The sequence below is a fragment of the Bos mutus genome, chromosome 2, assembly GCF_027580195.1.
Source record: "Bos mutus isolate GX-2022 chromosome 2, NWIPB_WYAK_1.1, whole genome shotgun sequence".
In the NCBI taxonomy this organism is placed as follows: Eukaryota; Metazoa; Chordata; class Mammalia; order Artiodactyla; family Bovidae; genus Bos; species Bos mutus.
Window position 1 is genome coordinate 7001617 of NC_091618.1, and position 144179 is coordinate 7145795.

General features: G+C 44.4%; 3 protein-coding genes, 1 long non-coding RNA gene and 2 other non-coding genes across 7 annotated transcripts in view; 2 read left to right on the forward strand and 4 right to left on the reverse strand.

Annotated features, from left to right (window-relative positions):
- Positions 1-9029, reverse strand: part of HMGCL (3-hydroxy-3-methylglutaryl-CoA lyase) — an 18210-nt gene extending 9181 nt beyond the window's left edge. The window contains exons 1-5 of one of the 2 annotated variants that reach the window (XM_070383006.1): positions 8882-8923; positions 4797-4880; positions 2863-2952; positions 2624-2731; positions 1861-1956 (exon numbers count right to left, since the gene is read on the reverse strand). In XM_070383006.1, coding sequence (XP_070239107.1) covers positions 1861-1956; positions 2624-2692 — 165 coding nt within the window. In that variant the 5' untranslated portion in view covers positions 2693-2731; positions 2863-2952; positions 4797-4880; positions 8882-8923. Of the gene's footprint in view, positions 1-1860; positions 1957-2623; positions 2732-2862; positions 2953-4796; positions 4881-8881 lie in introns of both variants that reach the window. The other variant, XM_005905159.2, reaches the window with a different exon arrangement.
- A 12022-nt stretch (positions 9030-21051) lies between these two features.
- FUCA1 (alpha-L-fucosidase 1) lies at positions 21052-45053 on the reverse strand. Its single transcript, XM_005905158.3, has 8 exons — positions 44594-45053; positions 34665-34799; positions 32689-32826; positions 28270-28375; positions 25188-25388; positions 23901-24085; positions 22025-22124; positions 21052-21806 (listed from the first exon to the last, which is right to left on the reverse strand). Exons 1-8 carry the CDS (start codon positions 44989-44991, stop codon positions 21663-21665), a joined length of 1407 nt encoding a protein of 468 aa, XP_005905220.1. The 5' UTR covers positions 44992-45053; the 3' UTR covers positions 21052-21662.
- Positions 27280-27386, reverse strand: LOC138985081 (U6 spliceosomal RNA). Its single transcript, XR_011462341.1, has one exon. It is a non-coding gene; the product is annotated as a U6 spliceosomal RNA (small nuclear RNA).
- A 116-nt stretch (positions 45054-45169) lies between the features above and the next one.
- On the forward strand, positions 45170-78946 carry LOC138990796 (uncharacterized). The gene is made up of 3 exons (XR_011466910.1): positions 45170-45301; positions 75295-75330; positions 75924-78946. It is a non-coding gene; the product is annotated as an uncharacterized lncRNA (long non-coding RNA).
- On the reverse strand, positions 63133-100011 carry CNR2 (cannabinoid receptor 2). Its single transcript, XM_070383044.1, has 2 exons — positions 99846-100011; positions 63133-65452 (listed from the first exon to the last, which is right to left on the reverse strand). Exon 2 carries the CDS (start codon positions 65405-65407, stop codon positions 64322-64324), a length of 1086 nt encoding a protein of 361 aa, XP_070239145.1. The 5' UTR covers positions 65408-65452; positions 99846-100011; the 3' UTR covers positions 63133-64321.
- LOC138985075 (U6 spliceosomal RNA) lies at positions 71848-71954 on the forward strand. The gene has a single exon (XR_011462335.1). It is a non-coding gene; the product is annotated as a U6 spliceosomal RNA (small nuclear RNA).
- Positions 100012-144179: the final 44168 nt, after the last annotated feature.

The following is a 144179-nucleotide window of genomic DNA, read 5'->3' on the forward strand; positions in this document are numbered from 1 at the left end:
CTACCCCCAGTACTATCCTGGAAAAGGTCAATCCTCAACCCAATTCCCAAAAAGGGTAGTACTAAAAGAATGTGTTAACCACTGGACAATTGAACTCATCTCCCATGTGAGGAAGGTCATGCTTAAAGTCTTAAGATAGGCGGGAGAAACACCAATAACCTCAGATCTGCGGATGATACCACTCTAATGGCAGAAAGCGAAAAGGAACTAAAGAGCCTTTTGATGAGCATGAAGGAGAGTGAAAGAGCCGGCCTAAAACTAAATTAAAAAAAATAAGATCATGGCATCCAGCCCCATGACTGCATGGCAAATAGAAGGGGAAAAGGTGGAAGTAGTGACGGATTTCCTCTTCTTGGGCTCTAAAGTCACCGCAGATGGTGACTGCAGCCATTAAGTCAGAAGATGATTGCTTCTTGGCAGGAAAGCCATGACAGGCCTAGACAGTATGTTCAAAAGCAAAGACATTATTCTGCCAACAGAGGTCCATATAGTCAAGGCTATGGTCTTCCCAGTGGTCATGTACAGTTGTGAGAGCTGGACTGTAAGAAGGCAGAACGCCAAAGAATTGATGCCTTCAAACTGCAGTGCTGGAGGAGACTCCTGCAAGTCCCCTGGACAGCAAGGAGATCAAACTAGTCAATCTTAATATTCACTGGAAGGACTGATGTGGAAGCTGAAGCTCCAGGATTTTAGTCATTTGATGTGAACAGCAGACTCACTGGAAAAGTCCCTGATGCTGGGAAAGACTGAGGGCAGAAGAACAGGGTGTCAGAGGATGAGACAGCTGGATGGCATCACTGATGCAATGGACATGAACTTGGACAAACTTCAGGAGATGGTGAGGGACAGGGAGGCCTGATGTGCTGCAGTCCATGGGGTCACAAAGAGTTGGACACGACTGGGTGACTGAACAACAACAACAACCCCCAGAACCTCAGAATGTGACCCTGTTTGATAGCAGGATCACTGTAGATAGATGTATAGGGTTAAGATGAGGTCACACTGGTCTCCACGCCGAAATAAGAAGGCGCTCGTGTGAAGATAGAGGAAAGGCCGGCAAAGGTAGAGGTGGACCCTGAAGTGACGCGCCCACAGGCTGGGGAACGCTGAGGACTGCTAATCATCGCCGGAAACCGCCGAGAGGCGGGAACGACGCCCTCTCAGGGCCCTCCGGAGGAACCTGCTGCCACCCTGCGCGGACTTGCAGCCTGCTGACTGGGAGAGAGAACGTTTCTGTTCTCTTTCACCTTTCACCGAGTGTTTGGTATCGTGTAATGGCAGCCGTAGGAAATTAATACAGTGAATCATATCCCCAAACAAAGAAGCCTTGGCCTTCCCCCAAGGACCCACAGTGCTGCTGCCGGCACCACCCCGGAAGTCCCTTGTGGCCTAAATTCAGAATCAACATCTCCAAAGAAATTCTCATCTGAAATGATAAAAAAGTTAGATACTAGCAACTACCTCTAAATTTGTGGACAGCTTGCTTACCTCTCAAGAGGAGATGGGCGACAGGAACAGGAGTGAACATTTATTAAGTACTCACCTTCTACCAGGCTCTTACTAAGCAATTTATGTGCATCCTGTCCTCTGAAATCCTCACAATGGTAGGTACTACCATTAACCTTATTTCATGGGCAGAACCTGAGGCTCAAAGAGGTTTAACAGCTTGTCAAATCAGAGAGCTGAGAGTGGCGGGGCCAGGACCCCCTCCTCGGGTCTGTCTGACGATGCCCACCACCGCTGGAGACAAGTCGTTCGGACAGAATCCTGGGACAGAGACTGAGGCTCAGGGACAAGACAGGGGCCCATGCCATCCATCTCTTTTCAGGGGCACTCCCCAACCAAAAATGAGTCTCTTACCGCTGCCTGGAAGCCTTTGAAGTTTGGGGTCAGGACTGGGTAGTTGACGCCAGGAAATTTCTGGATGCCTTTCAAGACTTCAGCATGGTCAGCCATCTGGGAGCCAAAGGAGACATTGCCAATTCACCACCAAGGCGGCAGAGAGCTCAGGTAGAGAAAGCATTTTTAGCACAAAATCTCTGTTCTCCAGGACCTTTGGAGAAAAGAGGCCTTTTGCAGAGCTGAGTCTCCCCAAGGCTTTCACTACTTGTTTGACGGCTGATGAGCCAGAAGGCTCCCTAGCATGGGTGAGAACCCCAGTTTCTCCATGTGGCTAACACTGTCGACTCTACATGAGCCGCACCAGCAGCAATGATACTTCTAGCCACTGGTTGAGAACGTGCTCTGAGTCCGACCCTGGGCTCAGCTCCCTGTCACCTAACACTCAGCTGGACCAGGATCTTTCTTCCCATTTGGCTGTCTCTGTGATGCAGGAGCTGTCCAGCTTCCCCTTTCGACAAACACAGAAGCCACATCTCTAGACAGGCCTAGAGATTCTACGATTCTAGAGCCAGAGACATCACCTTGAACCTGGGGAGGGGAAGGCCTCACCAGGCAAGGCGGGGCACAGCCAAGACCGAGTCTTCCTCCCAAGTCACCCTCCTTTGCTGTACATGTTACTATGAAGCACTGAGAGCTCACAAAAGTGAGGACCTGGAAACCTACATCCTGACCTCCACTTACTTCCAATGCATCTGAGATGTGCCTGCAGGCCGGGGCTCACCTGTGGAACCCATTTGGGAGACACGAAGCTGGTGGCTTCTACCACAGGGAGTCCTGCTTCGGAAAGCATGTCTATTAGCTTGATTTTCACTGGAGTAGGTACAATATTCTGTAATGCAAAGAGAAAACACCAGAAAAAGACAGGCTGGCCAAGTGAGTCACGAAATGGTCTCAGAATGCAGTCAGTTCAAAGCTTTTTCTACAGCACCCGCTTCACTGTCTCCACTGTCAGACACTAACCTGAATTCACATGTAATCCTGCCAATAGGTGCAGTACAGGCTTGTCTTCCAGTTCCACAGAGAGCATTTTGCAGTGAAAGCAGTTTCTCACTTGAAAAGGAGTTAATACTTACAATGGAAACAGTATTTGCCCGTCATACGGGCTTTTAAACTAAAGCTCTGTTACTTTATGACCCCATCAAAAACAGATTGAGACCAGTGAGCCATGGCCTGAAAGGGCGGAGATGACTAACCCTCTGGATCCTATGAGACATGGCCTCCAACAGGCCACACCTTCCTCCTTCCGTCTCAGGTGGCACAGGATCTCATCCTCACATGCTCCACTACTTCTTTCTCCCCCCGCCACACCCTGTCTGGCTGCTCACCAGCCTCTGTGGATTCCTATTTCCAAATCTACTATCATCCCATGTCTATTACGCCATGATCTTCCTCTACCAATTTATCCCACACAGGAATCCTTCTAAAACACAGTCTCTATTATCTCACCCTCCTGCTCAAAAGCTTCCCCTGGCTGCCTAGTCCTTACAAAATTGGGTCCAAAATCCTAAAACTCCAAAATCCTTCTCACCAGCCTCTTCCACCCCCAATTTCTCTCCCTCTGTTTTAATTTAATCCATTGAAGGGCTCACCCTGCTCCAAGGAATGTGCTAGGAGCTACAGATACAGTGGTGAGCAGAACAGACACAATCCTGCCCTCAGAGACCTTACAACTGTCTTTTACAACCAACATTCATTATTAAAGGTAGACTAAGCATGCTCCAGTACTCTTGCCAGGAAAATCCCACGGACAGAGGAGCCTGGTGGGCTGCAGTCCATGGGGTCGCTAAGAGTCGGACATGACTGAGTGTCTTCACGTTCACTTTTCAGTTTCATGCATTGGAGAAGGAAATGGCAACCCACTCCAGTGTTCTTGCCTGGAGAATCCCAGGGACGGGGGAGCCTGGTGGGCTGCCGTCTATGGGGTTGCACAGAGTCGGACACAACTGAAGCGACTTAGCAGCAGCAGCAAGCATGTTTTAAGATTTCAAGGTTTTTTTTTTAATTTAAAAAATAATTAACACATGATTATTTCAGAAAAACACACCCCAAACAAAAGAAAACCACCCTAACACCTGCCAGAGATAACACTCTTAATACCCTGGTAGGTAACTTTTTAGATCTGTGCAGTCCAGTACATTACACATGAGCCATATGTGGTTATTTAAATTTAAACTAACTGAAACTACATTTTAAAAATTCAATTCCCCAGCCATACAAGCCACAATTCAAGTGCTTAACAGCCACATGTATCTAGTGGCTACTGTATGGGATAGCTCAAATCTACAACATTTCCATCTTCATAGAAAGTTCTATCACACAGCACTGTTCTAAGATCCTTTTCTCGGAAGATGCTTCCACACATATACAAACTTTTTTGTTTATATATAAGATTAAATGTATATTAATATATAAATACGTATGTAATTATATATACAGTATTGTATAATCTGCTTACATCACTTAATATACTCCTATATCATTAACAGCTTCACAGTATTACATTTTATGAAGTCATTAATGTATTTGATCTACTTTTCCTCATACTGAACATGTTGGTTATTTGCAACTGTCCTGCTCTTACACCAGGGTTGTAAGGGACATTCCCAAGCTAAATCTTGGCATGTGACCTTCATAACTTCCTCTGGCCGAATCCCCTGACGTGTCGCTGCTGGATGAGGCACGCCCTCACCTTTCCCCCACACTCCTGCAGCTCTCACCATCCACCCCGCCCCACAGGCCCTTGAGAGGGACCCAGGATCACAACACTTGGGGCTGAACTGTCACAGGTGCCTGCCTGGCCTCCCAGACGGGCCCAAAGTCAGGCACAGCTCGGCACCCGTGACATGGAGCGCTCAGTACCTGTGAAATATCTTTTGGTTGATTTCCACGTTTACCTTTTCATTTTGTAGTCCGTCTCGAGGACCAACTTCCACAATTTTCACTTGCTTTGGGAACGTACCCACAGATGAGGTGCTGACCTGTGGTTTAAAAGAGGGAACAAAAAGTAACAGGAAGAGAGTGTCACAGTTCTCCATGGGGACAAATCAGAAAGAATGTATCCATCCTCAATACTGAGACTAGAAGCAGTATTTCTCACCCTTTAATCCATATTTGCTCTGTTTTAGAATCAAGAACAAAAAGAACATTTCACTTAAGAACAGAGTAAGAGATTCATGCTTGCAGTATGGACCACTTGCAACTCCCCTGAAATCCAGACTCATTTCCAACCACCTGGCAACTGGGCATTTAGACTGTTCTTTAAACAAACCTATTTGTACTTCTCAAACTTAGAAGTCCCCAAACAGAACTGATTTCTCCTAAAGCCTAGTTTGACTTGAACCTTCCCAGGTGGTACTGAACCCTTCCCGTGGTTAAGAACCCTGCCAATCAATGCAGGAGACCTAAAAGACGTGGTTCGATCCCTGGGTCAGGAAAATCTGCTGGAGAAGGAAACGGCAGCCCACTCCAGTATTCTTGCCTGGAGAATCCCGTGGACAGAGGAGCCTGGTGAGCTACAGTCCACAGGGTCGCACGGAGTCGGCCACGACTGAAGTGACTTAGCACACACACCCGGGGCACAGCTGCCCCAGAGGAGGACAACTGCCAAGTGTGGAGAGGAGTCGTCTTGGACTATGTGGGGTGGCAGGGATGGAAGAGGCTCTGCTCTGTTATGATCACAGGGTGGGTGGTGACAAGGGGAGTGAGTCTGAGAGGAGGTGAAACCTTCAGCATTTGAAGATATTAAAACAACGGCCTGGAGTCGCCTCTGTATAAAGTCTGCCCTATATATAGTCTTCTATAGAAAATCTTCCCCTCCTCACCACCAAGTAATACAAGGTTTTTTTCTTCCTTTCCTCTATTGTTCTTAGTACTACTTATTACTGTTGAAATTAATTTCATTTCACCAGATTTAATCTGGATGAACACACTGCAGGAGGGCAAGGGGCAGGGGTACCTGCAATCTACTTAGTGGTGGAGGCTTAGTTGCTAAGTTGTGCCCAAACTCTTGCGACCCCACGGACTGTAGCCCACCTGGCTTCTCAGTCCATGGGATTCTTCAGGCAAGAGTACTGGAGTCGGTTGCCATTTCCTTCTCTAGAGGATCTTCCTGACCCAGGAATTGAACCCAGGTCTCCTGCATTGCAGGCAGATTCTTTACTGACTGAGCTATGAGGGAAGACCCTAGCAATCTGCTAAGGATCCCCATTCCCAAAACCCTTAAGGAAGGAAATATTCCTGGCTATCAAACAGCCGGAACTTAACTTGCCCAAACTGGCCTTGGTTTTACCCAACAAAGCTTCCTAGAGGCTAAGGTGATGAGCCACTGAATTTCATGAAGTCAACAGGCTAGGTTGGAAGGTCCCTGCAAACTGAATCTCCCTCCAGTTGGGATGTTCAGCTTCTGCTGGTACATTACCCTAAAAGGATCCCACTGGAATGTAAGCTCCAAGAGGCAGGAACTCTGTTTTATTAATTGTTATATTTCTCTGAGGCCCTGAGACCTAACAGGGACTCAATAAATAACTGGTAAATGTTGTTGAAAGAATTGTTTCAAGTTCCTTTTATGAGAACAGAATCAACTTGATTCTATAACACACTTCTTCATAACAACTCTTCATATACTAACAAAACAATTCACATTTATGAAGCATCTACTATTTTTTAGGCACATAAAAGAGCCTTTTACATATTAACCCATACGATCCTCTCAACACCTTATTAGGTAGGAACTGTTAAAGTCCCCATTTTACTATGAGAGATATGAAGTTCAAGAAGATTAAGTAATTTTCCCAAGGTCACATGGTTAGCTAGTTACTGAGCCCATATCTGAACCCAGCAGTGTGGATCTAGAATGCACGCTCTTAACCCCTAGGCCACATTATCTCTGCCACCCTCTGGTCCCCCCCGTTTTCTCTTGCCTGGGTTAAGTGCTATTGCTCAGCTGTGTCTGACTCTTTGTGACCCCATGGACTGTAGCTCACCAGGCTCCTCTGTCCATGGAGTTCTCCAGGCAAGAACAGCGGAGTGGGTTGCTCTTCAGGGGATCTTCCCAACCCAGGGACCAAACCCAGGTCTCCCGCATTGCAGGCACATCCTGTACAGTTTGAGCTACTCTGGGTTGCCTGGGTTAAACACCTAGTTAATTCCCTTTGTACAGTTCTGCATAGAAATAATCCCCTCTAACCACACAAATCCTGAGCCACAGCCTCCTGAGCTATGGTACCTATGTCAACAGCTAACACTGGCTAAAGGCCAGCGCCGCAGCCATCAGCACTTCCTTTAGTCCTTATATGATGCTATGATGCTGCTGCTGCTGCTAAGTCGCTTCAATACGATGAGGGACTATCATGTATTACTCTCCCAACTCCACAGGGGAAGAAATGACCTCAGAAGGACCCCAAATCACACAGCTAGAAGTGAGGAAGTTTGCACTTAACTGTCTGGTTCTCATATCAAATCTATGCTAGTAACCCCATGGAATGCCTACCACTACCATCTCATTGCAATAGGAGTTTTTTCAAACACTGACATTCACCATCTCATTTAATTTTCTTAACTTTTCAAGTTGGACTTCACGGATTTATTTGCAATGAGCAACTGGTGGGGGAGGGTGGTCTAGTAGACACTGAAGTGGCTTTTTAAGAGCCCCCTACCCACTTCCCCACTGCCAAGACAATGTAATTTTTACCACTACACAGTTTTACGGAGAAGGCAATGGCACCCCACTCCAGTACTCTTGCCTGGAAAATCCCATGGACGGAGGAGCCTGGTGGGCTGCAGTCCATGGGGTCGCTGAGGGTCGGGCATGACTGAGTGACTTCACTTTTACTTTTCACTTTCATGCATTGGAGAAGGAAATGGCAACCCACTCCAGTGTTCTTGCCTGGAGAATCCCAGGGACGGGGGAGCCTGGTGGGCTGCCGTCTATGGGGTCACACAGAGTCGGACACGACTGAAGTGACTTAGCAGTAGCAGCAGCACACAGTTTTAACTCCTTCTAAACTCTAAAGCAACAACTGACCTATCACTTACTAAGAGCTAGAAAAATGTCAAATGCTTTAGTTCCATTTTCCTGAACCTCCAAACCAACCCTGAGGATTTTCTTTTTTTCCATGTTAAAGGTCAATATGACTGGAATTTAGAGATTTGTCACTCAACCTAAAAAGTAGCTTCAGAACCGCTGGGGCATCACAGCTTGAGCTTTAACCAACACAATGTATTCAACTCTTTACCCAGTTAGGTCTCCTACACTTTCTCTCCACTCACTGAGCATGGGAGAGAAGGCGGAACATCAGGATCGAACTAGCCCAAAGTACAACTCCAGGGGAATCACATCCAGCAACACGCGATCCAAGTCCTGCTCATCTAGCTGGGACCAAGTGTCCCCAAACGCAACAAGAACTAGAAATGGAGAACAACAGAGGGGGATGGCCTGGCTTTTCCCACTCGAACTGGCAGGGTATTCTTGAGTATTCATGACTTTCATTAAGGAGGAACTTCAAGAAGTCTGAAGCCCTATGATAGAAAGATGCCAGGGTCCGCAAGAAGAGCCCTAGCCAGGGAAGCAGGACGCCTAGGATGGCGTTCCAAGTCTCCACGACCCGGGAGAGTCGCTCCCCTTCTCTGAGGGTCAGTTTCCCATGCCTCTCAAGGCATCTGGGCGAGTCAGAGAGTGGTGTCCAAGACTTCAAAGACCTCCCAACTCTGGCCTAAAGAGCTGTCCGGCTTTGCCTCTCAGAGAAATGGTATCGATTTTTTTTTAATCATTTGGTTGCCCAGAACTGCCCGTGGGATCTCAGTTGCCCCACCAGGGATCAAACCCTTGCACCCCGCACTGGCAGCGCGGAGTCTTAACCCGCTGAACCACCAGGGAAGTCCTAGGCTCTGCCTCTACGGGAGCAGCCGCTAGGGGCCAAGTCCTAGACCCTGACCCTCACGGTGCCTTCAAGACCGGCCCTGGACGTGACGGGGCACTTACAGCCCGGAGGGTCGCCAAGCCCACCAGCCTCCGCGGGAGCACCTTCTTCACTGTCGCCATCTCCGCCCAGCTTCCAATGCGGCCGCTTCAGCGGAGTCCCACGTGACACTGACGGCTAGGTGGGCGTAGCCCCGCCCACGGGGCGGGGCCTCTGGAGCGCCGTAGTGACGCCATGCGGTGGCTCCGCCCCCAGCCTGTCGACGTTTCTATTCCTTCTCGGCAGTTTCCTTAGCCCTCATTTGTGAGCGCTTTTTGTGTGCAAAGGGCAAGTGAGGACTCTATAAAGATGAACAAAAATTCACCACAGTCTCTGACTTAATGAGTTTTTGTAATCTGGGAGATGTGGAAAGACAGATGTGAACAATCACACGCACCTTCTGCAATAATGAGACCAAGCATTACTATTTTGCCATGCGCTGTTCTGAGTTATTTGCATGTATTAACTCATTCATCACGGTCTTAAGGACTTAAATGCAGGCGGTCGACTCCGGAGAGAGAAGCGTCCTTTGATTACATACCTTGAAGAATAAGTAAACTCTACCCAGGTAAAGAGGATACAGGAAAAACTTTTCAGACAGAGCACAGTGTACGCAAAGGCCCCGAAGCAAAGAAATTGAATGCGTAAGAGCGGTGTTTTTCAAAATAATATCAATTTAGTCGGTACTTTTTAAAAGAAACAGAAAATATCAGAGTGCCTTGTATAAGCAGGAAAGCTAAGTAATGCTTTACAGAGCCTCTGTTTGTCATTACAAAACAAACTGGGTTTCACTGTAAAATACATTTCTTACTGTACGCTGCAATTAGAAATGTTTGAAAACATTGTTTTAGAAAGATGAAAAAAAGGCCAGAATGACTAGAGAGCAGGCAGAGAGAAGAGGTCTTCCTACTCAGATGGGAGATACTGGCAGGGACTATACCACAGGGCTTTGGCTAACTCCTTAATAACAGCTATCTTAATAGCAACGCATTGGAAGGATTTTAAGCAGGAAGATACACATTGTGCAAACAGGCACTGAGGCTCCTGGCTGGGTAAGAACGCTCACTGACTGGCATTCTTGGGGGAGGCAGAGAAGGCACTGTCCTTGTTTTCAAGGGACTCAGATTTTAGCTAAGGAGAAAACAAGACATGATAAGTGTTTAGTTATGCTTCCACAGCCCCCCAAATTTCCTCCATCATAGCAGTTAGAGAACTGCCAGAATCCTCAAGCCTGCAGCTAGAGGGCTGAGAGTGAAAAGTGTTAGTCACTCAGTCCTGTCTGACTCTTTTCAACCCTAAGGACTGTAGCCTGCCAGGCTTCCCTATCCATGGAATTCTCCAGTCAAGAATACTGGAGTGGGGGTAGTCATTCCCTTCTCCAGGGGATCTTCCCCACCCAGGGATCAAACCTAGGTCTCCTGCATTGCAGGCAGATTCTTTACTGTCTGAGACCCCAAAGTCAGATCAGATCAGATCAGATCAGTCGCTCAGTCGTGTCCGACTCTTTGTGACCCCATGAATTGCAGCACGCCAGGCCTCCCTGTCCACCACCAACTCCGGGAGTCCACTGAGACTCACGTCCATCGAGTCAGTGATGCCATCCGGCCATCTCATCCTCTGTCGTCCCCTTCTCCTCCTGACCCCAATCCCTCCCAGCATCAGGGTCTTTTCCAATGAATCAACTCTTCGCATGAGGTGGCCAAAGTACTGGAGTTTCAGCTTTAGCATCAGTCCTTCCAAAGAAATCCCAGGGCTGATCTCCTTCAGAATGGACCGGTTGGATCTCCTTGCAGTCCAAGGGACTCTCAAGAGTCTTCTCCAACACCACAGTTCAAAAGCATCAATTCTTCGGCGCTCAGCCTTCTTCACAGTCCAACTCTCACATCCATCCGTGACCACTGGAAAAACCATAGCCTTGACTAGACGAACTTTTGGTGGCAAAGTAATGTCTCTGCTTTTGAATATGCTATCTAGGTTGATCATAACTTTCCTTCCAAGGAGTAAGCGTCTTTTAATTTCATGGCTGCAGTCACCATCTGCAGTGATTTTGGAGCCCCCAAAAATAAAGTCTGACACTGTTTCCACTGTTTCCCCATCTATTTCCCATGAAGTGATGGGACCGGATGCCATGATCTTCGTTTTCTGAATGTTGAGCTTTAAGCCAACTTTTTCACTCTCCACTTTCACTTTCATCAAGAGGCTTTTGAGTTCCTCTTCACTTTCTGCCATAAGGGTGGTGTCATCTGCATATCTGAGGTGATTGATATTTCTCCCGGAAATCTTGATTCCAGTTTGTGTTTCTTCCAGTCCAGCGTTTCTCATGATGTACTCTGCATATAAATTAAATAAACAGGGTGACAATATACAGCCTTGACAAACTCCTTTTCCTATTTGGAACCAGTCTGTTGTTCCATGTCCAGTTCTAACTGTTGCTTCCTGACCTGCATACAAATTTCTCAAGAGGCAGATCAGGTGGTCTGGTATTCCCATCTCTTTCAGAATTTTCCACAGTTGATTGTGATCCACACAGTCAAAGGCTTTGGCATAGTCAATAAAGCAGAAATAGATGTTTTTCTGGAACTCTCTTGCTTTTTCTATGATCCAGCAGATGTTGGCAATTTGATCTCTGGTTCCTCTGCCTTTTCTAAAACCAGCTTGAACATCAGGAAGTTCACAGTTCACATATTGCTGAAGCCTGGCTTGGAGAATTTTGAGCATTACTTTACTAGCGTGTGAGATGAGTGCAATTGTGCGGTAGTTTGAGCATTCTTTGGAATTGCCTTTCTTTGGGATTGGAATGAAAATTGCCCTTTTCCAGTCCTGTGGCCACTACTGAGTTTTCCAACTTTGCTGGCATATTGAGTGCAGCACTTTCACAGCATCATCTTTCAGGATTTGGAATAGTTGAACTGGAATTCCATCACCTCCACTAGCTTTGTTCGTAGTGATGCTTTCTAAGGCCCACTTGATTAGTCCTTCCAATGAATATTCAGTGTTAATTTCTTTTAGTATTGACTGGTTTGATCTCCTTGCTGTCCAAGGAGATTAAGAATTGTAGGATTTTTTTTTTTTTCTATTTCTGCCAAAATCATCACTGGGATTTAAATAGGGTGAATCCGTGTATCACCTTTGGGTAGTATTAACACCATGACAATATTAAATCTTCCAATTCATGAAAACAGATATCTTTTCATTTATTTATGTCTTCTTCAATTTCAGCAATGGTTTGTAGTTTTCAGTGTACAGGTCTTGAAAGTCATAAAATAAATATGACTTTCATAAAATAAATATGACTTTCATAAAATAAATGACTTTCATAAAATAAATATGACTTTCATAAAATAAATATGACTTTCATAAAATAAATATGACTTTCAAGACCTGTACACTGAAAACTACAAACCATTGCTGAAATTGAAGAAGACATAAATAAATGAAAAGATATCTGTGTTCATGAATTAGATTTAATATTGTCATGGTGTTAATACTACCCAAAGGTGATACACAGATTCACCCTATTTAAATCCCAGTGATGATTTTGGCAGAAACAGAAAAAAAAAAAAATCCTACAATTCTTAATCTCCTTGGACAGCAAGGAGATCAAACCAGTCAATACTAAAGGAAATTAACACTGAATATTCATTGGAAGGACTAATGCTGAAGCTGAAGCTCCAATATTTTGGCTATCTGATGGGAAGACCTGACTCATTGGAAAAGATTGTGATGCTGGGAAAGATTGAGGGCAGAAGGAGGAGGGGATGACAGAGGATGAGATGGTTGTATGGCATTATTGATTTATTAGAATAAGTTTGAGCAAACTCTGGGAGACAGTGAAGGACAGGGAAGCCTGGCGTGTTGTAGTCCATGGGGTTGCAAAGAGTCAAACATGACTGAGAGACTGAACAACAATAACAACAATTTGTAAGGGATCTCAAGGACCCAGAATAGCCAACACGTTCTTTAAAAGAACTAAGTTGAAAGACTCACAATTCCTGATTTCAAAACTTCCTGTATTAATTAAAACAATGTAATACTGGCATAAATGACATACAGACCAATGGAAGGGGTTAGAAAGCTCAGAAATTAGCCCTTGCGTATATGATAGAAAATTTTCAACAAGAATGCCAAAACCATTCAATAGGGAAAGAGTCTTTTCAACAAATTTTGCTGAGAAGGTTGGATAACCACATGCAAAAAAATGAAGTTGACTTCTTTCCTGACACCATATACAGAAATTAACTCAAAATGGATCAAAGACTTTAACTGGCTATTATTCACTGTGGAATACATAATACCAGGTACATGGTTAGCATTAACTATTTACCCTAAGAGTAATACTAGCAAATGTATGAGAATCTGTCTAGGGTCACTAGCAGTTGGAACCATTTTATTTTTTATCACTTTTTAAACTTTTATAAATTTTGTTGGCGTACAGTTGATTTACAATGCTTCGTTAGTTTCAGGTATACAGCAAAGTGAATCAGTAATATAGATACATCTACCAACTCTTTTTTTAGATTCTTTTCCCATATAGGTCACTGCAGAGTATTGAGTTCCCTGTGCTGTACAGTAGGTACTTATCATCTGTTTTATATATAGAAGTTTCTATAGATTCCTTATTTATGGTACATAAGCCACAAGGCAATACCATGCTGTACTGTCAAATCTCTTACGGATTTTGTTCTATTAAGCCATATTTCAAAAAGCCTCATTTCAACCAGGGTTCTAGAAGGAGTGTTTGTGGGAAGTGAGTGAGGAAGAATCTTATTTTTATTCAAGATGTAGAAAAAGAACAACTGGAAAACTCTTAAGTAGAATGAAGGACAAAATAGAAGGTAGAAATTTGAATGACGTAGGAAAAATATTACAGTTGAGAGAGGATCATCCAATTAAAAAAACAAGAAAAGAATACTGGCTCTTTGAGACGAATAAAACTGACAACATTATGTGACCACATTGGTCACACAACAAAAAGCATGAATAAAACAAGAGGACAGAGTGAAAGACATTGCATGCTGTAATGTACAAGTTTATGGACAATAAATCTGAAAACTTTGTTGAAATGGGTTCCCTAGACTATTATAGCTTTTAAAAGTAGCTTGAAAATAAAAGAATCCTTACATCCACTAGGATGGCTGTCATAAAATGGACAGATAATAAATGTTGGCAGGGATGTGGAGAAATTGGAACCTTCCTTGCCATGACTAGTGGCAATGTACTATAAAAGGTGCAGCTTCTATGGGAGACAGTTTGGCAGTTCCTCAAAAGTAAAATATAAAATGAACGTATGATCCAGTAATTCCAATCTTAGGTATATACCCAAGAGAATTGAAGAGTAGGAACTCAGAGAGAAAACCTGTTCATCAATGTTCTTAGCAAAGTTATTTACAATATTCTGAAGGTGTAAACAATTCAAATGTCCATCAACTGATGGATGGATAGGACCTCCACGGTGGTCCAGTGGTTAAGAGTCCACCTGCCAATGCAGGTTCTCTCCCCGGTCTGGGAAGATTCCAAATGCTGCGGGGTGGGTAAGCCAGTGCGCCACGACTACTGAAGGCATGAGCACTGAAGCCTGTGCTCCTCAACAGGAGAAACCACCACGATGAAGCCTGTGCTCCTCAACAGGAGAAACCACCACGATGAGAAGTCCACACACCGCAACTAGGGAGCAGCCCCCACCTGCTGCAACCAGAGAAAGCCTGCACACAGCAACGAAGACCCAGTGCAGCCAAGAACAAACAGATAAAACCTGATGGATGGATAAAGAAAATGTGGTATATACGTATAATAGAACGTTGTGTGTGCTGAATGAGTGCTAAGTAGCTTCAGCCGGGTCTGACTCTTTTCGACCCTGTGGACTGTAGCCTGCCAGGTTCCCCTGTCCATGGGATTCTCCAGACAAGAATACTGGAGTGGGTTGCCATGCCCTCCTCCAGGGGATCTTCCCGACCCAGGGATCAAGCTGCATCTCTTCCATCTCCAGCATTGGCAGGCGGGCTCTTTACCACTGAGCTACCTGGGAAGCCCAATAGAATGTTCTCTCTGCTCTGCTTAGTTGCTCAGTCATGTATGACTTTTTGCGACCCCGTGGACTGTAGCCTGTCAGGCTCCTCCCTCCATGGAGATTTTCCAGGCAAGAATATTGGATTGAGTTGCCATGCCCTCCTCTGGAGGATCTTCCTAACCCAGGGCTCCCATATTGCAGACGGATTCTTTACAGTCTAGATTATTTAAACTTAAAAAGGAATAAAATTTTGATACATGCTACAACATGGATAAATCTTGTGAATATTATGCTAAGTGAAACAAATAAGATACCAAAGGAAAAATATTGTATGCTTCCAAGTATATAAATTATTTATTATTTTTTGTTGTGCAGCATGTGGGATCTTAGTTCCTTGATCAGCTGCACCACATGTCCCTTGGTGGCCACCATGGCAGGATTACCTACCATCAGAATATTCCCAGCCCATTAACAGGCTATGGGAGTCACTTTTATTAGCTTTCTAAGATGAACACAGTGAAAAAATAATTTGTCAGTTTAGGACCAGATGGCAGATGGGAAGAACTGGCCTCCCAAAGGAACTGGCCTCCAGACATGCCTTGGGCCACAATCTTGTAAGGGGTTCAATTCATTCTTTGCTGCAAACTGTCCTGGCCTGGCCTGGTAATCTCAGCACTGAATTATTTGAGATGTTTGAATTTAAGACAGACCCAAGGAGTTCAACTTACTCCTTTCCACTGAGAAAGATCCTCCATAGTGGTCTTATTAAGGACATCTGACACAATCTGGGAGGTTTAAGAGTTGGGGACACACCTTGAGCCTCTATTTTGTAAGGGGGTCCATCCATGTGGCTGCACAGCAAACCATCCTGGCCTGTGACACTCCCCTGAGCTCTTCCACTGAAAGGAAACAGCACACCTCAGATCTCTATTTTGTAAGAAGTTGGATCTACTCATCTCTGTTGTAACCATTTCTGAAATCTGGAATCCTATCCTACAGCGTGGACTTACTCCAGACTTTAGGATTGATCTAAGGACTTCCCTCGTGGTCCAGTGGCTAAGACTCCAAGTTCCCAATGCAGGGGGCCTGGTTTGATTCTTGGCCAGGGAACTAGATCCCACATTCTGTAAAGATCACATATGCTGCAAAAAAAAAAAAAAGAGATCCTGCATGCTGCAATTAAGATCCAGAACATATTAAAAAAAAAATGGCGGGGTGAGGGGGAGATGTGATCTAGAGTTGGAGACACAGTCTGGAGCTCAAGTTGGTGTGGAGCTGGATCTTCTGGTCTCCATTGGAACGATCCTGGAATCAAGTCCAACATCTCGGATTTACTCATCACATTGCATGCAATCCTGAAGACAGAGTTGGAACCCTTCTTTGGGATGAAATTTTTAAGAATTTGGATCTATTCATCTTCATTAGAATCATCCTGGAATCATGCTCCCCCAAGCATTCCAGAGGTTCAGTATCTACTGGAAAATTTACAAGTCGAGGACACACCTGTGGCGGTGACTTTGCTAGGAATTGGATCTGTTCTCAGAGTCTCCCATCGTGGTTTACTGGGGACCTTCCATACCGTCAGGGAGACCATGGTGCCAGAGTCCAAAAGATGCCAGAGGCCACCTGGAGCCATCCTGTTGCCCCTCCATCATCCTCCTGGGAAAATGGTGGTTGAAAACTTAAGAGCCCAAAGTTGGAGCTTCGGCTGTTCAGTCTCTTGCACAACTTTTGTAAATTTTGTTTTAGGTAATACTTTATATCTGTTAAGGTAAACAGATATTTTTCAGTTTTCTAGTTTTTGTACTGTAGATGTGCAATTGTTTTTTACTGATGGAACCAATGATCTACTAAAGTGTCTTATTCATTCTAATAACTTTTTTTTCGGCCACATCCCACAGCTTGGTTCCAAATCAGGAAAGGGGTACATCAAAGCTGTATATTGTCACTCTGCTTATTTAACTTCTATGCAGAGTACATCATGAGAAATGCTGGGCTGGATGAAGCACAAGCTGGAATCAAGACTGCCGGGAGAAATATTAATAATCTCAGACATGCAGATGACACCACCCTTATGGCAGAAAGTAAAGAAATAAAGAGCCTCTTGATGAAAGTGAAAGAAGAGAGTGAAAAAGTTGACTTAAAACTCAACATTCAAAAAACTAAAATCATGGCATCTGGTCCCACCACTTCATGGAAAATAGATGGCAAACAGTGAGAGACTATTTTTTTGGGCTCCAAAATCACTGCAGATGGTGACTGCAGCCATGAAATTAAAAGATGCTTGCTCCTTGGAAGGAAAGTTATGACCAACTTAGACAGCATATTAAAAAGCAGAGACGTTACTTTGCCAACGAGGTCTGTCTAGTCAAAGCTATGGAAAACCCAAAACTGGAAAAATCCAGTAGTCACGTATGGATGTGAGAGTTGAACTATAAAGAAAGCTGAGTGGCGAAGAATTGATGCTTTTGAACTGTGGTATTGGAGAAGACTCTTGAGAGTCCCTTGGACTGCAAGGAGATCCAACCAGTCCATCCTAAAGGAAATCAGTCCTGAATATTCATTGGAAGGACTGATGCTGATGCTGAAACTCCAATAATTTGGCCACCTGATGCGAAGAACTGACTCATTGGAAAAGACCCCAATGCTGGGAAAGATTGAAGGCGGGAGGAGAAGGGGACGACAGAGGATGAGATGGTTGGATGCCATCACCAACTCAATGGATATGAGTTTGAGTAAACTCCGGGAGTTGGTGATGGACAGGGAGGCCTGGCGTGCTGCGGTCCACGAGTTCGAAAAGAGTTGGACACAACTGAGCGACTGAACTGAACTGAACTGAACACAGCTTGTGGGATCTTAGTTCCCCTATCAGGGGTAGAACCTGGGTCCCCGGAGTAAAAGTGACAAGTCATAATCCAGGGAATTTAGGATTAGGATTTAAATTCCCAGGGAATTTACCTAATTCTAATGATTTATTTGTATATATTTTTTGAAGTTTTCTATGTGAACAATCACATCATCCAAGAACAATGATTGTGTGGTTTCATTTTTTCTGACTCTTAGATCTCCATTTTTTGTTTTTTTCTTAACTTGTTTTACTGCATCTATCAGGACCTTCCAACCCAAACAACACTGAATATTAACAGTGATACTTGGCACCCCATCTCACTCCTGGTTTACAACGTAAAGGTTCATATGGTATTCATATTTTTCTATTTCTTCGTTATTTAGTCTTGGTAGATTTTGTGGTTCTAGGAATTTGTCCACATTCATCTAGGTTATCCTATTTGCTGGTATACAGTTGTTCATAGTTCTTATAATTCTTCTGTAGAATTGGTAGTAATGTCCCCACTTTCATTTCTAATTTTAGTAATTTGGGTCTTCACCAATTCTTAGTACACTTGGCTACAAGCTTATTATTTCGATTTCTTTAAAAAGAATCAATGTTTGGTTTTGTTGATTTTCTCTATTGTTTTTATATTTTTTATCTCTGCTCTAATCTTTGTTTCCTTCTTTCTGCTAACTGGTTTTAGTTTGTTGTTTTTCTAGTTCCTTCTGTTCTACAGTTAGGTTGTTGATTTGAAATCTTTCTTATTCCTTTTTCGAAATGTGTTTATATCAATAAATTTCCTACTCAGCACTGCATTTTCTGGGTCCCGTAAGTTTTGGTATGTTGTTTTTGTTTTCATTCATGTCTAAGTATTTTCTAATTTTCTTTGTGATCTCTTTGATAGAGTTACATTGTTTAATTTCCACAATTTTGTGAATTTTCCAGTTATTTCTGTTACTGATATTGAACTTCATTTGCATGCATGCTTAGTCACTCAGTCGTGTCCGACTCTTTGCGACCCTATGGACTGTGGCCCACCAGGCTCCTCTGTCCATGGAATTTTCCAGGCAAGAATACTGGGGTTGGTTGCCATTTCCTCCTTCAGGGAATCTTCCCCTCCCAGGGAACAAACCCGAGTCTCCTGTGGCTCCTGCATTGGCCAACAGATTCTTTATCACTGAGCCACCTGGGAAGCCTCACAACTTCATTTAGTCATGGTCATAGAAGATACTCTGAAAAATATATATTTAAAAAATCTATTGAGACTAATTCATGGCCAAATAGATGGTATTTTTTTTCTATCTTTTTTGTTTCTGTTCCTCAGACTCAATAATTTCCACTGTTCCATTGCTGTTCTTTCTTCTGCCTGATCAAATCTGCCCTTGAATTCCTTTAGTGAAATTTTCATTTCAGTATTTTACTTTTCAGCTCCAGAATTTTTGTTACATGTTCCTTTTATTGATATATTCATTTTCTTTACTTTCTCTGCATTTTCCTTTAGTGATTTGAGCATTTTAAAAACAGTTCTTTTTAAGTCTTTGTCTGGTATATCTGCCATCAGGTCTTTTCCAGCAAGTTTCTGTTGATTTACTTTTTTTCTTTTGAATAGGTCATACCTTCATGTTTCTTTGTATGTCTCATGATTTTTGTTGTTGTTGAAAACTGGACATTTGAATCTAATAATGTGGCAACTCTGGAAATCCAGATTCTTCTCCTTCCCGTGGTTTGCTATTTTGTTGTTGTTGTTACTGTTTTTGTTCATTGCCTTTTCCCCCTTTTTGATTGTTGTAGGTTGTCTCTGTGCCAAGGATAAGTCAAAGGTGTAAACTTAAGGTCTTCTCAGGCCTTTTCTCTTTCCATGGGCAGACATGGTCACTTTCTAATATCTCCCATATAAGCAGTTGTTGGATTTCCTAACCTTTAATGTCTAGCTCCCAGAAGGGGGAAAAAATGAAACTGGGGGTGGGGAATGAGCACCAGCCCTTTAAGTCCTCTGTAAGTTACTTTAGCTATTGGAGGAGGGGTTTGCAACAATGGGGAAGGCACAACAATGGTTTGTCCACCTATCGCCTGTACCTCTGTGATCAAAAGCAGCATTCAAGAGCACAAATCGCACCCCCCTCCACCCAAAGAGCACAAATCCCTGACATTTGGACAACAGAGTCCTTTTGCCCACCTTGAACTCATAGACTATATGCAAGTTGTTCCAGGAACACATGCACAGCTGTGTACTCAATGATTAGGGATGAGGGATGGGTAGCTGAAACTGACCAGAATTAACCATAATTTACCATCCAGGTATTCTTCTGAAGTTGCAAGCCTTCAGTAGCCTCCAGAGTTTCAAAATAGTTACATCAGACAGATTCTGCCAGTACAATTGTTTTCTAGATGGGGGAAGAGATTCTTGGTGCTTCCTCTTTGCCATCTTCCTGGAACCCTCTCTAAAGCAATTTTTCTTAAAAGCTACATTTCACAAGTTTCAATGCATAGCATTTCCATTATTATTCTAAGTGCTTTCTAATTTTCTTGTGCTTTCAATAATAAATAAGTATTTAAAAGTGTTTTAAAATTTCTTAACATATTAGTTTTTCCTTCAAGTTTTTATGGTCCTTTAATTATTTTACAGACATATGATATAATCCTTATGACATTGCTTCTTTGGTATTCACATCTGTAAATGTTTCATATGTGCTTGAGAAAAACAAATTTTATGTAAATGTAGGTTAAGGATTTCCAAATACATCTTGTAAATAAAAAGGAGAAAACTTTATTAGATCTCTAACAACTAGAGAGACTGAGTGGATGCATGCACGTGTTAAGTGCTGTGCTGGGCTGCGTTTAGTTGTTCCGTCATGTCTGACTCTTTGTGACCCCATGGACTATAGCCCGCCAGTCTCCTCTGTCCATGGGATTCTTCAGACAAGAATACTGGAGTGGGTTGCCATGCTCTCCTTCAGAGGATCTTTGCAACTCAGGGATCAAGCCCAGGTCTCCCGCATTGTAGGCGGATTCTTTACCATCTGAGTCACTAGGGAAGTCCAAAAATACTGGAGTGGGTAGCCAATCCCTTCTCCAGGGCATCTTCCCAACCCAAGGGTCACACCTGCGTCTGTTACGTCTCCTGCATTGGCAGGTGGGTTCTTTACCACTGATGCCACCTGGCCAACTCAAGAGAATGGGACTAGAAGTGAGGAACAGAAGAACCAAAGGGATTACTTTCTTGCTCAGCATTAAGGAGACTTGGCAGGTACTCAACTTCTACTTTTCTTTTTTCTTTTTAAACAGAAACATAAGGCTATAAGCAGTCCATATAGAAACTGGAAGAAGAAAGCTACAACGTGCTTTTTAGTAGAAAATGATTTGACATACAAATTTATTTATTTGACTGTATTAAAGCAAGGCAGAATCACATTCATTTTCTTCATAGAATCCCTGTAAACAGACTGAATGTCAGAGCTCTTAGCTTGCTTTGCAAACTTCTAAAAAGCTTACTATTAGCAGCCTTGGAAGCATTTTCCTTCCCCTCGAGGCTCTCCTGCTCTTGGGGGCAGATGGGGGTAGCTGGCGACAGCCGATGCTAAATAAATAGCATATAGTCGAGTCTGCCAAATCCTTTTCAGCACCTCCCATAGGCAATGGGACGATTTGGCTTATTCTTGAAGTCATCTGAGTAAGCAGTCAGGTTATGAAACAGAGGATGGAGGAAGTTTCCATTGCAGATAATTCCCAATAGTAGGAATGGGTGAGCTTAACTGTTCAGTCTCTTCTATTGATCAGAGAGAGATGCTAGCACTGGATCTCAGATCTTTGATCCCGTGAGACATCAGTGTAATGTAATCCGTTCCATTTATTAAAATGTGTTGGAAAAGAGATTTCTGAGTAGAGAAGAGTCGTTTATTATAATGGTGGCGATATAAGAGGAAAATCAAAGTGCCAGCGGTGTCCCTTTCTTCTTGAACTCCAATGATCACTTCACTCCTGTCAGCTTTATGGTCCAAGCAAACTCAGTTGGAAGAGCAGTGGGTGGTAACTGGGGCAGGAACACGAGGAGACCTTTACCTGAGGGATTTAGGGACCACTTCAGATCCTTTTGGATTCCCAGCATTGTTACCTGCAGAGAGCAAAAGGGAATGGGAAAAACACGAATGCATTGATGAGCACAGAATATGGCCTGAATATGGTGGCAAACAACTACACTGGGCCAGGGCGGGGAAGACAGCCCAGAAGGGAAACAGGAGAGATCTGGGGAAGGAAGGAAGGGTCAGAGAAGGCTCGCCAATTCCTTTACAAAGAGCTACATCTCCAACAGGACTGACGGAGGCTCTTTACCTTTGTGGTTGAAGTAGCTATAGGGGATATAAGGCTTAAGATTCCATATTCTGGCCAGTGCAGTAAAATGGCATAAACAGCTAATCCTTTAGACGTATACCTGGGAAAAAAGAAACGTCGTCAAAGATGCCCGGCTTATTATCCTGCCACATGACCTTATATATTCCCCCGTCAATTACCCACCAATTGCGAGACCTTCAGTCTGTCACTGCCACGAGCAAGTAACTTGATACCAATTTAGGTTTGGGCTTCCCTGGTGGCTGAGACAGCAAAGAATGTGCCTGCAGTGCAGGAGGCCTGGGTTCGATCCCTGGGCTGGGAAGATCCCCTGGAGGAGAACATGGCAACCCACTCCAGAATTCTTGTCTGGAGAACCCCATGGACAGAGGAGCCTGGCGGGCTACAGTCCATGGGGTCGCAGAGTCGGATGTGACTGAGCGACTAAGCACAGCAGCACGGTTAAGCTCTGTGGGAATTATGTAGCCCTGGAAGACTCTTTCTGGGTGGTATCTTCCCTTTCTTCTCTGTATGGGGTTCTAAGTTTTCCTAAAACATTTTTTTTAACTCTTATATTAGTGACACATACTGAAGCCATCTTCCTCATTATTCATATCTTTCTTTATCTTTAAATCCATATGAAAACATCTGAGGGTATAACATGGGCAAGATGTGCAATGAAGATGAATTTTAATTCCTTTTTAAAATTTAGGCGCAGTGAGATGGCTTCCGGGGTGGGGGGTGGTGGGCAGAAAAAAAGAAAAAAAATAAATAAATAAAATTTAAAATTTTTGGTCATCCCACTTGGTTTTTGGGATCTTTAGTTCCCCGATCAGGGATCAAACCAAGGCCCATGGCAGTGAAAGCGTCTAGCTCTATCCTCTGGACCGCCAGGGAAATTCCCAAGACAAATCTGTTGTTCTGAGGTTTCACTATGCTTAGAGAAAGTGAAAGTGCTAGTCACTTGGTGTGTCCAGCTCTTTGAGACCGCATCCACTGTAGCCTGCCAGACTCCTCTGTCTACGGAATTCTTCAGGCAAGAATACTTGAGTGGGTAGCCATTCCCTTCTCCTGGGGATCTTCCCAACTCAGGGATTGAACCTGGGTCTCCCTCAATGTGGGCAGATTCTTTACCATCTGAGCCACCAGGGAAGCCCATCCTTATAGCAGAGGGTGAAAAAAATCACTAAATAGAAACTCATCCAAAACAGAACCATGAACGTGTTTCTCCTGATGCAAAGCCCCCAGCTCTGTGATATAACACTTGCAGAGGTCTTTCACTGAGCAGTTAGTATGTACCTGGCACTCTGCTGGGTGCTTTACATAGGTTAGCTTATTTAATCCTCACACTCTAGGAAGTTAAGTATCATCACCCCATTTTGCAGTTGAAAATTTAAAAAATTCCTGAAGCCTGAGATCAAATAACTAGATCCACAATGCCAAGTATGAATCATGCCTTCTTCGCTTAGTAGCTTCGTAACTCTGGGCGGATGATTACTCCCCTGGACCTGCTTTCTCCTTGTAACCTAGGGATAGTGACATTATCCACCCAGTGAGATTGTTGAGGGGACTAAATGAGGAGAAAGAATTTAGGATGGAGTCTACCACATGTGGGTGCTGTACAAATATTAGCTATGACTGTTTTTAGGGGTTGAGCAAATTGATACTTCATAGCTCCTTTCTTCACCAAGCCTACCCACCTCCCTCAGTAGTCAAAGATACCCTGGGGCCTAAAACATAAACCTGGGCACACATTTAACATCACAGAACAGCTCTTGTGTTTCCTCCAGATGAGTCCGTAGCCTGGCTTGTAACCACTGTGGATCCAAGGGGTTGCCAGCTCAGGATGTTCCTACCTGTAACAGAAGACTAGACTCACCATACAGAGTTCTTCTCAGATTGTACTCTCCATGGTTTGGAGGCATAGATAGCCTCTCCATTGATGCTCAGCCACTTCCCAACAGCAAGTAGCCTTTCTTGGAAGATGGGAACGATCAGTCCGTCTTTGGTTGGTCCGACGTTGAGAAGATAGTTGCCTCCCAAACTTACTGTCTGAACCAGTTCCTGGCAGGAGCAGAAAACAAGGAAATTCTAGTTCTGAATGCCAAGCCTGGCTGAATGCTTAAAACACACGGAGGGAAGAAGAAGAATCTAGGCTGTTCTCCCTGTGTTTTGTGAATATCCTCTATCTTTTGGAAAAGACAATATATTTTTGTCATTTTCATAGCAGGATAGGCTTACATGAGAAAATTGAAAAATTCTGCTACACAGTTGAGAGATATATTAACTCAGATTCCAGGGAGTGATCATGGGCTCTTACCGTGAGCTGGCACCTGCCATAGTGCCATATGTAGAGGGAAGTGTCATATATCAGAGGCACAGAGTGTCAGCCAGGGAGCTGAAAACAAAGCACTTGGCCTTGAAAGGATTCTGTGGAGCCAGCCAGAGAGAATACAGAGATGAGAGATGAGAGATTTAGAGCAGGTGCTATGGAGACTTGGGGTGGGGCGGTGGGGCGGGGAGGTGTGGAAGAGATCTGATGAATTTCAGGATACCCTGAGCTATATAAATGTGTATGTTGCCCCTTCAGGAAAACATTCTGTAAAGAGATATAGTCTTTAAGATCTCTGGGGTGGGATGCGTGTGTGTGTGTGTGTTTCCTGTGACCCCACACAGTAGCACTTCAAGGCAGTCCAGAAAAATTAAGGCTACATACAGAAAATTTTAAAAAGGAGGTTCTGTTAGAGTACCCCAAAGACACCACACCATTAACTTTTGAGGTTTCCTTCTGGTCTTTTTCTCGTGCAGTTAATTCTATATAGTTGTGATACTGCATAACTTGTCTTTTCATCAACCCTGTAAGCATTAATCCCTATTACATTCAGAAATGTTTTCATGGTTAAGGAAAATCCCCAAATCTGCTGAATTATTCCTTTATGGTTGCCAGGAATTGAAACAGCCCAATGTCAATCTGAAAATAATCCTGGGGAGAACACCTCTGTACAGAACTCTTCAGTAATTAGACCTGTCTCCTTAGGACAAGTGTTATGAGTATGTTCAATAACCCGAACAGGTTCTCCCGGCCCATAAATCTATCCAGAGTGCTTCCACCACTTTTAGCCAGAAGGCAGCCTGGGACTGCAGTTAACAAATAACTACCTCTTACCGAAATGATTGTGGATTCGTTTGTGATGTCAGCCATCTCCATGTCTCGACGGTAGCCCCAGGACCGCTGGTCTATGGAGGTGCACATCTCCCACTTGTGATCTGGCAAGGTCTCTGGCTGGAATTTATCTTTACAGTTGTAGTATCCTCCATGATGACAGGAGCAGTTCTGACCCCATCGGTCATTCACTACGACCTCATCCTAAAGGAGGAAGGAGCACTGAGATCATCGGGGGTAAAACTGTCTAACTCAGTTTGATAAGTCAGGTGCCTGTTTGGAAGCAAGGAGCAGACTCAGTCGAGCACAGTGGTTCTCAACTGGAGGAGACAAAGGGCAAAATCTAGAGACGTTTCTTGGTCACAACTCGGGGTGGTGCCACTGCCTCCTAGTGGGCGGAGACCAAGGATTCTTCTAAACCCATTACAAGGGAATCCCCTGGCCGTCCAGCGGTTAAGAATCCCTGCTTACACTGCTAGTGGGTGGGGGTCTGATCCCTGGACTGGGAACTAAGATCCCGCATGGTCGCATGGTGTGGGCAAAAAAAAAAATCATAAACATCTTACAACACAGAGAACTGTCCCTTCACAACAAAGAAATATCCAACTCCAAACGTTATTTGCAGTTAACCCCAGTCTAGCAATATGTAGTGTCAGAACTGGAAGGGCCTGTTTAGATTATCTAGTAAACCACTTACTCTTATCGGAAGAGAAATGTAGAAGAGGAGACCTGCCGAGATCACATTCCCAGGCAGAGTTTCTGAAAGCTGGGACTATGAATCCAGCCCAGGATGCTTTTCACTATATAACCCTGACTTTCTTTACCTAAGTAAGGCAAAGTCAGTAATCATTCTTTTCCTTCCCTTAAGGTTTTGCTGAACTTCGAAAAATCTTTACATAGAATAACTTAATGTCAACATTTAATACTACTATGAGGCTCATACTGGGGTATCCAGAGTAAACAAGTCACAGCTCTTGCCCTCAGAGATCCAGCAGCGACTAGCTGAGGAGATGTATACATGGACAATTATGATGTGACATCACATCAGCGTCACGGAATTCACCTAAACACCAGTTCAGGAGTGTTTCTTGCTTCTTTCAGGAAAGAATATAAATTTCCAGGAGCCAGATTTAGTTTACATTCCACCAGTACTTACTCTGTGTCTAACTGGGCCAAGGACTGTTGCTGGAGTTGGGGATGTAGGAGTGAACAGACCCAAATTCTTGCCCTCACAAAGGTGATGCTTCAGTGAGGGAGACAGATAGCAACGAGGTAAGTGGTATCTGAAATATGTTGGGCCAGGTAAGTGGTTAAGAGAAAGATAAGATAAGGAAAGACAGCGTTAATGGAGGCATGCTGCGATTTTAGACAGGGTGGTGGGGAAGGTGTGACCTCCCAGAGAAGACCTGCAGAGAGGTCAGGAGTGGGAATTACAGACAGCAGAGGGGTAAGGATCAGGGTCTGCTTCTCCTAAAAGTCATTTCCTAATATGAGTACATGACAACCCTCTTTCCTAACGCATGAGAAAGCACGCAGGACAAGAGTGGGTAGAATATGGTCTGCAGTGTCCCACCCGAGGATCCGCATCTAAGCCACCCCAGCCGGGGAAACACCGGGGAAGAACCACCAGGCCTCGCCACTAGAGGTCCCCACGCAGCCCGAAAGTTCCAAAACACCAATGTGAATTTGCTTCCAATTGTCACATAGGATCTTTCTTCCCCTTTTCTGAATTTAGTAATAGTTAGCCAGTGACATCCACTCCAGTACTCTTGCCTGGAAAACCCCATGGACAGAGGAGCCTGGTAGGCTGCTGTCCATGGGGTCGCTAAGAGTCAGACAGGACTAAGCAACTTCACTTTCACTTTCGTGCATTGGAGAAGGAAATGGCAACCCATTCCAGTGTTCTTGCCTGGAGAATCCCAGGGACGGGGGAGCCTGGAGAATCCCAGGGACGTGGGCTGCCGTCTATGGGGTCACACAGAGTCGGACACGACCGAAGCGACTTAGCAGCAGCAGCAGCCAGTGACATCCTAAGAGGTTTGTGAACCTACCCAGATAGCTCAGTTCAAACTGGTCTTAGATTTTTCTTTTTTTTTTAAATATGGAACGCTTCACGAATTTGCGTGTCATCCTTGAGCAGGGGCCATGCTAATCTTCTCTGTATAGTTCCAATTTTAGTATATGTGCTGCTGAAGTGAGCACAGATTTTTCTTTAAAATGCACAACAAAGCTAGAATCTGTAAGATTTTTGAAATTTTCTACGGTGAAGATTGAGACTTCTGCTACTTTGTGTCTTGAAATGTGAACTATAAACGGGCAGCTATTGTGCAGTGTAGTAGGTTGCTTTTGAGGGACAGCACAAGGCAGGCGAAGTTTCCAACTTCCTTAGAATTTGGATCTCAGGGAAAAGAAATTTCCCTATATGAGTTAAACTACACAGTCAACATAGAGTAGCTGAGGTCATAGATTCTCACATTTTATTCCTATCGTTTAATAAGTTTTATATATTAATTTTTTGGGTGGTTTTCTTATTTACAATGTCCGTTTGCTTAACAGTTTATTTTCTCTATGGTGGTCTGGGGCTTCTTTATACTATTTCTATCCTACGACTTAAATTTAAGAAGCTTGAAAACTAGCTTGTAAAAATCAAGAATTAAAGGAGAAAAAGAAAGCTTTAAGGAAAAAAAGCTTAAAGAAAAAAAAAGGAAGGGGCAAAAAAAGAATTAAAGGAGAAACCTTTCACATCCATTAAGTTCCCTCGTCCCTACCGCACCCATATCAATACTGCTATTTATTTGCTTACACTTAAAGTCCTTATTGAATTTGTTACAATATTGTTTCTGGTTTTATGTGTTGGCTTTTTAGGCCCAAGACATGTGGGATCTTAGCTGTCTGACCAGGGATCAAAGCTGATCCCTTGCATTGGAAGGTGAAGGCAGACTTAAGCACTGAACCCCAGGGAAGTCCTGAGATTAGTATTTATTATTATCACTGTTGTCATTACGGTTATTACTCCAGATCTTGGCTCCTCACATTGTGTTTTATCATAACAGATAAATAAGGGAGAAGTCATATAATCACATACCTTAACTGGGCTATCATTGTAGAGCCAAGCAAGAAAATCTGTAGAGTTCCAGTAAGTGTCAGGACATTCCCACTCTCCATCAGACCAAATCAAGTCAGGTTTATACCTGAGAGACACACAATTACAACAAAGTTTATCATCTGAATCCAGTCACAGTCAAGTCTGACAGACCTATCTTTGCCACATATATTTAAAAATTAATTTCCTCCTATTTTGAAAGTACCATGGTACAGAGAAAGTGGAAAACTAAAGGATGAAAATGACCACACACACACCTGTGAGCTAACACAACCACCATTTAATATACAGCATTTTGGTATATTTCTTCCCAATCTTTTTTTTAAAATGTCTTAGATTAAAAAGTAAAGCTTTATTCAGTGTGTACACAATTTGGTTTCCTTCCAGAAACTGATTCCAACGAAAAGAGTGGTGCTCCAGAACTACAGGATTACTGTTTCTGCTTTTAAGATGTGTTAAGAGCTCGAACCGGAGAAGGCAATGGCACCCTACTCCAGCACTCTTGCCTGGAAAATCCCATGGACGGAGGAGCCTGGTGGGCTGCAGTCCATGGGGTCGCTAAGAGTCGGACACGACTGAGCGACTTCACTTTCACTTTTCACTTTCATGCATCGGAGAAGGAAATGGCAACCCACTCCAGTGTTCTTGCCTGGAGAATCCCAGGGACTGGGAAGCCTGGTGGGCTGCCGTCTATGGGGTCGCACAGAGTCGGACACGACTGAAGTGACTTAGCAGCAGCAGCAGCAGCAAGAGCTTGAACTGTTCCATCAAATGCATTTTGGGGGACAACTACCCAGAGCTTTGATCATAAAAATCTACTGAATTCACTTGAGCCACAGTTGCATCTTTCTCATATTACTACTCTGAGCCTTATGAGTGTATGTATTTATACCTCTAAGGTAAGCAGTATTAGTCCCACTTAAGAAAGCAAGAATGTATTGCTCAGTAACTTTGTTTTAGGTGCAAAGCTGGTAAGTAATAGGAGCTGGAACCCATATGTAAATCTGCCTGTTAGTGAATCCTGTGCTGTACTCCGTAAACACTTAGGTCAGCACGTCGAGTCCAGGAAAAAGGCTGCCTAAGAGGCGAGAGAAACACAGATGGTGTGTGTTTTACTGTATAGGAAAAATCGTAGTAGGCACTTTATACTCGTTAACTTCATTCATTTTCACAACACCCTGTGATGTATAAACAGGTAAAGAAACTGAGCTATAGAAAGATCACGTAGTTTGTTCGAGGTTATACACTCAGTAAGAAAAAAAGAACTGGATTTCTGACTTGAAGCTTTGCTGGTTGGTTTCTTAACAACCGTCCTGTTTCCTTGCAGCAGTCATCTGGGTGCAAGTTTTTTCGTCTTTTGGTCTACAGTGAGCGTCCAAGCACAGACGGCTGCCTCTTAATCTTTAAAGGTCCACCATCCTCCTAAGTGCCCCCAGGAGCAAGAAGGGCAAACGCAGAATAAAACATGGTGAAGACCAGTGACAAACCCCAAAGTAAAAGTCATCATTTTTAAGGATAATTAAGAATAATAATGCCTCTATTATTCTGTACCAGGCATAGTGATAGAAACTTCATATGTTATGCTGAGCCCTACTTAGAAGGCATTCTTGTCACTTTACAGAGTGAGAATCTGAGGCTCAGATGAGTAACCTGTTTAAGGCTTCTAAGGGAGTTCCCTGGCGGCCCAGTGGTTAGGACTCTGTGCTCTCACTACTGAAGGCCTGGGTTTGATCCCTTGATCCCTGGTCAGAGAACTAAGATCCCACCAGCTGCACTGCTGTTGTGGTCATTGATGTTGTTCAGTGGCTAAGTCATGTCTGATTCTTTACGACTCCATGGAGTGCAGCACACCAGGCTTCCCTGTCCTTCTCTGTCTCCTGGAGTTTGCTCAAACTCATGTCTATTGAGCTGGTGATGCCATCCAACCATCCCACCCTCTGTCGCCCCGTTTTCCTTTTGCCCTCAATCTTTCCCAGCATCAGGGTCTTCCAATGAGTCATCTCTTTGCAGCAGGTGGCCAAAGTATTGGAGCTTCAGCATCTGTCCTTCCAATGAATATTCAGGGTTGATTTCCTTTAGGATTGACTGGTTTGATCTCCTTGCTGTCCAAAGCACTCTCAAGAGTCTTGTCCAGCACCACAATTTGAAGGCATCAATTCTTTGGCATGCCTTCTTTTTTTTTTTTTTTAATTTTATTTTATTTTTAAACTGTACATAATTGTATTAGTTTTGCCAAATATCAAAATGAATCCATCACAGGTATACATGTGCTCCCCATCCTGAACCCTCCTCCCTCCTCCTCCCCCCCACCATCCCTCTGGGTCATCCCAGTGCACTAGCCCCAAGCATCCAGTATCGTGCATTGAACCTGGACTGGCATCTCGTTTCATACATGATATTTTACATGTTTCAATGCCATTCTCCCAAATCTTCCCACCCTCTCCCTCTCCCACAGAGTCCATAAGACTGATCTATACATCGGTGTCTCTTTTGCTGTCTCGTACACAGGGTTATTGTTATCATCTTTCTAAATTCCATATATATGCGTTAGTATACTGTATTGGTGTTTTTCCTTCTGGCTTACTTCACTCTGTATAATAGGCTCCAGTTTCATCCACCTCATTAGAACTGATTCAAATGTATTCTTTTTAATGGCTGAGTAATACTCCATTGTGTATATGTACCACAGCTTTCTTATCCATTCATCTGCTGATGGGCATCTAGGTTGCTTCCATGTCCTGGCTATTATAAACAGTGCTGCGATGAACATTGGGGTACACGTGTCTCTTTCCCTTCTGGTTTCCTCAGTGTGTATGCCCAGCAGTGGGATTGCTGGATCATAAGGCAGTTCTATTTCCAGTTTTTAAGGAATCTCCACACTGTTCTCCATAGTGGCTGTACTAGTTTGCATTCCCACCAACAGTGTAAGAGGGTTCCCTTTCCTCCACACCCTCTCCAACATTTATTATTTGTAGACTTTTGGATCGCAGCCATTCTGACTGGTGTGAAATGGTACCTCATAGTGGTCTTGATTTGCATTTCTCTGATAATGAGTGATGTTGAGCATCTTTTCATGTGTTTGTTAGCCATCTGTATGTCTTCTTTGGAGAAATGTCTATTTAGTTCTTTGGCCCATTTTTTGATTGGGTCATTTATTTTTCTGGAGTTGAGCTGGAGGAGTTGCTTGTATATTTTTGAGATTAGTTGTTTGTCAGTTGCTTCATTTGCTATTATTTTCTCCCATTCTGAAGGCTGTCTTTTCACCTTGCTGAGAGTTTCCTTTGATGTGCAGAAGCTTTTAAGGTTAATTAGGTCCCATTTGTTTATTTTTGCTTTTATTTCCGATATTCTGGGAGGTGGGTCATAGAGGATCCTGCTGTGATGTATGTCAGAGAGTGTTTTGCCTATGTTCTCCTCTAGGAGTTTTATAGTTTCTGGTCTTATGTTTAGATCTTTAATCCATTTTGAGTTTATTTTTGTGTATGGTGTTAGAAAGTGTTCTAGTTTCATTCTTTTACAAGTGGTTGACCAGTTTTCCCAGCACCACTTGTTAAAGAGATTGTCTTTAATCCATTGTATATTCTTGCCTCCTTTGTCAAAGATAAGGTGTCCATATGTGCGTGGATTTATCTCTGGGCTTTCTATTTTGTTCCATTGATCTATATTTCTGTCTTTGTGGCACGCCTTCTTTACAGTCCAACTCTCACATCCATACATGACTACTGGAAAAACCATAGCTTTGACTAGACAGACTTTTGTTGGCAAAGTAATGTCTCTGCTTTTTAATATGCTGTTTAGGTGTGTCATAATTTTTCTTCCAAGGAGCAAATGTCTTTTAATTTCATGGCTGCAGTCACCACCCACAGTGATTTTGGAGCCCAAGAAAATAAAGTCTGTCACTATTTTCATTTTTTTCCCCATCTATATGCCATGAAATGATGGGAACAGATGACATGATCTTAGTTTTGTGAATGTTGAGTTTTAAGCCAGCTTTTTCACAAGCTTGCATGGCACAGCCAAGAAAATGCTTGAGGGTAACAAGAGGCAGGATTCAAATACAAATCTGCCAGATGCCAAACCCTCTGTAGGGTCCATTAGACCATGCTGCCCTTCTCCAACCTCCTGACAAAGAAAGTGGTATGGAAGGAGTTAACTGAGGTTTGACTTACTACCATCCTCAGTTCTGTTTCAGTTTATAAAATCAGCATGACCATACTATGGAAGTTTTGAAAAGCAAAAAGAAAAAGTATACTTTGTCTTAACACAACGATTACTCATTACTATTTTGATGTCTTCTAGAGTTTTTTCATATCCCACCCCTACCCCTTTCCCCTCAACAGTATAAGCAGCTCAGATGTCATTGATGAAAGTCATAAGGCTAAAACAACTTATGTTTTGTACCTGTTAACAAGGTCATAGAGCTCTGGCATTGTTTTTGCATTGACGAAGTACTGGGTTTTAAAGCCATTTTTCTTATCACGTAGGTAGAGAGGATGGAACCATTCTAAAAGTGAGTGATACAGTCCATAGCGTATGTTCCTGAAACAGAAAAACAGGACAGCAACTGTCATTAAGCAAAGAAAAAATATTTTAAGAAAAATCAGTTGCCAGCATTTTCACATCTCAGTGAAATTTACCATTAGGGCATACAGGGGTCAGGACCTACAGCCAGTTCCTTAAATTATCTCTTATCATTCATTTAAGCAACATGATTGGCTTCCTTTGATTTTGATGATACAAATAACAAATTGGGCTTCCCAGGTGGCACTAGTGGTAAAGTACTCATCTACCAATGCAGGAGACACAAGAGAGACAGGTTCCATCCCTGGGTCAGGAAGATCCCCTGGAGGAGGACATGGCAATCCACTCTAGTATTCTTGCCTGGAGAATTCCATGGATAGAGGAGCCCAGCAGGCTACAGTCCATGGGGTCACAAAGAGTTGGACATAACTGAAGCGACTTAGCAGATAACAAATTATCTTTATACATAAATTATCTTAACACCAAAATGTTATTTAAACCATTTTCTGTCTTTTAAGTCAATTATCTCAATAATATATAGTCCTATTAAAAATGTTTTCTGTTGATCATAATAGATATTGAAGAGATACTGGAAAATGGAGACAAATACCAAGAATATCCAAAATCTCATCACTCAGAAAGAACCGTTAGTACCATTTTCTGTGCAGTTGAAATTAATTTATTGTTTCATATAAGATTTACTAATAGTTCTTAATATACCTGAAACAAAATATGGTTAAATTTACCTATTTTCATACACAATAAAACTTGTTGTGAATTAATTGAGTGTTTTGGAAATGCTATAATACAAGAAGTAAGGATAACATTTGCAATGGCATAGATAAAGCAGAAAGAACTGAAGTTAAGAATTTCATCATGTGATTCAGTGACTAGAAATAGAGAAGGTGAAAATCAAGGCTCTTAGAGTCCAGATCTAATCAACGTCTCAGACTTTTACAGCAGGACTATTAGCAGAGCACAGTATTGGGGAACTGAATGTTTCACAGGTGACATATGTCAGCAAATGCTTTTGACCAGATAATATCTGAGGCTTTGTAGGCCTTGCTATCTCTACTCTGACTCTGCAATTAGAGCTTGAAAGTAGCCAGAATCAATGCGTAAGTGAATGAACACAACTGTATTCCAATCAAACTGTATTTATACAAATAAGTAGCTGGTCTAACCTTAAATAGGACATCAAGTTTGCCAAATCACAACAGAGCTGAGTGGGCATGACACAAATACCACTTTTCCTCCTTACAGGCAAATATACTCAGAACAGTAGGGTCCAAAATCAGAGCACCTGGGTTCAAATCCCATTTCTGCCCCTTCCCAGCTCTTTGACCTTGGAAAGTTACATCTTAAGTGGCAGATATTAGAAATACTACCTAGAATCACGAGTGATGCCTTACCTTCCTTTTTGTTGCTTTAACTGCCCTCTTCAGCCCTCTCCTGATTTACCACTCATCTAAACCTTCCATGAAGCCTACAAAGCTCTGGGTTGACAGCTAAGGAGGACACAAAGATGAGACACAACCCTGGCCTCCACCAGACACTGGAAAAGGCCCTAGGTTGGAAGGCTTCCCAGAAAGAATCCTTTGAAGAGCACAAGTGCAGCGTCGTGGTCTCTGCTGCGTATCCTTCACCTAACCAGAGAGGGCTGTGCACTTCTCTGATGCTGTCACTTTGGGTCACATGAAAACTGCCAAGGTTCAAACACTGCCAATTCAGGGCCAGAAACCCTCCCATGTACTGGTTAAATGCAAACTTAGAAAACACAGCAGAGAAGAGAAGGCACAGGATACTGGGTGGTTAGATCAAAAGCGAAGATGGGGTGACTGTCCGTGGACACGCACCTCTTTCGGATGGCTGTTCCCAACTCACCAACCAAATCACGATGGGGCCCCACATCCTTAGAGTTCCAGTTCCAAGACACAGGGCTTGGCCAGTTTGTGTAGCCTTCGTGATGCTTTGTCGTCAGGACTACATACCTGTGAACATTGAAACCATGTGAGCAAAGGAAGTGAGCAGTGGGCCACGAGCACCAACTTACCTGGCACACCTGAGGCTTTTAAAATGGTTGAGGGAACTCAACTACAGGAAATGTACAGTTGACCCTTGAACAATGTGGTGGTTAGGGGGTGGTTAGCAGGTGTCTGCTGACCCCTGTTGCAGAAGAAAATCCATGTGTAACTCTTGACTTCGCCCTAAACTACAAATAGCCTACTCTTGACTGGAAAGCTTACCAATAACATAAATGGTCGATTAACACCCATTTTGTATGCTATATGTATAATATACTGTATTTGTACAATGATGTAGGCTAGAGAAAAGAACATGCTCTTAAGAAAATCATAAGGAAGAGAAAATACATTATAGTACTGCACTGCATTTATTTGTTTACTTTATTGGTGTACAGTTGCTTTACGATGTTGTGTTAGTTGGAGATTGGGCATATGTACTGGATTTATTGATACCATAAATTTACATTGTCTGTTTACAAGATGAACCACCTGTCAGTATCCACAGCAATACTGTCTTACATGATACAAAACACTGTAGACATTATAGTTATTCCTAACACTAAATATCAAAGCTGGAAAGCTAATGTGAAAAAGCAATTCATATTTATTTGTAGTTCTAATGATTCATTCATTGATACTGAAGAAACAGCAACATGATTGCTTTATAGTAGCCTAGCGCAATCAATATGATTGCTTCATGATAGCCTAGCTTATAACTGATGAATGAATCATTATAAAATTTTTATGGCATATGGTATTATACTCATATTCAAAATATGGGATTGGAAACATTGTCACATTTTTTAAAAAGTCACTTGAATGTGATGATAGGTTGAGTTTGTTTTTTTTATTTAATTGGAGGCTAATTACTTTACAATATTGTAGTGGTTTTTGCCACACATTGACATGAATCAGCCATGGGTGTACATGTGTTCCCCATCCTGAAGCCCCCTCCCACCTCCCTCCCCATCCCATCCCTCAGGGTCAACCCAGTGCACCAGCCCTGAGCACCCTGTCTCATACATCGGTTGAGTTTTGCTGAAGGTTTTAATTTTGTTTTAGGTTTGAAGGATTTGTTAACAAAAGAAACAGCTGGTTACATACATAATAACCAATTTCAATATTTAATAGATAACTTAATTACAACATACAGTCGTTAAAAGAAAAGAAACAGAAATAACAGAAGTAACAGTGTGCATATCACCAAAATGGGCCACCAACCTATATCCAGACTTGAACAGAGATGGAAAGTCCCAAGTAACAGCAATCTGGAGTCCCAGTTGGGAAAAGGGTCCCAGGCAAGTGGGTCTACCCCACCATGAGACTTCAAATTGCAGATTTGGGGGCTCCTGCTTATAACTCCAGGACACAAACTGATATCATCATCAATTTGCACACAGCTCTGGTTTTCCTTTAACTTTTACAATGCTGTTTCACCTTGTGAATCACAAGATTTTCCAGACCTCCAGGGGCTCAGGAAATTCCAAGATCCTCTCTTATCTAAGGTGCTGCCTGACTTGCTGGTAACAACTGGTATGCTTACAGGCAGACATGTCATCCAGGCAGGGTCCATGCAAGGTTAGAAGTCGGTCAGAGGCCTGCTGTCTTGCTTCTGAAGGCTGAACAAGAGTACCTCCATTTTAATTTCCCTAACAGTCCGATACATAGTTATTTAATTATGAGAGGGGACTGGAAGGTGGTGCATCAGTTCAGTGCAGTTGCTCAGTCGTGTCCGACTCTTTGCAACCCCATGAATCGCAGCACGCCAGGCCTCCCTGTCCATCACCAACTTCTGGAGTTCACCCAGACTCACGTCCATCGAGTCAGTGATGCCATCCAGCCATCTCATCCTCTGTCGTCCCCTTCTCCTCCTGCCCCCAATCCCTCCCAGCATCAGAGTCTTTTCCAGTGAGTCAACTCTTTGCATGAGGTGGCCAAAGTACTGGAGTTTCAGCTTTAGCATCATTCCTTCCAAAGAAATCCCAGGGCTGATCTCCTTCAGAATGGACTGGTTGGATCTCCTTGCAGTCCAAGGGACTCTCAAGAGTCTTCTCCAACACCACAGTTCAAAAGCATCAATTCTTTGGCACTCAGCCTTCTTCAGAGTCCAACTCCCACATCCATCCATGACCACAGGAAAAACCATAGCCTTGACTAGACGGACCTTTGTTGGCAAAGTAATGTCTCTGCTTTTTAATATGCTATCTAGGTTGGTCATAACTTTCCTTTCAAGGAGTAAGCGTCTTTTAATTTCATGGCTGCAGTCACCATCTGCGGTGGTTTTGGAGCCTAAAAAAATAGTCTGACACTGTTTCCACTGTTTCCCCACCTATTTCCCATGAAGTGATGGGACCAGATGCCATACTGTATGGTAATACAATTATTTGAAAGCAAAGTTTTAAGAAAGTAAGGAAGGATATTATTAATTTTATAGGAAGTATCGCTTACTTTCTGCTTATGTAAGGATTGGCTATTTACTTCCATGCCAATCTTGCGTGTGATGGTCTACAGATGAACACTTAGGCGGTGACTGCAATGATGATGACCCAAAACGTTTCATATAGTTCTTGCCATTCGGTTCTCAGATCTCATGAAGACACTTATACACTTACACAACAGATAGGTTTATTAACTGTATGGCATAAGGATTTACTGTTCATTAAGTGGAAGTGGATCACCATAAAGGTGTTCACGACGAGTACCCTGAGGAGGAAGGGGAGGGGTTGGTCTTGCCATCTCAGGGGTGGCAGAGGTGGAAGAGGAGGAGGAGGTGGACAGGAGGCAGGAGAGGCGGGCATTCAGGGTAACGTTATGGAAATATCTCATATATTTCTGTCTGACTGTTAGAACTCACTTGCCAGTGCAGGAGATGCAAGTTCAATCTCTGGGTCAGGAAGATCCCCTAGAGAAGGAAATGGCAACCCACTCCAGTACTCTTGCCTGGAGAATTCCATGGACAGAGAAGCCTGGGCTACAGTCCATGGGGTTGCAAAAGAGCTGGACACGACTTCATGACAAAACAATGACAAATACGATACCAATCCTTCCACGGTTTGCTTTAGTTTCATATCATGTCATAGAAGGGTCAATATGGTAAAAGAAGTCAAAAGCTGTCCTGAATAATCAGAATCCTTCTGCCAGACTGTCTAATGTCAATGTGTTTTCTGGCACTGCTTCTTCTATGTCTTCTTCCTCATTGTCTGGCACTTGTTCAGAAGCACTTATCTCCATCAAACTGACTTATGTTAGTTCCTCAAGTGTGAGGACACCAGTTCCTGAATTTTTCCAAGATCCCTATCTTGAAACCCTGCACCTCTCTCCTCCTTCTCTCCCCTCCCCACTCCATATCTCTTTCATGATCTCCTTACTTGGCTCTGTTGTAAATCCTGTGAAGACATGCACAACATCTGGACACAGTTTTCTCTGGCAGGAATTTTATTGTTTTGGGCTTGATGGTTTTTTCTATAACAACAATGGCATCTTCAATGGTGTAATCCTTCCAGACTTTCACCATGCTGTCTATATCCGGGTTCTCTTCCATTGTGCTGACAACCCTTTCCATCAAGTACCATGTGTAATGAGCCTTAAAGATTCTTAAAGTCCACCATGGGGATTTCCCTGGTGGTCCAGTGGTTAAGAATCTGCTGTGCAATGCAGGGGATGCAGGTTCTATCCCTAGTCAAGGAACTAAGATCCCACATGCCCTGGAGCAACAAAGCCTGCATGCCACAGCTGGAGAGTCCATCCACTACGACTAAGACCCCATGCAACCAAATCAATCAATCAATCAATACAAAAAGAAAAGATCCTTATGACCCTTAGATCTACAGGTTGAATTAGAGATGTTGTGTTTGGGGTAGACCACTTCAATGTCTTTGCTGTTGAACTCTTGGGGTTCTGGGTGGCCAGGGCATTGTCCAATATTAAAAGAACTTTAAAAGGCAGTTTCTTACTGGCAAGGTACTTTCTGACTTCAGGGACAAAGCACTGATGGAACCAATCCAGAAAAAGGGTTTTCGTTGTCCAGGCCTACTTGTTTTACAACCAAAAGACTGGCAGTTTGTGTCATCTTTTCCCTTCAAGGCTCATTGATTAGTAGGTTTACAGAAAAGGACAGTCTTAATCACAAACCTGATCGCATTTGCACCAAACAGTAGAGTTAGGAAGTCCCTTCCTGACTTAAATCCTGGTGCTTACTTCTCTTCCTCACTAATAAATTTTCTTGGAGGCATTTCTCCTCCATTGGATGGCCCACTTTAATCTGTATTAAAAACTTGTTCAGGGGTTTCCCTGGCGGTAAAGTGGTTAAGACTCTGCACTTCTACTGCAGGGGGCACAGGTTCGATCCCTGGTTGGCCAACTAAGATCTCGCATGCCACCTGGGGCCACCAAAAAACAAAAGGGAAAAAAAAGCAAAAGCTGATAGACAGAAACCCTTTCTCCTCAATGATTTTCTCAGTGGCCTCTGGGAACTCATCTCCTGGTTGGTAGTAACTGCTTCTCCTGTTATCTTGACATTTAAAAAGCCAAACCTCTCGAGAAAATTATCAAACCATCCTTTGTTGGCATTAAATTATCCAGCTTTAGATCCTTCACCCTCCTTTTATGTTGTCATGTGACGACTTCACTTTTTCTTGAATCATTTTAGTGTCTTTATGTATACCTTTCTTATAGCAATCCAGCACGCACATCAAAGCTGCATTTTCAATAAGAGATAAAAAGATATTTTGCAATAAGTGCACGGTTTTTCACACCTTATGGCATAGTTGCAATGACAGCTTTTTTTGTTTTTTGTTTTTTTTTTAACGCTGGATTCATTTATGTTGGAAGGGCAGTGGGCAACTGCAGCTGCAGACCTCAATCTACAATACATATCAAGCAATTCAACTTTTTCTTGTAATGTTAATTTTCTCCGCTTCTTGGGAGCACTTCTGGCATCACTGGGGAGCTCTGTATGGGTGTCATGGTGTTATTCAAGGTTTATGATATTGCACTAAACAAGATGAAAGATACTTGAGGACATGAGAGATGACTTTTTACTGTGATAGGTAATTTATCAGAGGGATGAGTGTTCATGTGAAGATTAGCATCACTTGGTGTTTTAAGTGGACACGACAGTTGAGCTCACCAACAGGACACCAATAGGAGGTGGCTACAAAATTATGACAGAGCTACAGTATGTACTGTGATTAATTTAATGCATTTTATGATTTAATATGGGCTTCCCAGGTGGCGCTATTGGTAAAGAACCCACCTGCCAATGCAGGAAACCTAAGAGACAGAAGAGCCTGGTGGGCTATAGTCCATGGGGTCACAAAGAGTCAGACATGACTGAGTGACTGAGCAGACACACAGAAATGGTAAAATAAACTAGTATCTATATATTTCATGCATTCGTGACATACTCTTTTCTTAATTTTTGATATTTCTGTGAGTTTTTTCAAATTATAACAAATCTCCCAAAATTTTTCCAATATATTTATTGGAAAAAACTTGCATATAAGTGGACCCATGAAGTTCAAACCTGTGTTGTTCAAGGGTCAACTGAACTTGTATGAGTGACTATATTAGTGATATCCAGGGAATTGCTTCAGTCACAACACCCCTTGGGTATTGTTCCAGGAATGAAAGCAAATTTGAGGAAGCCACAGTCCTTAGTTCCCAGACAAACAGGAGACTAGGAAGGAAAGAAGGAAGAAAGGAATAGGTAAGGGAAAATATGTATGCACTGGCTCTCCAGTTCTTGAGCTCTTCTGTGTATTAATGTTAAGCATTAAAAAACAAACAAACAAAAAAACAAGCCTTTGCCCTAAAGGAGAAAGAAATCTCCACAAAAAGAGCAGATGACAGAAAAATAAGATGTTTATAAAGCCCATATCAATTTACAGAGATGACAAAAGGCAAAAGAAAAAGGGGAGAAAAGGCAAGTGTTGAAATAACAACCAAATCACTCAACATTTCATTTACTTTTAAGGCAGAAAAACAGTTGGTGCCCAACGTGATAATTTAATCCCCGGCTGATGTGGGGAGCTCAGGATTTTAAGGGCTAGACAGTATTTCAGGCTCTGTGGACCACAGTCCTCTCTGTGCTATATTCTTCTTCTACTTTTTAAAAACAGGTTTTTGAAAATGTAAAAATCCTGCTCAAGAAACTTACAAAAAAACCGGCAGAGGACCGATCCCTCTGGTCATGGTTACAGACCTCTGGTGTGCTGGAAAGAACCTTCATCTTAGTGTCATGGGATCTGGAGTCTAGGACATTAGTTCCCTTCCTCTATCTGGGCCAGTCATCTTGTCCACAGTAAGGGCGCTTGTCCTGGACAAAGGACTGTCTCCCAGATTTTAACTTCTTCATTTGAAAATTATGGATTTCTAAGGCTTCTGAAGGACAGTGAACTCCTCCTCTGCCGGGAGAAATATCAATAACCTCAGATATACAGATGACACCACCCTTATGGCAGAAAGAGAAGAAGTACTAAAAAGCCTCTTGATGAAAGTGAAAGTGGAGAGTGAAAAAGTTGGCTTAAAGCTCAACATTCAGAAAACGAAGATCATGGCATCCGGTCCCATCACTTCATGGGAAATAGATGGGGAAACAGTGGAAACAGTGTCAGACTTTATTTTTCTGGGCTCCAAAATCACTGCAGATGGTGACTGCAGCCATGAAATTAAAAAACGCTTACTCCTTGGAAGGAAAGTTATGACCAACCTAGATAGCATATTCAAAAGCAGAGACATTACTTGGCCAACAAAGGTTTGTCTAGTCAAGGCTATGGTTTTTCCTGTGGTCAGGTATGGATGTGAGAGTTGGACTGTGAAGAAGGCTGAGTGCCAAAGACTTGATTCTTTTGAACTGTGGTGTTGGAGAAGACTCTTGAGAGTCCCTGGACTGCAAGGAGATCCAACCAGTCCATTCTGAAGGAGATCAGCCCTGGGATTTCTTTGGAAGGACTGATGCGATGAACACCCAGGACTGATCTCCTTAAGGAAGGACTGGTTGGATCTCCTTGCAGTCCAAGGGAGTCTCAAGAGTCTTCTCCAACACCACAATTCAAAGGCATCAATTCTTCCGTGCTCAGCTTTTTTAACAGTCCAACTCTCACATCCATACATGACTACTGGAAAAACCGTAGCCTTGACTAGACAGATGTTTATTGGCAAAGTAATGTCTCTGCTTTTGAATATGCTATCTAGGTTGCTCATAACTTTCCTTCCAAGGAGTAAGCATCTTTTAATATCATGGCTGCATTCACCATCTGCAGTGATTTTGGAGCCTAAAAAAATAAAGTCTGACACTGTTTCCACTGTTTCCCATCTATTTCCCATGAACAGATGCCATGATCTTCGTTTTCTGAATGTTGAGCTTTAAGCCAACTTTTTCACTCTCCACTTTCACTTTCATCAAGAGGCTTTTTAGTACTTCTTCTCTTTCTGCCATAAGGGTGGTGTCATCTGTATATCTGAGGTTATTGATATTTCTCCCAGCAATCCTGATTCCAGCTTGTGCTTCTTCCAGCCCAGCGTTTCTCATGATGTACTCTGCATAGAAGTTAAATAAGCAGGGTGACAATATACAGCCTTGATGTACTTCTTTTCCTATTTGGAACCAGTCTGTTGTTCCACGTCCAGTTCTAACTGTCGCTTGACCTGCATATAGGTTTCAAGAGGAGGCAGGTCAGGTGGTCTGGTATTCCTATCTCTTTCAGAATTTTCCACAGTTGATTGTGATCCACACAGTCAAAGGCTTTGGCATAGTCAATAAAGCAGAAATAGATGTTTTTCTGGAACTCTCTTGCTTTTTCCTTGATCCAGAGGATGTTGGCAATTTGATCTCTGGTTCCTCTGCCTTTTCTAAGACCAGCTTGAACATCTGAAGTTCATGGTTCACGTATTGCTGAAGCCTGCCTTGGAGAATTTTGAGCATTACTTTACTAGCGTGTGAGAGGAGTGCAATTGTGGTGTAGTTTGAGCATTCTTTGGCATTGCCTTTCTTTGGGATTGGAATGAAAACTGACCTTTTCCAGTCCTGTGGCCACTGCTGAGTTTTCCAAATTTGCTGGCATATTGAGTGCAGCACATTCACAGCATCATCTTTCAGGATTTGAAATAGCTCAACTAGAATTCCATCACCTCCACTAGCTTTGTTCGTAGTGATGCTTTCTAAGGCCCACTTGACTTCACATTCCAGGATGTCTGGCTCTAGGTGAGTGATCACACCATCGTGATTATCTGGCTCGTGAAGATCATTTTTGTACAGTTCTTCTGTGTATTCTTGCCACCTCTTCTTAATATCTTCTGCTTCTGTTAGGTCCATACCATTTCTGTCCTTTATTGAGCCCATCTTTGCATGAAATGTTCCCTTGGTATCTCTAATTTTCTTGAAGAGATCTCTAGTCTTTCCCATTCTGTTGTTTTCCTCTATTTCTTTGCATTGATCGCTGAGGAAGGCTTTCTTATCTCTCCTTGCTATTCTTTGGAACTCTGTACTCAGATGCTTATATCTTTCCTTTTCTCCTTTGCTTTTTGCTTCTCTTCTTTTCACAGCTATTTGTAAGGTCTTCCCAGATAGCTATTTTGCTTTTTTGCATTTCTTTTCCATGGGGATGGTCTTGATCCCTGTCTCTTGTACAATGTCATGAACCTCCGTCCATAGTTCATGAAGCACTCTATCAGATCTAGTCCCTGAAATCTATTTCTCACTTCCACTGTATAATCATAAGGGATTTGATTTAGGTCATACCTGAATGGTCTAGTGGTTTTTCCCACTCTCTTCAATTTAAGTCTGAATTTGGCAATAAGGAGTTCATGATCTGAGCCACAGTCAGCTCCCGGTCTTGTTTTTGCTGACTGTATAGAGCTTCTCCATCTTTGGCTGCAAAGAATATAATCAATCTGATTTCGGTGTTGACCATCTGGTGATGTCCATGTGTTGAGTCTTCTCTTACTCTCATCCAAACCACTGCTCGCTCAGCCACCAAGCTCATCCTTGAAGCTGAGGGTCACCATTCCTTGACTTAATACCTGCAACATCCTGCCTTCAAGGATGACTCCTTCAGGACCGGCCCCAGCCTTCAACAGACTTGGGAGTCCTTGCCTCCTCCCATCCAAGCTTTACATTTTCAGTTCTCTGAACCATTCACATGCAAGCTGCAACAGTGCTCAAAACAATTTCATGAGCACTCTCTACATGCAAGGCATTGAGCAGAGCAGATGACACAGAGTCTATATTGTTGCCCAAATACACTGGGCATCAGAACTTCCTTCCCTCTGGGACATATTAAAGCTGAAAGGAAGTACACAATTCCAGGGTACAGCCATGGAAGGAGGCGGTAGGGAGGTAAAAGGCCTTGTTCAAGTTCACAGTTGAACTAGGATCAGACTCCCGACCTTTCGTTAAAATCCTGGAACCTTGATTGTCTTGCTAACCCGCAGGGGACTGACTTTAGGCATCACTTAGCTCAATCCTCCCCATATTCAGGTCTTTCCAAGTCCACCAAGGGCTTTCCAAGGCCACCACCAACCTGAAACCTTTATTTCCTTCTAATTCTCAAGCTTAAGATCTGGCGTGACACATACAATTCTGCATCCTTCGGGAGGCAAAACAGAGTACCCCCGACATCTGAGGTCACAGGGACACCTGTGTGATCCGGCAAATCTCCTCGCCTCCTCCCCGCCCCCACCCCGCCCGATTCCCACCAGCTTAAGGCCCTCCCGGCGCTCAAGGGTCAGCCCTCGCCCGCTCCCGCGGCGGCGTCACTCACTTGGCCCCAGCGGCCTTGAAGAGGTCAGCCCAGCTGTCGGGGTTGAAGAAGCGCGCCGTGAACCTTGGCCCGAAGTCGGCGTAGCTGAAATCCGGCGGGTAGTTCTCTTTCATGAAGCTCTCGTACTGTGGCAGCTTCTCGCCCTGCCAGTGCCACCAGAACCACTCGCTGCCCCAGGCGGGCACCGAGAACACGCCCCAGTGCACGAACACCCCGAATTTGGCTTCATCGAACCAGGCCGGCAGCGGCCGGGAGTCCAGACTAGGCCAGTCCGGGGTATAGCGCGGAGGGTCGGTGCAGTGCCGAGGGTCGGTGCAGGGAGGGAGCCGCACCGCTCCGAGCACCAGCACCAGCTGCAGCAAAAGCAGCAGCCTGGCGCCGACCACCCACGACCTCATCACGGGATGCGGCAGGCACAGCCGCCTTGGTGCCTCGCCGCCCTCCTCTTAACGCGCAGGTGCGGGGCGAGCGGCCACGCCCACCATAGCTCCTGATTGGCTCGGAAGGGAAAAGGGGGTGGGGAAACCCGGGCTGCTTGGCTACCGGGAGTCTTTCCTCCCGGTGGGCGGGCCGTCCCTGTCACCGCTCTGGCGCTCAAGGGGAGAAAGAGGCAGGGAGGCGTTAATGGCTCTCAGTGACCACTGACTGAACACTTCAGAAGAGAATTCACTGCCGGGTGAAATCGTGGGCGAGGTGTGTGTGTTAAAGGTACGGTGTGTGCAGAGAACTGAGAGTGGTACACGTTGACCTTACTGTTGGGAGCTATTTGTTGTTGCCGTTCAGTCGCTCAGTCGTGTCCGACTCTTTGTGACCCCATGGACTGCAGCACGCCAGGCCTCCCTGTCCATCACCAACTCCCAGAGCTTACTCAGATTCATGTCCAATGAGTCGGTGATGCCATCCAACCATCTCCTCTGTTGTCCCCTTCTCCCGCCTTCAATCTTTCCCAGCATCAGGGTCTTTTACAATAAGTCAGTTCTTCGCATCAGGTGGCCAAAGTATTGTAGTTTCAGCTTCAACGTCAGTCCTTCCGATGAACACCCAGGACTGATCTCCTGTAGGATGGAGTGGTTGGATCTCCTTGCAGTCCAAGGGACTCTCAAGAGTCTTTTCCAACACCACAGTTGGAAAACATCAATTCTTTGGTGCTCAGCCTTCTTTATGGTCCAACTCTCAAATCCATACATGACTACTGGAAAAGTAATGTCTCTGGTTTTTAATATGCTGTCTAGGTTTCTCATAGCTTTTCTTCCAAGGAGCAAGCATCTTAATTTTATGGCTGCAGTCACTGTCCGCAGTGATTTTGGAGCCCAAGAAAATAAAGTGTATCGGTGTTTCTATTGTTTCCCCATCTATTTGCCATGAAGTGATGGGACCCGATGCCATGATCTTAGTTTTTTGAATGTTGAGTTTTAAGCCAGTTTTTTCACTCTCCTCTTTCACGTTCATCAAGAGGCTCTTTAATTCCTCTTTGCTTTCTGCCGTAAGGGTGGTGTCATCTGCATATCTGAGGTTATTGATATTTCTCCTGGCAATCTTGATTTCAGCTTGTGCTTCATCTGGCCTGGCATTTTGCATGATGTACTCTGTATATAGGTTAAGTAAAAAGGGATAAGGGACTTTTTGAGTTGTATTATAGAAGAGAAAGGGCTTTCCAGCTGATGTAGTAGTATAAAAAGAATTCGCAGGCCAATGCAGGAGATGCAAGAGATGCGGGTTTGATCCCTGGGTGGGGAAGATCCCCCGAAGGAGGAAATGGCTGGAGTCCCTGGGATGGCAAAGAGTCAGATATGACTGAGTGACTGAACACACACTAGGAAGAGAAAGTCATGAGGCAGGAAGAGCATTGTCACAGCCCTGGCAAAAATGAAGGAGCCGAAGGAAGATGGGAGAAAGCGTTATCAGGGGAGAGGTGGGAGGAAAGTGGACACTGAAAGAAGAACAGGTCGTCCCATCTCTGCCCTTATAATGCTTCCTCCCATCATCCTTCTGCCCCTCGTCTCTGCCAGCGCTGTGACAATGTTCTTCCACGTGGTATTCCTGCCTCCTGACTTTCTCTTCTATGTGTGTGTTCAGTTGCTCAGTCGTGTCCGACTCTGCAATCCCACAGGTGTGACTATTTTGCCTAATATTTGTCTAGTATGTATTGAAGGGCCTTCCCTGGTGGCTCAGATGGTAAAGAGTCTGCCTGCAATGCGGGAGACTGGCATTCGATTCCGGGGTGGGGGAGGTCTCCTGGAGCAGGAAATGGCAACCCTCTTTAGTATTCTTGCCTGGAAAATCCCATGTATGGAGGAGACTGGTGGGGTACAGTCCATGGGGTCGCAAAGAGCCGAACACGACTGAGCGACTAACACACCCGCACATGTCTTGAACTTGCTTTGGGACTTTTGAGGCTATTCAAAGAGCTTGACATCTACTTAGAAAAACAAGACCTATGCACAGGCGGAATCAAAGGAATATTTTTAGAGTAACAGAGTGAGAAAATTGAGAGCCTCAGGCCTAAGCGGTGCCTCTGTGAACCTTGTCTGACCAGAAGGTCACTAGATTCTACAACTGGTAGATGCTGTGCATGTTCAGGTAGGCAGTGAGGTCATGAGGTGTGCGAAGTCTGATGACCACCCCACTGCACACTTGGTACCTCCGTATCAGTGAGAGAACTGCTTCAGGTTGGAGTTGGAAGGAATTCTGGAGATCTTTGACACCATCCTGTTATTTTCTCTTCTTCCCATTTTATGGAAGAGGAAACTGAGACCCAGAGAGGGGATTGGAGTTGTCCAAGATCATACAACTAGTTTGGATCAGCAGTGGGACCAGAACCCAGGTCTGCAGATGCAGAACTTGTGTCTCTCAAATGCTGCTTCTCTCTTGTACCCCAGGAGGTGCAAGAGAGCCTGTCAAAGCCTCTGTTGACAGAAGCAAGCACTTCCTCATTCTAGGAGTGATAAACAGAATGGCTGTTGCTTAGTGAACAGCCATTTTATCTTCTGTTACTTCCTTTGCAAGGTTATGTTGTAATATTGTCCACAACAGCAAGCCCAGACACTTAAACAAAACAACAACAAAACATTTGTACATGTCTTCTAGTGATCAGTGTGAGTAATGGTCTTTGATGCTACAGAGCTCATCTTGGGGAAGATAAAATAGGACACCATGACCTTTATTCCTCCTTAGCCTCATAGCCAAAACATAAATCTGCAGATGCAGGTGAGAGGCATTGTAACAGTCTGGAAAACCTGGAAGCTGGGAAACCTAGGTTTCTTGCATTAGACACCACCTTCTTGGGTCCCCTTGGGCAGGTCTTGTCCACTGCCTGGGCCCATTTCCTCATCTAAACAATGAGTTCTCAGTGATATCTGGGGTCCCCTTTCTCCCTTGCTCTCCCCCTCCATAAACTCTATTTACTGGGGCTTCCCTGGTGGCTCAAATGGTAAAACATCTGCCTGTAATGTGGGAGACCTGGGTTTGATTCCTGGGTCGGGAAGATCCCCTAGAGAAGGAAATGGCAATCCACTCCAGCACTCTTGCCTGGAAATTCCCATGGACGGAGGAGCCTGATAGGCTACAGTCCATGGGGTCGCAAAGAGTTGGACATGACTGAGCAACTCCACTTTCTTTCTTTCTTTTTACTTAAAGCAGAAATAGGGTGTGATTGTGAAAGGAGAGAGAAAGAAAATGTGGAAGTGCATTTAATTCAATGATTTTTAAACTCTAGCTTTATTCATTAAACAAATATTTACTATCAATTTATGCCAGGCACTTGGGCATTTTTTTGGCTAAAATGAGATAAGAACCCACCAATGAATAAAGAATGGCATGTCCCAAGTTTAAGGAGTCACATTAGTTCAGTTCAGTCACTTAGTCGTGTCCGACTCTTTGCGACCCCATGAATCAGAGCACGCCAGGCCTCTTTGTCCATCACCAACTCCTGGAGTTCACTCAAACTCACGTCCATCGAGTCGGTGATGCCATCCAGCCATTTCATCCTCTGTCATCCCCTTCTCCTCCTGACCCCAATCCCTCCCAGCATCAGGGTCTTTTCCAGTGAGTCAACTCTTTGCATGAGGTAGCCAAAGTATTGGAGTTTCAGCTTCAGCATCAGTCCTTCCGATGAACACCCAGGACTGATCTCCTTAAGGAAGGACTGGTTGGATCTCCTTGCAGTCCAAGGGAGTCTCAAGAGTCTTCTCCAACACCACAATTCAAAGGCATCAATTCTTCCATGCTCAGCTTTTTTAACAGTCCAACTCTCACATCCATACATGACTACTGGAAAAACCGTAGCCTTGACTAGACAGATGTTTATTGGCAAAGTAATGTCTCTGCTTTTGAATATGCTATCTAGGTTGCTCATAACTTTCCTTCCAAGGAGTAAGCATCTTTTAATATCATGGCTGCATTCACCATCTGCAGTGATTTTGGAGCCTAAAAAAATAAAGTCTGACACTGTTTCCACTGTTTCCCATCTATTTCCCATGAACAGATGCCATGATCTTCGTTTTCTGAATGTTGAGCTTTAAGCCAACTTTTTCACTCTCCACTTTCACTTTCATCAAGAGGCTTTTGAGTTCCTCTTCACTTTTTGCCATAAGGGTGGTGTCATCTGTATATCTGAGGTTATTGATATTTCTCCCAGCAATCCTGATTCCAGCTTGTGCTTCTTCCAGCCCAGCGTTTCTCATGATGTACTCTGCATAGAAGTTAAATAAGCAGGGTGACAATATACAGCCTTGATGTACTTCTTTTCCTATTTGGAACCAGTCTGTTGTTCCACGTCCAGTTCTAACTGTCGCTTCTTGACCTGCATATAGGTTTCTCAAGAGGCAGGTCAGGTGGTCTGGTATTCCTATCTCTTTCAGAATTTTCCACAGTTGATTGTGATCCACACAGTCAAAGGCTTTGGCATAGTCAATAAAGCAGAAATAGATGTTTTTCTGGAACTCTCTTGCTTTTTCCTTGATCCAGAGGATGTTGGCAATTTGATCTCTGGTTCCTCTGCCTTTTCTAAGACCAGCTTGAACATCTGAAGTTCATGGTTCACGTATTGCTGAAGCCTGCCTTGGAGAATTTTGAGCATTACTTTACTAGCGTGTGAGAGGAGTGCAATTGTGGTGTAGTTTGAGCATTCTTTGGCATTGCCTTTCTTTGGGATTGGAATGAAAACTGACCTTTTCCAGTCCTGTGGCCACTGCTGAGTTTTCCAAATTTGCTGGCATATTGAGTGCAGCACATTCACAGCATCATCTTTCAGGATTTGAAATAGCTCAACTAGAATTCCATCACCTCCACTAGCTTTGTTCGTAGTGATGCTTTCTAAGGCCCACTTGACTTCACATTCCAGGATGTCTGGCTCTAGGTGAGTGATCACACCATCGTGATTATCTGGCTCGTGAAGATCATTTTTGTACAGTTCTTCTGTGTATTCTTGCCACCTCTTCTTAATATCTTCTGCTTCTGTTAGGTCCATACTATTCTTGTCCTTTATTGAGCCCATCTTTGCATGAAATGTTCCCTTGGTATCTCTAATTTTCTTGAAGAGATCTCTAGTCTTTCCCATTCTGTTGTTTTCCTCTATTTCTTTGCATTGATCGCTGAGGAAGGCTTTCTTATCTCTCCTTGCTATTCTTTGGAACTCTGTACTCAGATGCTTATATCTTTCCTTTTCTCCTTTGCTTTTTGCTTCTCTTCTTTTCACAGCTATTTGTAAGGCCTCCCTAGACAGCCATTTTGCTTTTTTGCATTTCTTTTCCATGGGGATGGTCTTGATCCCTGTCTCCTGTACAATGTCATGAACCTCCGTCCATAGTTCATGAAGCACTCTATCAGATCTAGTCCCTGAAATCTATTTCTCACTTCCACTGTATAATCATAAGGGATTTGATTTAGGTCATACCTGAATGGTCTAGTGGTTTTCCCTACTTTCTTCAACATAAGTCTGAATTTGGCAATAAGGTGTTCATGATCTGAGCCACAGTCAGCTCCCGGTCTTGTTTTTGCTGACTGTATAGAGCTTATCCATCTTTGGCTGCAAATAATATAATCAATCTGATTTCGGTGTTGACCATATGGTGATGTCTATGTGCACTCTCTTGGCAAAACTCTATTAGCCTTTGCCCTGCTTCATTCCATATTCCAAGGCTAAATTTGCCTATTCAGTTCAGTTCAGTCGCTCAGTCGTGTCCGACTCTTTGCAACCCCATGAATCACAGCACACCAGGCCTCCCAGTCTGCCGGGAGCCAGTGTGAGGAACTCCACCCATGGCAAAGGTCATGAGCAAGGAGGCTCGGCATACGCAAAGGCGGGATCGAGCTTCAGGAGTCCCCCTGGAAATTCTCGAGCACCTACCCCCAAAACCAGAGTCTGCCTACTTTACTGCTTTGTGCTCTCACCTACACCTCTGACTTTATGGGTGGCTGTCCCCCACCACCTCTCTCTGAAAAAGTTAACTTACAGCTCCAGTTAATAAAGTTCCTGGGCGTGACAAGAGTGTTTCAACCTATATACTCCTTTGGAAGTCCTCTAGCCAGCCTGAACAGGTTCTTCCGGCCACATGTGATTGTTCACAGCCTCCCAACCGTGAGAGGCATGAGATGTTCTAAACTGTCTAAATATGGATTCCTTTGAGCAGTTAGAAGATTGATTAGAAATTGTATTGGTGAAGGGTTTTTCACTTGTTGGGCCAATGTTTGCTGCTAAGTTTCCATATCCCTTACCACTGTGTCCCTGGCAGTGTATTGATTAATATAATTGGTGTATAGGAATGTAAGTAGTAGCTTTAATGTTTGTGACCTTGGACCCTTGAGTTAATTCTTTTCTTGTTATAGCCCACCACACCTTTGCCCTATAGGAATGCAACTTTATCTAATGCTTTCAGAGGGTGGTGCCTGACTTTAGAATAATCACCTTTAGAGAAAAACAAGTTTTCTGAAGAAAGGGTCATAAAATGTTAACAGGCCCCCTGGCCAGAAGATGATGTAAATCACCTAAACTTTTGCATATGATATGTTTGAAAGCCTGGCTTCGGTAAGGATCAAGGACTACTGACCTTCCCCCATTATCCTTTATGCACAACTTAAGGTATTAAAAACTAGTTTGGAAAATAAAGTGCGGGCCTTTTTCACCGAAGCTTGGTCTCCCCATGTCATTCTTTCTCTCACCTTCTGGCTGAATTCCCATCTGGAGGCTCGTCAAGCCTACTAATTATGTCTGGGCTTCTAAGATCTGACTGGGGACGCCTTAGTGTCTCCTCTCCTTCGGGAGAATGGGAGGATGCCTGCAGCCTATGTAGGTGACGCAAATTCCTTGTCTTGGAATTTTATTAGCTTTCCATGTAAACCAAGTTATTCAGCCTCTTTTTTTCTTCACTGAATTTCTTCGCTGAGCTATCCTTATTTAACCACTCTTCATATCTTTAATTAACATTTAAATAAGCTATTGTTTCCTGATCGACACCCTCCCTACTTAGAATTCCCTGGATCCACCAGGGCTGGACCCCAGCACCTGTCCCATCACCAACTCCCGGAGTTTGCTCAGACTCACGTCCATCAAGTCAGTGATGCCATCCAGCCATCTCATCCTCTGTCATCCCCTTCTCCTCCTGCCCCCAATTCCTCCCAGCATCAGAGTCTTTTCCAATGTTAACTCTTCGAATGAGGTGGTCAAAGTACTGGAGTTTCAGCTTTAGCATCATTCCTTCCAAAGAAATCCCAGGGCTGATCTCCTTTAGAATGGACTGGTTGGATCTCCTTGCAGTCCAAGGGACTCTCAAGAGTCTTCTCCAACACCACAGTTCAAAAGCATCAATTCTTTGGCACTTAGCTTTTGAAAGGTTGTTGTTGAATCACACGAAGACACCAGGATTCTTGGCCCCCGGAGGAGAAGAATTTTTTATTAAAAATTAAAGTTTTATTAAAGTATAAAGGAGATAGAGAAAGCTTCTGACATAGGCATCAGAAGGGGGCAGAAAGAGTACCCACTTGCTAGTGTTAGCAATGAAGTTATATACTCTCCAATGAATCCAAAGAATGTCTAGAGGTTGTAAAGACCTCACCAGACCTACTCCCATAATTTACATTTTAAGATAACAGAATTAGCCAGAGGGCTTAATCCAGTGACTGTCCTCAGGCAGGATACATTATTGTTATATAATCCCTGTAAAGACCAGGTCTACTCCCATAATTTACATTTTAGGATAACAGAATTAGCCAGAAGGTTTAACCCAGAGACTGTCCTCAGGCAGGATACATTGTTATATAATCCTAAGGAATGTAGAGAAGGAAAAAAAGTTTGTCTTTCTTTCTCCTTGAGAATTCCAGACCCCTCTCCTCGGAGACCCCTAGACTCCTTATCAACCTGCCTAGGAAATGACTCTCTCATTCCCCCCTTTTCTTTTAGGAGAATTATGTTGCCTAGGGAAAGGGGCGTCATTCTCGTTCCATAACTGCTTCCGAGCCGACAAGGGGCGTTGTCCCTAAATTGGTGAGGCAACATATTCTCCTAATCCTCATATTGAGGATATCTGATCCAGGGGCCCCAAATAGTAGTTGGAGGAAGCTGCAACAGTAGCAGGAATTTGAGCAACCATTTGTAACTTAAAAGCATTCATGCGGCTAGAAACAAGTCCAGTTATACAGTTACAGATGCAGGCAACATAGTCATTAAAACAAGTTAAAATCGAAATTAAAAGTCACATTATGTCCATAGTTAAAGTGCAACGTGTTGCACCAGTCCATTTTAGGGTTAGGGTTAGGGTTCAGATGAAGAAGAGGCACAGCATGTGATTGTTGTCGAAGGTATTCACAGACTTTGAGAAAGTCTTTTCCTTGAAGTGGAGATGTCCACCTCCGGAAGCCTTCCACTGATGAAGAGGGGAGTGCTCCACAGACCCAGCATTTAGACCGATTGTGGAATGCAGCGTAGGAGTGAGCCCAGAATAGGAAGGCACTGTCTTGAGGATCAAACCGCAGACTCAGGATTTTTGGAGTCAGCAGAAGTACTCACATAGATTATCAGGCCCATCTGCTGCCTTTTGCTTAACTCTAGAGCTCGGGTCAGAGCCACAAGCTCCACTAACTGAGCACTGGTTCCCTGGGGAAGAGATTTTGCTTCCAAAACCTGTTCAGCAGTCACCACGGCGTAACCTGCTTTACACTTTCCATCCCAAACAAAAGAACTGCCATCTGTAAATATTTCCATGTCAAGATTGTCTAATGGGGTATCCTTTAGATCCTCCTGAGCTGCATAGTTTAAAGTTAGGAATTGAGAACAATCATGACCAGGTGTTTCATTTTCCTTCTCAGGACGGAAAGTGGCAGGATTTAAATTTCCACAAACTTTAAGCTTAGTTACTGGTCCTTCTAACAATGACTGATATTTAAGAAGCCTACTGTCTGTCATCCAAATAGTAACTTTAGAATTTAAGATTCCACTCACATGAGAAGTCAGTAAAGTAAGTTTTCGTCTATTAATTATTTTTAAAGCTTCAGATGCTAATAAAGCCGCTGCCCCAATTACTCTTAGGCAGTGGGGCCACCCACGTGAAATTACATCTAATTCTCTGCTTAGATAAGCAATAGGTTGCTGGTGAGGTCCTCGGGGTTGTGTCAAAACTCCCATTGCCACACCTTTTCTTTCAGTGACAAACAAATTAAATTCTGACCCTGTGGGCAAGCTCAGAGCTGGAGCTTGCAGGAGAGCAGTCTGAGGAATCTTAAAGCCTTTTGAGTTTCTGGAGACCAAACCAGTTTGTCGGTTTGGGCCTGCTGAGTTTCAGCTATAAGTTTATATAAAGGCTGGGCAAGTTCCCCATAACCCGGAATCCAAATGAGACAGTAACCTGTGATTCCCAAAAATCCTCTCAATTGTCTTAAAGTCATAGGTAGGGGATGATTTAGTATAGGTTTAATTCTCTCAGGGCCTATGGCCCGAGTTCCTTCTGATATGATTAGGCCCAGATATCTAACCGATTGTTGACACAGCTGAGCCTTTTCTCTTGATGCCTTGTAACCACAGCCTGCCAGAAAGTTTAAGAAATCTTCTGAGGCTCGCGAACAAGCTTCCTCTGTCTCAGCACAGAGCAAAATATCATCTACATATTGTAACACCACCGCTTCAGAGCTATTAAAGTTTTGTAGATCCCGTGACAAACTGTCCAAATAAGTGAGGACTGTCACGAAATCCTGAGGCAAAACTGTCCAGGTTAACTGAGAAGCTTCCTGCATAGGGTCTTTCAAAGGCAAATAGAAATTGACTTTCTTCTGCCAAAGGCACCGAATAGAAGGCATCTTTCAAATGGACTATTGAAAAATATTTGGCTCGTTCAGGAATTTCAGACAATAGAGTATAAGGATTAGGCACCACGGAGTGTAAAGGAACTACAGCCTCAGTTATTATTCGTAAATCTTGAACTAGTCTCCATTTACCATTTGATTTCTTTATACCCCAAATAGGAGTGTTGCAAGGACTGTTACAGGGAATTAGTAGTCCCTGCTCCTTTAAAATTTCGATGATGAGTTTTAACCCTTCCTTAACCTCAGGTTTCAGTGGATACTGCTTCTTATGTGGGAATACGTGCGGGTCTTTGAGCTTAACAACTACAGGAATAGCATTTTGTGCTCGGCCCACAGATTTTCCATCAGCTCATACCCTAGGATTTACATTTTGTTCAACTAAAGGGAGAGAAAGGGAGGGCTCCATATTCATGAAAACAGAGGCATGGACCTTGCTCAGTATATCCCTTCCCAAAAGGGGTGAGGGAAATTCTGGCACGATCAGAAACTCGTGTGAAAACAGCACAGAATCCCAGTTGCAAGATAAAGAATAACTGAAATAATACCTTTTGGCTCGTCCAGACAGTCCTATTATGGAAGCAATTCAGGAAGAAAGTGGGCCAGGGGCTTCAGTAAGCACTGAATAAGTTGCCCCAGTATCTAAAAGGAAATCGATGGGTTGGCCCCCCACAATTATTAATACCCGGGGTTCCTCAGGTGTAATTAGGACGGGAGCTTGTGTGGGGACCCCCGGGCACCTTCAGTCCTGATTGTCTTGAGAGTCTGACCCCGGAGACCTACGCCTCTGGGGGCAGTCTCTCTTCCAGTGTGGTCCTTTGCAGACCGGACATGGAGCCAGGGGCAGCTTAGATGCCTGAGGGCAATCCCGCTTGAGGTGCCCCTCCTTTCCACAATAGTAGCAAGCCCATCCCTTTTCACCTGGGTCCCTCTGGGCATTTTTCTCAGGATGTTTAAGAACGTTTTTCATAGCCATGGCAAAGGCTTCCGCCTTTTCCTTCATCTTTTTTTGCCTTTCTTTCTTTTCCTCATATTCCCTACCATAATAGACTGAGCCAGTTGTAACAGAGTATCTAAAGACTGATTTGGTCCTTATTCCCATTTTAATAGCTTATGGCGGATATCTGGAGCCAACTGAGTGAGAAATCTATCCTTTAAGATCACTTTTCCCTCTTCACTTTCAGGATCAATCTCAGTGAATCTGCGAAGGCCTTCTCTTAGTCTGTCTAGGAGTTTACCAGGAGCTTCCTTCTCCTGTTCTATGTCTGCTAATTTGCCATAGTTTAAAGGCTTAGAACGCGCCTGCCTAAGTCCCTCAAGAATACATCTAACAAAATGACTGATCCCATCTTCCTTTAGCTGTGTTGTAGTCCCAGTCTGGTTCTATAGTTGGGACCGCCTGATTCCCAGTGGGGAGGGCCCCTATCTCGTTCTCCCTCTTCCCTACTGATTCATTACCAAGCCACTCATCTCCATAAGTAACCGCTTTTCCCAAAACTCGAGTCTTTGACTCGGGAGTCAGCGTTTGTCCCAAGATATACATCACATCCTTCCAAGTGAGGTCATAAAGCAGAGTAACACCTTTAAAAGCTCTAATATATTTTTCTGGGTCCTCTAAATAGTCTCCAAGATCCTCCTTGATTCTTTGTATTTCTTGATAAGAAAAAGGCTTATTAACTCTCACAGACTGATTGTTTCTCCCGGTGGGTGTTTCATAAAGAGGCAACAGCTTGTGTGGCTGTTTCTCAGTCTCTCTGGCTGCTTTGCACATATGATCCCAGGGATAGATTTGAGAAACCAGTTTTTCTTCTTCTCTTTGTCTCCTGTCCTTCATCTCATCTCTTACTTCAATGGTCTGAGTTTCTACTGAAACCAGAGTAGTCTGAGGTGTACTGAGATAGGAGTTGCTTGGACCTCCATGTGGGCAGTTTGAATCTCAGTTTGGATTTCCACTGAGACCAAGGCAACCCTTCTGAGGGGGGTTCTCTGGCTTTCAGTTTTCTCAGCTTGGAGCCCCAGGTACGGGGGCAAAGTAGGAGGACAGGAGGGAGCTGAAGGTTTCACGCCCAAATCTATACCCTTAGGACACAAGTCTGGCATATTTCGCAGAGAGAAAAAGGGCAACACTTCTAACCATTTCCCTTGTTCCTTACAGAACCGGTCTAATTGTAGAACAGTATCATACCCTCCAACTGGCCACCATTCGCCGTCCTCCAATGGATACCATGGCCATGCAGTATCACATAGGACGACCAGGTGTGTCTTCTTTAAGCCCTGAGGGTCACATCTATCCCAGTTTTTCAGGATGCAGTTCAAAGGAGTGAGGCTGGAATTGTTAGCTCCCATCTATAAAAAAGAAAAAAAGCGACCAGCACCATTTTTCTACCGGAGGCGTCCCTCCCTGCTCTAGATGGGGGTGTAGACAGACTTTACACCAAAAGCTTTTCCTTCCTGGTCGGACTTAGTCTGTCCCTTACCGACGCAGGCGCCGTACTCGTCCCTCCTGGTTCTACCACCGAGATGGGGTGGGGATGTACCAGGGGTAGACCTGATAGCATCCCTACTTGACGTCCAGCTCTTCACCCTTAACCTTGCTTGCCTCTGAAGCCACCTGGGGTGAATCAGAGTAACCTTCCGGAATGCCTCCCAAGCTAAGACCACTGGGGAAAACATTTGTCACCTGAGTGCCTGTGCACTACCCTGAGTATTTCCTAACCACAATAAGACCGACACAAACATAAAACTGAGATGTTCTTTCCAAGCATCACCACACCAGTATAAGAGCCTCCTCCGATCCACTAAGAGCCAGCATTACCAAAGGAAAAAACCCATTGCAGTCCCAATCTGATTAACCTTTAACCTCAGAGATGTTCTTGGAGCTAGAGCTCCATCTAGCTTCTGAACTTTCGATTCCTAGCGAGGCTAGGCGCTTTCTTGACTACCATTCCAAGTTTGGGACCTAAGCCACAGTACACAGTAACAGTATAGATCACACATCCATTGAAAGTCTATGATCCGATAGATTAGGTTAGTACTTCTAATTCCCAAGGAGTTATGAAATGGTCAAAGAGACCGAAAATTTGACCAAGAAAGGAGAGTTTGGTCCACACACTTTGCCCATTTCTGGTCGGTTCCCGAAGGAGACATTGGGTGCCTCTTGGCATTGGCTGGTTGGTATAAACCCCCTACAGGTTTCTGCCATAAACCGTATGAGATCACCGTGGAACCGCAGAGCAGGGCTCCTTACTTGCTTCATTCATCCACACAAGCACACTATAGAGTTACTAAAGCATGGCAGAAAACGTGTTCACTAAGAGAACAAAGAACTAGAGCTCCAAGCATCCTTACCTTGTCCTGAAGGATCCTGGACGAGCCCTCAAGATGAAAGGTTGTTGTTGAATCACATGAAGACACCGGGATTCTTGGCCCCCGGAGGAGAAGAATTCAATCCGGGGCCAGAGACGAGGCTTGATTTCTCAGAGCTTTTGTGTAACAAAGTTTTATTAAAGTATAAATGAGATAGAGAAAGCTTCTGACATAGGCATCAGAAGGGGGCAGAAAGAGTACCCACTTGCTAGTGTTAGCAATGAAGTTATATACTCTCCAATGAATCCAAAGAATGTCTGGAGGTTGTAAAGACCTCACCAGACCTACTCCCATAATTTACATTTTAAGATAACAGAATTAGCCAGAAGGCTTAATCCAGTGACTGTCCTCAGGCAGGATACATTATTGTTATATAATCCTTGTAAAGACCAGGTCTACTCCCATAATTTACATTTTAGGATAACAGAATTAGCCAGAAGGTTTAATCCAGAGACTGTCCTTAATCCAGAGACTGTCCTCAGGCAGGATACATTATTGTTATATAATCCTAAGGAATGTAGAGAAGGAAAAAAAGTTTGTCCTTCTTTCTCCTTGAGAATTCCAGACCCCTCTCTCCTTGGGGACCCCTAGACTTCTTATCCCAGAGAAGGCAATGGCACCCCACTCCAGTACTCTTGCCTGGAAAATCCCATGGATGGAGGAGCCTGGTAGGCTGCAGTCCATGGGGTCGCTGGGAGTCGGACACAACTGAGCGACTTCACTTTCACTTTTCACTCTCATGTATTGGAGAAGGAAATGGCAGCCCCCTCCAGTGCTCTTGCCTGGAGAATCCCAGGGACGGGGGAGCCTGGTGGGCTGCTGTCTATGGGGTCGCACAGAGTCGGACACGACTGAAGCGACTTAGCAGCAGCAGCAGACCCCTTATCAACCTGCCTAGGAAATGACTCTCACTTTCTTCACAGTCCAACTCTCACATCCATACATGACCACTGGAAAAACCATAGCCTTGACTAGACGGACCTTTGTTGGCAAAATAATGTCTCTGCTTTTCAATACGCTATCTAGGTTGGTCATAACTTTTCTTCCAAGGAGTAAGCATCTTTTAATTTCATGGCTGCAGTCATCATCTGTAGTGATTTTGGAACCCCCCAAAATAAAGTCTGACATTGTTTCCCCATCTATTTCCCATGAAGTGATGGGACCAGATGCCATGATCTTCGTTTTCTGAATGTTGAGCTTTAAGCCGATTTTTCACTCTCCTCTTTCACTTTCATCAAGAGGCTTTTTAGTTCCTCTTCACTTTCTGCCATAAGAGTGGTGTCATCTGCATATCTGAGGTTATTGATATTTCTCCCGGCAATCTTGATTCCAGCTTGTGCTTCTTCCAGCCCAGCGTTTCTCATGATGTACTCTGCATATAAGTTAAATAAGCAGGGTGACAATATACAGCTTTGACGTACTTCTTTTCCTATTTGGAACCAGTCTGTTGTTCCATGTCCAGTTCTAACTGTTGCTTCCTGACCTGTGTACAAATTTCTCAAGAGGCAGGTCAGGTGGTCTGGTATTCCTATCTCTTTCAGAATTTTCCACAGTTTATTGTGATCCACACTGTCAAGGGCTTTGGCATAGTCAATAAAGCAGAAATAGATGTTTTTCTGGAACTCTCTTGCTTTTTCCATGATCCAGCGGATGTTGGCAATTTGGTCTCTGGTTCCTCTGCCTTTTCTAAAACCAGCTTGAACATCTGGAAGTTCATGGTTCACATATTGCTGAAGCCTGGCTTGGAGAATTTTGAGCATTACTTTATTAGTGTGTGAGTACTCCAGGTGTTTCTTGACTTCCTACTTTTGCATTCCAGTCCCCTATAATGAAAAGGATATCTTTTTTTGGGTGTGAGTTCTAAAAGGTCTTGAAGGTCTTCATAGAACCATTCAACTTCAGCTTCTTCAGCATTACTGGTTGGGGCATAGACTTGGATTACTGTGATATTGAATGGGTTGCCTTGGAAATGAACAGAGATCATTCTGTCGTTTTTGAGATTGCATCCAAGTACTGCATTTCGGACTCTTTTGTTGACCATGATGGCTACTCCATTTCTTCTGAGGGATTCCTGCCCACAGTAGTAGATATTATGGTCATCTGAGTTAAATTCACCCATTCCAGTCCATTTTAGTTCGCTGATTCCTAGAATGTCGACGTTCACTCTTGTCATCTCCTGTTTGACCACTTCCAATTTGCCTTGATTCATGGACCTGACATTCCAGGTTCCTACGCAATATTGCTCTTTACAGCATCAGACCTCACTTCTATCACCAGTCACATCCACAACTGGGTATTGTTTTTGCTTTGGCTCCATCCCTTCATTCTTTCTGGAGTTATTTCTCCACTGATCTCCAGTAGCATATTGGGCACCTACTGACCTGGGGAGTTCCTCTTTCAGTATCCTATCATTTTGCCTTTTCATACTGTTCATGGGGTTCTCAAGGCAAGAATACTGAAGTGGTTTGCCATTCCCTTCTCCAGTGGACCACATACTGATGGTAGTAACATAAATTTGTGCAACCACTGTGGAAAATAGAATAGAGATTCCTCAAAAAACTAAAATAGAGCTCTCACATGATTCAGCAATTCCTCTCCGCTAATCCAAAAAAATACATGAGCCCCAATGTTCATAGCAGCATTATTTACAGTAACTGGAAGCAACCTAAATGCCCATCAACAGATGAATGGATAAAGAGGCTGTGGAATGGAACACCACCAAGTCATGAAAAAGAATAAATTCCTGGCAGGTGCAACAACATGAATAGACCTGGAGGCTATTATGCTAAGGGAATAAGCCAGACAGAGAAACATGAATAGTGCATATGTTCTTACTTATGTGTGGAATCTAAAAAAACAAACAAACAAAAATGAACATAACAAAACAAAAACAGACTCACAGTCATAGAGAACAAACTAGTAATTACTGGTGGGGAGACAGAAGCAGGGAGGGACAAGAGGAGTTGGGGTTAAAAGGTACAAACTACCATGTATAAAATAAATAAGCTACAAGGATATATTGTACAACACAGGGAATATAGCCAATATTTATAATAAATTAATGGAATTTTTTTTTGTCTAGAAAAATGTTGACTCATTGTTTTATACCTGAAACTAATGTAGTAATAACATTGGAAATCAGCTATACTGCAAATGAAAAAAAAAAAAAGACACCCAGAAATAAAGAATGGGGAAAGGCCATGTGAAGATAGAGGCAGAGGTAGGAGTTATGCTGCCACAAGCCAAGGGACACCAGGAGCTGCCGGAAGTTGGAAAAAGCGAGGAAGTGTCCACCTACTGGGAGCGTCCCAGGTGGCTCAGGGCTAAAGAACCCGCCTGCCAATACAAGAGACGCAGATTTGAACCCTGGGTCAGGAAGATCCCCCGGAAAAGGAAATGGCAACCCACTCCAGTATTCTTGTCTGGGAAATCCCATGGACAGAGGAGCCTGGCGGGCTACAGTCCATGGGGATGGCAAAAGAGTTGGACACAACTTAGCGACTAAACAACAGCATCCTTCCCGTGAAACTTTGGAGACAGCATGGCCCTGTTGACGCTTGATTAGTTTCTAGAGTCCAGAACTGTGAAAGAATAAATTTCTATTGTTATAAGCCACTCGGTTTGTGGAAAGTTGCTGCAGGAAGTTAATATAGGGCACAAAATGAAGTATGTTGAGACATAATGATAAGGTTGCAGCAATTTGCTGTTGCTGCTAAGTCGCTTCAGTTGTGTCCGACTCTGTGCGACCCCATAGACAGTAGCCCACCAGGCTCCCCTGTCCCTGGGATTCTCAAGGCAAGAACACTGGAGTGCGTTCCCATTTCCTTCTCCAATGCATGAAAGTGAAGAGTGAAAGTGAAGTGGCTCAGTCGTGTCTGACTCTTAGTGACTCCATGGACTGCAGCCTACCAGGCTCCTGCGTCCATGGGATTTTCCAGGCAAGAGTACTGGAGTGGGATGCCATTGCCTTCTCCGAATTTGCTGTTATGAAAATTTAATATTATTATTAGATTTATTAAGTCATATTACCACTTATACTTTATACATATTTGTCACTATTAGACTTATTATTATTGAAGTCTGATTATTATCTGTAGGCTTGTTTATTATTACTATCCAAATCAAGCAGAATTTGACTGAACTGGGCCAAGAAGTTAGTGGTAAAGAGGGTAGGCTTAGCAGTCAAACAGAACTGAGTTGAAAACCCCAGCTTTGGGTACATATCAGTAGTGTGATCTCAGTCAAGTGATTTTTGCCTTTTAGACATTGTCCTCATCGGTAAATTGCGGCCACCAAACTCTCTTCATCAGATTATTGTGAGACTGAGATTCCCCATTTAAAAACACTTAGCCCAGGAACTTCCCTAGCAGTCCAGTGGCTAAGATTCTGCACACCCAACGCAGGGGTCCGGGATTCAGTCCCTGGTCAGGGAATTAGATTCCACATGCCGCAACTAAGGGATCCCCAGTGCCACAGTGGAGCTGGAAGATCCTGTGTGTCTCAACTAAGACGCACCACAGCCAAATAATTTAAAATACATAAAAGCACTTAGCCCAGTGCCTGGCACACAGTAACATCTCAATAAATGCCAGTCAACTCATGACCAAAGCACATAGTAGGTCTACTCTACTAAAGTTGCCTCAAATAATCTCTCTTCCACGACCTTGATGATTTCTTTCTTTGTACCACCATCAACTTTCTTTCTTCATTGGGTCTATTCCCAGCAGAATGTAGAATGTGAGCCCCATTAGACAGGGGCAGAGTCTCATTTATGGCTGGACATCCAGGATCTAGCACAGAGCCTAGTGTGTATTGGTGAGATGATTGGATGAATGAATGAATGGCAAACACCTGGTCTTGTAAATATTAAATGAAGACACGTTTAATCAATACATTTCCTTTTATTCCATCTGTAGTCCCAAATAATTGCATCAGAATTCTTATGCATCCTCCTCACCATCAACAATTTCTCCTGCCTACTGCTTTAAGCCCCTTTGGTAGGAATCCAGCCTCCCTGATAATGTAAAACATGGGTATCCTGGGATCTTCAAAAGCATGGGGCTGAATCCTTGCTGGAGCTGATGGACTGTGGGACATGAGCCCTATGCTTGGCACATGGTAAGGGAATTTCCCCTTCCTCCCACTTGCTCTGTTTATTATTTATTATAGGGTTCAGGTGGAAGAGGAGACAAAGGGGCTGAATTGAGGGATGGCTGGGAACAATTCGGGGATTTATAAAACCTTTGTGTATATCTTCCTTTTTCTTGGAGTTGGATTAGACTGGCACACTGCCGGCTTCCAGTGGTACCACCAAAAAGGACTTAGCAAGACCAACAGAATTCTCTGAAGATTCTGCATGCCAAGTGATCCCAGCCTCCTCTGTATTCCCCATGTCCCTAGGAGACACTGTGATTGTGGATGGGGATTATCAGGGTGTCAGAGAGGGCCACTGCCCTAATAATAAGATGCTCTGAACTGGAGACTTGTCAGTTACCTTTGCAAGAGGGGGATCGACATCCTTGATCCTCATCGAATTTTAGTTCTTGGCCCTCTGTGGGAAGGGTGACCTTCAGGTAGGGCCTTTCATAGCTCTAGAACCAAGGAGGCCCCTAACAGTTAAACAGGAAGAAGGGCTGTCCAGCCATCCCATCTGATATCCTGAGATCCCAGGAGAATGATTCATTCTTCCCAGATCTCCTCCAGGTCCCTCATTGCTGAGCGTGAAAGCTCCACCTGGCTCCTGGGGTCTCTGGAGAATTCAGGCACTAATCTGTTTTATTGGGAAGATTGTTCTGACCTGCACTGAGCCTGTCCCAAGCCGCCTGCCTCCTGCCCACCTTGCCGCCCCTCACAGGGCCTGACTACCCAACAGACTGTGATCAGGTCATGCAGACAGGCATGACCAGGCTACCTTCCAGGGGTCAGTACCAACACTCAGTGGAAAGGGCTGAGTGTCCAGGCCTCTGGGGCTGGTTCAAGTCAGATGAGAGGACCAAGGCCACTCTTCCTCCTCCGGGGAGTGAAATGACTTCTGACTTGGCTGATTTCATAATGTGAAAGTGATCACATCAGTGATCAGAGCTCATCAGGCCAGGATAGCTCTCTGGAATCTAGCCCGGGGGTGGTTTTCACATCAGCCTCTGTCTCAGTGACTGAGGACCTGGGGATCTCTCCTTTTCCTTCTGGCCCAAGGCCCCTCACGCACTTCTTCCAGCGGGCCAGGCAGTGATGAGCAGAGGACCGGATCTCCCCGCTCCGCAGGGCATAGATAATGGGGTTGACCATGGAGTTGACAAGGCAGAGCAAGGAGCAGAAGGCAAAGACCTTCTTGACCTGGTCGCTTAGCCTGGCACCCAGGCTGTAGACCATGAGGGCCAGTACCGGGAACCAGAATATGAAGAGCACAGCCAGGAGCATCCCCAGGGTCTTAGCCAACCGCACATCCAGTCGCATCCGGGCTATTCCAGACAGGTGTCTGTCCCGGTGCTCAGCCAAGCTGGCTACGTGCTGATGGGCCTTCCAGAGGACATGCGCGTAGGTGTAGATGATGCCGGCGAAGAGGGCGGCGATAAACAGGAGCCAGCCCAGCAGATAGTCATTGGGGATCAGGGGGAAAAGCTCAGAGCAGGGCCTGGGGCAGCAGGTCCATCCCATGAGGGGCAGGTAGGACACCAATGCGGCGAGCACCCACATGATGCCCAGGGTCACCAGTGCCCTCCTGCGGGTGAGTAGAGCTTTGTAGGTTGGCGGGTAGCGCAGACAGAGGTAGCGGTCGATGGCAGTCAGCAGCAGGCTGCCTAGGGAGGCTGTGAAGGTCAGAGTCACGCTGCCGATCTTCAGCAGGAAGACAGCTTTGGAATCCACGCCATCGAAGACGTGGAAATGTACAAAGCTGGAGGCAAAGACCACACTGGCCAGAAAGTCGGCCCCAGCCAAGCTGCCAATGAACAGGTAGGAGGGCTTCTTGCGGAGCCGGTGTGAGGACCCGATGAGGTAGAGAACAACCAAGTTCTCCAGGGCACTCAGCAGGCCCAGGAGGGTGCACAGTACCGCGATCGCGATCTTCTGGGGACCGCTCAGGATCATGTACTCCTTCATGGGGTTGAAATTCAAGCCATTGCTGGAGCCATTGGCTGCCTCTATCTTCAAGCATATCTCCATGGGGTGGGTCCCTGGGCTTCTGCTGGGCTTGCCAAGAAGTCTTTGCTGTAGCACAACAAGAAGAGATGAGTCTTTTTCAATCAGTGCAATGACCTCACACAATCACTGCCAAGTCGCTTCAGTCGTGTCCGACTCTAACTGTAGCCAAACTCTTCACCCGAGCGGATGGATCATATTTGTTGCTCTCTGCGGCGTCCCTAGTGTCTCAGACCATAAAGAACCTGCCTGCGATGCAGGAGACCTAGGTTCCCTCCCTGGGTGGGGAAGATCCCCCGGAGAAGAGCAAGGCAACTCACTCCAGTATTCTTGCCTGGAGAATCCCATGGACAGAGGCGCCTGGTGGGCTACAGTCCACGGGGTGGCAAAGAGTTGGACACGACTTTGTAGCTCACACCTTCACTTTGTCACTTTCCCTCTATTTTACCCTTTCTCCATCCTAGTGAGGATGTACTAGGTCTGTGCTGGTTGCCTTAGGAGAGGCATGTGGGAATTCAAGAAGCTGAAAAAGTGAAAAAAGTGAAGTCGTTCAGTCGTGTCTGACTTTTTGCGACCCCGTGGACTGACCCCTGTCCATGGGATTTTCCAGGCAAGAGTATTCCAGGCAAGGTTGCCATTGCCTTCTCCAGGGGATCTTCCCCACCCAGGGATCAAACCCAGATCTGCTGCACTGCAGGCAGATGCTTTACCATCTGAGCCACCAGGAAAGTACATCAAGAAGCCAAGGTGGCCTGCAAACTATATGATCTCATATATATGTGGAACTAAAAAAACCCCCAAATTAATTCAAAGATACAGACACTAGCTTGGTGGTTGCCAGAAGCAGGGATTGGTGGGAGGGTGGTGTGGATGAAATGCCTGAAGGTAGTCAAAAGTACAAGCTTTCAATTATAAAAAAAGTCTTGGGGATAGCTACTAATACTATATTTGAAAGTTGCTAAGAGAATAGATCGTGAAATTCCTCATCATAAGAAAAAAACTGCAACTGTGTAATAATAAGGAAATGGCAACCCACTGCAGTACTCTTGCCTAGAAAATTCCATGGATGGAGGAGCCTGGTGGGCTACAGTCCATGGGGTCTCAAGGAGTCGGACACGACTGAGCGACTTCACTTTCACTTTTCAATGACTTATTACGGTGATCATTTCCCAATACGTACAAATATGAAATCATCATGTTATACACCTGGAAATAGTATTATGTCACATGTGAATTGTACCTCAATAAAGTAAAATAAGAAATAAAAGTGACTTGCAAGCTTTTTGGGTTTAAGCAAAAAACTACACTAAAGGCTTCATTTTGAAAGTATGGACATGGGGTCGCTCATTTTGAAAGTATGGACATGGGGTCGCTCTGACTGGGGTCAGTCAGACACGACTGAGCGACTGAACTGAACTGAACTGAAGGGTCAGAAACTGAAAGGAGGGCTTCCCTGGTGGCTCAGTGGTAAAGAACCCGCCTGCCAATGCCGGAGACGCAGATTCAGTCCCTGGTCTGGGAAGATCCCACATGCTGGGGAGCAGCTAAGCCCACAGGCCACAACTAGAGCCTGTGCTCTAGAGCCTGAGAGTTACGACTGCTGAAGCCTGCACGCCCTAGAGCCCATGCTCAGCAACAAGAGAAGCCGCCACAATGAAAAGCCCATGCACTGCAGCTAGAGAGTAGCCCCGTTCTCCACAACTAGAGAAAAGCCTGCAGAGCAATGAAGGCCCAGAAGAGCCAAAAATAAATAAATAAAGTTATATTTAAAAAACTGAAAGGCAATCAAAACCAAGAAAAAAATGGAATGCAGAGTGATAAGGTGGAGGGTTTTTTGCATTTGTGTTTTATTTTGTTTGCCAGTTTTGGTAAGTAAGATGCTGAAGGTTTAACAACTTTTTAGGGATGGTTAGACAAGACTTGGGTTTCACAGCAGTAGAAATGCTAGATAAAATATAGGAGTCCCGATAAATTTGAATGTCAGATAATGAATCATCTTTAGTATAAGTATGTCCTAAGTATTGAGAAAAACAAGCAGGGCACCCGAATATTGTAAGGGACATTATTAGAAAGCAAACTTCGAATTTCTCTAGAGGGATATACTCTCTTATCCAGGTCACACAAGATTTCCACATATAAAGGCCCAGGGAATTTGAGCTCATGATGCAGAATTACAAAATGCACAAGTAAACGTGAAGAAGAGTTAGCAGAAATGTCATACGGTAGAATTAGACTTCCAAGAACTTCATATAATTCTTGGGTTTATGTTATAGAATATGTATATAGGCTTTTTCTTTTTCTTGCAGCACGAAATCTTAGTTCTTAGTTCAGGGGTTGAACCCATGCCTCCTGCACTGGAAGCACGGAATCTTAACCACTGGACTGCCAGGGAAATCTGAATACGTTTAATATGATTAAACAATGAGGAATCAAAACCATGATTACTTAGTGAGAGGCGAGGCAGATTTGAAGAAGAATCAAGTAGAATTTCTGGAAGTGAAAAATGAAGTCACTGAAAACGGAAAGCCTTAAGAGGAGGTGAAAGAGCAGAAGAGACTAGCCAGCCAAAAGCTCTGATCTGGAAAGTGGATCTGAGGAAACTTCTCAAAAGGCTGCACCAGGAGATAGATGGGAAATACGGAAGAACGGTTAAGAGACAGGAAGGATCAACAGAAAAGGTTTAAAATATATCCAACTGGAATTTCAGAAGAGAAGAATAGAAATTGGTGGTGGGCATTGGGGAGGTCATATTCAAAGAGATGCTAGTGGAGAAGTGCCCAGAATTCTCCTGGATGTGATTCCTCTGATTCAGAAATCACAGTGAACTTCAAGCAGGTTTTTTTTTTTTAAATTAACTGTAGTTGATTTACAATGTTGTGTTAGTCCCAGGTGTACAACAACATGGTTCAGTATATATATATATATATTTTTTTTCCAGATTCTTTTCCATTATAGGTTATTATAGGATATTGAATATAGCTACCTATGCTATACAATGAAAAAGAAAAAAAAAAAGTGCTAGTTGCTCAGTCCTGTCCTGATTCTTTGTGATCCCTGGACGGTAGCCTGCCAGGTTCCTCTGTCAGGAGGAATTCTCCTGGAATTCTCTGGAATTCTCCAGGCAAGAATTCTGGACTGGGTTGCCATGCCCTTCTCCAGGAAATAAATAAATAAAAGTCAATAGTGTTTTATAAAAAATAATATTATATTTATATATACATACCTTTTCAGTTTCTTTTCCATTGTAAGGTATTACAGGAGATTGAATATAGTTCCCTGTGCTACACAGTAGGACCTTGTTTATCCATTTTACATATAATCATGTGTTGAGCAGAATTTTTAAAACAATGAATTCCGCATTCACATATATTGTAATAAAACTTCAGAATGCCAAAGACAAAGAGAAAAAATTAAAAACAATCAGAGATTAAAAAAACACAATACCTGCAAAGGAATCACAATGAAATTTAAAAGCAGATTGGCCAAGAGCAATAATAATAGCCAGAAGATAGATGGCAAAAAGCTAGCTGTCACTCAAAATAATACAAATAGAATTATTCACTAACAGACCTTCACTGAAGAAAATCTAAAGGAGGTGCCATCAGAAGAAGGAATTCTCCATAGAGGGAAGGATAGAAAGGCAAGAAGGAATTGTGAACAAATAAGTGAATAAATGTATGAGTAAATAAAAACATGTCTGTATAAAGCAATAATAGAAGAAGCACAAGCTGGTATCAAGATTGCTGGGAGAAATATCAATAACCTCAGATATGCAGATGACACCACCCTTATGGCAGAAAGTGAAGAGGAACTAAAAAGCCTCTTGATGAAAGTGAAAGTGGAGAGTGAAAAAGTTGGCTTAAAGCTCAACATTCAGAAAACGAAGATCATGGCATCCAGTCCCACCACTTCATGGGAAATAGATGGGGAAACAGTGGAAACAGTGTCAGACTTTATTTTTTGGGGCTCCAAAATCACTGCAGATGGTGATTGCAGCCATGAAATTAAAAGACGCTTACTCCTTGGAAGGAAAGTTATGTCCAACCTAGATAGCATATTCAAAAGCAGGGACATTACTTTGCCAACAAAGGTCCATCTAGTCAAGGCTATAGTTTTTCCTGTGGTCATGTATGGATGTGAGAGTTGGACTGTGAAGAAGGCTGAGCGCTGAAGAATTGATGCTTTTGAACTGTGGTGTTGGAAAAGACTCTTGAGAGTCCCTTGGACTGCAAGGAGATCCAACCAGTCCATTCTGAAGGAGATCAGCCCTGGGATTTCTTTGGAAGGAATGATGCTAAAGCTGAAAGTCCAGTACTTTGGCCACCTCATGTGAAGAGTTGACTCATTGGAAAAGACTCTGATGCTGGGAGGGATTGGGGGCAGGAGGAGGAGGGGACGACAGAGGATGAGATGGCTGGATGGCATCACTGACTCGATGGACATGAGTTTGAGTGAACTCCAGGAGTTGGTGATGGACAGGGAGGCCTGGCGTGCTGCGATTCATGGGGTCACAAAGAGTCGGACACCGCTGAGCAACTGAACCGAACTGAACTGAATAGTGACTGAGACTGATTTGGAGGGGATAAAAACAGAGTGCAAGTAAAATTGTGAATGACAGTAACATAAGCCGAGAGAGAGGAATAGAGCTGCAGCTTTATTTAGGAAGTGAGTAACAGTATTGAACTGTGGTGCTGGAGAAGACTCTGGAGAGTCCGTTGGACTGCAAGGAGATCCAACCAGTCAATCCTAAAGGAAATCAATTCTGAAGGATTGGAACTGAAGCTGAAGCTCTAATACTTTGGCCACCTGATGCAAAGAGCCAACTCATTGGAAAAGATCCTGATGCTGGGAAAGACTGAAGGCAGGAGGAGAAGGGGACGACAGAGGACGAGATGGTTGGATGGCATCACTGACTCAATGGACATGAATTTGAGCAAGCTTCAGGGGATGGCAAATGACAGAGAAGCCTGGAGTGCTGCAGTCCATGGGGTCACAAAGAGGTGGACACAACTGAGTGACTGAACAATAACAAACGGAAATGATCTAATTTAGACTTTTAAAAATCAGGCATCAGGACTTCACTGGTGGTTCAATGGTTAAGACTTCACCTTCCAATGAAGGGGTGCAGGTTCGATCCCTTGTTGGGAAGCTAAGATCCCACAAGCTTCATGGGCCAAAAGGCCAGACATAAACAATAGAAGCAACATTGTAACAAATTCAATAAAGACTTTTAAAATGGCCCAATAAACTTAAAAAAAAAAATCAGGCATCATCCTGGCAACTAAAAATTGGCACTTACCAAGAGCATTGCCAATGAATGAACAACAAAGGCATTTGCCATCTGCCTCTACAGGAGATTGAACCCTGCTGCTATAGCTGTTGACCTTCAACAACCCCTGAGGGAGTTTAGGGTGGAGTGAGGCACCCTGTGCTCCAGGGAATCTGGTGGGACAGGTCTTTAGATAGTTGGATGTTTTTAGGAACGGATTTTATGATCTCAATCCTTGCATCTCCTCATATGTACAGAAGCCCTAAATCCCTTCATGTTGACATCAGATCCTCATAACTAACAAAAAACCTTTGTAAAATGAGTGCTTTGTGGTATCGAACTCTGCCTTCTCCAGAACCTTATATATTGACTTTCCGCGAAGGCCGCTTTGGAGAAGTCTCTCAGAGCTATCTGAGATGCTGCCTCCCGGGCTGCAGTCCTCATTTTGTCCCAAATAAAACTTAACTCGCCACTCAAGTTGTACATCTTTTTTAGTCAACAGTTATTGGGACCACGAAGGGACCCAGAGTGAACTTCCTTCCTTCAACTGGACTCCACGAGGAACTGGAGCTTTGGTACCAGCAGCGGCCCCTTGTGCCCATTCTTGGGGAGTGCAGATGAATTTGGGTAAATCTCTCCTAGTTCTCTGGAGAAGGAAATGGCAACCCACTCCAGTATTCTTGCCTGGAGAATCCCAGGGACGGAGGAGCCTGGTGGGCTGCCGTCTATGGGGTCTCACAGAGTCGGACACGACTGAAGCGACTTAGCAGCTCCTAGTTCTCGAATCTGCTGTATTGGTTGAGATTCTGAGTTTTATTTGGCGGTGGAGGAGGTTCCTGCCCCCTCCCAGTAGGAAAGATACTGGCGAGGGGCCCAGGTGAAACATCCGGGGCATACCCACTCATGGTCTAGACACTGAGTGGGGCTTGGTTGAAAGATACTGAGAAATCCCCACCCAGGCAAAAGATACTGGGTGGGGGGCTGGCTGGAAGATGCCAGGGAATTACCCACCCAGTGAAAAGGTACTGGGTAGGGGGACTCAACTGAGGAAAAAAATTAAGGAATACCCGAGGCTCAGCTTAAAGATGCTGAGGTTGCTCCGTTGTAGGGGACCGAATGGTCTTAGCTAAGCGGTAAGAGGCTGATCTGACACTTTTTCCTCAATTCGACTGCCATTATAGAATTTGTCAGTATAGTGCTCGCTTCGGCAGCACATATACTAAAATTGGAACGATACAGAGAAGATTAGCATGGCCCCTGGGCAAGGATGACACGCAAATTCGTGAAGCGTTCCATATTTTTAATAAATAAATAAATTAATTAAAAAAAAAAGAATTTGTCAGTATAAAAGTGAGGAGAATATATAAGAGCTTTGCTCCAAAGAAAAGGGGCAAGACTCCTCCCGGTTGGTTTCGGTTTTCTCAAGTGACTGAGGAATTTACGGGAGTGGTGGAAGCCTAGTCCTCATACTGTGCAGTGGTCCCATAGGGAAACCCACTAGTTAATTAAAATACTTTTTCATCTGGGGGTCACACATAAGAATTGGCCGTTCAGCCACCTGAGCAGCCATGGTGGTCTTAGATTGCTGGAGGCAGAATCTGAGACACCCAAGAGGAGCTGAAATGACTCTGGGATGACTCCTAGAGGAATTAAGCTCACAAGCAGCAGATGGGCCCACTACACAAGTTCACTAGTGATTTTTATCCCTGACAAATTCAGCTTAAAATGGGAAACGGAATCTCTCAAAAATGGAAATCAAGGAGTGTCAGAAAGCCAGCATCTGACAAACACTCCAGCCGGATTCATGTATAATACCTATGGAGCTCATACTCGCAAGTACCTGGTTAATTGAAGAAATTACACTAAAAGAGATCTCAACCTAAAATGGCCAAATTGGGGTTCTTTTGATATTTCAAAATTGATAGTTTTGCATGCACAATCAGAAAAGGCCGGCTGTGCTTACTCTGACTGGTATCTAGAAGCTTCTAAAAGAGGAAATGATAGAGTAACTTCTTCACAGGAAACCAACAAGAAATTGCTTGAAACTGTATCAGAACTAAAAAAGGCTGCTAGCACTGACTCTGCCAGGTCTCAGGTCTAGTGGAACTGGGAAGTCACGTTTGGCATTTACATCATTTGGCTTTTGATTTCTGGGTATCTCTTTGCCTTTTGTTTCAGAGTGTGACTCCTGGCTGGTGAAGTTCTGGTTTGGTTTGGTTTGAGTGTGCAGACATCTGGTACATACTACTCGAGCTAATATGGGAATTGCTCATTCTAAGTTTCCACACTCCACCTGGTAACCCCTTGGAAAAACAGATTTTTTTTTTTTTGACTGGTCAATCTATAGCTATGACAAGAGAAACGGCCTAAAATATTAGATCTTTATTGACAATAGGATAGGAAAATGGACTAAAGTTCCCTTATGTCTAGGACTTCCTTCTGTAATTAACAGCCTGGGGGTCTGATCAAACTAAGACCCTCACTTCCCTAGAGGGACAATCACTGCTGGGACCAATCTGCCCTTGATATAAGGACCGAGTTGAGCACTATCTGGTCTAAATTCTGGCGATAAAACTATGATCACAGATCATAATTTTATCATAAAAAATATTATTTTTGACAATGTGGTCACAATATTCTTTAGACTCCAGAGAAAGCTTGAAGAAAAAAATTATCTTTTTAAGAATTCTTGCCCTTAGGAAATAATTCCGCCTGGAATGCGGGAGACCCGGGTTCGATCCCTGGGTCGGGAAGATCCCCTGGAGAAGGAAACGGCAACCCACTCAATACTCTTGCCTGGAGAATCCCATCGAGGGAGGAGCCTAGTAGGCTACAGTCCATGGGGTCACAAAGAGTCAGACACGACTGAGCGACTTCACTTTCTTTCATACCTTTAGACCAGATCTCTCTGGATCACTCTAGACCATCTCTAATTCCTGAAACCAAAAGGAAAAAAAAAAAAAATAATAAAGGGAACAAAGCCTTTTAAAATCTTACTCTAACCTCCTCCTTTTTTTTTTTACAACTAGTATTCATAACTGAGTTTGGAAATTAAGCAGAATATCTTCATTGTACCTAGGTTTAATATAGGTTAACTATTATTATATCTGTTACAAGTTTGTCAGCAAGGAAATTACCTCGAGTGAAGAAACTTCTAAAAAATATTAAGAATAATTATTCTTTAGGAATATCTGCCTAAAATAGTCTCTCCAGATTGGGGTAACTTGAACTTCTAAGGGTTGTGCTAAATTAAGTGTTGGAAGTGTATTGAATAGCTAAGTCATTTCCAAATAAAATAAGATTTTGAAACATTTACTACTGAACACTAATTTCCTTTTACAGAGAAACTAAAGATTTCTGGGATTAAAAATGAATGGTATTTGGGGTCATCCTAAAATATTCTAAGAAAGCAAAGGGTTTAGAAATTATCACTGGTATTTATGCTTACCAATCTATAAAATGCTAAAATAAAAGTCAGTTCTTGGTTGCTTAAGGGAAGTAGGAAGTGTGTTTTCGGTAAAGAAGGTATGAGGAATGGAACTGCATTTTGTGAAGGGAAAAGGAAGTAAACCTGCCTCACAGGTGGCTTTTTAGGATGGAAGACCACAGTCATGGGTACAGAAAGCGATGAGGTTTGTGAAACGCGAACCATGAAGAAAGAGCTTTGTACATAGTCAGGACTAAGTTTTTCTTTATCTCTTAAATGATCTGTTCTAAAATCTTTTATTGTTACTTTGACTAAGTGAATAGCTATTGTTTCACAATGACATATAATCCTATCTGACTGAGTTCTAAACCTTTTTGATATTTGTTGACAAAACTTCCTAAATCCTTCTAATGAAGATGTCTAGCTAACTTCTGGATTCTTCAGAGGGCCCCTGAAACACCCCAAAGAGAGATATTACACTAATTTGGCTCATTTTGTATACAGAATTACATGGAGAATATTGTCAAGTGAGTAATAAGTCTCGGGTTATATTGTATGGTAAATGTTACTAATATAGATATCCTAGAAACTGTATGATAGGACTTCCCTGGTGGCTCAGATGGTAAAGCATCTGTCTACAATGCGTGAGGCCCGGGTTTGATCCCTGGGTCAGGAAGATCCGCTGGAGAAGGAAATGGCAATCCACTCCAGTACTGTTGCCTGGAAAATCACATGGACAGAGGAGCCTGGTAGGCTACAGTTCATGGGGTCGCAAAGAGTTGGACACGACTGAGCGACTTCACTTACACTTACAGAAACTGTATGGAGTTCCTAAAATTCTGATATGTTTGGGTAAAATGTTATCAGGCATAATTCTAGTTACTATCTCAATATTGTCATAGCATTAACCAAGTTCTGTCTCTTCAAGAAGATTTATAAAAAGAACTTTTGAATAAATACCAGTTTCTGAACTGAGTAAGGATTCTAATAGAAAACCTGATGACTTCACAAAGGTTAACAAAAGGACTGAATGAACTGGTGAATATGCTTATAACTTTTATGGTTTCTATCTGAAAAACTACTGATTTGAATCTGTGTTTCCCAGGTGTAAGGAAAAAAAAAACCTTTCCCTCTAATTATGGCAGTAGTTTGGTAAAATTATATTTTATAAACAAATTGAAACATTTATCTTTTCTCTCTTTCTGAACCCTCCAGAGATTGGAATCTCTTAGTTTCCAGTAACTTTATCAGGTAAGTTAGGAAGGTTATCTCAATAACAGGTACAGAAATCTCAAGGAATTTTGGAGACCTTGAGAAGGGAGGAATTTATTTAGATCTGTTAGGCAAAATCTGTGATAAGTCTTTGGCATGACTTTCCTAGCCCTGAAAGATTTTATTTTAAAAATCTGTGATAAGCCTTTGGCATGACTTTCCTAGCCCTGAAAGATTTTATTTTAAAAGTTAAGTCCGAGACTATAAAAAGTCTCAGCAAAGCAAAAAAGTCTATGATCAATTTTGGTTATATAAATCATGCCAAGTTTATTGAGACCAGACCTATATTACAAACAGGTCTTAATTAGGTTATATTTGGTAAAAATGACGGTGATTTTAGGGAGAAGGGGCTTCCATGGTGGCTCAGATGGTAAAGCATCCGCCTGCAACGCGGGAGACCCAGGTTCGATCCCTGGGTTGGGAAGATCCCCTGGAGAAGGAAATGGCAACCCACTCCAGTACTCTTGCCTGAAAAATTCCATGAACAGAGGAGCCTGGGGGGCTAGAGTCCATGGGATCACAGAGAGTCGGACATGACTGAGCGACTTCATTTTCTTTCTTTCTTTCTTTAGGGAGAAAGAGATGTTTCAATGAATGTTAAATCCCAGTTTGTTAATGGAGGTCTGTATCTACTAAGGACTCATTTCCTGGATAGGTCTTTGCTGTTAGGGTATATTAATATAAAATTTAATTGAATTATTGAAGGACACTCTAGGGTTGTTTTTGAAGTTTATCTCAGTAATCTGTCTTTGGATGAAGATCAGATGCCTCACACATAACCTGCAACCAAGACTGAAAGAAGATATAATTTAAGGAACTCTCTCCAACATGGATGGAAGGACCTTTCAACTCCATGGTACTCTTAACTAGCTCATGCCCAATGAAATCGAAGGGAAATTGACTCAGGTTAACTCCCACTTCCAAAGGCCCCTGAGCTGGACTGGTCTATAGAGAGGCCTGCTGACCTCAAACTCACCTTAAAACGATGCTCAAACAGAGGAAACTACACTACCCTAGGACGAGAAGAAGATGACGTCAGAAGCAGAAAGCTTGCCCAAGATGCTGATTTGACTTGTGTGATCATTTATAATGTTTTCTTGATTCCTTGGACTTATGCCTATCAATCAAATGTTTTCTATCATGGACGTGATTCTATGCTAGTTTAAAACTCAATCCAATTGTTGGTTTGTGGCCAGTTACCTGTGCCTAGTACTTCTGGGTTACCTTGGTGGATTTCTGTTCTCTAGGACTCTGATTGGATACCCCTAGGAAATTATTTTAGATGAGTGTTCAGTCCTGTTCTATCTATTCATTATATTACTAGATGGGATCCTCTCACCTGGCCAATTAGTAATACCTGCTCTGATGCTGGCCATAGATTTAAGTTTTCTCTTAGGGTCATTTAAACTCAATCGAGTGATGAGCTAAGTCTCAATAAAAAGTTAATTTCTCATCCATTAAAAGGAAAACTCCCACAGTTATGGGGAGGATGTACATGGTTAACACCAGGCTATGGTCATTTAAGTTTCAAGGCTCCTCTATGTTGGGAAAGGTTAAATCATACTAAAAATGATCAACCTGGTAATTATGAGACAAGGCTGGGTACTTTATGAACTATGCCTGTTATTACCCTTAAAGAGAGTGATTGGTATGGAACTCAGTGGACTTGTGGCACTAATTTATGGCCTTGACATCTACAGGGATGGATATGAAGGTGTAGCCTGGGATTCCTATGAATTTAAGGTCATACTTGTTAACAAATCAGAAGTGACCCCAACCAGTCTATCATTGCTATGATCCCAGTGGGTCAAAGATCTGTATTCTACTAGTATGACCATTCAGCAGCTTGTGTGTGTGTGTGTGTGTGTGCCTTCAATGGGGTTGGAGGGTGTAATTGATCATATCTAAGCCTTAACAACTTGCATAAGCTTTAAATGATAGTAATTGGGCCTATTGAATTCTGAGATCTCTATGATGAGAAAGGAAGCGCTACACAACTTCAAGGTCTTACAGCATCTCAGGGAGATGTCTGTGCTATAATTCAAAGTGAATGCTGTATTTTCATACCTGATAAATCTTTTAATGTAACACATTTGATGACCCAAATGAAAAATCAGACTTCTGCTTTAAAAGACCCATTCCGTAGTCTTGACGGTCTTAAAAAAAAAAAGAAACTGGTTTGGTGTGGGAGGCTCATGGCTAAAATATTTACTTTTAATTCCACTAATGTTTTTAACTATACCATTTATATTTTGCTTGTTTCACAAGATTATTATTTCTTGTATTACCAAGTGTATGACTGAGCTTCCAATGAAAATGATGACTAGACTTGAAGCAGTTGATTAAATGTATAGTTCGATGTATGATCAATGATGGTGATAGTGTAACTCTAGGTATGAAAAGATGCAATGAGAGGAAATAGTTTCCTGGACCATAACTAGAAGAAAGGTGTCCAGGGATCTTTGACTATTAAGATTTAATCCAGTAACAGCACATTGAGTGTCTTATCAACAAACACCTTCAGAACTGGGAACAAGCCTTCCTAGCAACCCGGGACAAAATGGTCATGAAATGCCCCCCAAAGTTTGGTCAGATTGATGACCACAAGGGGGCCAGGTCAACTACAAATTGTCACTTACCAAGAGCACTGCCAATGAATGGACAACAAAGGCATTTTCCACCTGCTTCTATGGAGATTGAACCCCCTGCTGCTATAGCTATTGACCTTCACCAACCCCTGAGGGAGTTCAGGGTGGAATGAGGCACTCTGCTCCAGGGAATCTGGTGGGACAGGTCTTAATTTTATCAATCCTTGTATCTCCTCATATCTAGAGAAGCACTAAATCCCTTTATGGTGACATCAGATCCTCATGACTAACAAAAAACCTTTGTTAGCACTCAACCTAAATTGAGTGCTTCATGGTATTGAGCTCCCCCTTCACCAAAACCTTGTATATTGACTTCTCCCCACTGCTGCTTTGGAGCAGTCTCTCAGAGCTGTCTGAGATGCTGCCTCCCGGGCTGCAGTCCTCATTTTGCCCTCAGTAAAACTTAACTCACAACTCTCAAGCTGTACATCTTTTTTTAGTCGACACCAGCAATGCAAGACAAAATGCTGATGAAATGGGCCCCAAAGTATGGTCGGATTTATGACCACAAGGGGTGAACTACAAATTGGCACTTACCAAAGGCATTGCCAACGAGTGAACAGCAAAGGCATTGGTTATCCTCCTCTACGGAGACTGAACTTCGTGCTGCTGCAGTTGACCTTCAACACCCCCTAAGGGAGTTCAGGGTGGAATGAGGCACTCTGTGCTCCAGGGAATCGGGTGGGACAGGTCTTCAGATAGTTGGATGTTTTCAGGAATGGGTTTTATGATCTCCATCCTTGCATCTCCTCATACCTAGAGAAGCACTAAATTCCCTCACAGTGACAGCAGATCCTCATGATTAACAAAAAACCTTTTGTAGAATGAGTACATCACGGTATTCAGCTGCCCCTTCACCGAAACCTTATATATTGACTTTCCCCCACTGCTGCTTTGGAGCAGATTCTCAGAGCTATCTGAGATGCTGCCTCCTGGGCTGCAATCCTCATTTCCCCACAAATAAAACTTAACTTGCAACTCTCAAGTTGTACATCTTTTTTTTAGTCGACAAGCTAAACATCCAACTCATGAAATTAGACAAAGAACAACAGCAAAAATACAGAGAAGGCGGAAGGCAAAAATAATAAGAGCAGAAACTGATGACATGGTAAAACAACTGAAAATAAGATGCTCTGACCAAGACCGAAACTAGTTCTTTGAGAACATCATAAAACAGACAGACCTCAGGTAAGATTCCTCAAGATAAAGAAGAGAGCCTCCAAATAAGAAAAATATCAGGCATGAAAGAAAACAGTCAATTATCCTTTGAAAAGATGTTTAACCTCAATAGCATCCACAGAAAGGCAAGTTTCACTACCACCAGATCAGCCAAAAAATGAACCTGACACCCTGCGTATTGGAGAGGTGTGGAGGGCAAATGTTCAGTGCTGTGATGGGGGTGTGAGTTGGCACAAACACTGGTGAGCAGTTTCCCCAAATCTAATGAAGCTAAAGACAGCCACTGCCCTGGAATGCACCAGTTCCGCGCCTGAAAATGTTCAAGGATGTTAGTTTCAGCATTTTTGAAATAGCAAAAAACCACCACCAACCACAAAAGTCCAACTGGAAAATGCATAGATAAGTTATAGTACATGCCTACAAAGAACTACATAAAGCAGTAAAAAATGAACTAGAACTAAACTCATCAACAGGGGTAAATCTTACCAACACAACGTGGAGCCAGAAGTCCAATCCCTTAGGAGAATGTAGAAGTCTTATAAAGCAGATAAAGGGAGCTGGAAGATAATGGCAGAGGAACTAGAGAAGTAGGAGGGAGGGCAGATTTTTTCCACACTAGATTAGAAATCAATACCTTGCCTGAGGCAAAGCGAAAAAACTGTTCCTCTCTGTGGATGTCTTGTGTATTCTTTACTGGCTGTTTTTCGGTCTCGAAACATTAAATAGTAAAACACTAAAAAGTAGTTACTATTGAAAAGTGGAAAAATAGCTACATTGAAACACAATAGTATTTTATAAAGTTTAAATATTTTACTTAATATTCAAAACAGGATTTATTATAGTTTTCTGGCACTCATTTAAATTTTGTTCCCCAAGTGAGACCCTACGTCTGGTCCTGTTAGAGGTTCTCAGGAGGTGGGAGGTGGGACGAGAGATGTCTGTGGCTTTCTGAGCAGTGGTTTCCTGGTGTGTCTGAGTGGGAAGACCTTAACCGCATTTTCATATCTTCGCTCACAATAACCTCCAGGGTAGGTGTGCTTATGCTCACTTTGTAGAGGAAGAAGACTTAGGAATGATAAACTCTTTGGGCAACCTGGACTCAATTTCCTTATTTATAAAATGCAAATAATGTTGGTAACCTCATTATAAAGATTTAGTGAATTAATACATAAAATAGGGGACTTAGCTTGTGACCCAGTGCTTAAGAATCTGCCTTGCAATGCAGGGGACGCAGGTTCGATTCCTGCTGAGGGGCAACTAAACCTGTGCTGCAATGAAAGATCCTGTGTGCTGAAACTAAGACCCACTGCAGGCTAGTAAATAAATCTTTTTTAAAAATACTTAGAAGTAGAAGAAGTATAGAAGAGATCTCTATACTTTATTGAGCTGTTCCTAACTTAGAACCTGCTCAGGATGACCTAGTTATTTAAGCGTGAGAATTGGGGTTCACAGACTCAATGAACATGAGTTTGAGCAGACTCCAGGAGATGGTGATGGACAGGGAAGCCTGGCGTACTGCAGTCCATGGGATGGCCAAGAGTCAGAACTGTGGTACAAGTCCAGCTCTGTCTACACCGGTACCCTAAGTGTGGTTAATCTGAATGGAGATGTGCTTTGAGTGTAAAATACACACCAGATTTCAAAGACCGTATGGAAGAAAGACAGAAACATAGCTCATTAGTAATTTTTTAATACTAATTACCCGAGATGATAAATTGGGCTAAATAAAAACATTTACTTTGCCTGTTTCTTTTTATTTACTTAGTTTTTCCTGTGACTACTAGAACATTTAAAATGACAAGTGGCTCATGGGACAGTGCTAGCCTGCCCCAGCGTGCTGTACTTCTGGTGACAGCAGAGTCAGAAGTATTCAATTGCAGCCGCCACTGGCAGCCCCAGTTGGACTCAACTGTTTGCCTAACCATTCCTCAAATAGTTCTGCTCCAAACCCACACCCCATGCTTTGGAGTCTTAATCTCTGGCCCTTCAGGGAAGTCCTAGTTCTGCTTTCTACCCACCTTTGCCCCAGAGGTTCCTTTCCCGGTTCATCTTCCTTCTGGACTCATCTTTTATCTTGTGCAGTCTTCCTCGAACCACAGTCAGACACCACTTTCCCAGACTTACTCTGTGTATATTATAACCTGCTCTGATTAGTCTTTTCTGCAGCCATGTTAATAACTGCACCAACCAACATGTTATGCAATTTAACTTCTACAAAATATTTTTTCTCAGCTACCATCTAATGTAATCCATACAACCTCTGATAGAAGAACTGTGGTTATTGTTATTGTACAGATAATGGAGGCTCAGAGATGTTACTTGAAGGAGGACACACAGTTTGTCAAGGTCAGAGACTGAGCCTTCATTATTTCTGGGTCTTCGGTGCCTTGCACAATGCCTGCTACATGGTCGATGCTCAAAAACTTCTTTTTTTTTTTCAAAAACTTCTTAATGAATGCAACCCATTTGGGTGGAAAGCGGCTGTCTCCAATGCAGCAGATCCCAAGTAATATTAGGGGAAGCACACTGACTGAAACCGCGCACCCTGGGTAGGCACCACAGTGACCATTTGCATGAATTGTTTTATGACAGGAGATCCTGATAAGGAATATGGAGCTAATAAGCCACCACCAACAGGAAGAGTTCGGGAAAGGTCGAAAGGAGACACCGTGTGTCCATACACTTCCCAGAATCCCTCTCGCTAGCATCCGTCTTGGCTGAGCAATGCGTGTGCCACCAGGAAAGACTCTGAATTAGAATGATTGGCCAAAGACCACCTGGAAACTAATCCCATTACCATAAAATCTGAGACTGTGAGCCACGAGGCAGAGCAGTTCTCCTGGGTTCCCTTACCCTCCTGGTCTCCTCCTGGGTGCCCTTTCCCCATAAAATCTCTTGCTTTGTCAGCACATGTGTCTCCTCAGACAATTCATTTCCGAGTGTTAGACAAGAGCCCAGTTTCAGGCCCTGGAAGGAGTCCCCTTTCCTACAACAGTAAGAGTGTGAAGGGAAAGGGGATCACGTTGGGTAGGTTCTAATCCTAGCCCGGTGATCTTATTCAAGGTCCTAATGCCTCCGTTTTCCCATTTCTCATCTGTAAAATGGGTTTTTGTGAGGATTTAAGTAAATTAATAAAACATATGGAAGTGCTTATTATTATTATCTTCAAATGGGATAATTCAACCTGCTTGGTGAACTTGTTAAGAATAATGTGCCTGGTGCATTGTAAGAGCTTAATGAGTGGCAGCTCTTATAATCCAGTGTTTGGGTTTGGTTTATTTTTTTTTTTAATTTTTTAGAGAGCAGAATGCTTTTTACCCTCAAAGAAACCTGTATTCATAAGTCAGATAAAAGCCGAATTCATGTTACCTATGTCTGCTCTTCCAGGCAGCCCGGATTCCTCTTTGGAGCCCTCAGGCTCCAAGGAACAGATAGAAAATCTCTCATTTAATACACCGCTATCGTTTTACCATCAAGGAAACTAAGGTTGGGGATATAGTTTTCTAAGTCAGACAAGGCAGCACCAAAATGGGATCTAGACTGCATATCTGCATCCCCCAAGCCACAATCAAAACCCTCATGCTGTGCGCGTAGAAGTGACCCTACCTGGAAAAGCTGGAGAGGAGTGCTTCCCTGAGACTGACACCCTTTGCTGAATGTTGCAAAGGCCACCCCTGAGTGAGACCGGAAATGGTGCCAGCCGAGTTCTCAGCCCTGGGTTGAATGAGTGAAGACACGTGTAAGCCTTTATCAGCTCCCACACCCCTGTTCTGCCACTGCTGGGTGCTTCCTCCCTGCGCCCCTGCAGCTCCAGTCCCATTTCCCTCCAACTCTCTTCCCCTATTTCCCTTAGAAAACATCCCCCTCGCCCCCATTAAAGAATGGCTTACCCCACGCAGAGTCCAGCCTAGAAGGGGGATGCTCGGATGGTGGTGGCCAGCATCGGTGCCTCACTCAGGCTTGGCGTGACCACCAACCTATGGTTATTGTCCAAATTAAGTAAGGGCAGGAAATGCAGACTTCTAGATGGAGGACCCAACAAGAAAACATCCGACAACAGGATGCACAGAGCCACAGGAAACCCAGTTCCCTGTCTGCCTTCCCTCTGAGCAGATAGAAATCTCTTTTGGAGTCAGAGCTTCTGGCTTCTAGACAAGCCTTCCTCCAGGGCGAAGACTGGTCTGAAAGCCCCAAACAGAGAGAGACACTCGGTGCTTTGCTGCGCCGGCCACTGTTCCAGTTCCACCTCTGCCATGGCTGGTCATGTGACTTTGGGCAAGTCCCTTCAACTTCCTGAGCCCCTCTTCTCATTTGTGAAATGACAATGACAAAACCTGTCCCGTTCTCCTTGGGAAAACCAAACTGGCTGACCGCCGCTCCCCCACCCCTACCCCTCCCATGGCTTTTTAACCATGTCCATGGGGAGGCTATGATGGGGTACCAGTCCTTTCAAAGTTAGCAGAGGCTTCACGTCTGTGTGTTTGTTAGGGGGAGGAAAGGGTTCTTCTTCTTCTTCTTCTTTTTTTAATCAGTTGTGTCAATGGAGTTCCAAATATTAGGTTTTGGTTTTCAAAACCATTTTGTGACCTGACTTTGTACACATGTAATATTAAAAGAGAAACCACCTGATGTATGGCAGAAACCAACATAATATTGTAATTATCCTTCTATTAAAAATAATAAAGGGGAAAAAAATTCGGTGGGAGGGAGAGAAACAACCAACCAAGTGCTTTTCCCACCAAAGAAAAATGCCAAAGCCCCCAAACTACATGACTCTCTTTCCCCAGAGAGCACGTCCACTCTGCAGTGGGTGTGCAGGACCTGGAGTTCTGACTCCTGCCGAGTGTCTGGGAAAAAAGCCTTGAGAGCCAGGAAGCTGCTCAGAAAAGAATCACCTGGGGTTTTTTCTGACCTGAACTGAAAGTGTGAAGTGAAAGAGCATCACAGTCCCAGCTAGCTCCTCTGTACTGCTGTGCTGAAAGCCCAAAGGCACTGGGGTCACAGGTGAGTGAGCCGGCCCTGGCCTTTTGATGGTGGCTGCCACCCCTGCAGTGAGAAGCTGAGATTGTAGACTGGCAGCAATCTTTTTTTTTTTTTTAGTGTCAGACCATACTCCACGGCATGTGGGACCTTGGTTCCTTGACCAAGGATTGAACCCACACTCCCTGCGTTGGGAGGCAGAGACTTAACCACTGGCCCACTGGGGAAGTCCAGGAACCATAATTTTTTATCTCTGACTGGGAATGGGGAGGCCTGGGTTCCAGTCCCTGTTCTGCTACTGAGTGACTTTGGGCAGGTCCTTTCTCCTATCTGGGTCTTTTCTCATCTTCAAAGCAAGTAGATTGCTGGGTCACTTCTTCGGTCTCCTCTGGGAAACTCACCATGTTGGATCCCAGTATCACACAGGCTTGGCAACCAGACCTCTCTGGATTCAGCCAGCCCTGGATTCAATTCCTGCTCTGTACCTTGTGGGCTGTGTGATGCTGGGCAAGTTACTTCACCTTCCTGAGCCTCTGCTTCATTCACTTGTAAACCAGGAGAAACACTACCCATGTCACACCATCGTGCAATCAAATAATAGAAATTTACAAAATGTACGGTGGCTTACAGTATGTGTCCAATGAAAGGCAGGAAATAATACAGTTAGTTTATAGAATTCTTACAGGATTCTGGGCTTGTTCCACTTTTGTCTGAGAACTTAGGCATCTAGAAAGTTCTTCAGGACTTCCCTGATGGTTCAGTGGCTAAGAATCTGCCTGCCAATGCAGGGGACACGGGTTCAATCCCCAGTCCAGGAAGATCCCACATGTTGTGGGGCAGCTAAGCCCGTGAGCCACAACTACTGAGCCCACGCTCTAGAGCCCATGCTCCGCAAAAAGAGAAGTCACCACAATGAGAACCCTGAGCCCTGCGACAAAGAGTAGCCCCTGCTCACTGCAACTAGAAAAAGCCCACGAGCAGCAACGAAGTGCAGCCAAAAATAAATAAATAAATAAAATTTAAAAGAGAAAATAAAGTTTTTCATTCATCCTTAGGGGACACTTTTTTTTTTTTTTGGAAAAAAAAAGCCCCAAAACCAACCTTATTTGAGCTGCATAAATAATCCATTACTAATAGATCAGAGTTAGGCTCTCCACTTGCTTCCCAGCTGGCTGGGCTCTTGGCGCTATACCCAATCATAGGAAGAGTGTCATGAGGCCGTCCTTACCCCTTTCTTCTCCTAGTTTCCCTCTGTGCTTGATAGCACTTGGTTGCAATTGCCACAAGTTTTTCTGGAGTTTTGGACTGTGGGCTATATTCCTTTGCCCAAATCTTATTTATTTTATCAGGCCCTATATCAAAAGTCTCCTCCTCCAGGAAGCTTTCTCTGGTTTCTTCTTACTGCTCCACATGGATGAAACTTATTGAGTCCTACTGCAGGGATCACCGCCTACCTTCCATTATTTGTACCTATTCCTTGTATTGCTTCCTGGACTGTGAGTTTCTAATTTTGAGAATAGAATCTGGGTCAGGGAGCAGCAGCATCTTTGTATTCTATTCCCCCTTACACCAAAAAGAGTTTGCAGTAGATTCTTGGTGGAGATCTTCTCATGAAGGGCCTGAGCTAAGCAAAGCAGCCCTATGGAGCTGGAACTCAGCCCACATAAGCAAGGCAGTTCGATGGCCCCCAAGCCACTGCTCCACGTTCCAAAGCCACAGCAGATATTGCCCATCGCTCCCAGTCTTCCTGTGCCCTAAGCCTCACTCTCAGCTTCTCACCATAGTGCTTCTGGCCCGCAGATCCAGACTTCCGGAAAGAGGCGGGAACCACAAGCAACAGGTCAAAAGCAGAAAGTTAACTAGAAGGTTGGTAAATGTCCAGGCTCTTTAACCTTATAAACAGACCACCAGGATAGTCATTCCTAAAATGGATTTGGCCGTGGAGGTGGGACGGCATGTGGAGGAAGGAACTTACAATTTCTCCAACAATATGAATCAGAGGAGAAGGTTGTTGATGGGAGTCAGAGCATAGAAACTGCCCTAGGACTCCCCTAGGTCTAAAAATCTGCCTGCCAATGCAGGGGACCTGGGTTCAATCCCTGGTCCGGGAAGATTCCACATGGCCTGGGACAACTAAGCCACAACTACCGAGGCCTGAGTGCTGCAGCTACTAAAGCCTTGCCCGCGTGAGCCTGCGCTCTGCAGCAAGAGAGGCCACTGCAACGAGCAACCCCTGCACTGGAATTAGAGAGCAGCCCCCACACGCCGCAAATAGAGAAAGCCCGTCAGAGCAATGAAGACCCAGTGCAGCCAAAAGTAAGTAAGTAAGTAAGTAAATAAATAAATATATATATATATATATATACTTTTTTTTTTAAAGAGGAGAGATACAAAGAGCTGCAAAGGGGTTATTTTCCAAGCTGATTTCTCCAGTATATTCCTCCTGGATTTCCAGCCCTTGAGCACAGGGCCCTGGTAAAAAGTAGGCTCTTATGTATCCTAAAGTTAACTTATTGAATGAATGAATGAACGTCTATTAGAAAAAAAGCGGGTTTCTTCAGATTCTCATCTTTCCTTTCCCCTCAGCGGCCAGGAAGCTCCGAGTTGAATGCAATGCAGGCCAGCAGTGCTGGGTCATTCAAGATTGGTTCCTCATTTACTTCTTGGTCCTTTTAGGGGTTTCTGGTGCTTTGCTTCTATTTCCACTGCTCTAACTCATAACACAGGCCACCTCCAGTCCTTTTAGGAAATAATTTGTAATTTACAGAATTGGGGCGAAAGATTATTGAGGTCTCCTCGATAATTCCTTTCTAAATGCCTATTGCTTGTGGAAGAAACCCAGTCCCTATGAGTCTCCCTTGTGGGGCTGAAGGCTTCTCTCCCAAGTCCGCTATCTATACACCATTCAACATCCCCACCCAGAGGTCCGCGGAGTTACTTCCTGCTGTCTGGACACTCATTCTCCCTCGATCTTCCTTCCTCATCCATCTGCATCATCTCCAGCCTCTCCTCCCAGGAGGAACTGAGCTACATGAAGCCTGAGGCCTCTTTCCACTGTAGTGAAGGTTAAACGTCAAGACTTTGGAATGAATCATTGTAGGATTCAAATCCCAGCTCTGCCACTGATGGGCTGTGTGACCTTAAGGCAAGTTACTCAAACTCTCTGGGCCTCAGTTTCTTCATCTGAAACTGGGGAAATTAATACCTGCATGCTTTTTTAAAAACTGTTCACAAGTTTATTGCTGAGTTGCAATAATGTTTCCCCTGTAATATCTGCATGCTTGACGTCCACATGAGATAATTATTTAAAACGAGCAATAGCTTGGCTGCCTAACTGAAAGGTAGAGTTGTGAGTATGATGTAGTAGAAAGAAAAGGATTCCAAGTTAGGAAGCAGGTACTCAGGGTTTGAACCTGGCACTGAAAGTGGACGTGTTAGTTGCTCAGTTGTGTCCGAGTCTTTGCAACCTATGGAGTGTAGCCCACCAGGCTCCTCTGTCCATGGAATTCTCCAGACAAGAATACTGGACTGGATTGCCTTGCCCTTCTCCAGGGGATCTTCCCGACCCAGGAATTGAACTCAGGTCTCCTGCATTGCAGGCATTTTCGTTACCATCTGAGCTACCGAAGCTGGCTTTCGGACTGGTTAGTTCTGCGGAGAAGTCACTAACTCTGTGTGGCCCCTGAACTGCCGTATGAAAAGAAGATCGAAGGATAGTAGTGATGGGCCTTTGTATTGTACTACTGCCCTCTCTTTGACATCTCATTTAAACCTGATCTTATTTTCCGAATTTTATAGATAAAGAAATTGGGGTCCAGGGATGCTAAGAGGCTGGCTGGGGGTACAGAAATCTGTGCTTTTATTCATTCCTCTGAAGACCCAGGGTCCTATATTATTGTTTACATTCTTTACAGCTTCCAAACCAGTACTCAGTAAATTAACTAATCTGAAATCTACCCACAGGACAATTTTGTTGAGTCTTTTCAATATCTTCTTTCAACTACCTTCAGTTCAGTTCAGATCGTGTCCGACTCTTTGCGACCCTATAGACTGCAGCACGCCAGGCCTCCCTGTCCATCACCAACTCCCGGAGCTTGCTCAAACTCATGTCCATTGAGTCAGTGATGCCATCCAACCGTCTCATTCTCTGTCGTCCCCTTCTCCTCCCACCTTCAACTACCTTACACTCCAGCAACTTCCCTTTCAAAGAATGGACCCATCAGGCCCACATTCAGAGTATATTTTATTTGACAGTTTGCACAGCAGGGGAGGGCTCATAGCCATTATATGAGGCAGGTGGCATTCCTCGAGCAAATGGGTTCAGAAAGGGCAAGGCCTTTGCCCCCAGTTTATAGCAAGTGGCAGGCCAAGCCAGGACTTAAGCCTTCATGTTCTGACAAAGTCAAGTTGATAAAGGGACAGGATCTGGTGCATGACTCTGCCCAGGCGACACCAGACACTGGCAGTCTTTTGCCTTTAATCCCAGGGGCAAATCACATCTCTTTTCTTTTTGTCTTTTTCCTCTTCTGACCAGTTTCACTCCGTCATGCCTCCAATGCTAGCATTCTCTGGCCTAGATTTTAGTCCTGTCCCCATCAGCCTGGTGAAGTCCCGGTCTCATCTCTTCACCCCAACAGATCTGCCAGACAGGCTGAGATCCAGCCCTGACTCAGCCGACTATTAGCTCTGTGCCCTCAGATAAAGTCACTTACTTCGTTCACTTCTTTCCCTCAGTTTCCTCACCTGTAAAATGGGAATAACATATAGAATATATTTCTTCAGTGACAGTGAAGCAAGAGAACTAGCTGGGAAACATCATGCTTAATACAATGCCTGGCCCAGAGTTCGCCTGCCACCGATGGCAGGCTTTACATACACCTATAAGGTGTATACGTATTGTAACGTTCTCCTCTCTTTCTCAAGTTGCCTTGTCTGCTATGCCCTTGGGCTGTATGGGTACAGAGGCCTGGTTCCTGGGAGACAGGAACCAGAGGGGGGACGACGTTAAGAGAACAGAGGGAGAAGATCCTATTTCCATTCAGAATTTTTGGAACTGAGTGAACAGGAAGCTGAGAATGTTCCTGGGAGCCTGGTGGGTTATTAACCAGGCTGGGGCAGAGAAGTCAGCATAGGGACTTCCCTGGTGGCCCAGTGGTTAAGACTCCACGCTGCAATGAAGATCGAAGATCTTGTATGCCACAACGAAGACCCTGCGCAGCCAAATAAATATTTTTTTAAAAAAAGAAGCAGCAGCAGCCAGCACCCATCAGCCTGCAATTATGGGGCGAGCTCTGGGCTAATGAGACAGGAATCTGGATTCCAGTCCAGATTTTGAGTAGAACTGTTCTGTAGCCACCTCAGGCAAAACAGTCCCCTTTTCAGAATGTCCATCTGCACCAGGTAAGATCTCAAAAGCCTTCTCGTTTGGTCCTTTCAATTTGTGAGTTGTGCAATTAACCTTGTGGGCTGGGGCAGGGCAGGGTGGAGGCGGGGAGTGGGTGAGGGGATCTGTCAGGTTGCAAAAGAGCTCAAGTGAGAAAGACTCGAGCAACAGTTCTCAAACTCTGTGGGCTCAACACCCCTTTACCATCTTGAAAGTTGCCCAGATCCTCAAGGGCTTTCCTTGATACAGGTCTTTCAAACAGTGACTGGTTAGAAACTAAAGCTGACAACTTAAAAATGATATTTAATCAACCTGTTCTGTGTGAAAGAGATAATATGTTTTTAATGCCAATAATTTTGGGGGGCAGATCTCTTTGCTATCTAGCAGCTGGACTCTCATCTCTGCTTCTGCATTCAGTCTGTTGTGATATATCATTGTGGTTAAAGTGTATGAGGAAAGGGGGTTTGTTGCTGTCCCCTGGAGCTTCCTTTGTGGCAGGCACTATGTGGAGGCCTTTTACCTACACGCCCTCTCTCCTTTATCCTGCCAACTCCTCTTGCGGATAGGTTCTTATTTTCACTGTCTTAGAGATCAGGAGGAGAAGGCAATGGCACCCCACTCCAGTACTCTTGCCTGGAAAATCCCATGGACAAAGGAGCCTGGTGGGCGGCAGTCCATGGGGTCGCTAAGAGTCAGGCACGACTTAGCGACTTCACTTTCACTTTTCACTTTCATGCACTGGAGAAGGAAATGGCAACCCACTCCAGTGTTCTTGCCTGGAGAATCCCAGGGACGGCGGAGCCTGGTGGGCTGCCCTCTATGGGGTCGCACAGAGTCGGACATGACTGTAGTGACTTAGCAGCAGCAGCAGCAGAGATCAGGAAAGTGAGGTTCAGCTGGAGGAATTTGCCCAAGGTCAGACGGCTTGTAAGTGGTAGAGTCAAAACTCAAAGCCAGGATGCTATGTTCCACTTGGCGCTGGAACCCCGTCCATGAAGACCAGGCCGGCTTGTCTGGAGAGAGGCAGAGGTCTTTCTCACACTCCAGGTAACAGTCTCTTCCCTGGTGTCCTTTTCTACCTTCCCTCCTTGGACTGCTTCCTCTAACCAAAGCCTCTCACACCACCGTTAGGGCCAGGGCACTCAAAAGTCAGCTCCAAAAGAGCTGGGGCTCATCGTCTAGTTTGCTTCCTGCTGTGTCTTGGGGGCCTAGAACTCCCCGGCTTGTGGAAGCTGCTCAAGGAGAATTTGTCAGATGAATTGGTTGAAGGAGTTCTCTGACACTTGTGAAAATCCCCAAGGAGGGTTCCCTTCTTCAAGATGCTCGGAGCAGGGACTTCCCTGAGGATCCAGTGGCTAAGAAACCACCTTCCAATGCAGGGGACGTGGGTTCCATCCCTGGTCCGGAAAGATCCCACATGTGGGAGGATCCCACAAGGGGGGTAGATATGCCCCCCAAAATTATTGGCATGAAAAACACATTATCTCTTTCACATGTAACAGGTCGATTAAATATCATTTTTAAGTTGTCAGCAATGAAGTCTGTGAGCTGCTACTACTGAGCCCGTGTACCTAGAGCCCTTGATCCGCCATGCAACGAAGGAAGCCACTGCAAAGAGAAGCCCACACACCACAACTAGAGAAATGAAGCTGAGCACAGCAATGAAGACCCAGCACAGCCAAAAATAAATAAATAAGGAAAAAGCTAAAAAAAAAAAAAAAATGTCCCGCATCGATACAACCGATCCTTTTAAGGGGGAAAAAATGGATGATATATCAGCAAGAAGGGCATGGCTGGCTTAACATTTCAAAAGTGCCTCGCTAAGGATCTGTGGCAAAAAGACTTGGGTAAAAGCTTTCAGAACCTGACCTGCCTGCCTGGCACGTACCTGGCAGAGTGGAATCACAGGGTTGAGGGACTGTACCTTAACGGCGGTGGACGGAGCACTGGGCTTTGCGTGTAAACTCAGTCACTCCGCACCATAAGGTGGGCAGGGTGGTTCTATTCTCCTGTCTCTCATTCACAGACAAGGAGACAGAAGCACACGGAGATGAAGTGACTCGCCTGAGGTCATACAGAGAGCAGAGCCCACCTGGAACCCAGGTCGAGGTCCATCAGCCTCATGCTCAGTGGGGTCTTGTACCTTTCTCCTGGGGACCTCCATCCTTGGAGGGGAGGGGGGCGGTTCTTCAAATACTGTAAGTACATAGCCTTCCCTGTTTCCTGCTTTAGCAGATCCCAGGAGACTCAAGAAGGGCGCCTTGGCAGGCTGTCTGAAACGTGTCTTAGTTCTGGCCTACAGGGAGCACCTCTGTGATTCAGGGCATCACTTTGATTCTGTGCTTTTTGTCTTTATATTCATTTATTCATTTATCTGTGGCTGCGTTGGGTCTTCACCGCAGTACACGGGCTCTCTCTGGTTGTGCATAGGCTCAACAGTTGTGGTGCACAGGCTTAGTTGCCCCAAGGCGTGTGGAATCTTCCCTGACCAGGGATTGAACCCGTGTCCCCTGCAATGACAGGCAGATTCTTAACCACTGGACCACCAGGAAAGTCTCTATCCTCATCTTTATAGTAGGACTAAAGTTCTATTGTTCTCTTTCAAAGAAAACCCGCTACAGAAAATTTTAGGAATTCAATCATTAGGGCTTCCCTGGTGGCTCAGGTGGTAAGGAATCCACTCGCACTGCAGGAGACTCAGGTTCAATCAAACCCAGGTTCAATCCCTGGGTTGGGAAGATCCCCTGGAGAAAGGAATGGCAACCCACTCCAGTTTTCTTTCCTGGAGAATCCCACGGACAGAGGAGCCTGGTGGGCTATAGTCCATGGGGTTGCAAAGAGTCAGACACGACCTAGAGACTAAACCACCACCACCAATCATTACAGTGTAAATGCCTGGTAAGAGTCTATGGCTCCCCTTACCCTTGGGGGTACTTGCTGCTGGTGAAAGCTTGGTCAGGAGTCACTGGGAAGCCTGGTGAGGTGAGTGGATGGGTTTGGGAGCATTGTTGCTGCTGCTGCTGCTGCTAAGTCGCTTCAGTCGTGTCCGACTCTGCGACCCCAGAGACGGCAGCCCACCAGGCTCCCCCGTCCCTGGGACTCTCCAGGCAAGAACACTGGAGTGAGTTGCCATTTCCTCCTCCAATGCATGAAAGTGAAAAGTGAAAGTGAAGTCGCTCAGTCGTGCCTGACTCTTTGCGACCCCATGGACTGCAGCCCACCAGGCTCCTTCGTCCATGGGATTTTCCAGGCAAGAGTACTGGAGTGGGGTGCCATTGCCTTCTCCGGGAGCATTTTAAAACTGTTAATTACACCTGGAAGAGGGTGGTTACCCCTTCCACCTGTGAAGTATTCTCTGTAGGACAAGCAAGGTGTTGTAACCCCGGGGTGCAGAAAGGCCATTAAAATAAGCTGAGGGGTTTTTACAGTGGCTTCTCTGCACAGCAGAGAGTGGGAAAAGGTTAACCACGTGTGGTAAGTATTCTGAATCCCCCTGTGGTTTCTTTGCAGGCTGTTCTGCCTCTTTCTGGCTTGCTCAGATCCCAAAGGGTGGGGTCCCTCCCTAATCTTGATTCTGATTGTTTCTAGGGTTGCAGCAGCCCGGGAGGGGAGGCTGGTCCTGGATCAGAGGCAGCAGTGGTGGGGTGATGATGCGGAGAGCCCTGGAGGCTCAGCCCTTGAAACATACCAGTGATCATGACAAAGATAGAAAGTAACACTGAGTGAGTGCTTACTGTATACTGTGGGCCAGACCCCAAGCTACACACTTTACACTTAACACATACATTCTACAGGACAAGCCAGTGAGGGAACTGGTACGACTTCCATCCTATAATTAAGGGAACTGGCACCAGCAAAGAGGCTCTGTTGTCCGTAGGACTTCAGGCCACCAAGATCTGTGAGTGGTGACAGAGTGGCTAGAGGGTCACCAGGGCGGCTGGACAGGGGCTGGTGATAAATTAAACTCAGTGTGGGTACTCAAAGCCACGGAGAGATGAGGAGAGGCCAGCGATCTGGGAGTTAACCCTTACGGGCGCTCCAAGATAGCCCTCTACGATACCGTGTGTTCATGTGCTTTGGGGAATCTGTCTGGCTTCTGGCCTCTGTGGCCGTGAAGAGGAAAGCACGTTAGCATTTCTGGCCTGGGATCTGGGATCGGATCCAACAAGACTGATTCCTTCAGTAACTTGAGTGTTAACCTGAATTTCTATCTCCTGCTTCTGTGAAGAGAGGTGATAAGCAGGTAAGAATCCACTCAAAAGCTTCCCTAGTGGCTCAGAGGTTAAAGCGTCTGCCTGCAATGCGGGAGACCTGGGTTCGATCCCTGGGTCGGGAAGGTTCCCCTGGAGAAGGAAATGGCAACCCACTCCAGTATTCTTGCCTGGAGAATCCCATGGACGGAGGAGCCTGGTGGGCTACAGTCCGTGGGGTTGCAAAGAGTCGGACACGACTGAGCGATTTCACTTCACTTCAGATAGAGGTTTAAGAGACAGCCCTGAGTCACAGATGTGAGTTCTGATTCTGCCTTTTGTGAAATCTGTGGTCTCCTGGGCAAATTACCTCACTATCCTGAGCCTCAGTGTCCTTATCTGTAAGATGGGGATAATGAAATTATCTCCCCCCAGGGCTGCTGGTGAAGACTGAACAGGGTGGTGGTATACATACAAAATGTATAGCAAGTTGCCTGGCTGGCGCTTAAGAAATCCTCGTAAACGGTAGCTTTTGTTTTGGCTGTGCTGGGTCTTCACTGCTGCATTCGGACTTTCTCTAGTTTCGGTGGGAAGGCTTCTTGCTGCGGCGGCTTCTCTTGCTGCGGAGCACAGGCTCCAGCGTGCAGGCTCAGTGGTTGTGGCGCACGGGCTTAGTCGTCCTGCGGCGTGTGGCATCTTCTCAGACCAGGGATCGAACCCATGTCCCCTGCGCTGGCAGGCAGATTCCTAACCACTGGACCACCAGGGAAGTTCAGTATTAGCCATTAATGTTTATCGTTCTTGTGTGCATTTTCTCTGCCAGGTTACTTAAGGATCATATCCAAAATTTCAAAGAGAGAAATAAAACAGAATGAGGTGATTGGATTACACCATCTTTCAGCTTTTCTGACTCAGGAACTATTTCACAGTAATATATAATTTTACAAACCCCAATGAGAATTATATGGACTGTGTCATAATTTTCTATGGTCCATGAAAAAGGAAGTGTTTTAAGTCAAATGTACTATTTGTAATGTGTCTTATTTCTGAAATTTCCTTAACATTTATTTAACTTATATGCCTAATATGTAAAAACAAAGTTTACTTCTCCATGGTTTACAGTGACACATGTGCTTGATTTACTTTAAATTCATGACGGAAGAAAATGCATGCTGGCTGAACAAATTTTAAAATGATGTTTTATGGAGGCACCAAATGGACTTTAAAATAGACTGACATGGGGAATTCCTTGGTGGTCCAGTGGTTATGACTTGGCGCTCTTACTGCCAGGGGCCCCAGTTCAACCCCTAGTCCGAGAACTGAGATCCCAAAAGCCTCGAGGGATCATTTATGTGAGTTGAGGTTTTGCATTCTTGCATCTGATTGCTTAAAAAGCTGAATTGTAGCTTTTAAAAAGAATGTTATGCTTGTTGTATGGTAAGATAAAATAGCTCTCAGGTCCGTATGTATAAGCACCTCTCTGCATATGCCTTGCAGGTATAGATCACTTTTCTGTGCAACACAGGAAAATAAAAACTACATGTTATTTTTTCTTTTTAACCATCTTTGACATTTCGTAACAGAATTTTCCTGGTAAGCCATGTAAGGAATTTGATCAGATAAATACAAATGATAAATCTGGAGGCAAATCTGTGAGGTCATTATCTTCCTTCTTCTACTTCCTTGTTTATTCAGCCTCAGAGTTCCCTTTGCGTCCTTTGTTTGTTTGTTTGTTTGTTTGTTTTTAATGTACTTATTTATTTGGCTGCATTGGGTCTTAGTTGCAGTACACAGGGTCTTTGTTGAGGTGCACTGACCCTCTAGCTGTGGCAAGCTGGCTTACCGACTAGGGATCAAACCCCAGGTCCCCTGCACTACAAGGTGGATTCTTCAGCACTGGACCACCAGGGAAGTCCCTGATTCCTTTCTTTAATCATTGGTTCATTAGAGGTATGAATTAAACAACATAAGATGAAGATCAGTGTAAAACCGTGTATTAGCCAAAGCCACGCCAGTGGTCAAAAGATGAACCGCCTGGTTGGAAGTCATGAGAGTATCATTTATTTGATCACCACTAACTATTGCTTTTGATTCTTCCATTTATTTTATTAAAAAATTTTTTTTTGGCTGTGCCATGTGGCTTGTGGGATCTTAGTTCCCCAACCAGGGATCAAACCCAGGTGCCTGGCAGTGAGAGTGCTGAGTCCTAACCACTGGAATTCCCAATTCTTCCATTTACCTTAAGAAGTTCTCACACTGAGAAAATGTCTTTTAAATGGCAAAACAATTATTCACTAATTTTTTTTTTAATGGAAATGTTCTAATAATGTGAACCTTCTGGAATAGCTTCTTCCTTGTTGGGATGAGCTGGTGGAAAACAGTGGAAAGACAGATCTGGGCTTGACTCTTGTCTCTGCCATTTACCTGCTGCGTCTGAGCCTTGGCAGCCTCACCTGCGCAGTGGGTGTTGTATACAACGACTCAGAGACAGTCCACGGAGCCCCAGTCCCTGCTTTTGGCTTCTTCAGATTCCCCAGGATCCAGACAGATCCCTGGAGACCCATAAAGGATGGACTCGTTGCGTTCTGACAGAGGTAACACTGAACGCAGCTGTGATTCTCAAAGAGGAACTTTGGGGTGGCCCCAACCCCCCAGGAGAGGAAGGCGGGGGGACTTTGGTGGGAGAGGCTGCCTCTGACTCGCTGGGTGAGCGGATCCGGGGCCTCCTCTCTGGGGGCATCAGCAGGTGGGGGAGGAGAAGAGAAGCAGGAAAACCCACAGGATGCCCGACCTACCCATGCGGTCACCCGCTTGAATGTAATACTCACAGTTTTCTCTCCCATGCTGGGTGTGATGACGCTGGGGAGGCTTCTCCCCGCCTGACCCACCCCATCTATCTGCCCTGGTCTGCCATTTTCTTTCCTTTGGGGGCCTTCGCTGCCTGAGGGCGGGGGGGAGGGGCGGGGCAGGACACCCTGCAGACCCTACCTCTCCAGAATATGATGGGAAAACGGAATAAAGGTCTTGTCCTTTTCTGCTGGAGGAGGGCTGACCCTGGGCCCGCCTTGCACCTTAGTGCTTAGGAGGCACTTACCACGTCTGTTCTCCTGTCTGATTCTCGTCACAATGAACCACAGTTCTGGATTCGGATAGACCTGGGTTTAGGGCTTTGCTTTGCCACGTGACCAGCCGTGTGAACTTGGGCAAGGCTTTATGCCTGGGTGAATTTCAGTTTCTCACCTCTCAAATGTGGGTAGCAGTAGCATTTCCCCCACAGGCTGCTGCGAGAATTGAAAAAGGTAAGGCTACAGGTCTAGCAGAGCTCCAGCATGTTGTACTAGAATGCTCAGTAAATGTTGCTGTTGTTGTTCAGTCGCTCAGTCCTGTCTGACTCTTTGTGACCCTATGGACTGCAGCACACCAGGCTTCCCTGTCTTTCACCAACTCCTGGAGTTTACTCAGACTCATGTCTGTTGAATCGGTGATGCCATCCAACCATCTCATCCTCTGTCATCCCCTTCCTCTCCTGCCCTCAATCTTTCCCAGCATCAGGGTCTTTTCCAATGAGTTGGCTCTTCGCATCAGGTGACTTCAGAAAACGCACAAGCACTCCTTTGAGATGGGTAGGTAATCCTACCATAGCTTCATTTTTAGAGTTGAAGAGATTGAGGTTTGCAAAGGAGATGTGACTCAGCCAAGGTCGTCTGACTAATCGGGGAGACTTGGGTCCTCCACAAGGTTCAGTGATCGACAGCACAAGCTTTGGAGCCCACAGCGCAGGACTGGACCCTGGCTCTTCTTCTCCTTGGCCATGTGAGCCTGAGTGACTCCCCATTGCTCTTGAGGCTTGGTTTTCCTTCTCTATAAGGTAAGGCAGCCTGTGTCCCTTCAAAGAGTGCCCTTGGTGTCTCCCAGCTCAGGGACTTTTAGCAGGGGCAGGGGCAGAAAGCAGAAGCTGTTTGAAGACAGCCCTTCTTCCTGTCCTTTGTTAAAAAAATACCTAAGCTCAGTGAGAAGGTTAAGCTGGTGTCCCATGGGTGGAGAGAGAGGAGCCTGCACCTGTAATCGAAGGCCAGGGAGAGAGGCGATGGCCCCACGCAGGGAAAGCACCCGAGGTCACGAGTTCTGTGAGTGCTGGGGGCCTACAAGTGCCTTGGGGAGATAGCAGGACCTCTGGGGGAAGTTGCCGGGTGGCATACCCTGGAGGGTGAACCCAAGACACAGGGCACTCCAGCCTTGGCAGAGAATCTGGGCTCCAGGCATACAGGGGAAGGGAGGAGGGCTGGACTTCAGGGGATCAAACCCCTTTGGACAAGGGGGCATTCATCATAAGAGGAGCCCGGATGGCTTCTCTCACTGTGCTCTGTAAGTGACCCTAAGAGTGAGGAGTAGGGGAGGGGATAGCTCAGTTCACACTGAGATCCACTTTCTGACTTGCTCAGTAGGATGGGGGCTTGGAGTCCTATTGAATGCGCTTTAGTAAGAATGTATAAAAGAACATTTTATGCACATCTGAGATCAGGGAGAAAGGTGAAGAGACGCAACAAGATGAGGAGGGAAGAGAAAAGACTGGCCCCGAGGGCTTCGCTCAGCTGAACCGGGCTGTCATTTTCCACCTTGTGTGTGTGCTGTGCTCAGTCACGTCTGACTCCTCTGTCCATGGAACTTTCTAGGCAAGAAGGCTGGAGTGGGTTGCCATTCCCTTCCTCAGGGGATCTTCCTGACCCAGGGGTCGAACCTGGGTCTTCTGCACTGAGGGCAGATTGTTTACCATCTGAGCCACCAGGGAAGCCCCTTTCCCACCTTAATCTGACCTTAACCTACCAAAGGGTAAAGGACGTGCGTCACTGATAGAAACGGATGCTTGGGCTCAGGGCAGGTCAGGGACCATCTCTAGGCGAGCCAGAAGGTAGTTACAGACCTGGGGCCAGTGTTGTTGGGGTGCCACCTCCCGGGGTCTCTCCCAGTTCCTCCGCAGCCCCTCCTCCACCTCAGTCCTGGTCTTCATGCCCTGAAGGTGTCCACATGCTACCCATTCTAGGGGAAAGCAGCCCCACAGCCTCACTCGTCCTCATCTCTAGTCCAGGGCCAGGGTGGATTCGGTGAAGGTCAGAATCTTCACCTCAGCCACTCCCTGAGCCCAGCACACGTGCCCACGGCAGTGCTGGCATCATCTCATCAACCCTCCCACGAGCCTGTGAGTGATGGTCTCGGGTCTGAATTTCTCAGAAAAGGAAGCTGAGTGGGGGAGAAGTGGCATGATTTGTCTGAGGCCACACAACTGAAGTGACCTAGCAGCAGCAGCAGCAGCAGGGTTAGTAGAGGCAATGCTGGGGTTCATACTCAGGCATTGACTCCGGGGTACACTGTTAGCCCTACTGTTTGCTGAGTGGACCCTCCAGCGAAGTGGATCTCTGGCCTCCTGGGTCTAGAGTGGACCAGACCACACTACACTCCTGAGATGCCCACTGGGCAAGCTGGGTCTCTCTGTCAGTTTCCCCATCTGTACAATGGAGGCCAGGACTCACCAGATGATTTCCAAGATCTCTTCTGGCCCTAGTCTTTTGGTTTTTTTTTTTCCCCTGGCCCATGATCTCCTATTTAAGCCTGCACCTTGTAAGGCAGGAGAGCCTAGTGGCTGAAGTGTGCGGGGAGCCAGAATGCCCAAGTTCAAGCCCAGCGCTCTCATTGAATGCCCATGTGACTTCGGGTGAGTCACTGAGCCCCGTCTGTAAAGTGGGGAATGACAACAGCACCTGTGGGAGACCGCTGTGAGGATTAAATAAAATTAAACCACGAAAGGTCCTTAGAGCGGTCCCTGGCACACAGCGAGGCTCTCTGAGGCTGCGAGCACCACTGTGCGTCCTGACCCTGGTGGACACAGAGCTGAGAGCTGATTCTTGTCCTAGCTGAGAGGGTGAGGACCACACAGGCCATGAGCCTTCCAGGGGCTAGTCCTGAAAAACTGCAGGAGTCCTCAGAAACATCAATCCCCTGGCCCCAGGCAGGTCCGCCCAGCTTCTTACCACCCTGGAGGGAAGGGGTACGGTGAGAACACAGGTTTTCTAGAATGAGGAAGAAGCCCTAAATAAAACAACAACAAAATCTACTCACGGTTGTCTGGTGGTTGAGCTCCCTGACCTTGCTGGACCTTGAGTGCTGGTGATCGCGTGTCTCAGGTCCGGCCCTGTGTCCCAGGCAGAGCTCCTGGGGCTGCTCTCCTCAAACCAGCTTCCTCGCTCATCTGGTTTCTCACAGATGAGTGAGTGTGGGGAGCTCTGGTCTTCCGTGCCTGTCACCACTTCCCCTCTGGGTTCCCGGTGCCACGGTGTTCTTGCCCTTGCAGTTGAATTGCTTCTCAGGGGGATCTCTGGCCAGGGCATAGGCCCAGGGGTCCTGGGATTTGGGTTCCAATCCAGCCTTGCTGTCATGATCTCAAGCAATTCACTTAACCTCCCTAAACCTTAGTTTCTTCATCTGTAAAATGGGGATCAAGTACCAGCCTTACACAGATCACCTAACAGGACATTCTATGCTAACACTTCTTTCCCATCAGACCAGAGCTTTGAAATCCAACTGCCTTCAGGCACCAGGCAGATAACCGATATAAATGGGTGCAGGGTGCTGGAACAGGGCAAGAGGGACTGTGGTGGGGACGGTGGGGAAAACGGGGACCCATCTCTCAGCTCCAGGCAAGACTTGCCACCTGGGAGTGCAAATCTAATTGCCAGATGTTCCAAGCATTTGGAAGATGTACCACATCTTTTAAGAGACACTAGAAATCGTGACTTTTATGTAGTGGCTTCCATTTTTAGAGTGTTGACCACAAAGTCAAATCTGAACGTGCTAAGTGGGTCAGATCAAACACCATTTTCAGTTTATGCCTGCTGGACCATGGGTCCCTGAGGGCAGGGAGTGTGTACTCAACGCCCAGTCCTGAACCTGATAGAGTTCAAACGTCCCTCATACCTATTATCTCAGATAGAATATTTAATGAGAGTCTACTTCTCCCTAGGGATACATAGATGAGTATGATACAGTTCTTGCCTTTCTGGGGTAATGGCCTTTGATGATCTCATTAGATCTTTTCACCTACTGCCCCTCACAATCCAGGCCTGAAGGGTTAGATTTGGCCAGTAATTCTCAAGAAGGGAGATTTTGGCCCTGAGGTGGAGTTAATAGATTCAGTGAGCAAAATTATAGGATGGTGATATTTGAGACCTGCACGTGCTGAAAAATTATTGTTTCTTATCTGAAATTGAAATGTGACTGGCCATTCTATACTTTTATCTGGCAACTCTGCCCAGAGGGGACATCTGGCACTATCTGAAGATGTCACACTTGGCAGGGATCCTACTGACACCTAGTGGGTGGAGGCCAAGAATGCCACACACAGCCTACCATGCTTGGGACATGGATTATCCACCTCAGTTCAGTTCAGTCACTCAGTTGTGTCCAGCTCTTTGTGACCCCATGAACCGTAGCACGCCAGGCCTCCCTGTCCATCACCAACTCCCGGAGTTTACCCAAACTCATGTCCATTGAGTTGGTGATGCCATCCAACCATCTCATCCTCTGTCATCCCCTTCTCCTCCTGTCCTCAATCTTGCCCAGCATCAGGGTCTTTTCAAATGAGTCAGTTGTTTGCATCAGGTGGTCAATGTACTGGAGTTTCAGCTTCAACATCAGTCCTTCCAATGAACACTCAGGACTGATCTCCTTTAGGATGGACTGGTTGGATCTCCTTGCAGTCCAAGGGACTCTCAAGAGTCTTCTCCAACACCACAGTTCAAAAGCATCAATTTTTCGGCACTTTCTTTATAGTCCAACTCTCACATCCATACTCAACATGTCAATAGCACTGAAGTTGAGAAATGGCTCTAGATCCAGCCCAGGTCCCTTCTGAGCAAACCCCACTCTGGAAGGCCTTTCATTTGATAACTTATCCCTTGTGTGTGTGTGGGGGGGCAGTCCTAGGAGCAAGTAATTGTCAGTAAGGATGAGAAGAAATACTGGGGTATTAAGAAAGAAGGAAAAAGAGACAGGATGTAGCTGGGGCGTGGGGGCCACTTGCAGCCTACGTCAGACTTCTGTCTGCATAGGAATTGGGGAACACCAGGGATGAGCTAGGAAAGATCCAGGAGATGCTGTCACGACACTGACTCCTGGACCCCTGGCTTTGAGGAGACCCCATCAAGAAGAAGGGGGAGGTTGCCCTCCCCCCCGAAGCCTGGCTCCCCATTGCAGCCCAGAGAGTGGAAAGGCACGCTGAAGGCAGGTCTATGAGAAATGAATAGTGAATGAAGAAAAGAAGGGAGCTAGTTTTGAGGCTAAGGTGGAAACAATGCTGGGAATCCGGGTTCTGCCGCTACCTGGCTGTTAACAAGTTACTTCCTTTGCCTGGCCTCCATTTCCCCACTTCTAAAATGAGAGGTGCCATTTTTTTCTAGATTCCACATGTAAGTGATATCATACGGTGTCTGTCCTTCTCTGTCGGACTTTCTTCACTTGGGGTGATAACCCCCAGGTCCGTCCATGTTGCTGCAAGTGGCATTATTTCATTCTTTTTAATGCCGAATAATATTCTCTTGTATGTATATTCCACATCTTCTCTATCCATCCTTCTGTCAATGGACATTTGGGTGGCTTCCATGTCTTGGCTATTGTAAATAATGCTGCTATGAACATTGGAGTGCATGTATCCTTTTGAACCATGATTTTCTCTGCATATATGCCCAGGAGTGGGATTGCTGGATCATATGGTAGTGCTAGTTTTAAAACACACATGTTGGCTGAGGACTTGGTAAAATAGTCACGGGGACTTCTGTGCAGATTTTTAGAGCTCTTCTCTAAATTGTTTCTTTTTCTTCATTACTGTGCTGAATACTCTGTTATAACCTAAATGGGAAAATTTGAAAAAGAATAGATATATGTATGTGTGTAATGGAATCACTTTGCTATATACCTGAAACTAACACAACATTGTTAATCAACTATATTCTAAATGAAAAAAGATAGGTGCTTGTACAATTTTCAGAGTCACCTAAAGGGCTTGTTAAAACACACTGCTGGCCCACCCCACCCCAAGTTTCTGACTATGTATCCTGGGCTGAAGGCTGAGAATCTGAATTCCTGACAAACTCCCAGGGGAGTTTGGTCCCAGGGGATGCTTGGGATGTTGGTCCTTGTCCACACCTTGGGCAGCACCGAACAGTGTCATGGGTAAGGGCCCTTCCTGCTCAGTCAGTCCAGGATCTCCGAGTCCTCTGGGTACCATGGGCAGAGCTGAGAGGGCCCACACAGGAAGTCCATTCTCTTTTCCCCAGGGAGGGCAAAGTGCACCTGCCGGGGAGGTTCCAAGAGTTGGTTTTCTATTCCCAGTGAACAGCCGGCTTCACCAGCCCTTGTTCTGTGAGACGCTGCCATCTACTGGTTGCATGTGCCCATAGCCGGGTCCAGAGCACTGCCATGTTTGGGGCCTGATTGAAAGAGGAACCTTCCCTCCAGTATTCTTGCCTGGAGAATCCCATAGACAGACGAGCCTGGTGAGCTACAGTCCATGGAGTTGCAAAGGGTTGGACACGACTGAGGTGACTTAGCACAGCGCAGCACCCTCCCTGGGTGGTGTCTTTCCTACCAGATGGTGGTGGTGTCTTTCCTTCCTATCAGAGAAGCAGCCTTGGTAATGTCTAGGCCGCCTGCCCCCTTTAGATGGCTCAGTTCCCAATACACAGGACACCTGAGTTAACCTGGGAAATGAAGACAAGATGCGCTGGTAAGCCTGTGGGATAACATGCTATCTCCAAACATTGCTGCTTTCTGCTTTGAAAATCCTGCTGCTGCTGCTGCTGCTACTAAGTCGCTTCAGTCGTGTCCGACTCTGTGCGACCCCATAGACAGCAGCCCACCAGGCTCCCCCGTCCCTGGGATTCTCCAGGCAAGAACACTGGAGTGGGTTGCCATTTCCTTCTCCAATGCATGAAAGTGAAAAGTGAAAGTGAAGTCGCTCAGTCGTGTCTGACTCTTAGCGACCCCACGGACTGCAGCCTACCAGGCTGCTCCATCCATGGGATTTTCCAGGCAAGAGTACTGGAGTGGGGTGCCATTGCCTTCTCCATGAAAATCCTGACATACAAGTATCTTCATTTATTAAATGGAAAAGGATTAATGTACCTTTACAAATTTTTACTATCAGCACCCTTTTAGTGCTAAGTTGCTTCAGTCAAGTCCGACTCTCTGTGACCCAATGGACTGTAGCCTGCCATGTCCCTCTGTCCATGGGATTCTCCAGGCAAGAATACTGGAGTGGGTCACCATGCCGACCTCCAGGGGATCTTCCCAACCCAGGGATCAAACCTGCATCTCTTCCTTCATTGGCAGGCAGATTCTTTACCACTAGCGCCACCTGTGAAGCCCAGGTGGTTGCATAGGGCATGCTTAAGACACAGTGGCTCACTTAATTAAACTGGGCAAAAATTTGATAGCAATGTTGGCAAGCCTGCTGTGAGACAGATATTCTTGTACACTTAATAAGCTCACTTAATAAGCATGTATAAGCTGAAAATAAGTAAAACTCTCTGACAGAGTGGGGTGGTTTGAATGCAGGCTCTGGAATTGGACTACACCTGGATTTAGATTCTGGTTTGGGGCAAATCTATGTTGCTTGGTCAAAGCACTTTCTCTGGTCTCAGTTTCTTCAACCAGGAATGAGGAACTTGGTTCCAGTCAACGTTTCTCAAAATTTATCTTCATCAGCATCTCCAGGAGAGCTTATTAAAGTACAGACACACTGTACAGATAGCCCATAGGCACATGAAATGGTACTTATCATCATTAATTATTAGGGAAATGCAAATTAAAACTACAATGAGGTACCATCTCACACCAGTCAAAGTGGCCATCATTTAAAAGTCTACAAATGACAAATGCTGGAGAGGATAAGGAAAAGGGAACCTTCCTACACTCTTGGTGGGAATGCAAGTTGGTACAACCACTATGGAAAATAATACGGAGGTTCCTCAGAAAACTTAGAGTGACCGTATGATCCAGTAATCCCATTCCTGGGCATATATCCAGACAAAACTCTAATTAAAAAAGATACATGCACCTCTATGTTCATAACAGCACTGTTTACAATAGCCAAGATATGGAAGCAAACTAAATGTCCATTGACAGATGAATGGATGAAGAAGTCAGTCAGTCAGTTCAGTTGCTCAGTCGTGTCCAACTCTTTGCGACCCCATGGACTGCAGCACAGCAGGCCTCCCTGTTCATCACCAACTCCTGAAGCTTGTTCAAACTCATGTCCATTGAGTCGGTGATGTCATCCAACCATCTCATCCTCTGTCGTCCCCTTCTCCTCCCGCCTTCAATCTTTCCCAGGATCAGGGTCTTTTCCAAGGAGTCAGTTCTTTGCATCAGGTGGCCAAAGTATTGGAGTTTCAGCTTCAGCATCAGTCCTTCCAATGAACACCCAGGACTGATCTCCTTTAGGATGGACTTTGTGCAGGGGTGGGGGTGGGGTGGGGTGGTGCTTAATATGGATCCTTAGGCAATGTTGTCCTCAAGCTGTGCAGACCTTGGGGAAGTTACTTCCTGTCTCTGGACCTTAAGTCTCCACCTCCGGAGGATGAGAGGATTGGGTTTCCAGGAATGGCAAATAGATTTTACCTTGAGGGCCAAGTCCGGTATTTTGGTAATTGCTGCCTAGAGCATAATGTTGAGAAGGATTCTGAATCTAAGCTCAGGAGAAAGAAGTGTCGTGATCCACTAGTGAGGCTTCACTGGTGTAAGAGGGGCAGTGCTGGTCGGCATCTTTGGAATATAGTTCTTAAGCTTTGGGGGGGTCATGGCCCCTTTAGGAATTTGATGGGATGCAAGGCAAGTAGTGAAAACACAATGGGGGCAGGCAGAGAACTGGGTGTAAGGTCAGAGAGTGGAGGCCTGTGGCCAGCTGGAGAGCCCTTGCCATGCGGAAAGGAGGCTATAGCTCTTGGCTCTGCTGGGTTTTTTTGGCGATTTTGTCTTTTGGCTGCGCTGGGTCTTCTTGCTGTATACTGCCTTTCTCTAGTTGCGGTGAGCGAGGGCTTCTCTCTTGGACGGGGCCCGGGCTCCCCGCTGCAGCGGCCTCTCTTGTTGTAGAGCACAGGCTCTAGGCACGCAGGTTTCAGTAGTTGTGGCTCATGGGCTTAGATGTCCCGAGGCAGGTGGGACCTTGGTTCCTGGACTAGGAATCGAACCTGTGTCCCCTGGATTGCCAAGCGGACTCTTAACCCCTGGACCACCATGGAAGTCCTGCTGATTGTTCCCTGAAGGAGTGAGTTCAGCTGGGTGGCCAAATCATAGGATTTTTCGAGAGATCCCTCAAATCTGGAATTGTTACATTTTTTTTTTTAATCAAACATGTTTAAACAAACAACATGTCTTTGGCAGGATCTATCCTGTGCGCCTCCAGTTGACAACTTCTGTCCGAGGACCCTTCTGGTTCTGGCATTTCCGTGTTGTCCCAGCCTCTCCCTCTCTGGCCCGTCCCAGTGAGGATAGCTGGTAACTTCTCATAGATGAATACATGCACATCCCCTCGCCGAGGGTAACTATTCTTCCCTTTTCCGAGGGATTTGTATTTCAAAAGAAGGGGGCATGTGACTCCACATCCAGTCACAGTTATCCCTGAAATCCATCAGACCCCACCATGGCTATTTATTGGGCCTTTTTTTTTTTTCTGATTATGAAAGTGAACAGACGTCACAGACAAGGTTCACCTATGTGAAAGTTTAAAAAAGAGAGAAGCCGAATAAGATGTGTGGCATGCCTACTATTTTTGTAAATTAAAAAACACCTACACACACAACAACATATTTATAAGGATACATTTAAAGTCAAGGGTACTTGGTGACCAAAGAGGTACCCTAGAGGACTTCCCAGGTCCAGTGGTTGAGAATCGCCTGCCAATGCAGGGGACATGGGTTGCATCCCTGGTTCTGGAATATTCCACGTGCCAATGGGCAATGTGTCAGCACCACAACTATTGACCTGTGCACTCTAGAACCCATGCTCCACAACAGGAGAAGCCGCCGCAAGGGGAAACTCTCCCCTCACAAGAGTAGCCCCTGCTCACGGCAACTAGAGAAAGCCTAAGCGCAGCAACGAAGACCCAGCACAGCCATAAATGAATATAAATAAAGAGGTACATAAGAGAGGTTACCTGTAGTCATGGGTGGGGTGGGGGGTGGGGGCTGGTGCAGATGGAGGCGTGGGAGGAAAGGGGATAAAAGAAATTCAATATGTCAATCAATCAGTTACCTGGGAGGAGAGCGCGGTAATGGTGAGCCATAGACTGCCAGGGGCTGCTCGAGACAGTCAACTCCCCGAAAGTCCTCCCTAAAAGAGTAATAATGATCATCACAGACATTTTGGGAATTTAAAATATATATAAGGGAGAAGACAAAAATGCCCCCTTCTGGTCCCACTGCAGGGAGCCAGGGAGACTTTCCTTTTTTTTTTTTTTTAATATTTATGTTTATTTATTTATTTGGCTGCACTGGGTCTGAGCTGCAGCATGTAGGATCTTTAGCTGCGTGGCATGTGGGATCTAGTTCCCCGATCAGGGATCGAACCTCAGCCCCCGCACTGAGAGCACAGACCACCAGGGAAGTCCGTTTTGCTAGCTTTTTTGTGTTCTTCTCTCACCCGCCACAGATCCAGGCCAGAGGTGTTAGGGGCTCAGTGTGCCTCTGGGGGGCCTTGGGGACAGAGATAGAGGGCGGCTGAAGAGATGAATTAGAGAGTCGGTCAATAGAACCTGAGTTTGGGGCCAGACTTTGAGCTCCAGTGCCCAGGTGAAGCACAAGGGTATTTCCACCGGCTCTCAGCCCAGCTCTAGCAGAAACAATCGGCTCTATAAATAACAGTGTCGACAGGGCCTGAGGGCAGATGTGAGCCGGCCAGGCTCAGGAACCAGAAAGAGTTTAATAATAGTCTCGGTTGTCTCTCACCACTGGGCTCAGACAGCAGTGCAAACAAAGGCAAATGACATCTGGGCTCCCAACCAGGACCTGTGTGTGGCTGGCGTCTTCAGTAGCAGACGACTGGATTTTCATTTTCCAGCTGGGTTCTGGCGGTGAGAAACAAGGGGCAGCAGGGTGGCTAAGCAGTCCACTGCTTCTGGACTTGGAAGCAGATGGACCTGTTCCTGATTCTGCCACTGAACAGCTGTGTGACCTTGATCAAGTTACTGAATTTCCCCGAACTTCAGTTTTCGCTCACACTAATGTGTGTGTGTGTGTTAGTCGCTCAGTTGTGTCTGACTCTTTGTGACCCCACGGACTGTAGCCCACCAGACTCCTCTGTCTATGGAATTCTCCAGGCAAAAATACCAGAGAGGGTTGCCATGCCCTTCTTCAGGGGATCTTCCTGGCACAAGGATGGAACACGGGACTCCTGCATTGTAGGCAGATGATTTACTGTCTGAGCCACCAGGGAAGCCCTCCCCTTGTGCTCATACCACCTACCAACTGTATGCAAAAAATGGAAAGCCATATATACATATCAGGAACAAGTGCAAACACAAGAGAAATAAGGCAGATACAGATGCTGTCACTAAGACTCTCTCTCCCACAAAACTGTAGATGGTCTCCTCTGAGTCCCCTTTTCAACTTGGCCTTGATGTTGGCCCCTAGCCTGCCTTAGGCCTGCCCAGCCCAGTCCTAGCAAACAAGCAGGCTAAATCATCCCCATCATTGATATCCAATCAAATTCCTCATCGCCCAACTGTGATGTCTTAGTCCTTGGCCGGCCTTTGGCAAGAATCCCATTAGATCAGTTTAGCAAGAATCCCCCTGCCCTCAAAGACTTTTCCTAGTAACTTTCCATCCATGGGCACCCCCTCCCTGGTCCTTGGCTTTAAATCCCCAGCTGCCTTTGCTGTACAGTGAATCCCCTATGTATGAACCTTCAAGCTGTGAACTTTCAAAGATGCAAACACACATCTGTTTCCAGCAAGGAACCAGAATTTGGTGCCGTCAGCGTCAGGTGTGAGTGAAATTGCAGCTTGCCCTCCATCTCCTATTGCTGACGATCCTTCATCTCTACCATCTCCTACCTCCTCTCCCTTATCCAGTCAGTAACTTTTCTTCCCTGTCCACTCACTGCCAGTCCCTGTATACCAGCTGTGGTACTGTGCTACTGAACCTTTCAAGTATCAGTTCAGTTGAGTTGCTCAGTGGAGTCCAACTCTTTGCGACCCCAGGGACTATGGCACGCCAGGCCTCCCAGTCCATCACCAATTCCCAGAGTTTACTCAAACTCATGTCCATCGCGTCGGTGATGCCATCCAACCATCTCATCCTCTGTCGTCCCCTTCTCCTCCTGCCTTCAATCTTTCCCAGCATCAGGACAGCTCTTCACATCAGGTGGCCAAAGTATTGGACTTTCAGCTTCAATCTTTCAAGGTATTGTAAGATTAAAAATGTTTTCCTTATTTTTGTGTGTTTTTTAATGTATGCACTATTTGTGTGCTAAGTATTATAAACCTATTACTGTACAGCACTATATAGCTGCTTGTGTTAAACGAACATACTCTCAGAATGCACCTTGTTCGTAAGTAGGGAACTTAGTGTATTTGAAGGTGAGTCCCATCTCTCTCCTCTGCTGCAACATTCCTCTCACAATATTCCTGAGCTAAATCTTCCTCACTGTTTTAACAAGAATCATTGTTCTCCAATTTCCCCAACCAGAACAGAAAATGTAAAAGTTAACTCAAGAGAAACCAGCGTTGGGTAGTAAATCCTACATTCTTATTATAAACTTCACACTATCCCAGTACCTGGCATGAATGCCCAGTCCTCAAGTATGTGTTGAATGAATAAGTAAGGAGTGTCCCCAGGCTGGTGAAAAGAATGAGAGCCATAGTGTTTAAGAGCTGAGTTCCACCCGCTGCTTTAGCGCAGGTGTGGGGTGGTTTGTGGAGAAGGAGCACCGAGAGTTGGGAAATTTGCGTCTGGTCCCTGGGGTTGCAGTCTCAGTTCCCTCATCTGTGAAATGAGCAGGCTGCTCTTTAGCTAACTTTTTTTTTTTTACTGTAATCCATGAAAAATTCAGTTTACATTATGACCCAGTACACTTATAACATTTTCACTCAGCCATAAAAAAGAATGAAATAATGTCATTTGCAGCAACATGGATGGTCCTAAAGACTGTCATACTGAGTGAAATAAGACAGAGAAAAACAAATGTCATATGATATCATTTGTATGTGGGATCTAAAAAAAGGGTTATAAATGAATCTATTTACAGAACGGAAATAGAGTCACAGATGTAAAAAAGAAACTTATGCTTATGGGAGGTGGGGACAGGGTGGAAGGATACATTGGGAGATTGGAATCAACGTATACACACTGCTATATATAAAATAGATGGCTAATAAGGACATACTGTTTAGCACAGGGAACTCTAGTCAATGCTCTGTAATGACCTATATGGGAAAAGAAATCTAAAAAAGGGTGGAGAGAAGACAAAAACAAGGGAGAAACAGAAAGATATAAAGAACTAAAGCAGAGTTCCAGAGAATAGTAAGAAGAGATTTTAAAAATAAAAGTCTTCTTAAGTGAACAATGTAAAGAAGTAGAGGAAAACAACAGAATGGGATAGACTAGAGATCTCTTCAAGAAAATTGAGGGCATCAAGGGAACATTTTATGTAAGGACGGGCACGATAAAGGACAGAAATATTAAGGATTTAATAGAAGCAGAAGAGATTAAGAAGAGGTGGCAAGGATACACAGAACTATACAAAAGAGGTCTTAATGACTGGGATAACCATAATAGTGTGGTCACTCACCTATAGCCAGACACCCTGGAGTGTGAAGGCAAGTGGGCCTTAGGAATTATTACTACAAACAAAGCTAGTGAAAGTGATGGAATTCCAACTGAGCTATTTAGTGCTAAAAGATGATGCTGTTAAAGTGCTGCACTCAATATGCTAGCAAATTTGGGAAACTCAGCAATGACCACAGGAATGGAAAAGGTCAGTTTTCATTTCAATCCCAAAGAAGAGCAGTGCCAAAGCATGTTCAAACTACTGAACAATTGTGCTCATTTCACATGCTAGTAATGTTATGGTCAAAATCCTTCAAGGTAGGCTTCAACAGTACATGAACTGAGAACTTCCAGATGTACAAGTTGGGTTTAGAAAAGGCAGAGGAACCAGAGATCAAATTGCCAACATTTGTTGGATCATAGAGAAAGCAAGAGAATTCCAGAAAACATCTACTTCTGCTTCATTGACAAAGCTAAAGCCTTTGACTGTGTGGATCATAAGAAACTGTGAAAAATTCTTAGAGATGGGAATACCAGACCCCCTTACCTGCCTCCTGACAAACCTGTATGCCGGTCAAGAAGCACCAGTTAGAACCTTACATGAAATAACCGACTGGTTCAAAACTGGGAAAGAAGTACTACAAGACCGTACATTGTCATCCTGCTTATTTAACTTCTATGCAGAGGACATCATGTGAAATGCCAGGTTGGATGAATCACAAGCTGGAATCAAGATTGCTGGGAGAAATGTCAACAACTTCAGATATGCAGATGATACCATTCTAATGGCAGAAAGTGAAGAGGAACTAAAGAGCCTCTTGATAAGGGTGAAAGAGGGGAGTAAAAAAGCTGGCTTAAAACTCAACATTTAGAAAACTTAAGATTATGGCATATGGTCCCTTCACTTCATGGCAAATAGAAGGGGAAAAAATGGAAGCAGATTTAATTTTCTCGGGCTCCAAAATCACTGCAGACAGTGACTGCAGCCTTGAAATTAAAAGATGCTTGATCCTTGGAAGGAAAACTATGACAAACCTAGACAGCATATTAAAAAGCAAAGACATCACTTTGCCGACAAAGATCTGTAAACTCAAAGCTGTGGTTTTTCCCAGTAGTCATGTACTGATGTGAGAGTTGGACCATTAAGAAGGCTGAGTGCTGAAGAATTGATGCTTTCAAATTGTGGTACTGGAAAAGACTCTTAAGAGTCCCTTAGACAGCAAGGAGATCAAACCAGTGAATCCTAAAAGAAACCAACCCTGAATATTCATTGGAAGGACTGATGCTGAAGCTGAAGCTCCAGTACTTTGGCCACCTGATGTGAATAGCTGACTCCTTTGAAAAGACCCTGGTGCTGGGAAAGATTGAAGGCAAAAAGAGAAGAGGGCGGTGGAGGGTGAAATGGTTGGATGGCATCATCCACTCAATGGACATGAATGTGAGCAAACTCCAGGAGATAGTGAAGGACAGAGAAGCCTGCCATGTTGCAGCCCATGGGGTTGCAGAGTCAGACACAACTTGGCAGCTGAGCAACAACAACGGGCGATGAAAATTAATTAAAAACAAACAAAGATTAGCATTCAGGACACAATACCATATTGACCCAGCTGAGCTTCCTCCTGCTCCCCAGTATGCTTTAGTTCTGTGGGTCTTTCCAAGGGAAATAAAGTGAATGATTCAAGATCATCTTAAACTGATCTAATCAGAGGCAGACATCTCTTCAGGACTTTTGTTTCCAGGAGCCCTGCTCTGGTGAAGAGCGTGTGAATTATGAGCTGCGTGGAGCTGAGGCTAAGCCAAGATCAGGTGAGGTTGTTGAATGTGCAGAGTGTGCTTCTCTCTGAATTTGTGATACACAGATCCAAGTGACCACCATCCCTAATATTTCCTTCCCACGATTGAGTTTGCTGGTCAAAACATCATTACTTCATTTATTGGATAATTTGATACTTGATATTTGTCTTTGAGATATTCCAAGTTTTCCATTAGCTTTTGTAGCAAGCATTAGTAAAAGAGAAAAACTGTACTTAAATAGTAATTTAATTATTTAAATAACCAACTATCCAAAAAATAATAATATTTACATGGTGTATATAAAATTACAATATCAATTTCATGTAACAGTAATAATCTCCTTTATTCTCTTTGAATCTACTCTGTTTTACTTTTAAAATGCTGTGCTGCTGCTGCTAAGTCGCTTCAGTCGTATCCGACTCTGTGCGACCCCATAGACAGCAGCCCACCAGGCTCCCCCGTCCCTGGGATTCTCCAGGCAAGAACACTGGAGTGGGTTGCCATTTCCTTCTCCAATGCATGAAAGTGAAAAGTGAAAGTGAAGTCGCTCAGTCGTGTCTGACTCTTAGCGACCCGTGGACTGCAGCCCACCAGGCTCCTCCGTCCATGGGATTTTCCAGGCAAGAGTACTGGAGTGGGGTGCCATTGCCTTCTCCATTTAAAATGCTATTTGTAGCCAAAAACATACTTTTAAATCATCCACGAATAGGTCACAAACTGAAATCTGCAAACCCTTCTTAGACAATAAATGCTGGAGAGGGTGTGGAGAAAGGGGAAACCTCTTGTACTGTTGGTGGGAATGCAAATTGATACAGCCACTGTGGAGAACAGTATGGAAGTTCCTTAAAAACTGACAACAGAACCACCACACGACCCAGCAACCCCACCACTGGGCATGTACCTAGAGAAAACCATAACTCAAAAAGACACGCACCCGTGGTCACTGCAGCACTAGGTACAATCGCCAGAATACGGGAGCACTTTTGCCTCTCAACAGAGGAGCGGATAAAGAAAATGTGGTGTACAATGGAATGTTACTCAGTCATAAAAAGGAACAAAATTGGGCCATTTGCAGATGTGGATGGACCTAGAGACTGTCATACCAAGTGAGTAAGTCAGAAAGAGAAAAACAAATGTCATATAAACACTTGGAATCTAAAAAAATGGTATAGGTGGAGACAGAGATGTAGAGAACAAATGTATGGACAACAAGCGGGGAAAGGGAGGCAGGCTGAACTGGGAGACTGGGATCGACATATATACACTATTGATACTATGCATATAACAGATAACTAATGAGAACTGACTGCATAGCTCAGAGGACTCTACTCAGGGCTCTGTGGGGACCTCAAGGGGAAGGAAATCCAAAAAAGAAAGGATATATATGTGTGTGTGTGTGTGTGTGTGTATAGCTGATTCATTTGCTGTACAGTAAAAAGTAACACAACATTGTAAAGCAATTATATTCCAATGAAACTTAAAACAACAACAACAAAAAACAACCCTTGTGAGACAACCTCCTATCCAGGTCTGGAATTCTGACCTGCCTGCATACCACAGCTTCCACATCTTTGGTTATGCTATCATAGCAGCCTGCAATGCCCTCTCCCTCTGCTTTTCTGTTTGGTCTGGACTCCTTCCCAGATGGCCTGGTGGTAAAGAACCTGTCTGCCAATGCAGGAGACACAAGAGACGCAGGTTTGATCCCTGGGTCAGGAAGATCGCCTGGTGAAGGAAATGGCAACCAGCTCCAGTATTTTTGCTGGGAAATCCCATGGACAGAGGAGCCTGATGGGCTACAGTCCATGGGGTCACAAGAGTCAGATGCGGCTGAGCAGAGCACCACCACCTTCTTCCAGGTCTAACCAAATCCTTTCCCCTGTAGATCTTCCCTGCTAGGCCAGGAGTCCCGCTTCTCAACCTGCTTTTGTTTTTTTCATAAATGGTTATATTTTTATCTGGCAATTAGCTAGTAGTTATGCCTATGTGTCTAGAACTGTGCTTGGGTCTATGGAGGAGTCAAAAAGGCAGAAGACTCATTCAGGGTCCAGGTGCTGACATGGAGGGATCAGCAAGACACGAGGAACAGGGGATGTGAGAAGGCAGCCTGGAGGGGGTGGGGTGAGGGTAATATCCTGCAGAAGTGGGGAGGGGAGAGAACCCGCTTTTCACTTCCCCGTTCAGAGAAGTGGAGGATGGGCGAGGAGAGTTAAGGCTGAGGACAGAATGAGCCCAAAGGCAGGGGAGGAGCAGAAAGAACCCCTCCTTGAACAAACAGGAAGCGGCACCGGGACCTCTGTGCAGGGGTCCAGGGAAGTGGGTCAGAGGGAAGCGCTTCCTGCCGCCTGACTGGCTGGGCTTGGTGATGAAGCAACCTTAGGGTCAGCAAAGGCATTTTCCACTCTGGGCAGATGCCGAAGGGTCTGACTGGCTGGACACTTCTGACTCAGGGTTGACTCAAGAAGCTGTCGATACATTTACCTTGAACCTTTGAAGAAAAGAAAGTTGACTAGACTATTTCACGGTTTTGGGATTCTCTGGTGGCTCAGATGGTAAAGAATCCACCTGCAATGCAGGAGATGCAGGTTTAATCCCTGGGTTGGGAGATGCCCTGGAAAAGGAAATGGCTACCCACTCCAGTATTCTTCAATTCTCCAGTATACCTGGAGAATTCCACGGACAGAGGAGCCTGGTGGGCTACCGTCCATTGGGTTTCAAACAGTCGGACAGGACTGAGCAACTAACACGCACACACACACACACTTCATGGTTTTAAATTGGAAGCTGAGTAGCAATGAAGATTCTCTCCTTGACCAAACTCTGCTCAGGCTCCCGGGACTTTTCAATTAGGCTTCAACTTTTGGATTTTCATGTTCATCTCTGCTGTCTGGTTCTAGAAAGAATCCTGCTAGGTTGGTTTAGTTAGAATCCCTCATCCTCTGTGTCCCATCTCCCTCCATTTCTAATTGGATTTCTCATCCTCCACCACCCCCAGGTGATAATTGGTCACCCTGACTGGACTTCAGCAGGAATCCTGTTGGATCAGTTTAGCCAGAACCCCCATCCCCCTTACTCCTGATGTTTCCTCTTAGTAATTCTCCATCCACTCACACCCACCCTACCCCTTGGTGATAAATCCCCTCTTGCTCATTGTAAGGTGAGTGCAGAGAAAAAGAGAGCGAGCCGGACAGTCAGGTAAGAAAAGGAAATTTACTAGAGGGGAAACAGGGTAACTGCTTTTAAGGAGAGCCAGCATTCTCCCTTTCTGACGGAGTCCTTCTTATACCCCACCAATGAAAAATTCTCTGAAGGGATGGTCACGTAGCCGGAGGTCTGGAGTCTGGTGGTCTCGCAGCTTTGAGAGATAACAGGATGCCATTTGGGCAATTTGGTCAGTCTCACAGATCACTGTGATTTAGTCTTTGTTTTTTGAGGTCGACATAACGAGCCATCTTATCAATGAGACCCCATGTGGACCCTATCACCCATACGGTATTCAGAGTTGCATCCAGTCTCTCCCCTGCAGCAAAAACCCATTGCAAAGACTTCCCTGGCAGTTCAGTGGTTAAGAATCTGCCTGTCAATGCCGGAGACACTGGTTCTATCCCTGTTCCAAGAAGATTCCACGTGCCTTGGGGCAACTGAGCCCGTGCACCGCAACCACTGAAGCCGAGCTCTAGAGCCTGGACTCCGGGCTCCACAACAGGAAAAACCACCACAAGAAGAAGCCCACACGCTGCAACCAGAGTAGCCTCAACCACTGCAACTAGAGAAAACCCACACACAGCAATGAAGACCTAATGCAGCCAGAAAAACAACAACCAATCCATTGCAGTGGTCCCTACACTTACCATGATGCCCACCCCCCACCACAAATAAAGTCTCTTACCATCTCTAACGTGTGTCATAAATAATTTTCCAGTAGCTTTCAGGACACATGAGAAAATACGGAAAGCAGTCCACAAGCAAAAGTTTGTGGGGAACACCTGGATGGTTGAAGAAGCAACAGTGGAGGCAAGACTGGATCGGGTTCAAGTTCTAGTCCTGCCTCATCCTGGCTGTGTGACCTAGGGCAAGTTGGAGCCTTAGGTGCTTCTCCTATAACATTAGAGGATGGGGTGGACCCCCCAGCTCTGACTTTCTGTAGGTACTTAGTAAGCGCTCATTGAATAAATGAAAAGAAAATAAAAACAACCTTCAAGTATTGAAGCCTCACTGTACACAGTTCTAGACACATAAGCAGACAAATAAATACCTACCAGCTAACGGACAGATGCTGATGCTGAAGCTGAAACTTCAATACTTTGGCCCCCTGATGTGAAGAACTGACTCATTTGAAAAGACCCTGATGCTAGGAAAGATCGAAGGCAGGAGGAGAAGGGGACGACAGAGGATGAGATGGTTGGATGAAATTACCGACTTAAAGGACACAAGTTTGAGTAAGCTCAGGGAGTTGATGATGGACAGGGAAGCCTGGCGTGCTGCAGTCTGCGGGGTCGCAAAGAGTCAGACACAACTGAGCAACTGAACTTAACTGAACTGACAGATATAACCATCTAAGAAAAAAATAAAAACAGATTGAGAAGTAGGACCTGTGACATAGCAGGGAAGATCTATAGGAGAAGGGATTTGGTTAGACCTAGAAGGAGTCGAGGCATAGAACCAAACTTTTCAATAAATACATTCTCATTTGTGAGAAAATCTCACAACACTTAGCAATAAGGATCATATATCCATATGACATTGTGTGTGAAAATATAGCATAGTCTTCTCTAGGAAGGAGGGAGAAGGCAATCTATGATTTGGCTGAGATCAGGTCTACCATCCTTTGTGCCCTGGACTCAAATCTTCAAAGGTCTTATAGGCCAGGAGGCAAATCTCTTTATTTCAGGATTTCCTTTCTCCTTCCTTTGATCTGTTTCTTCAAAGCACTCATCATCTGACATCCACTGAGTATTTGACTTAGTTTTTCATTTGTCTGTTTCTCTTCCCTAAAATGTAAACTCCACAAGGCAAGGATCTATGTCTATTTTGGTCCCTTCTATAAAACTAGACAGTGTGTTAAAAAGCAAAGACATCACTTTTCCAACAAAGGTCCGTATAGTCAAGGCTATGGTCTTTCCAGTAGTCAAGTATGGATGTGAGAACTAGACAATAAAGAAGGCAGAGCACAGAAGAATCGATGCTTTTGAGCTGTGGTGCCGGAGAAGACGCTTGAGAGTCTCTTGGACAGCAAGGAGATCAAAACAGGCCATCAAAAAGGAAATCAACACTGAATACTCTTTAAAAGAACTGATGCTGAGAAGGGGACGAAGAGGACGAAGAGGATGAGATGGTTGGATGGCATCACTGACTCAATGGACGTGAGTTTGAGTAAATTCTGGGAGTTGGTGAGAAACAGGGAGGCCTGGTGTGCTGCAGTCCATGGGGTTGCAAAGAGTCGGACATGACTGAGCAACTAAACTGAACTGAACTGATGCTGAAGCTGAAGCTCCAATACTTTGGCCACCTGATTCAAAGAGCTGACTCAATGGAAAAGACTCTGATGCTGGGAAAGATTGAGGGCAGGAGGAGAAGGAGATGACAGAGGATGAGACAGTTGGATGGCATCAATGATTCAAGGAACATGAACTTGGACACACCTTGGGAGATGGTGAGGGAGGGGAGCTTGGTGTGTTGCAGTCCACGGGGTCACAGAGTCAGATGTGACCTGGCGACTGAATAACAACAACAACCTCCTCTGTGCCTGGAATGGTGTTTGGCTGTGCTGGGTCTTTGTTGCGGGGTGACTTTTTCTCTAGCTGTGGCGAGTAGGGGCTACTCTCCACTTGCGCTGTACAGGCTTCTCATGGCAGCCACTTCTCTTGCTGTGGACCATGGGCTCTAGGGCTCATGGGCTTCAGTAGGAGTTGTGGCTCCTGGGCTCAGTAGTTGTGGCTCAGGGGCTTAGCTGCATGTGAGATCCTCCCGGATCAGGGATTGAATCCATGTCTCCTGCATTAGCAGGCAGATTCTTTACCATGGAGCTACCATGGGAAGCCCTGGTGTAGATCATTTTTAAAGCCTTTATGGAATGTGTTAGAATACTGTTTCTGTTTTGTGTTTTTGACCATAAGGCATTTGTGGAATCTTAGCTGCCCAGCCAGGGATGGAACTCACACACGGCACTGGGACGCAAAATCTGAACCACTGGACTGCCAGGGAAGCCCCTCAGGGAATGTTTATCCAGATCCTAATTCCTGTTGGGCCCCGTTCCAGATGCTGGGGTTACAGCAGTGAACGAAACAAAACCTTTGGCCTCAGGCTGCTTACTTCCTAGTATCCTCCCATAAGAAAAGAGACCGATCCAGGTTCTTATTCTGCTGAGCCCGATGCCGCTCACAATCCTCTGGACTGCAGCACTCCAGGCTGCCACTGTCGACCGGAGTTGGCCGAAATAAACCCTATTTGCTGTGCAAGAACAGGTGAGGCAATAAAGGCAGGAATCCCAATCAAGTGCTGTGCAGTCAGAACCTCTGGCTGGCCCAGGACTCGGAGTACCTTCCCACTGGCCCCAGTGTCTCCCATTTTCCTTTCCCCAGCCGCTGACCTATCCTGGGGAGTGGAGGGCGAGGAGGCTCACCTAGGTGCAGATCGGATGGAAAGGCCCTAGAGGTGACCAGGTTGTGTTGAAGCTGGGAATGGAGCCTGGTGTAAGCAATGGGCACAGGCTCTGGGATGGGCAGTTCATGGTTCAAATCTCTACTTCTCTATTCATTTGTGTGACCCCAGGCAAATCACTGCACCATTCTGAGTCTTAGTTACCTCACTTGTTAAGTGGAATAATTGGCTTTGAAGGGTTCCCTGGTGGCTCAGCTGGTAAAGAATCCGCCTGCAATGCAGGAGACCTGGGTTCGATCCCTGGGCTGGGAAGGTCTCCTGGAGAAGCGAAAGGCTCCCCACTCCAGTATTCTGGCCTGGAGAATTCCATGGACTGTATAGTGCATGGGGTTGCAAAGAGTCGGACATGAGTGAGTAACGTTCACTTTCATGTTAAAGGGTTGACACGCTGATTAGGTGAATAGGGATCAGCTGTGCTCGGCACATAGGTGTTGCTCAGCAAACGTTTGGTGAGCGGATGACTGCCTGAGTGAGTGAATGCCTTTGTGTTCTAGCAGGGAAAGTGGACCACCAGCCCCGTTCCCCAACTCCTTTTCCCAGACCCCAGGTCAGGTTCTAAATCCCCATAACTTTCGGGCTGCTGAACAACAGGAAGAGCACGGGGCTTGCAGTCACAACTTTCGGGTTCAAGCCCTGTCCCACGACCAGTAGCTGAGTGATTGGGTAAGTCAGTTTGCCCAAGTCAGCTAAACCTTAGTTCCTTCCTTATAGAATGGAAATGCTGTAACTGCTAATATTATTAAGAAAACTGCAAAATTATTAAGTATTCTGTACCTCCTGGGCTCTGAGCCCTTTATTTTATTATTATTATTAATATTTTTGGTCACGCTTCACAGCATACCCCGACCAGGTATCAAATCCATGGACCTTACATTGGAAGGGCCAAGTCTTAACCGCTGGGCTGCCAGGGAAGTCCCCCTCTGAGCCCTTTAAACACACCACTGCCCTTAACCCTCATACCCCACAGTGAGATAGCGATAATCATCTCCATTTTACCAAGGATACCTGACTCAAAGACATTAAGCAACCTGCCCAGCTTTGTGCATTGCCTGAGTAACAGGGCTGAGATTCAAAACCAGGCCATGGAGCTCCAGAGTCTGAGCTCTGAACACTGTGTTGACCCAGTGGGGTGGGGTGGAACTCACGGAGCCCTTGTGAAAGTCAGTGAAAGGGCTTCTGTAAGTGAAAGCTGTGCTGTGTGCAAAGGTGCGGAAACTTTTTTATAGCTGTAGCTCCCTCGGAGCGCTTTTTCATGTTCTGCATTGTGTAGTGTACACAGTTGCTCTCGTTTCTGACTCCTGCTGTCAAAACTCCCTAAAGGCAAGAACCATGTCTTATTCATCTCTGCACCCACCCAACATTCAGTCCAGTTCTAAAAACTGAACTGGAGCTCAGGAATAAACATAGAGGGTGTGGGTGCCTTGTATAAGCTGAGGCACTCAGGTAATGATATTTGCTCATTAAAATGTAATGAAAACAAGAACACCTTTCAAAACATTTAAAAAAAAAAAAAAAAACTCAGTGTTCCTGAAACACTTTGAAATCACACTTGCTATTCTAGGCTTTAAAACTCCACTTATCCTTTTCTTTCTGAGAGTTTGCAAATGTGGTCTCAGAAGAAGGGGAATAAAGAGAAGCAGAGGATCTTAGGGACACATTTCTCAGGGAAGAAAGAGAGTCTTCCATTCACAAGTAGCAGAAATCTGACTTGGGGGGAGGTGGGAGTTGGGGGTAGTTATTTGAAAGCAGAATCCTCTCAGGCCAGAGGTTCTGTGGAAACCTGTCTTTTCAAAGTTATCTAGTGTGTGACCTCACCGAGAAATTCTGTGGAAGTTCGAGAGAGATTTGATATTATGAGGCAGCTGCCCAGGAAGTTAGGTTTGAGGCAGGAGGCAGATGGGCCCCCAGGGCAAAGCAATTGGAGATTCATTCTCTATTGACAGAAACTCCAAGACAAGAATAGCAGGGCAATTAAGGGAGGAGGCTGAACCCTGCACAGGCCAGTATTTCTCGTTCCAAAGGCTAGAGAGCCCCCAACCAAATGTTCGCAGAAAAGGCGTATCTCTTAGCCAAGATGGATTCTATCACAAAGGCCTATACATGTGTACACATCCTGAGATGCACCAAATGTGGACTGTGAACCAGGCAAATCATAATGATTGACCAAAGGAAACCTGGAAGAAATGCCCCATCAAAGTAATTCAAACTGCCGTGAGGGCATGACTCAGCAACTCAGGGACTCTCTCCCAAGCCTGGCCGTGTGTCTATCCACACATACTATACTCTTTTTCCTCCTGATGAATACTTTACTTGCTTCACTACTTTCCATCTCTGTGGAAGTTCTCTGCAAAGCCAAAGGGCCAGGGCCCTTGTCACTGACCATTGGTCTAAGGGCTAGGATCTGCTGCTTCCACTGCCGCGACCCAGCCTCCATCTCTGGTTGGGAACCCAAGCCACCCGAGATCACGTCCACAAGCTTTCCTCAGTCTGAGGTTCTTCTTATAGAAGCCTGGAAACCCTAAACCGTCCCCAGTGGAGCAAGAAGGGAGATTCTTCAACATGTTTGTGTTCGTGGCTTTGTCATTCCGTTTCCACAGTGAGTAGCAAACTTCCCTAACAAGCTGACGCTGACCCAAAATAGGATTCATTTGACTAGAGCTAAATGCAACTCAAAGAGCTCATTCTCCTACTCACGAACAGTCATCTAAGACTTTAGCCAGTGGTGAATTTAAGCTCTAAATTATAACCACTAACATTTCAGATTCATCTGAGCTGTTGAAACAGCCAAGTGGGCATAAAAAGTACAATGGCTAAAAACAACAGTTTTGGGATGGAACAGGCCAGGTTTGACTCTCAGTTCAGTTCAGTTCAGTTGCTCAGTCGTGAAATGAGCACAATTGTTCAGTAATTTGAACGTTCTTTGGCACTGCCCTTCTTTGGGATTGGAATGAAAACGGACCTTTTCCAGTCCTATGGCCACTGCTGAGTTTTCCAAATTTGCAACACTTTCACAGCATCATCTTTTAGGATTTGAAATAGCTCAGTTGGAATTCCATCACCTCCACTAGCTTTATTTGTTGATGCTGCCAAGGCCCACTTGATATCACACTCAAGGGTGTCTGGCTCTAGGTGAGTGATCATGCCATTGTGGTTATCTGGGTCATTAAGATCTTTTTTGTACAGTTCTTCTGTATATTCTTGCCACCTCTTCTTAATATCTTCTGCTTCTTTTAGATCAATATCATTTCTGTCCTTTATTGTGCCCATCTTTGCATGAAATGTTCCCTGGGTATCTCTAATTTTCTTGAAGAGATCTCTAGTCTTTCCCAATCTATTGTTTTCCTCTATTTCTTTGCATTGATCACTGAGGAAGGCTTTCTTATATCTCCTTGCTATTTTTTGAACTCTGCATTCAGATGGATACATCTTTCCTTTTCTCCTTTGCCTTTTGCTTTTCTTCTTTTCTCAGCTATTTGTAAGGCTTCCTCAGAAAACCATTTTGCCTTCCTGCATTTCTTTTTCTTGGGGATGGTTTTTATCATAGCCTTCTGTATAATGTCATGAACCTCTGCCCGTAGTTCTTCAGGCACTCTGTCTATCAGATCTAATCCCTTGAATTGATTTGTCACTTCCACTCTTTAATCGTAAGGGATTTTAATCACTGCAGATGGTGACTGCAGCCATGAAATTAAAAGATCCTTACTCCTTGGAAGGAAGTATCTAGACCAACCTAGATAGTATATTCAAAAGCAGACACATTACTTTGCTAACAAAGGTCTGTCTAGTCAAGGATATGGTTTTTCCAGTGGTCATGGATGGATGTGAGAGTTGGACTGTGAAGAAAGCTGAACGCCGAAGAATTGATGCTTTTGAACTGTGGTGTTGGAGAAGACTCTTGAGAGTCCCTTGGACTGCAAGGAGATCCAACCAGTCCATTCTGAAGGACATCAGCCCTGGGATTTCTTTGGAGGGAATGATGCTGAAGCTGAAACTCCAGTACTTTGGCCACCTCATGCGAAGAGTTGACTCATTGGAAAAGACCCTGATGCTGGGAGGGATTGGGGGCAGGAGGAGAAGGGGACGACAGAGGATGAGATGGCTGGATGGCATCACTGACTCGATGGACGTGAGTCTGAGTGAACTCCGGGAGTTGGTGATGGACAGGGAGGCCTGGCGTGCTGCGATTCATGGGGTCGCAAAGAGTTGGACACGACTGAGTGACTGAACTGAACTGAACTGAACTGAATGATCTAGTGGTTTTCCCTGCGTTCTTCAATTGAAGTCTGAATTTGGCAATAAGGAGTTCATGATCTGAGCCACAGTCAACTCCCAGTCTTGTTTTTGCTGACTATATAGAACTTCTCCATCTCCAACTACAAAGAATATAATCGATCTGATTTTGGTATTGACCATCTGGTGATGACCATGTGTAGAGTCTTCTCTTGTGTTGTTGGAATAGTGTGTTTGCTATGACCAGTGTGTTCTCTTGGCAAAACTCTGTTAGCCTTTACCCTGCTTCATTTTGTCCTCCAAGGCCAAACTTGCCTGTTACTCCAGGTATCTCTTGACAACCTACTTTTGCATTTCAGTCCTCTATGATGAAAAGGACATCTTTTTTTGGTGTTAGTTCTAGAAGGTCTTGTATGTCTTCTTAGAACCATTCAACTTCAGCTTCTCAGCCCCATCATTTTGTAGCTGTGATGCATAGGTAAATAGTTTCATCTGTTTAAAACGTAATACCGTCCAGTACAAACTAGGTCTAATGAGTTAGAGATTCCCAGGGTTCTTGTCAGGATTAAATGAGAATGTACGTGGCTTCCCAAGTGGCACTAGCAGTAAAGAACCTGCCTGCCAACACAGAAGACTTAAGAGGTGCTGGTTCAACCCTGGGGTCAAGAAGATCCTTGGAGGATGGCATGGCAACTCACTCTAGTTGTTACCAAGTCCACGCTTGCTCTGCTTGTGGCAGAACAGACCAATGAATCTGAGAGATGAGGTGTTGAGGCTAGGAAAATGAATTTATTTGGAAAGCCTGCTGACAAGAAGATGGCAGGCTAGAGCCTCAAAGCAACCATCTTCTCAGGGTCTGAATGCCAGGTTCTTTATAGATCAGAGAGAAAGAAGCAATGAGGAACTAAAGTCAAAAGGCAGAAGAGAGTGTGAGAGGCAGTGGGAAAGTAAAGTGAAAGGGTCTTCAGTCTTGCAAAATATCTGCAAGAGAATGGCCAGCCTTTGGAAGGCATATGTTAATCTCTTCTATTCACAGGTTACAAACTATCTCTCCTTGAGCTGAGCAAAGGCACTTTAATTTACAGTCAAGCAGAGGGGCAGGATCCTCTGAGGCAGGCAATTATGTATAATTAACCCACTCCAGTATTCTTTCCTGGAGAATCCCCATGTATAGAGGGCCTGGCGGGCTGCAGTCCATGAGGCCACAAAGAATTGGACATGACAGTGACTAAGCACATAATAACAAAAGGGACAAAAAAGCAAGTCAAACAAACATGAAGTCAAATTGGCCTCTTCCCTGCAACGCAGTATTCTTGCCTGAAGAATCCCACGGACAGAACAGCCTGCTGGGCATGGAATCGCAAAGAGACGGAGGTGACTGAAGGGACTTTAGTCCACACACAGGCAACTATCTATACAATATTTACATTGCATTTACAACTATTTGCATAGTATTTACAATGTATTAGGTGTTATAATCACGATGGTGTGATCACTCACTTAGAGCCAGACATCCTGGGATGTGAAGTCAAGTGGGCCTTAGAAAGCATCACTACGAACAAAGCTAGTGGAGGTGATGGAATCCCAGTTGAGCTATTCCAAATCCTAAAAGATGATGCTGTGAAAGTGCTGCACTCAATATGCCAGCAAATTTAGAAAACTCAGCAGTGGCCACAGGACTGGAAAAGGTCAGTTTTCATTCCAACTCCAAAGAAAGGCAATGCCAAAGAATGCTCAAACTACTGCACAATTGCACTCATCTCACACGCTAGTAAGGTAACGCTAATAAAGTAATGCTAGTAAAGTAATGCTCAAAATTCTCCAAGCCAGGCTTCAGCAATACATGAACCGTGAACTTCCTGATGTTCAAGCTGGTTTTAGAAAAGGCAGAGGAACCAGAGATCAAATTGCCAACATCCGCTGGATCATGGAAAAAGCAAGAGAGTTCCTGAAAAACATCTATTTCTGCTTTATTGACTATGCCAAAGCCTTTGACAGTGTGGATCACAATCAACTGTGGAAAATTCTGAAAGAGATGGGAATACCAGACCACCTGACCTGCCTCTTGTCCAGTTAGAACTGGACATGGAACAACAGACTGGTTCCAAATAGGAAAAGGAGTACGTCAAAGCTGTATATTGTCACCCTGCTTATTTAACTTCTATGCAGAGTACATCATGAGAAATGCTGGGCTGGAAGAAGCACAAGCTGGAATCAAGATTGCAGGGAGAAATATCAATAACTTCAGATATGCAGATGACACCACTCTAATGGCAGAAAGTGAAGAGGTACTAAAAAGCCTCTTGATGAAAGTGAAAGAGGAGAGTGAAAAAGTTGGCTTAAAGCTCAACATTCAGAAAACGAAGATCATGGCATCCGGTCCCATCACTTCATGGGAAATAGATGGGGAAACAGTGTCAGACTTTATTTTTCTGGGCTCCAAAATCACTGCAGATGGTGATTGCAACCATGAAATTAAAAGACGCTTACTCCTTGGAAGGAAAGTTATGACCAACCTAGATAGCATATTCAAAAGCAGGGACATTACTTTGCCAACAAAGGTCCGTCTAGTCAAGGCTATGGTTTTTGCAGTGGTCATGTATGGATGTTGAGTTGGACTGTGAAGAAAGTTGAGCACAGAAGAATTGGTGTTTTTGAACTGTGGTGTTGGAGAAGACTCTTGAGAGTCCCTTGGACTGTAAGGAGATCTAACCAGTCCATTCTAAAGGAGATCAGTCCTGGGTGTTCATTGGAAGGACTGATGCTAAAGCTGAAGCTCCAATAGTTTGGCCACCTCATGCGAAGAGTTGACTCATTGGAAAAGACTCTGATGCTGGGAGGGATTGGGGGCAGGAGGAGAAGGGGACGACAGAGGATGAAATGGCTGGATGGCATCACTGACTCAATGGACGTGAGTCTGAGTGAACTCCAGGAGCTGGTGAGGGACAGGGAGGCTTGGCGTGCTGCGATTCATGGGGTCGCAAAGAGTCGGACACGCCGAGCAACTGAACTGAACTGAACTGAGGTGTTATAAATAATCTAGAGATGATTTAAAGTGTACAGGAGGGTGTACCTAGGTTATAAGCAACTACCACACCGTTTTATACAAAGCAGTTGAGCATTCACAGGTTTTAGTATCTGAGTGGGATCCTGGTTCCTATCACCTGCAGAGACTGAGGGATAACTATTTATAGCCTTTGCGTGATTTCCTTCTCATGATGGTGGACTGGACTCGGTGACTATTAATAGCTTCCAACAAACAGAGTATAGCAGAAGTAATGAGATATTAGGGACCCTAAATAGCCAAAACAATCTTGAAAACACAAAAACAAAGTTGGATGTCTCATTTTGTGATTTCAATACTTACTATGAAGCTACAGTAACGAAAACAATGGGGAAAGGGCATAAACGTGGACATACAGAACACTGGAGCAGAACAGAGAGTCTAGAAATAAGCCCTCAAATAGACGGTCACATGATCTTCAACAGGGGTGCCAAGGCATTCAATGGGGGAGAAGTCAGTCTTTTCAAAACATGTGCAAGGAAAACTGAATATCCACATGTAAAAGAGTGAGTTTGGACTCTCATTTTATGCCACATTCAAAAAATAATGCCAAATACATCTAAGACCTAAACAAAAGAGGCAAAACTTTTAAGGAAACATGAAATAAGAGCTCCACCACATTAGATTTGGCAAAAATATGTTGGATTGTGACACAGATAACAAAAGAAAAACTAAGCAAATTGGACTTTATGAAACCTAAAAGCAGGTGGACCTCAAAGTGACAGGCAGAAAGTAAAGAGACAAGGTAGGTCATTAGAAAAAGCATGGGAGACCCGTGTGAGTTCATGATCACTTAAGAAAACAGATTTGCTTAACCACAAAACCAATCAGGCTTGCTTAGCAGCAAAACCCCGCAGCAGAAGCCTGAGACGGGGCCTCAAACAATGAAACAGTGGAGGCATGAGGCCCACATCCTGCCCAGGGAGTCAGTAAGGTAATGATTCCCGGGACATGCGCTCTGCACACATGAAAACCAATGATTGATGGAAAGGCGACACTCATTTATTTATACTTGTCTGTGCTGGGGTTTCCTTGTTGCACCTGGGCTTTCTCTGGCTCCGTGAGTGGGGGCTGCTCTTCACTGCGGCGTGTGGGCTTGTCATCGCAGTGGCTTCTCTTGAGCAGCATGGGCTCTAAGTGCGTGGGCTTCAGTATTTGCGGCACACGGCTTAGTCGCTCCGAGGCATGTGGGATCTTCCCAGACCAGGGATCAAACCTGTGTCCCCCGAATTGGCAGGTGGGTTCTCAACCAGGGAAGCCCTGAAAGGTGACATTTCAAAGTAAAGACCCCCATTGTGCTGAGACCTGAAATAATATTTCCATAGTACCATGGAAGTACCAAAGTCATAGTGCTGACTTGACCGTGCAGGGACAAGAAAACTCCTCTGCCAACCTGGAGGACTAGCTGGCGGTGGAAGCGTTGTGTCTACTCCAAAATGAGGAAAAGTGGTCTCCCCCTGCCACTCTTCCTTTGATTTGAAAACTAGCCCAGGAAGTTCTCAGTGTGGCACCCTCTCGTTCACCTGCCTGTGAGCCTCATAAGCTTTCTACTCTAATAAACCGTCTTCTTATCTATCACTTTGCCTCTTGCTGAATTCCCTCTGTGCCAAGGCATAAAGGACTACAGTTTCTCAGAAACAACCCCCTCCCACCCCTGGAAGTGCCACCTAATGGTTTCCAAAAGATACTCAGAACAGAGTGAAAAGGTAACTTATTTAAATGGGAGAAAATATTTACATATCAAGTACCTGATAAGGGATTAATACCCAGAGTATATGAAGAACTCCTAAAAATCATAACAACAAAATGACCCAATTCAAAAATGGACAAAGTACTTGAACAGATATTTCTCTAGAGAGATATACACATGGCCAATAAGTGTATGAAAAAAGATGGTCTGCATCACAAATTATTAGGAAAATGCAGACCAAAAACACAATGAGATGTTGTGTCACAACCATTAGAATGGCTACTATAAAAACAAAAACAAAAGTCCTGGAAATAAGTGTTGGCCAATGAGTGGAGAAATCAGCACACTTCTGTAGTGCTGATTGCTCAGTCGTGTCCAACTCTTTGTATCGTGCTGATGGAAGTGTAAAATGATACAGCTGCTGTGGAAAACAGAATAGTAGTCCCTGAAAAAATGAAAAACATAATTGCCACATGGTTTTCCACTTTTGGGTACATAACAGAAGAGTTGAAAGCAGGGACGTGAACAGGTATTTGCCACACCCGTGCTCATAGCAGCGTTATTCACCATGGCCAAAAGACAGAAATAACCCAAATGTCCATCTACAGATGAACGAATAAACAAAATGTCCTTACCGGTGGAATCTTATTTTCAGTCTTAAAAGGAATGAAAATTCTAATACATATTACAGCATGGATGAACCTTGATGATGTTCTGCTAAATGAAATAAGCTGGACACACAGAGAAAATACTGTATGATTCCACTTAAGTGAGGTGCCTAGAGGAGCCAAAATCATAGAAACGGAAAACAGGATGGTGGTTATCACGGGCTAGGGGGAGGGGAAAATGGGGACTTATTGTTTAAGGAGGACCGAGTTTCACTTCAGGAAGATGAAAAGTTCTGCAGATGAGTAGAGGTGATGGTTTCACAACAGCATGAATACCTTTAATGCCACTGAACTGTGCACCTAACAGGGGTTCATGGTAAATTTTGTGTTAGGTATGTTTCACCACAGTGCAAAAGTAGTGATGGGATTTTACTTCTGAGGTTAAGTTGCAAAAAGACTGTGACTTCTGTCTTGCTTGCTCTCCTGCTTTAACTCCCCCTGAGGGAAATCCCCCTGAGGGAAACTGTTGCCATACTGTGTGCTGTCCTTCAAAGAAGCCCCTGTGACAAGAAGATTAATTTTTCAGCCAATAGCCAGGAAGTAGGCCCGTGGACAGCCAGCTGAGGAAGTCTGGAAGCGAATCCTTCCCGACTTCCAGCCTGGAAATGACCAGCTGACTCCTTATTGCTATCTTGGGAAGAGCCTGAGCCTCTTGTTGATTGAACAAGAGACCAAGAAGAAATCTCTAAATTGCAGAAAACATTGTTAAGAATGAAATATGTGAATGGGTGATTATCATTCTATTTCCAAATGAATGAGCACAGGAATGAAAAAAGGAATATGTAAATAAACCTATTTTGCCAGCAATGGGAGTTGAAGGATTGTTTGGCCACATGGGTTGTTTTGCATGCCAAGAACATGAGGGCACTTCTGGTACCCAAAGTGAAAGAAAGTGAAGTCTCTCAGTCGTGTCCAACTCTTTGCAACCCCATGGACTGTAGCCTGACAGGCTCCTCTGTCCATGGGATTTTCCAGGCAAGAGTACTGGAATGGGTTGCCATTTCCTTCTCCAGGGGATCTTCCCAACCCAGGGATCGAACCCAGGTCTTCCACATTGCAGGCAGACGCTTTACTAGGGAAGCCCAGTGCAAGCTCAACACAACCCCCAACATCCACTCTTACGGTTAACAATGTTTTGGCTCCAGGAAAATACTTTCCAGATATCTTGCTGCATGATTTTGAAACCAAAAGCAACTGCATCCAAATGATAATGAAGTTTTGTGGTAGATTTTGTTGTTGTGAATATAAATTTGACAAGGTAGGAAGCTAGGATATCTTTTATTTAAATATTTTTTAGTTTGTCCCGTTTAAATATTTAAACAAATGATATGTGGTTCTCCATTTGCACCCTTGCCCCAGACCCTCACATGTATCAGGGACAGTGATACAAAATCCTGGCTCTCTGTGCATTAAGGCCAAAAAAGACATATGGAGGCAGAGCTTTGGAGAAACAAGGAAAAGAGCTTTATTCTTTGCCAGACAAAGAGGGAACATAGTAGGCTATTGGCTCAAGAACTGGGGCTCACTTCCTGGGGACTAGGGAGAGGTTTTATATCCTAATGAAGGTCTTGCCTTATTTTTTCTTTTGCAAAATTTCAAAATGGCCACAGTTGGCATCAGGTAACTTGGTGACTGGAGTTAGTCTTGTCTAAAGTCCCATCTGAAACAAAGAATGCTACTAGGGTGTGCAGGGGGAGAATACCAGGAGCAGAATGTGATTCATATGGAGTCTGAGAGTAGCTTTGTGAAGGCTAAGTCCGGCTACAAGTGTTTGTTCGTATTAACCAAGAATAACCAAGATTTTTTAACTCTTTCAGGCCTGTTTATGTTGTTTCCCCAGCCTGTTCCTTGTTCCTTTTTTTCCTTATCAGAAAAGTCTCACTTTTATGTAAGAAAAATCTCATCTTTATTTTTGCTGCAACAATGGGTCTCAATATCATCTTGGATAATCAGTTGCTCAGTCGTGCCCAACTCTGTGCAACCCCGTGGACTGTAGCCCACCAGGCTCTTCTGCATATGGAATTTCCAGGCAAGAATACTGGAGTGGGTTGCCATTTCCCTCTCCAGGGGATCTTCCCAACCTGGGGATTGAACCTGTGTCTCCCACATCGGCAGGCAGATTCTTTACCACCGCGCCACCTGGGAAGCCCTCAGTAACATGGTATGTTGAAAAAGAAGCTCCATGGTATAAAGAAGTATTTTTATTTCTCTTATCCTGCCCCCTCCCTGTCTTCCCCTCCCCCTCCTCTGCTTCTTACTGTGGTAAATTAATGGAACATAAAATTTACTAATTTAACAATTTTTAGGTGTATATTCATATTGTTGGGTAACCATCAGCATCACCCATCTCCCAAACTTTTTCATCTTGCAAAACTGAAACTCTATATTCATGTTTTGTTTTTTTGTTGTTGTTGTTTATTTGTTTTTATTGAAGTGTAGTTAATTTACAATATCATGTGAAACTCTATACTTATTAAACAATAACTCCCCCTTCTCCCTCTTTCCAGCCCATGGTAAGCCCCATTATATTTTCTGTCTTTATGAGTTTGACTACTCAAGGAACTTCCATTCATATAAGTGGAATCATACAGCATTATCTTTTGGTGATTAGCTTATTTCACTTAGCAAAATATCTTCAAGTTCCACCCATCCTGTGGCAACTGTTAAAAGTTCCTGTCCTTTTAAAATGAAATAGTATTATATTTTATGCATATGCTACATTTTGCTTATCCATCCACTCATCAATAGACACGTGAATTGCTTCCGTGTTTTAGTTGTTGTGAATAATGTTGATGGGAACATGGACTTAACAAATATCTGAGACCTCCACTTTAAATTCTTTTGGATATGTACCCAGAAGTGGAAGTGATGAACCAAATGATAATTATGGTAATTATATGTTTTAATTATTTCAGGAGCCAGCATACTGTTTTCCACAGTGGCCATTCCAGTTTACATTCCTGAGTGCAGAACTGATGCTTTGAACTATGGTGTTGGGGAAGACTCTTGAGAGTCCCTTGGACTGCAAGGAGATCCAACCAGTCAATCCTAAAGGAAATCAATCCTGAATATTCATTGGAAGGACTGATGCTGAAGCTGAAGCTCCAGTAATTTGGCCACCTGATATGAGGAGCCAATTCATTGGAAAATGATGCTGGGAAAGATTGAAGGCAGGAGGAGGAGGGGACGACGGAGGATGAGATGGTTGGATGGCATCACCAACTCAATGGACATGAGTTTGAGCAAGCTCTGGGAGATGGTGAAGGACAGGGAAGCCTGGGGTGCTGCAGTCCATGAGGTTGCAAAGAATCGGACATGACTGAGAGACTGAAAAACAGAAGCAATGCACAAGGATTGCAATATCTCTAAATCCTCACCAACATTTGCTAGTTTTTGCTTTTTTATTTTTGTTTTTATAAGAGTCATCCTAATGATTGTGAAGTGGCATCTCACTGTGGTTCAACTTTGCACTTCACTAATGATTAGTGATGTGGACTATCTTTAGAATACTTATTGGTCATCTGTATATCTTCTTTGGAGAAAATCTATTCATGTTCTTTGCCAATTTTTGGATTGGGTCATTTTGTTGCTGTTGTTTTTTATAGGAGTTCTTTATATGTTCTGGATATTAATCCCTTATGAGACATAGTATGTACAAATATTTTCTCCCATTTCCTAGGTTGTCTTTTCACTCTGTTGATAGTGTCTTTTGATGCACAAGACTTCCCTTGTGGCTCAGATGGTAAAAGTGTCTGCCTACAATGTGGGACACCTGGGTTCGATCCCTGGGTCGGGAAGATCCCCTGGAGAAGGAAATGGCAACCCACTCCCATACACTTGCCTGGAAGATCCCATGGACAGAGAAACCAGGTGGGCTACAATCCATGTGGTCACAAAGAGTCGGAAACCACTGAGCGACTTCACTTTTTTGATGCGCAAAAGTTTTTCATGGAATCCAATTTGCTTCTTTTTCCTTTTTTCGTCTGTGCCTTTGGTGTCATGATCCAACACTACACTGGCCAATCTAAATCTTGTTCCCTGTTTTCTTAAGAGTTTTAGCTCTAATGTTTAGGTCTCTGGTCCATTTGTGGTTACTTTTTGTATATGGTATAAAACGAGAGCCCAGCTTCACTCTTGTGAATGTGGATATCCAGTTTCCCTAGCACATTTGTTGAAAAGACTATACTTTCTCCCATTGAATGGTCTCGGTACCCTTGTTGGAAATCATGTGACCATATATGTGAGGGTTTATTTCTAGGGTCTCTATTCCTTTCCATTGATCTCTATGTCTATGGTTATGCCAGTTTTTCACTTTTTTTTGATTACTATAGCTTTGTAGTAAGTATTGAAATCAGAAAGTTTGAGACATTCCATTTTGTTCTTCTGTTTTCAAGATTGTTTTGGCTATTCAGGGTGCCCCGAGATTGCATATGAATTTTAGGACAGATTTTCCTGTCTGACAAAATGTCATTGCATATCGATAGGGATTTCATTAAATGTATAGATCACTATGCAGTGTTGACATCTGAACAATATTAAGTCTTTCAATCCATGAACACTGGTGTCTTTCTACTTGTTTATGTCTTCTTTAGTTTCTTCTAACATTAGAAAAATGTTTTTATTTTTCCCTTGACTAAGACTCACCTCCTTGGTTAAATTAATTACTATTTTATCCTTTTCGATACTGTTGTAAACTGTGTTGTTTTCTTAATTTCCTTTTCAGATTTTACATTGTTACTATATAGAAATGCAACTGATTTTGAGGCCCTGACTTTTTATTCTGCTACTTTGTCAAATTTTTTTTTTATTGTTTCTAATGGATTTTGGTGGAATTTTAGGCAGATGACACCACCCTTATGGCAGAAAGTGAAGAGGAACTCAAAAGCCTCTTGATGAAAGTGAAAGGGGAGAGTGAAAAAGTTGGCTTAAACCTCAACATTCAGAAAACGAAGATCATGGCATCCGGTCCCACCACTTCATGGGAAATAGATGGGGAACCAGTGGAAACAGTGTCAGACTTTATTTTTCTGGGCTCCAAAATCAGTGCAGATGGTGACTGCAGCCATGAAATTAAAAGACGCTTACTCCTTGGAAGGAAAGTTATGACCAACCTAGATAGCATATTCAAAAGCAGAGACATTAGGTTCGTCTAGTCAAGGCTATGGTTTTTCCTGTGGTCATGTATGGATGTGAGAGTTGGACTGTGAAGAAGGCTGAACACCGAAGAATTGATGCTTTTGAACTGTGGTGTTGGACAAGACTCTTGAGAGTCCCTTGGACTGCAAGGAGATGCAACCAGTCCATTCTGAAGATCAGCCCTGGGATTTCTTTGGAAGGAATGATGCTAAAGCTGAAACTCCAGTACTTTGGCCACCTCATGCAAAGAGTTGACTCATTGGAAAAGACTCTGATGCTGGGAGGGATTGGGGGCAGGAGGAGAAGGGGACGACAGAGGATGAGGTGGCTGGATGGCATCACTGACTCGATGGACGTGAGTCTGAGTGAACTCCGGGAGTTGGTGATGGACAGGGAGGCCTGGCGTGCTGTGATTCAAGGGGTCGCAAAGAGTCGGACACGACTGAGCGACTGATCTGATCTGATACATAAAAAGTCATATCTGCAAACAGAGATAATTTTACTTGCTTAAATTGCTCTGTTTAGGACTCCAGGTCTATGTCTAATAGAAATGGCAAAAGCAAGCATCCTTGCCTTCTTCCTGCTCTTAGAGGAAAATCTTTCAGTCTTTCACCATTGATTATGATGTTTGCTGTGGGTTTTTCGTATATGACTTTTATTATGTTGAAATAGTTTCTTTCTATTCCTAGTCTACTGAATGTTTTATGTTGTCAAATTCTTCTTCTGCATCAGTTGAGATGATCATGTGGTTTTTCCCTTCATTCTGTTTCAGTGCTGATCAACTTCAGGAAAAAATTGATAAATTTTCTGTGTTAAACCATCCTTGCATTTTAGGAATAAATTCCACTTGATCATGGTGTATTACTATGATACATTTTACTATGCTGCTGAATGCAATTTGATAGTATTTTGTTAAGGGTTTTTGTATTAATGTTGATAAGAGATATTGGTGTGTGGTTTTCTTTTCTTGTAGTGTCTTATCTGGCTTTGGTATCAGGGTATTATAAAATGAGTTAGGAAGTGTTCCCTCCTCTTTAACTTTTGGGACAATTTTGAGAAGGATTGGTATTAGTTCTTCTCAAATTTTGGCTTCCCTGGTGGCTCAGATGGTAAAGAATCCACCTGCAATGTGGGAGACCTGGGTTTGATCCCTGGGTTGGGAAGATCCCCTGGAGGAGGGCATGGCAACCCACTCCAGTATTTTTGCCTGGAGAATCCCCATGGACAGAGGAGCCTGGCGGGCTACAGTGCATAGGGTTGGAAAGAGTCGGACACGACTGAGTGACTAAGCACAGCACAAATGTTGGTAGAATTCACCAGTGAAGCCATTAGGTCAAAGCTTTTCCTTTGTCAGAAGATTTTGATAACTGATTTAATCTCCTTGCTAGTTATAGGTCCAAAAAGATTTTTTATTACTTTATGACTCAGTCTTGGTAGGTTATGTGTTTCTAGAAATGCTTACCTTTCATCTAGATTATCCCATTTGTTGGAGTACAGTTGTTCATAGTACTCTCTTATAATCGTGTGTGTGTGTGTGTGTGTGTGTGTAGAACTGGTAGTAATGTTTCTACTTTCACTCTAGATTCTGAGTAAATTGAGTCCTCTCTTTTTTCTTAGTCAATAAAGCTAATTTGTCAATTCTGTTGCATTTTTTTTCAAAGAACTAGCTTTTGGTTTTGTTGGTTTTCTATTCTCTATTTTACTTATCTCTGTTCAAATCTTCATTATTTCCTTTCTTCTGCTATCTTTGTGCTTAGTTTGCTTTTCTTTTCTAGTCCTTTAAGCTGGAAAGCTAGACTGTTCATTTGAGATATTTCTTGTTTTTCATTGTGTTTATACATACCCGTTTCTTCCTTAGCCCTGTTTCTTCTGGGTTGCAAAAGTTTTGATATGTTGTGCTCTCAATTTCATTTGGTTGTAAGTGCTTCCTAATTTCTCTTATGATATATTTGATCCATCCATTGTTTAAGAGTGTCTTGTTTAATTTCCACAACTCTGTGACTTTTCCAGTTTTCCTTCTGTTACTGACTTCTGACTTCATCCTGTTGTAGTCAGAGTTCAGTTCATTCAGTTCAGCCCCTAAGTCATGTCTGACTCTGTGATCCCATGGACTGCAGCACGCCAGGCCTCCCTGTCCATCAACAACTCCTGGAGCTTACTCAAACTCATGTCCATTGAGTCGGTGATGTCATCCAACCATCTCATCCTCTGTCGTCCCCTTCTCCTCTTGCTTTCAATCTTTCCCAGCATCAGGATCTTTTCAAATGAGTCAGTTCTTCACATCAGGTGGCCAAAGTATTGGAGTTTCAGCTTCAGCATCAGTCCTGCCAATGAATATTCAGGACTGATTTCCTTTCAGATGGACTGGTTGGATCTCCTTGCAGTCCAAGGGACTCTAAAGAGTCTTTTCCAACACCACAGCTCAAAAGCATCAATTCCTCGGCACTCAGCTTTCTTTATAGTCTGGCTCTCACATCCATACATGACTATTGGAAAATCCATAGCTTCGACTAGATGGACCTTTGTGGTCAGAGAAGATACTTTAAATGATATCCATATTTTTTAATATATTGAGACTTAATTTAAGACATAAAATATGGTCTACACTGGAAAATGCCCCATGACACTTGAGAAGAAAGCATATGTTGTTGTTGTTAGGTAGAGTGTCCTCTATATGTCTGTTAGATCTGGTTCGTTTATTGTGTTGTTAGACAAGTCCTCTCTATTTTTTTTTTAACTTGTCTTCTACCTGATTATTCTATTTTTTAATGAGAATGGCATGTTGAAGTCTCCAACCATCATTGTAGAAATCTCTATTTCTCCCTCAGTTCTATCAGTTTTTGCTTAATACATTTGATGATCTGTTATTATGTACATAAACTTATTCTTTTAAATCTGTGCAAGTTGATTGTCTTTTTCAGTCAATGGGTGACACACCCATTTTTATGGGCAGATGACCTTTTTGATTACTCCTAGGCAGGGATGACATTTATCCAGTATGCTCCCAATGGTCCTGCTTCTGCTGCTGCTGCTGCTAAGTCACTTCAGTCGTGTCCGACTCTGTGCGACCCCATAGATGGCAGCCCATCAGGCTCCCCCCTGGGATTCTCCAGGCAAGAACACTGGAGTGGGTTTCCATTTCTTTCTCCAATGCATGAAAGTGAAAAGAGAAAGTCAAGTCGCTCAGTCGTCTCCGACTCTTAGCGACCCCATGGACTACAGCCCACCAGGCTTCTCCGTCCATGGGATTCTTCAGGCGAGAGCTGTCTAATTTTGATTAGTCAAATGTCTGATGTTGTCTGTGCTACACCAATAGTTCTTTTACATTATCATCATTTTGGGGGTGGATGGGTGGGTAATAGAAATCTTTGATTACTTTAAATTTTAAACCCATTTTAACCCAGTAATTAAAGTTGGCCTGTCCAGGTAATAATCAGAACTTTGATCTTGGTTGAGAGTTGATGCTCCTTTCTTCCTTATTCTTCTTCTGCAGCTTGCTAACTATATAGCTTTTGACACCACTGAGATTTCAGTCACAGAGGAGGAAAGGCAAAGGAGAACAGGAAAGTTCCTTCTGTACTAGATAGAGCTCTTTTCAGATGGCTTCATGTTTTCCTAGCTAGATGGACATCGAAAGCTGCCTCTTTTTCTCATGGGCACTTTTGGGAGTTCTTCAGGAACTCCTCTTCGTGAGTTTACCTGACTGTGATTTCTTTGCATTGGTCATGCTCCTCCTTAAGCTGGCGGCTGCAGAAGTTCTCTCAGCTTCTGTCTCTTAGCAGTATACTTTCACTGCAGGAACCACCTTTGTGGGCAGGATCCCTTTGAAAATAACCCCACATATTTATAGTCTAGCCTCTCTTTGCTTCCTTTCTAATTGGCATTAAGGATATATGCACAAATTTACTGGGCTGAAAATAGCTTGGACTCAGAAGGGTAGCGACCTCCCGTTCCAGAGCAAGCTGTATTCTATTTCCTAGAAATACAAACCCTGCAGACTATGCCAGTGTAGCAGAGAGACTAAAAGCAGAGGTTTTGGTATCTGCTTAACCCAGGTGAGAGTTCTCTGTATATAACTCTGAGAATATCACTCAACCTGCCTCTCTGAACTTCAATTTTCTCATCTGTTAAGTGGAGATAATAATATTACATACCTTAGGAGGAGTGCGTTGAGAATTAAATAAGATAATGCATGTAAATTGCTTGGTACACTGTCTTGCTCATTGTAAAGTGCTCAGTACTCATTCCTTATTATCTAATAGGGGGTTCATTTGGAATATGCAAAAGAGCATAGCTTTGAATTGCACAAGGTATTAGTTATAACAAGATAAAATAAAGATCTATCCATTAAAGGCAAGGAGATGGTATAAAAATTCAGCAATGGTGAACTGGAGTCAAGAAATCAGACTATCCTTGGGTAAGATATTTCACACCCCCATGCCTTAGAAGCCGTGAATTTAAAGGAGGCTGCTTGGTGCCCGTGTAGTCACACCACGGTGTTAACTAGGCCCAAGTGTTTAATCATTTACTAAAGCTGTGTCACCACGTGTTTTTGTGCTGTGGCGAACACAAGCTCTCGGGCCATGGGAGTTTGACTCACAGTCTCTTCCCAAGCCTATGCAATCAGCCTCAGAACAAACATCAGCCTGCCTGAGTCAGTGGAAAATTCCAGATGTTTGTTGCTCATTCGCTGCCAAATCGATGACTAGGGAGGCCATCAACTGTGATGAGTAGGTAGAGCCTATTACCACCATGGTCCCCTGAAGAAAGAACTGTCCCATAGGCATATTCCTTATAAGGGCCACATAAAATATGTCATCTTTAAAAACCTTTTCAAATTTTCTAGGCTATTTCTTTTCTGTGTAAATTCACTAACTCTACTTACAGACCCAGTGTCAGAGAAGCAGCCATAAATAACAAGGAGGGAGAAAAGTGTCCTCAAAGCTGGAGACTTCACTTTTACCTTGATGTTTGTGGTGGTTTAGCCGTTAAGTCAGAGAAGGCAATGGCATCCCACTCCAGTACTCTTGCCTGGAGAATCCCATGGATGGAGGAACCTGGTAGGCTGCAGTCCATGGGGTCGCTAAGAGACACGACGGAGCGACTTCACTTTCACTTTTCAGTTTCCTGCATTGGAGAAGAAAATGGCAACCCACTCCAGTGTTCTTGCCTGGAGAATCCCAGGGGCGGGGGAGCCTGGTGGGCTGACGTCTGTGGGGTCACACAGAGTCGGACACGATTGAAGTGAATTAGCAGCAGCAGCAGCCGTTAAGTCATGTCTGACTCTTTGTGACCTCATGGACTGTGGCCTGCCAGGCTCCTCTGTCCAGGGATTCTCCAGGCGAGAATCCTGGAGTGGGTTGCCATTTCCTTCTCCAAGGGATCTTCTTGACCCAGGAATCGAACCCGGGTCTCCCGCATTGCAGGCAGATTCTTTACCGACGGAGCTACAAGGGAAGCCCTACCTTGATGGTGGGGGCATGCATTAAAAGTCTGACCTATATATTTACTTTAGTAATTTCACCTCTAGGAGTTTATTTAAAGTAAATGTATTTAAGGAAGTGAAGTTTTATCCATAAGGATATTCAGCTCAGCATGTAATAGTAAAGATTGCAAACAACAGTAGGGAGGTTGGTGAAGTTAGTGACAGAGGGTCACAGCATAGCACACTGGTAACAGCCGTAAATAGGTGTGTATATACGCACAGAAACACATTCACAATACACTGAGTCTAAGAAGTGAAAAGAAAAAGTCAGGTAACAAAAGAATGTATACCATCTATTACCATTTTTATAACAAGAGGGAAAAAGCTCAATAACTAGGGTCTTTCTATGTGTCAGGCATTGTTCCAAGTACTTCAAAGGTGTTGACTTATTTAATTCCTTACACTAACTATTAGGTACTATTATTATCACCATTTTATGGAAAAGGAAACTAAAACACAGAGGGGTTAAAGAGCCTGCCACGGTCATATGCCAGTAAGTCACAGTTCTGAGATTTGACTCTGGACAGGCTGTGGAGTCTGTGCTCATATTGCTTCTCAGTATAGGAAAAAAGGCTGGAAGGATGTCCTCAGAAAACCTTATCTCTGTGCTTATCTCTGGGAGGTAATATGTTTTGTTATGTTACTTTGTTTATCTGCCTTCTCTACAGTTAACACACATTACCCTTATGTAGCAAGACAAACGCCAATGAAAATGTTTAAGGAGATCTTTTTGCAGATTTGAACCAGTCTCTCTAAGCCTCAATTTCCTCATTTGTAGAAGAACACTACAAATTCTTTACTCTATTTAATAGTACAAATAGAGAGTAATAACATCTTTCCCACAGAACTAATGCCAATATTAAAGCAATGCTGTGAAAGCACTCTGATAATGTAGATTTGGGATGTGTTAAAAAGTGCCAGTTGGACTATAAAGAAAGCTGAGCTCGAAGAATTGATGCTTTTGAACTGTGGTGTTGGAGAAGACTCTTGAGAGTCCCTTGGACTGCAAGGAGATCCAACCAGTCCATCCTAAAGGAGATCAGTCCTGCGTGTTCATTGGTAGGACTGATGTTGAAGCTGAAAGTCCAATACTTTGGCCACCTGATGTGAAGAGCTGACTCATTGGAAAAGACCCTGATGCTGGGAAAGATTGTAGGCAAGAGGAGAAGGGGACGACAGAGGATGAGATGGTTGGATGGCATCACTGACTCGATGGACATGGGTTTGGGTGGACTCCAGAAGTTTGTGATGGACAGGGAGGCCTGGTGTGCTGCAGTCCATGGGGTCGCAAAGAGTAGGACACGACTGAGCGACTGAACTGAACTGAAAAAGTGCCGGGTGCTACAGTACAAAGCAATAGAAAGTAGAATGCAATGAGGCAAGGTGTCTGCAGGAATTCAGAGACTGTCAAGTTGAGCAAACTCGTGGGAGCTCAAAGGGCTTCATCGCTCTTCTGATTCTCTTTAGAGCCTTCCATGACTTCTTTTTTGGCACCATTTATTTATTTGGCTGTACCAGGTCTCAGTTGTGGCATGCAGATCTTCCATCTTCACTGCAGCAGGCAGGATATTTTAGTTGTGGCATGCGGGATCCGGTTCCTGGACCAGGGGTCAAACCTGGGCCCCCTGTGCTGAGAGAATCTTAGCCTCTTAGCACTGGGCCGCCAGGGAAGTCCCGAGCCTCCCATGACTTCTGAGCTGAGGATTATATGCCTCTTCCTCATGCCCTAGGCATGACTTGTTGGGAGACAGGTATTGTCATGGTCTTATATATAAGTAAATGGCTCTCATAGCCCATTACTATTTTTTTTCATTGAGTATTGGTCTCCCAGATTTCCTCTTATTATCAATCCACTTGCCAGTCGGAGGCTGTTATGGTTGTTCTGAATGTTGCTGCCCATCTCACTGTTCACACAGCTTCTGGCCTGAAGGACTGGGAGTTCTCCCTGCAGTGGGCAAAGGGATGGACAGCTTGGCTTAATGGACTAGCAGGGAGCTTGCTGATAGACCTGGAGTCTGCTTGTGAGATACACACATCATAACCTATGTTCCTCTGGGTATTCAGGAGCTAGTTTCTCACTTTTTCCGGTTGTTTGGTATGATCACCACCTTTGAGGATTATGGAGGACAAAGGGGGTCCCCTTCACACATGCATCCCTATGTAGAGGGGCTGCCCTTCGGAAAACCGAAAGCAGAAATTGTCAACCAGAGTGAGACACTGCAATCAGGTGTATGGTGGGCAAAACTGTATCTTCATCTTGGTAAGATCTTCAGCTGGACCTAAGAATGAAACTGACACAAAGCAAACGAGCAAGATAGACACATTCAAGTCTATTTAATAAAAGTTTTGTGTGACATAGGAGCCTACATAAGGAAATGAAGACCCTAAGAAGTGGCAAAGCCTAAATGCTTTTCATTTGTTTAAAATTTATTTATTTTTATTTTATTTCTGGTTGTGTTGGGTCTTTGTTGCTGTGTTTGGGCTTTCTCTACTTTCTGGGGGCAGGGGCTACTCTCTAGCCGATTTCTCATTGCAGTGGTTTCTCGTTGCAGAGGACAGGATCTAGGCACACAGGTTTCAGTAGCTACAGTCCCTGGGCTCTAAAGCAGGGGCTCAGTAGTTGTGGCACATGGGCTTAGTTGCCCTTTGGCATTTGGGAACCTCCTGGACCAGAGGTTTCATTTCAAGGAGGATTCTTAGCCACTGGACCACCAGAGAAGTTCCCTACATACTTCTTTATTAGATTGAACAAAGAGAGGCAATTGCGGAAAAATACTTAAATATGTGGGGAGCCTAAACGAAGATGGGGGCTTCCCTGATGGCTCAGCAGGAAAGAATCCACCTGCAATGCAGGAGACATAGGCGACTCGGGTTCAATCCCTGGGTTGGGAAGATCCCCTGGAGGAGGAAATGGAGACCCACTCCAATATTCTTGCCTGGAAAATTCCATGGACAGAGGACCCTGACAGGCTACAGTCCATACAGTCACAAAGAGTCAGACATGTCTGACCATGCACGTGCAAAGGAAGATGAGTCGTTATCGAATTGGGTCCCATTCCTTGCTGCTTATAAAATCAATACATACTCTATCAGTGTTGATACAAAAGCTGCCTTTAATCAGAATGCCAGAAATCTGGGCAGATGGACTCAGTGTCTTCCAAAACCATCTCTGAAGTTTCTGCTCAGCCATGATAACTTTTAAAGGGAACAGGGAAGCAATCTCCATTCATCATTGAGATGAGGGGTCAGAGTTGTCACCATCCCCCACTGTGCAGGCTTGTGTGCCAGCTTGTTGATGCCTCATGATCTTCACTTAAATTTTGTCTCAATTAGAAAAAAAGCCAAAGGCAAAATGAATTTTAAGTAAAGTAAGTCCTTGAGGACTCCTGATCTTTATTTAGATGTTATCTTGTTCACACAGTTTGTTTGAAAGATTGCTGAAGGGGAAGCTACGGAAGAGATTTGATCATCTGTTGATTTCTTCATTTCTACTTCATCGATCTACGGAAAGAACGAACAAGTTATATTGTGTGATCAAAAGATTTGAAAGGAGTGCTAGAGCTGAAGATGAGTACAGCATGGGGGTGCCTTGTTTAAGATTAGTGTCAAGAAAAAGGGGTGCCTCTTTCAGAGAGTTCTTTCCTGCAAAGGGATTTTTTTTTCTGCCAAAAGCTGCTTAGAAATCCCTACTTGTCTGAACATCATTCCATTTCTACGGCATCATGGGTGAAAGTTCATCTTCTGTAGCTTCTTCGTGCTGATATAGAGCACCATATCTTTAGAGTGGAAAATATCTACATGGGTATGTAGAATCTCTTTGCTGACAGTTGTACTCACCTATTCACACATGTGGGCAGAACAAGCTACAGTTATTCTGATGCCAACAAATATATAGATTATTATGAGCAATAATGTTAATCCCATTCTCTTACAGCCAGTTCTGGGAAATGTGTGAGCCATAGACTCAGTACTGCTCAAGATGGAGCAGCTTATGTCATGGTTGCAATCTGGTCATCAGTTAGCTTTTTCCCTACATTGTGGCAGTTCTTACAGTGTCTGTAAAACAACCCAGGAATGTGCATCAGACACTGAATCTGTGACTCCATTGTCCTAATCATTAACTTGAGCCTGCTCTTTTGTGATTCAGGGAGGCCTGGGAGATTTCAACTTTTCTCTAAACAAGAGGCAGGAGATATGAAGGGGCCTTTGTACTTGAATGTTCAAACTACTGTCCAATTGCACTCACCTCACATGCTAGCAAAGTAATGCTCAAAATTTGCCATGCCAGGCTTCAACAGTTTCCTGAACCGAGAAATTCCAAATGTTCAAGCTGGATTTAGAAAAAGCAGAGGAACCAGAGATCAAATTGCCAATATCCATTGGATCATCAAAAAAGCAAGAGAGTTCCAGAAAAACATCTACTTCTGCTTTATTGACTAGGCCAAAGCCTTTGACTATGTGGATCACAACAAACTGTGGAAAATTCTGAAAGAGATGGGAATACCAGACCACCTTACCTGCCTTCTGAGAAATCTATATGCAGGCCAAGAAGCAACAGTTAGAACCAGACATGGAACAATGGACTGGTTCCAAATTCGGAAAAGAGTACATCAAGGCCGTATATTATCATCCTGCTTATGTAACTTCTATGCAGAGTACATCATGTGAAATGCCAGGCTGGATGAAGCACAAGCTGGAATCAAGATTGCTGGGAGAAATATCAATAACCTCAGATATTCAGGTGACACCACCCTTATGGCAGAAAGCAAGAGGAACTGAGGAGCTTCTTGATGAAAGTGAAAGAGGAGCGTGAAACAACTGGCTTAAAACTCAACATTCAAAAAACTAAGATCATGGCATCTGGTCCCATCACTTCATGGCAAATAGATGGGGAAATGATGGAAATA

Excerpts from the sequence above, each read along its gene's own strand:
- FUCA1 (XM_005905158.3), bottom strand. The coding sequence starts at position 44,991 with ATGAGGTCGTGGGTGGTCGGCGCCAGGCTGCTGCTTTTGCTGCAGCTG. Across the intron at positions 34,800-44,593 it reads TTCAAGGCCGCTGGGGCCAA|GTATGTAGTCCTGACGACAA; the intron begins GTGAGTGACGCC and ends CAATGTTCACAG. Across the intron at positions 22,125-23,900 it reads TCTGAGAAGAACTCTGTATG|GTATACGTCTAAAGGATTAG; the intron begins GTGAGTCTAGTC and ends CTTTTTTCCCAG.
- CNR2 (XM_070383044.1), bottom strand. The coding sequence starts at position 65,407 with ATGGAGATATGCTTGAAGATAGAGGCAGCCAATGGCTCCAGCAATGGC.